This window comes from Eretmochelys imbricata, chromosome 11, assembly GCF_965152235.1.
Source record: "Eretmochelys imbricata isolate rEreImb1 chromosome 11, rEreImb1.hap1, whole genome shotgun sequence".
In the NCBI taxonomy this organism is placed as follows: domain Eukaryota; kingdom Metazoa; phylum Chordata; order Testudines; family Cheloniidae; genus Eretmochelys; species Eretmochelys imbricata.
In genome coordinates, this window is record NC_135582.1 from 51,170,312 (window position 1) to 51,314,490 (window position 144,179).

The window sequence follows — 144,179 nt, forward strand, 5'->3', positions numbered from 1 at the left end:
ACCGTGATACTTCGACCACGCATTAGGCAATGCAGATCATGACAGAATCATTGTTCATTCTGGAGGGGGATACATGTCGTCGTGAACTGAGCTAAAACGCATTTGAACAATCCTACTATCCCTTACATTTTCAGAATGTTATCCATGCAACTCACATTGGGTCAGTCCTTTCATAGAATCATTGAATATCAGGGTTGGAAGGGAACTCAGGAAGTCATCTAGTCCAACCCCCTGCTCAAAGCAGGACCAATCCCCAACTAAATCATCCAAGCCAGGGCTTTGTCAAGCCTGATCTTAAAAACCTCTAAGGAAGGAGATTCCACCACTTCCCTAGGTAACCCATTCCAGTGTTTCACCACCTTCCTAGTAAAAGAGTGTTTCCTAATATCCAACCTAAGCCTCCCCCACTCCAACTTGAGACCATTGCTCCTTGTTCTGTCATCTGGTACCACAGAGAACAGTCTAGATCCATCCTATTTGGAACCCCCTTTCAGGTAGATGATAGCAGTTATCAAATCCTCCCTCATTCTTCTCTTCTGCCAACTAAATAATCCTAGTTCCCTCAGCCTCTCCTCATAAGTCATGTGCTTCAGCCCCCTAATCATTTTTGTTGCCCTCCACTGGACTCACTCTTTCCAATTTTTCCACATCTTTCTTCTAGTGTGGGGCCCAAAACTGGATACAGTACTCCAGATGAGGCCTCACCAGTGCCGAATAGAGGGGAATGATCTCGTCCCTAAATCTGCTAGCAATACTCCTACTTATACAGCCGAAAATGCCGTTACCCTACTTGGCAACAATTGACTCATATCCAGCTTCTCGTCCACTGTAACCCCTAGGTCCTTTTCTGCAGAACTGCTGCCTAGCCGCTCGGTCCTTAGTCTGTAGCAGTGCATGGGATTCTTCCATCCTAAGTGCAGGACTCTGCACTTGTCCTTGTTGAACCTCATCAGTTTTCTTTTGGCCCAATCCTCTAATTTGTCTAGGTCCTTCTGTATCCTATCCCTACCCTCCAGTGTATCTACCACTCCTCCCAGTTTAGTGTCATCTGCAAACTTGCTGAGGGTGCAGTCCACACCATCCTCCAGATCATTAATTAAGATATTGAACAAAACCGGCCCCAGGACCGACCCATGGGGCACTCTGCTTGATACTGGCTACCAACTAGACATGGAGCCATTGATCTCTACTTGTTGAGCCCAACAATCTAGCCAGCTTTCTATCCACCTTATAGTTCATTCATCCAGCCCATACTTCTTTAACTTGTTTACAATGCTGGTGCAGTATAGGAGAAGAGGGCATAAGGAGCCAATCCTGCCCAGCCGCAGAGCATCTGTGTAATGGCAGGACATTAATTCAGTCTAGCTATCAATAAAACTCTAGGAGAAAGGCCTTGCTATTGCAAGTTTTTATGCAGCATTTTCAAGAAGACTTAATCTGTTGGCTTGGGGTATTGCCAATCCCAAGTACATACCACTCAGTTGTCCTTTCCCTCTTTGCTGCCTTATAGCAGAAGAATATATGTGGGATCCACTACACAGCCAGTATTTCCCTTTTCCCAGTCTTTGCGCGCTCCCAAAATATTCAATGTAGAATTTTACTTTTATGTTTTAATGGGCTTTGGCTGAAGTTCATCGTGGTCAGAAATATATGGGCTTCTATCTTACCTCATTATGCAAGTTCCTCTCTAATGTGTGTAACCAAATTCCTTTTTCATTTAAACAGAAGGCTGTTATGCCCAGTGTTGTGCCCGCATGTTGCTCTGAAGTCATTCATACTACCAGGGGTACTGAAAGCTATGAATTTATTAGTTCAAATTGCCTTTAGCCGTTCAGTAAACTCAAGCCTAGTACACTACAGCATTTTTTAAAAATGTCTTTCAGTATATTATATGTGTATGTTTGCTAGCTTGATTTAGGTTTCAAGTTCTTCTGTGCTGGGGCCTTACTGTTTTATATGTCTGTAAAGCATTAGCACACAGATGGTGCTATATAAGTGATACAATAATAATAATAATAATTAATATATCATCAGCTGTTTGTTTTTGTTGATTGCATTATAAAGTTCTGTTTTGTTTTATATTTGAGAATGAATAATTAAGTACTAAATTAAGAAGCCCTGTTAAAATTAATTTTAAAAGGAAGGAATGAGGGAGCAGAACAAACTGCATTTTACTCTTGAAAGAATTCATATATTAAATTAAGTATTCCTGTTTTGTTTTCTCATAATGTTCAGTGTGGCTTTTTGATGCAATGTCTCTGCCATTTTCTGGATTTTATATATCTAAAATGGTCTTGTTTTCCTGTTGCCTTCAAATGAGATGAAATCACAGCAAAATTTTAAAAAGATGCTGCAAGACAGTGCCAGAAAGCAAATCAGAACTTAGCATGCAAGGGAAAAATAAGGGTTAGGACAGGGGTGGGCAAACTATGGCCCGGGGACCACATCTGGCCCTCCAGACGTTTTAATTGGGCCTTGAGCTCCCGCCGGGGAGTGGGGTCCAGGGCTTGCCCCACTCTGCGCAGCTCCCACAAGCAGTAGCATGTTCCCCCTCGGACTCCTACACGTAGGGGCAACCAAGGGGCTCCGCACGCCGCCCCTGCAGCTCCCATTGGCTGGGAACCGTGGCCAATGGGAGCTGCAGGGGCAGCACCTGCAGACAGGGTGCCCCCAACCGCTCAGCCCCACCCCAGATCCTGCACCCCCAGCTGGAGCCCTCACCCCCTCCTGTACCCCAACCCGCAATTTCATGACCATTCATGGCCCTCCATACAATTTCCATACCCAGATGTGGCCCTCGGGCCAAAAAGTTTGCCCACCCCTGGGTTAGGAGATATTTCTTGTGACTTTTCAGTATATCTTCACCATTTATGTGAATTTTGCCTAAGCATGGCCTTGCTTTATGATGCAAACAGTGCTGTCAACCTGCAGCCACAAGCAGCCCCATGCTAATGGGATTCCAATGCTAGTGTAAGGTTTACAGCTAATGCTCCAATGTCCCTCTTGTGTGTTCACGAGCTGCTACTTGCTAACTAAGGGCATGTCTACACTGCCTCCCAGTTTGGACTATGGGGTTGTGAATAGGAGTATTACACCAAAGTGCTGTGCTGTCACTCCCCTGTGTGGACAGTGCGAGCACAAACTAAAAGGTTCCTACCTCATGTAAATATAGTCCTGTTTGAAGAGAACTACGGTAATGCGAACTAGGAACCTTTTAGTGTCCTGCAGTGTCCACATGGGTGAGTTAAAGTGCATGCATCCGATGAAGTGAGCTGTAGCTCACGAAAGCTTATGCTCAGATAAATTTGTTAGTTTCTAAGGTGCCACAAGTACTCCTGTTCTTCTTATATACGTAGACATCTGATGGTATCCCACTGAAGTCAGTGGAAATTTTACAGTCATAAGAAATGCAGAACCATTAAAACATTTTCATTAATATTTTAAATTCACATTTCAAGGTAGGTTGTCCTGTGTAATTGTGCACTGCTTTGGAACTGCACTCATTTAAAGAACAGGGAGAAGTCCAGTTCTCAGTATGTCTTGTCTGTACTGTAATCGTGGAGTGTGATTACAGCTCATTATGACATATCTGAGCTAGTTTTAATCTATTTAGCTACAAGTCCAGAGCAGTGAAGCTCTGGCATTGTGAGCTTTGGTGTGGGCTAGCTCCATGAGTAATTACTCATGGTGGGTTTGTCTAGCCTGCGTTGGAGCATGAACTGCCACAGCTTCACTGCTCCGGTACCTGAGCTAGCTAGATTAAAGCTGTATCAGACTGAGCTGTAATTACACCAAGTGATTACAATATAGACACACTCATCTGACCTCTCTCTCTTAATTTGGACCTTCCTGCTACCTGGCAAACCCACTTTTCCCTTATCTCCCTCTAAATAGTGTACTGATTTTTAAAACTATGATTCTTTAAAAAAATATATAATATATAAAACCAAATTAATCTTGGTTATGACGCTTCATCCTTTATTTTTTGTTTTCCAACTGTATTGATTATTAATTTAAAAAAATTTCATTACATCCTGGTGATCCCAGAACAACACATCACATCAGGGCCATTGACAGCTGATTTAATGTAGAGCAGTCTTCAGCTCAGAAATTATGCTGAGAGATTAGCCCAGCACACAGCAAACCCAGGATCAGGGGAGCAGAAAGGTCACTGTTGCATACGCTTCCTCTCTCCCCGCCTTACCTCCCTGATATGCTGTGTGCTCCTCAACCATAGCCAAAAGCGCATTTATAGATACTGTACAATATCAAATATTAAATTATACCACTTTAAGGAACAAGTAGCTAAATCTTGTTCTTTCATGCAAGAGCTTCACTTTCAAAGAATACTGCTTTGTATGCTACAGGACAGATTCAGTTTTTTTTTATACACACTCCTTCCATTGAGTGGTGATTTTGTTATGAAAGTGATTGTGTAAAAATAGGTTTCAGAGTAGCAGCCGTGTTAGTCTGTATTCGCAAAAAGAAAAGGAGTACTAGTGGCACCTTAGAGACTAACCAATTTATTTGAGCATAAGCTTTCGTGAGCCACGAAGCATAAGCTTTCGTGAGCTATGCATTATGCTTATGCTCAAATAAATTGGTTAGTCTCTAAGGTGCCACTAGTACTCCTTTTCTTTTTGTGTAAAGATATATATCTTACAAATCAGATCTGCTCCTTATGCACATTCAGAGGTATAGCTCTTTGTTTAGTTAAAAAAATAAGTTTTACTGCTTTTACTCCTGTTAAGACTGCAAGAGCAAGCACAACTCAGAGAGAATGAGCTGGATTTTATTCATCCTTGTGTGTTATCAACAGAAAAAGTTAATTATTTAGTTATATCTGTGAAAACTCACTGAAGGCAAAGGGAATTGCATGTGCTTATTCAAGGGCAGAATTTTGCCTTATGCTACTCTTGTGGTGGTTCATTCAATGAGGTTCCAGATTCTGCAACCATAACTCATGCTAACTGAAATGAGAATAGTCATATGTATAAGTAAGCGCTACTCACTGAGAGTAAAGTAATTCATCACAAATTTTTAAAAATCAGGAATGCCATGTAGTTATTTGAAAAAAATGGCCCCAAGCCAAACATTTAATTTCTCCTCTACATCATGTTTTAAGTGGATTTCTAAAATTCTGGTGTTCAGAATTATTCTTCTGAAACTTTAGCAGATTAGTTTTACATAAAATAGGCATTTTAAAATAGTCATTACAAAGAAAAGGAAAGGCAAATGTGTTTCACTGAGCAGTTAACACATGCTGTCAAAGCATAATAAAATTCACAGCAGGAAAAGTAAGACAATAGTGTACATTTCTTAGATGGATCATTAAAGGAAAATATGCAATTTTATTTAGGCCATCCAGTGAAAGATTAAAGTTTTAAAACTCTGTAGCTAATTGTTAACATGGTTTAAGACATCATTTTTTTACAGGAACCTTCCCTGTAGAAATATTGGAGATAACAGTTTTGTTTTTGATTTATTGTTTTTTATTGATTTTTGAAGAAATGAATACAATAGAGAAATCTAAGAAAAACAGTCTTCTAGATATACAACATAATACATCAGAATAAAGGTAATATGCAGTCAATGTTTGGAACATCTGCATGGTGAAGAAAATATCAGAAAGACAAGGGCAAACCACCTTGGATTGAAATACCACTTTTATAGGGAGGAGGAGGAAATCCAGAGATCAGGGCTCCAGATCTGATTTTAAGTTCAGTGAAAGGTAATTAAAATGGAAAATCTCATAAATGCCCAGGATGAAAAGTTAAGTTATTATATACCATTAAAAAGTCACAAAGCCTTTCTGGATAGTCAAATTTGTTTCTTATCTAGATTGATGTCGCTTATCTGGTCTTATCTTGTCTCCTGAAATAATGGAGTTACGGGACGAATTTGACGTTCATTTTCCAGCAAGAATTTTACCTAGCGGTCAGTGTTAAGCATAGTTTGTCATCACTATTCTAATACTATTCCCATAATATTTTGACATATTATAATTAGTTAGAAGTAGCTGAAGCCTTGTACAGCCAAGGTATGTGATTTTAAATTGACATGCGGGGATCTGCATTCATGCTTGTAAAAGGAAGCTCTTTCACATGACTGTGTATCTGCTGTAACTCCAATACCAAACAACTCTGCTGATTATTTTCTGTTTGGTTAGAGATAAGGTACAGCAATTCTACAAAGTGGTAGTACTTTGGAGAGGAAGGATGCTCCAGTGTAGAGTACTAGCCTGGGACTGGGGAAACCTGGATTCAAGTGCCTGATCTGCCACAGACTTTCTGTGGGATTATGGACAAGTTTGTTAGCGCCAGAGTTTTAAAGGTATTTAGGTGCCTAATGATGTAAATAGGTATCTTTTGGCATCAGAGAGTCAGGCACCTTGGTACTTTTGAAAATCCAAGTAGGTGCCCATCTGCATCTTTAGACACTAAGTACCTTTACAAATCTGGCCATTAGCCTCTCTGTGCCTCATTTCTCAATCTGTAAAATTGGGGAAATAGTACTGCGTTACCTCACAGGGATAAATTTATTAAAGTCTGTGAGGTGCTGAGATACTGTGGTAATGTGGCCCTTTATTATTACCTGCGATAGAAATATACTTATCTGAATAAAATTAGGATGACTGATGCATTTAAAGTTACAATAAGAATCAATAAGGCATTTAATCTAGTGCAATTTTTTTTGTTTTGCTTTTTTGTAGACAAAACATGGATGCACACTCCTGAGGCTTTATCCAAGCATTATATTCCCTACAATGCAAAGGTAAGAAAATGTCAATTAATTTCCTCTTTGTTTAAATTTTTAAAAATAAAATGAAAGGAAATTTTGAAATAAAAAGTCATTTTGAATAGAAAAATTGAAACATTTAATTTTGAAAATGTCAAAATGCTTCAATTTTTTTGATTTTCTTTTACTGAAACAGTTCAGCGAAATCAACCCGAATTTGTGAAATGTTTCAATGTTCCCAAATCTGCTTTTTAGTTTTATTTGTTTGCTGGAAAAACTTTCAGGCAAAAAATTTCACCCAGTTCTGTTTGGTGGATTCACTGCTGCATGGATTCTCTTCCTCTCCTCACAAGGAGTGCTGTCAATGTATCAAGCTACTTCAGCTCATCAGAGAGGTTCCTCAGCCAGCTCGTGGTCTTAACGATGAGGATTCCTTCCTCATCCCCTATACATCTGACCAGCACCTGTTGTTCTGATTGTGTGCTGGGCCTCTGATTTGTCCTGTAGAGGCAGGTGATGAGAGACTGTTACAAAGATTTCAAATTTTGAAGGTTGTCACATCAGACTGATAACAAGATTTTTTGCTATAAGCTGGAGACTTATCAGTTGGAAGCAACAGAAGAGGAAAAAGACCTGGGTGTACTGGTTGATCACAGGATGACTATGAACCATAAATGTAATATGGCCATGAAAAAGGCAAATGCAGCCCTATGATGCATCAGGCAAGGTATTTCCAGTAGAGACAGGAAGTGTTAGTACCATTACACACGGCACTGGTGCAGAGAAGGGCTACTAGGATGATCCAAGGAATGGAAAACCTATCTTTTGAGAGGAAACTCAAAGAGTCTGGCTAGTTCAGTCTAAACCAGGGGTTCTCAAACTTCATCGCACCGTGACCCCCTTCTGACAGCAAAGTTACTGCATGACCCCCAGAAGGGGAGCAGAGACCAGGCCCCACTGCCTTGGGTGGGAAGAGAAGGGGCCACAGCCCGAGCCCCACTGCCCGAGGTGGACCTCAGGCTTCAGCTTCAGCCTGGGTCCCAGCAAGTCTAATGCTGGCCCTGGCGACCCCATTAAAATGGGGTCACGACCCACATTGGGGTCCCAACTCACAGTTTGAGAACCGCTGGTCTAAACAAAAGAAAACTGAGGGGAGATATAAGTGCTCTCTATAAATACATCAGAGGGGTAAAGGAGGAGGAGTTATTTAAGTTAAGCACCAATGTGGACACAAGAACAAATGGATATAAACTGGCCATCAATAAGTTTAGGCTCGAATTAGGCGAAGGTTTCTAACCATCAGAGGAGTGAAGTTCTGGAACAGCCTTCCAAGGGGAGCAGTGGGGACATAAAAACCTAACTGACTTCAAGACTGAGCTTGATATGTTTATGGAGAGGATCGTATGATTGGACTGCCTACAATGGCATGTGGCCCATCAGCTATTGCCAGTAGCAAAAATCCCAATGGCTAGAGATGGGACACTAGATAGGAAGGGCTCTGAGTTACTACAGATAATTCTTTCCCAAGTATCTGCTTGATGGGTCTTGCCTACCTGCTCAGGGTCTAACTGATTGCCATATTTGAGTTTGGGAAGGAATTTTTCCCTGGGTCAGATTGGCAGAGACTCTGGGGTTTCTTCACCTTCCTCTGCAGCATGGGGCATGGGTCACTTGCAGGTTTAAACCAGTGTAAATGGTGAATTCTCTGTAACTTGAATCTTTAAACCATGATCTGAGGACTTCAGTAACTCAGCCACAGGTTAGGGGTCCATTACAGAAGTGGGTGGGTGAGGTTCTGTAGCCTACAATTTGCAGGAGGTCAGACTAGATGATCACAATGGTCCCCTCTGACCTTAAAGTCTAGGAGTCTGAGTCTTCCTGTCATAGATATTTGGTGGAATCATTGTTTCATCCATGTGTCAAGAGCAAAACCGTAACTGGACTTTGATCTCATAAAATAAATGTCCATGACCAAGTTACCTCCTCCATCTTCATTTTTCTTCTCTAGCTCTGATTTCTTTCTTGAATCTGTATAGAGGCAGAGGAATCTCATAGATAGGAGTTGATACAGGTATTCTGGAAAGTATTTCAAAATGCAGAAGGAAACAAAGAAACAGTGGATGACACAGTAATACCCATAAAAACAACAGTCCAGCATCAACAATTGTTAATGGAAATAATATTCAGTGGAAGACTATCTTCAGGCTTATTGTAAAGGTCAGTCATTCCAAGCAGATATCTATTTGGCTGAATGCATTCTCTAGTATATCTACCATTTAGTATGTGTTCACATCATCTAAGTTGTATTGGGTCTCTCTGTTACTTACCTTGAGCATTGGCAGATTGTGCAGCATACTCACCAGGATATCTTTGTAACTTCTCCAGTGCTGAGAGCATGCAACTGGTTTCCATCAATGCAGCACATTGGTATAAAATGTTTGGCTGATATATCATAAATGAGGCTGCGAGTCTGTCACGGAGGTCATGGAATCCGTGACCTCTGTGACTTCTGTATCCGCTGGTGCTGGCTCAGCCCCTGGGCCAGCAGCAGCAGTTTGAGTGTGTGGGCAGGGGCTAGCAGTAGGGGGTTGGATGGTGCAGGGAGGGGGGAGGGGCACTTACCTGGGGTGGGAGGCTCCCCGGCTCCCACTGGCATGCCCCCTCTGCAGCTCCTAGGTGGTGGAGGGGCTGGGGAGGGGGCTCCGTGCCCACAAGCCTTGCCCCCGCAGCTCCCACTGGCTGAAGCTCCCGGCCAATAGGAGCTGCGGCAGCAGGTGCTTGTGGTAGGAGCTGCAGTGCCCCTGCCCTGGCCCCTGCCTCTGCCACCTAGGTGCTGCAGGGATGTGGAACCGGGTCAGAAGCCACTGACAGCCCCATCACCCGCCCCTCCAGCACAGACTCCGGGCCGCGTGCTGTGTCACGGCCCAACTCCTCCCACCAGCACCAGCGGGGGTCCCGGGCTGCGCACTGCGCCATGGATCACCACCCCCCAGCACCAGTAGGGTCCCGGACCACCTCCCCCAGCACCAGTGATGCCCCTGGACCTCCCTCCCCAGCGCACCCATGGCCCCCTGCCCGAGTTTTAGTCACAGCGGGTATTTTTAGTAAAAGTCATGGACAGGTCACTGGCCCGTGAATTTTTGTTTATGGCCCATGACCTGGCTATGACTTTTTTTACTAAAAATACCCGTGACTAAAACATAGCCTTAATCATAAACAAGCCTCTTCTGCACATGCTTTGCTAGAAGCACCACAGCAATAATCACAAGCTCATTAAATAGAATCTTTCAAAATTTCGCTTTAGTCTTGCAAAGACTAGTTGTTTCTCAGCAGTCAGCATTGCTATCAATTCAGGTGCCAGTCATGCTATTATCTTGTATTTTGAAAACAATATTGTAAGATTTAGGGAGCAAAAATCTATAAAAATGGAATACCACTTGTAATGGATCAGTCAGCGAGAGTGCCTGAGTTTGAAACTACTATATTGATTCCTCTATTTATAAGCCTATATTTCAAAATAATAGCCCCAGAATTAAATTAATTACATTAAGTATAAATGTATGATGCTATAGTGTAGCAGTAGTATGATTTCTAATGGTAAAGAATTATTATTTTACTCAGGATGAGCTTTTTACAAAAACAGGCTGTTATTCATTTACAATATGAATATAAAACCCAATATCCACTCTAATATTTGAAACATTTGGCTCCCCACCAATGGCAATAATTTTCCTGGCTGCAACAGAAAGACTGAAATCCAGATCCTCAGCTGGTGTAAATTGGCATAGATCCACTGAGGCCAATGAGCTGTGCAAGTTTACACCAGTTAAGGATCTGTCTTTTCAATCCCAACTTTAAAGTGTCATTTTCATTACATTTTCTTGGCTTCCAATATTTTTCTTAGCTTTTAAGATTAAGGACATACATACATAAGTCCATCATTACTTTTTGTAGCACTCCAATTTTGTAACTCTATAATACTAAAAAGTGTATCCAACCAATTGAATATATTGTGCAAAATAATGGAACAAGCTTACGAAGTTCCCGAGACTGGGCTCAATAGTTTTTAGAAAGTGCTTACTGGCCACATAAATAGTACCCCATTGAGAATTCTACAGTATTGCATATCCTATCTCCTCCTGCACTGACAAAGAACGATACCGTGACACTATTTCTCATGGGAATGATTGGATAAGGTAATTAGTTTCGTGAAAAGAAATAAAGATGAACTGCTTAAAAAGTCAAACAGAATAAAGCTTTATTATGGAAAATAATACCATAGAATCACATCCAAGTACATAACTCAGTTTAAATCAGCTAAACTAAAATAAATTCTCCAGAATAAAAAAAAGGAGTATACTAAGAATTTTTCCTGATTTTTTTTCAAAAAGTTAATGTTTTTTTCTGAGATGATGGAGAAGAAAATAAATTGGTAGTACATAACCAGAAATACTTTTTTTTTTTTTTTTTTAAAAAGGCAGTGTACGTGCAATACATTACTATAGGTCTTTTTATATAAAAAGGCCAAGCAAAAGCAAATTCAGTGCAAGCTGAAAGGCCTAGCACCTTGCAGAATGGAGCTTTTATGTACAAATTGTAGAAGATTCATTGATAGTTTCTTTTTCTTTTCTTTTTTTGTTGCTTTAGAAAGTCCTTTTCATATATTTTAATAAAGAATTGGCAATGTATTATACTTCAGAGCACAGCATAGGCAACTTTAGTTGGGGTCCATGGCTGTAATTGCATCCACAGAAATCAGGCCAGTCAGAACAAACCCAAGTGGTGGTATGATCTGGCACACGAGGTCGCAGTGCTATTCAGGTTTTGTTCCTGCCATTGATGGTGTGGGAAGTGACTAGCCTGCCCCAGACAGGCCCAGATCCAGTTGTTGCTGCCACTAGCATAATTGCATCAGGCCCAAAGTGACCCACAGGGCTGAAGTTCAGCAAGATGTGGGACGGGGAACAGCCACCCAGCAGCACTGCCCTGCTTTTATTCCCCACAGATTGGGCAGCAACTCCACAGGGCTGGGCCCTCTCTGATCCTCCCCTCTCCTCCGCCCCTACCCCCCGCCATCCCGTCTCCATCCAAAGTGGGATGGGAGCAACACCACAAGCCTGGGCACTCACTGACCCTCCCTGGTCCTTCATTCACACATCTATTGAATCGAATGGCTACACCTACTCCTGCAGCACAGCAAGTCCTAGACTCCCCACACAAACACACACACACACACACACACACATACACACACACGCTACTGATGTGTTATTTATTAAAGAGACTACCTCCAAAGGCAGAGTTCTATGATTTCATTTGTTCCCACTAGGGATGAAATCCTGGCAATATAGAGCCAAAGGATGTTTTGCATTGTTCTCAATTTAAAATTCAGAGAAGTGCTTTTTGTTTTGGTTTTTATAAACCTAAACATTTGAGATTCCGGCCAGGAAAGATAAGAATGACTCCAGATGTTATTTCAAAAGAAGGGCTTTGTGCTAGTTTCCACCACTGTCCTATGCTGCTCCCACTGAAGTCAATGACAGAAAGCTTGCAATGACTTCAGTGGAATCAGGACTGAGGGTGTTCTCAAGATGTAACTGTGCTGGAAGTTTAAATGGGTGATAAAAAGCATTTTTGAGCTATAGGGAGGCAAGCTTTATAAAAAATTAAATATTTCTCATTGATGTAATTCTCATAGTGCCTTGTAATTAAAAAACAGATTGATGAATTGTCTTCAAACTTTTGAGAAAAATTCTCCTTTGCCTTAAAGGTAATTCTGGGCGTTTTCAGGTTCAACACATTTTCCAAGACAAAATGATTAGGGTGATTCAAATAGAGTTTTATAACAGACTCTGGTTGCACCTTTAGTTATGGAAAGATTGCTCTCTCTCCATAATCTTCCCCTACTGAACTAAGGTATGTGTTCTGCCAATAGCAAGTTATTTCTTCCCAAAGCAGCAATAACTCTACAGTGTCACTTCGGTAGTACATTATATTGTTTTTCCATATTTCATATGTAATCATTTGGCTATTCGCTGACTTCTTTCATATTTCCATAGGGGGCATGCACACACGTTTGTGCTTTTTATTGGATCTGCCACATGGGTCCAATATTAGTGCTGGTGGCTGGCATCATGGTAAGAAGATGGTTTTGGGATTACACTGCGGCTGGAGGCTATTATTGTCATACTTTACTATACATGCCACACTAAACTCACGGGAATGTACTGCCCAAAGACTGATAATGGCTTGGTGATGTATGAGGCAACCATGTTTTCAAATCAGTTTCAGGCTTATTTTCTTTCCACCACTTAAAACTTCAAGTTTGAGCTATGGATGAATTTGTTGATTCTCACCCAAGTTCATACTTGTCATTTAAAATAATAATAATAACCTTCCAGAAAAAGTTGTTGTGACCCATCTGTGCTACCCTACCTTTGACAATCAATCATTTGAAAACATTCCAGACAGTACACATATCCCTACACAACATGCCATCAGGGATATTTCATCCCCATTACTAAATGTGCAGTTTGGAATTAGAAATCTATAATACAAGCTAGATATGTAACAAGCACCAAATGCATTACAATTACATATCTAGCAACAAAATATTGCCTGAGAAAGTTATGTGGTATCAATCCTGGCCACAACACACAAACTTTATTCATTGCAGTCTAAACTGATTCATTTTTATCTGATAACACTTTCTCCATCATATGTTAGTCCTGGACTAAGCTCAAAAGTTTTGCCAAAAGAGCTATGTTGGTTAGGAGGGTGAAAAAAATCACACCCCTAACCAATATAGCAATGCTGGGAAAAGTCCTGGTATAGACACAGTTATAAATTGGCAAAAAAAGTGCTTTTTCTGGTATAGTTTATTTCACTCAGAACACTGGAAGAAACTATACCTGCAAATACTCTTGCCCAAATAAGCTGCCATCTCCATTAGGAGGATTTCCTAGTATAGCTGTGCCTAGGTAGCTTTCGAGAGTCGACAAGGCCTTATTCTCTTATAGCCTTCTGCCTTATAGGTCTGTCAGATTCTGAACGCCCTTGGTTTATTTCCTTTTTTCCGTCATGATTTTCCTTTTAAGCCGATACATTTATCTCAGTTCCTCTTTCTGTTAATGACGCTTTCCTCTGGAATTCCTATTTATGCCTATTATAAATTAGGGTGCCATTGGATGAGGGTAGCCCCATGATGACTGATATTAGCATGAGGAATAATTCTAAAATTGTAATAAATATATCACAAACAAAGGAGGCAAATGACAGAGTCTGGAATGACTATGGTCTTGGGCAGGTAAAAATAAATGAGACAATGCAAAGGGAAATTGTATACCATTTTCAAGAAAACTAAATGTAAAGAATGCCGGAAATGACAAGACACGGTAAAATAAAATAATAAAGATTAGAAGGTAAATGTTAGGTATAGTGAGACATTCTGAAGAGAGCTCCAAAATATCAGAAGTAAGAAACTAATGAAAGAGAAAGGGAGAACATAACAGGACATATAATGAGACATAGGAAAAGAAGATAATCATATTAAAATAATTATATTAACATTGTTTCAAATAATTTTCATTAAATAATACCAAAATATTCTAGATATCTTCATATTAATGTAGCAAATGTTTAAACACACAATAAACTCAGTATTGAAAGAAAAATTAAATAATAGACAGGGCAGAAAATTAAAATTAGTGCAAGAAAATGTAGATCCGTAGTTATTGTATTATATTAGGATCCCTAGCTTTGGGTTCCATTGTGCCAGATAGAACAAACACATAGTAAGAGACATTTCCTTCCCCCAGAGAATCTTGAACTTTAGATCTCCAAAGAGAACTGCATAGAAAAACCCTCTGTGACTTCAGAGGGCCGGGAGAGTCTGCCTGTGCAGTTGTGTTTTGAGGGATCAAACATTTGAATAACAAGAAAACAGAGGGTGGGAGAAAGGAGGGGAACTGAAGTACAGAGGGATTAAGGAGCGAGATTTTCAAAGGAACTCACCTGTCACGGAGGCAGCTAAATGGGCCAGATTTTCCAAAGTTCTCAGATCCCAACACTTCCCATTTCTCTCATTGTTCTCAGCGGAAGTGGGTGGATGCTGAGCACTTCTGACAATCTGGCCACTTATTAGGTTCTTACATGGGAGCTTTACGGTACCAAGCTCTTTTGAAAACCTGGTCCTCAATGACTTGCCCAACGTTACTCAGGAAAGCTGCAGCAGAGCCAAGAATTGAACCCAGATCTCCTGAGTGTCAGTCCATTCTTTTAACCACAAAACTGAGGGATAGCTCAGTGGTTTGAGCATTGGCCTGCTAAACCCAGGGTTGTGATTTCAATCCTTGAGGGGGGCCATTTAGGGATCTGGGGCAAAAATTGGGGATTGGTCCTGCTTTGAGCAGGAGTTGGACTAGATGACCTCCTGAGGTCCCTTCCAACCCTGATATTCTGGTAATATGCTGACCCTCTCTGCTGGTAAACTGTCCTGTCAATAATTAAGAGATTATGGTGCAGTAATATAAATAATATGTACAGAATATAGCACCTATGAATGGAGGCTTCCAAATTCAAAAACACATGCACACTGTGTGTGCCAGTCAAGCATACACACAAATGTACAATGCATGTGCACAAGTCAGGGTAGCTTGCATACCTTAATAGGTATGTGGCTACTGGCTAGTGTATGTGTACAAATGTTTGCCTTATATGTGCATTCGTTTCAGCTCACCCACAATCTTTGGATAATTTGGACCATATTTCATATATGCCGCTATGGAGATTAAACGTCAAAGATTTTGTATTCCTACTTCCTTTTTAAGATATCTGCAGGCTAAGTTTATAATATCAATGCCCACATCAGAGTACTACTGTTGTACTAGTTACAGGCATCCAGGGAAATATGTGCAAAAGATTTGGCAAAGATATACTTTCATAAGATAATTCATATATGATAAATAATTGAAATAAAGTGAAAACACTTAGCTACTTCTAATTTCTGAAACCCGAACTTTGAGCAAATACTCCTATACCTGGAACTTGATCTGTAACTAAGCTAATGTGCCATCAACTGAATGTAGTTTTAATAAATAGGTGGCCAATGTGCCATCAAGGCATAGCCACAACTCTGACTTTCAACAGTATTCAGTTAGTTTGTTCTAAAGTTTGTTCAGTGCTGGTTTGAATGAAATGTTATGGCATACAATTTGCTCATTTATCCAAATGTGCATTCCTGTCCCTTGCTTAAAAAAAAAAGATAAAATAAAAGCAACATTGGTCAAATATCTTTGCCTGATTCTGATCTCAGTTACATTAGTGAATTATTGCCTTATTGGAATTAAGCTTTATATATAGCTTTAATTCCAATAAGGCAATATATATATAGGTGTAAGTGACAGAATCAGAATATTGGCTACATGAACTGTAACTAATACACATTAGAAATAACAATTAAAAGGCAAATTCAGATATTCAATCCACCCAACAAATCTCTCATTTGCTACGTATATCTCTTTCATATTCTGCACTTGGTCCCTTCACAATACCAATTAATAGGATTTTTCTGTAGGGATCAGGTACAGAATATAAAACAGAGATCTGAAATGCAAATAAAAGGTATAAGCTGTATATTCCAGAGGAGGACTTGACCTTACCAATTTTTCTCTCTAGATAGATAGATAGAAACATCATATAATGTATAGTATTTATATGTATATTACTATATAATGTGTGTGTGTGGAGAGAGAGAGAGAGAGAGAGAGAGAGCAAACAGAATATAACCTAGTATACATAAGCTGCCAGAAAACAGTGAGAGCAGCTGTATATATGTAGCTAGGTCTTCCATGTTTGTGTATCTCATTGTCCTTGACTGAAGCAGTTAGCTCCATTTGTTTTGAGAAAATTATTTTATAGGACAAGCATACATTGAGATGATAATCCAACATGCTCTGACGTTTTGTGCAATAACAAAGTCAGTGTAATAAAAATTATTTACAGAGAAGACAAGTGGAAATTTTCCCATTGTGGCAATATCCCTCTTCTTGCAGCAAGTTTACATTAACATACTTTGACATTATACACTATATCAAAGGAGATATTTCCAGAGATATAACTTGAAGTTTAAAAACAGGCATTTGTTGAATCTTTATATAACAATTTTGAAGGGCCTTTATGTCAGATCCTGTCCCATTGAAGTTAGTTGACAAAACTCCCACTGACTTCTCTGGGGGCTGGAACATGCTTCTACCAGGTTAATGGTATACCAACTACTCTTTGGATTCTTCCACCCTGTGGCACTTCTCCTGCCTGTGAGTCTGCACACTGTTTATACTGTCCTTATTTCTCTATTGAATTAAACTAGTGAAACACAATTGTTTAATCTTCTCCACAGGATTATCTGAAAATACTTAATGAGAAAAATTGACTATAAAGTAAATAAATTTGAGGGAGGAAAGAAAATAGTTCTTAATATTTTAAGCTAATGTAAAATAAACCCAAGTGATAAAAGTCATTTATAGGAAAAATCAATAAGCTAAAGACTTAATGTTGATCCATATAAGAGTACATTAGTTAGATAACTAAAAGATTTGCCAGTCATAGTAACTGAGTTGGAAGTAGGATCAATAAGATGACCTTTGGCTTAAGAATCAAATAAGATGCAAGCGAGCTGGAGGTATAAGATGACACAAAAAAGTAAGGTCCACAAATAATTTTAGGTAAGGGGTTTTTAAAGCTGGAATTGAAAATAATTTATGAGAGTCAACAAAGTCCTCAAAGGTTGGGGGTGATGTGCTCAGAGTTATAGCCCTGAGCAAGGAGCTGTATGTGGTAGAGCTTTGAACAACTAAAAGTTTGGGAAGCAGAAATAAGTGGTGGCGTAATAAGGAATTGAATCTTATGTATGTACTTCATATTACAAGATGAACAAACAAACAGATTGCTGAAAATGTCTTTCCTGCTGTTCAGCGGGAAGTTTTTTTCTGAAGCTCCATGAAATTGGTTCATTTAAATATCATTCGTGACTGGGTCTTCAGCAGCTGAATAAAATATATATATAGCTGCTGGCACAGAATGGGGCTTCATGCATATTATGGCGATGTAGACCATAACATCACAAAGACTTTTTTATATCCTAATATACTTTTGACTGACATAAACATAGCAAGAGTAGAAAGATGGGAAAACACCTTTAGATTGCAGTGATAAGGAATAGAAATGGAAGATGGTAGAAAGATGAAGGAATGTTGCTGAAAACCTGGAGGGGCAGGAAAGGAACAAATTTAAGGATTGATCCTGTAGGCTACTGAGCTGCTCCTATAGAGGACGCTTGGGAGCTGAAAAGCCTTTGGGGCCACACAGGTACCATTTAGCTCCTTGCAATCTTTTTATAATCTTACCCCCCAAAAAACCTGCAAGGAGTGCCATGTAGGCCATGTTCTGCACCCAGGCAGAGCCTCACTGAAGTCAGAAAGGATCTTTGCAGGCTCAGACGTCCACCTGTGTTGGGCAGCTTGTCGGAGCAGGACCCAAATTTATATTTATTACATAAATATGTTTTTTGACATTGACACCATTATATAGTGGTAGTGCTATCTGAACATTGCTGGGGTTATTTGTCAACTAACCATTCATGCAAATACTTAAATATAGTACTACAATAATATTGTTGTCTGTAAAACTGACCACAGTTTACCGAACTAATTATTTAGTGCAGTATTTATAAGGGGGAAAAAATGAATCTAGCTGTCAAAGCTATAATTTAAAGCCATCGGAAAATACCCTTTAAAATTTCTATTCACCTGAAAGTAGTTTCATAGAATCATAGAATGTCAGGGTTGGAAGGGACCTCAGGAGGTCATCTAGTCCAACCCGCTGCTCAAAGCAGGACCAATCCCCAACTAAATCATCCCAGCCAGGGCTTTGTCAAGACGAGCCTTAAAAACTTCCAAGGAAGAAGATTCCACCACCTCCCTAGGTAACGCATTCCAGTGTTTCACCACCCTCCTAGTGAAAAAGTTTTTCCTAATATCCAACCTAAACCTTCCCCACTGCAAATTGAGACCATTACTCCTCGTTCTGTCATCTGCTACCACTGAGAACAGTCTAGATCCATCCTCTTTGGAACCCCCTTTCAGGTAGTTGAAAGCAGCTATCAAATCCCCCCTCATTCTTCTCTTCCGCAGACTAAACAATCCCAGTTCCCTCAGCCTCTCCTCATAACTCATGTGTTCCAGTCCCCTAATCATTTTTGTTGCCCTCCACTGGACGTTTTCCAATTTTTCCACATCCTTCTTGTAGTGTGGGGCCCAAAACTGGACACAGTACTCCAGATGAGGCCTCACCAATGTCAAACAGAGGGGAACGATCATGTCCCTCGATCTGCTGGCAATGCCCCTACTTATACATCCCAAAACGCCATTGGCCTTCTTGGCAACAATGGCACACTGTTGACTCATTTTCAGCTTCTCGTCCACTGTAACCCCTAGGTCCTTTTCTGCAGAACTGCTGCCGAGCCATTCGGTCCCTAGTCTGTAGCAGTGCATGGGATTCTTCCATCCTAAGTGCAGGACTCTGCACTTGTCCTTGTTGAACCCATTAGATTTCTTTTGGCCCAATCCTCTAATTTGTCTAGGGCCCTCTGTATCTTATCCCTATCCTCCAGTGTATCTAGCTCTCCTCCCAGTTTAGTGTCATCTGCAAACTTGCTGAGGGTGCAGTCCACACCATCCTCCAGATCATTAACGAAGATATTGAACAAAACCAGCCCGAGGGCCGACCCTTGGGGCACTCCGCTTGATACCAGCTGCCTACTAGACATGGAGCCATTGATCACTACCCGTTGAGCCCGACAATCTAGCCAGCTTTGTATCCACCTTATAGTCCATTCATCCAGCCCATATGTCTTTAACTTGCTGGCAAGAATACTGTGGGAGACCGTGTCAAAAGCTTTGCTAAAGTCAAGGAACACCACATCCACTGCTTTCCCCTCATCCACAGAGCCAGTTATCTTGTCATAGAAGGCAATTAGATTAGTCAGGCATGACTTGCCCTAGCTGAATCCATGCTGACTGTTCCTGATCACTTTCCTCTCCTCTAAGTGCTTCAGAATTGATTCCTTGAGGACCTGCTACATGATTTTTCCAGGGACTGAGGTGAGGCTGACTGGCCTGTAGTTCCCAGGATCCTCCTCCTTCCCCTTTTTAAATATGGGCACTACATTAGCCTTTTTCCAGTCGTCTGGGACCTCCCCTGATCGCCATAAGTTTTCAAAGATAATGGCCAATGGCTCTGCAATCACATCCACCAACTCCTTTAGCACTCTCGGATGCAGCACATCCGGCCCCATGGACTTGTGCTCGTCCAGTTTTTCTAAATAGTCCCGAACCACTTCTTTCTCCACACAGGGCTGGTCACCTCCTCCCCATGCTGTGCTGCCCAGTGCAGTAGTCTGGGAGCTGACCTTGTTTGTGAAGACAGAGGCAAAAAAAGCATTGAGTACATTAGCTTTTTCCACATCCTCTGTCACTAGGTTGCCTCCCTCATTCAGTAAGGGGCCCACACTTTCCTTGACTTTCTTCTTGTTGCTAACATACCTGAAGAAACCCTTCTTGTTACTCTTAACATCTCTAGCAAGCTGCAACTCCAGGTGTGATTTGGCCTTCCTGATTTCACTCCTGCATGCCCGAGCAATATTTTTATACTCTTCCCTGGTCATTTGTCCAATCTGCCACTTCTTGTAAGCTGCTTTTTTGTGTTTAAGATCAGCAAGGATTTCACTGTTAAGCCAAGCTGGTCGCCTGCCATATTTACAATTCTTTCTGCACATCGGGATGGTTTGTCCCTGTAACCTCAACGCATGTTTTCCAGCATGACTTTTTAAAAAAAACTTTATAAGGAACAAAATAGCTATGCTGCATATCAATATTGGAATTGTTTAAAACAATGTTTTTTCCCCAGAACACAATAAGGTATATTAAATATTTTTATATATATAACTTGCATTACGTTTACATTTCTCTCTTTTTAGTGAACTCCTATAGGAATCAGCTGTGTTTAATTAGATTGTAATGACACCATATTTGTCAACTGAAAAATATTTTACGGGTGTTTCTTTTATTATTTAGATGCACAGTAAATGATGGGTAGGCCCTAATCTGCTTTTCTTTTAGTTCAGCTTGTTATATTTATGGATGCCAAATTCTTCGTAAACTATCTGTCCTGCTTAACTGTCTTTACCCCAAAATTCAGATTTACTCTAGGGGCATGTGCAGGTTCTAATGTTTGCATTTCTTGTGTTTTTGTTTGTTTTTCACTCAAGAAGCTATTTGTGACCCAAAATAATGAGACACCTGTTCTTTTCATTGGCATTCAATTCATGAATGGTGGAAATACTATGAGAAGATTTCATGTTGCCTTATTTCAGTTCTATAAATGACTTTTGGAGGCCAGAAAGCTTTTGGGAAAATGCAGATACCAATAACCAGATACTCCAGTGTAGTAACATTCTATTCTACACAATGCGCCAGACCCTGTCCAATCGTTAGAGAAATATGTAAGGCCCAAAAGACAGCAGAACAGGATAGTTTTCCCACACAAGTAGGGCAAGCCAGAATTTATTCAAGTGGGTTAATATATCCACTGAGTGCTATATAATTGGGAGAGGGACAAATAGATTAACAAAGATGTGACTCCACTGGTGAAACTTCTTATGTGGAGATCTGGTGCTCCACAACCAGCCCTTCCACCACACAGAACCCTTGTGCAAAGCTCAGTTCAATAGGGCTTTGTGAAGGGAGTTAGGAATTGGCCCAGGCTGAATAACTGATGCAATGCAAATGCCTATGCTATATTACGACAAGTACATAAAGCAAAGGATTGATACACAAATGGCAGAAGTCACAGCATATGAACACTTTGGGTCTGATTCTCCAACTGCCTTGCACCTTGTGTAGTTGTTACTAACTGTATAAAAGTGAATGAACAGAAGGTGTCCTTAAGCATTTTATGTTCTTTCTACACAGATGCAAATGACTACACAGAGTGCAAGGCAGTTAGAGAATCAGGCCTTTAGTCTTCAAGCTACAGAACAACATATCAGAATATAATACTGCTTAAGAAAGCTTTTTCACTTTTCTGAAGAAAACGGGGGGACATGCTGTGTTTGAAGCTACTCAGAGCTTTATACGCTTGGAAGTAGTCCCTTGGGAGTGGAGCCTCAGTTTTTGGGTGGACAGAATAAGAAATTATGAAGTTGCTAGATAATAGGGTGACCAGATGACAAGAACAAAATAATGGGACACATGGGGGAGCAGCCACAGGGCCGGGTCTAGGTTTTTTGCCGCCCCAAGCAAAAAAAACAACCAAAAAAAGCCGGAGTGCCGCCGAAGCAAAATATCGGGACAAATGGCATCCCAACTGTACATCGGTCGGGACACGGAACAAACAACTAAATATCAGAGGTTTCAGAGTAACAGCCGTGTTAGTCTGTATTCACAAAAAGAAAAGGAGTACTTGTGGCACCTTAGAGACTAACCAATTTATTTGAGCATAAGCTTTCGTGAGCTATAGCTCACTTCATCGGATGCATACTGTGGAAAATACAGAAGATGTTCATATACATACAAACCGTGAAAAAATGGGTGTTTACCACTACAAAAGGTTTTCTCTCCCCCCACCCCACTCTCCTGCTGGTAATAACTTATCTAAAGTGATCAATCTCCTTACAATGTGTATGATAATCAAGGTGGGCCATTTCCAGCACAAATCCAGGGTTTAACAAGAAAGTCTGAGGAAGGGGGGGTAGGAAAAAACAAGGGGAAATAGGTTACCTTGCATAATGACTTAACCACTCCCAGTCTCTATTCAAGCCTAAGCTAATTGTATCCAATTTGCAAATGAATTCCAATTCAACAGTCTCTCGCTGGAGTCTGGTTTTGAAGTTTTTCTGTTGTAATATCGCAACTTTCACGTCTGTAATCGCATGACCAGAGAGATTGAAGTGTTCTCCTACTGGTTTATGGTTTGTCTGTAGGCAAGGACTGGCCTGTCTCCCAAGGTTTGTGAGAGACAAAGGATGACCCAACACTCTCACAAATCTTGGGAGACAGGCCAGTCCTTGCCTACAGACAGCCCCCCAACCTGAAGCGAATACTCACCAGCAACCACATACCACACAACAGAACCACTAACCCAGGAACCTATCCTTGCAACAAAGCCCGTTGCCAACTGTGCCCACATATCTATTCAGGGGACACCATCACAGGGCCTAATAACATCAGCCACCCTATCAGAGGCTCGTTCACCTGCACATCTACCAATGTGATATATGCCATCATGTGCCAGCAATGCCCCTCTGTCATGTACATTGGTCAAACTGGACAGTTTCTACGTAAAAGAATAAATGGACACAAATCAGATGTCAAGAATTATAACATTCATAAACCAGTCGGAGAACACTTCAATCTCTCTGGTCACGCAATTACAGACATGAAAGTTGCAATATTACAACAGAAAAACTTCAAAACCAGACTCCAGTGAGAGACTGTTGAATTGGAATTCATTTGCAAATTGGATACAATTAACTGAGGCTTGAATGGAGACTGGGAGTGGCTAAGTCATTATGCAAGATAACCTATTTCCCCTGTTTTTTTCCTACTCCCCCCCCCTTCCTCAGACGTTCTTGTTAAACCCTGGATTTGTGCTGGAAATGGCCCACCTTGATTATCATACACATTGTAAGGAGAGTGATCACTTTAGATAAGCTATTACCAACAGGAGAGTGGGTTTGGTGGGGAGGGTGGGGAGAAAAACTTGGATTTGTGCTGGAAATGGCCCACCTTGATTATCATACACATTGTAAGGAGAGTGATCACTTTAGATAAGCTATTACCAACAGGAGAGTGGGTTTGGTGGGGAGAAAAACTTGGATTTGTGCTGGAAATGGCCCAACTTGATTATCATACACATTGTAAGGAGAGTGATCACTTTAGATAAGCTATTACCAACAGGAGAGTGGGGTGAGGGGAGAGAAAACCTTTTGTCATGGTAAACACCCATTTTTTCATGGTTTGTATGTATAAGAACATCTTCTGTATTTTCCACAGTATGCATCCGATGAAGTGAGCTGTAGCTCATGGAAGCTTATGTTCAAATAAATTGGTTAGTCTCTAAGGTGCCACAAGTACTCCTTTTCTTTTAACTAAATATCAGGACAGTCCCGAATTCATCGGGACGTCTGGTCAGCCTACTAGATAAATTGCACTGCCATGTTTTGCATTCTGTTTATGTGGTCCTGCAATCACATGTCCCTGCATTTTATCACATGGGTATTGGATAGTCCATGTGCATGAGGTAGCAATGTTCCTACCCACCATGATTTTTATTTACTTTCTATACTGCAAATGTAATTGCTTGCAGTGGGAAATCATATTGTCAGGAAAATGACTTTTTACTGAAGCACACAAGTTTTTAAAAAAATTAAATGGAATTTTCAAACCGATAAAGTAGGGTTGCTTGCTATGGTCCTCCTAATATGTATTGTGGTTGTCAAAACTCCAGCAGGGACCTAAGTATGATAGTATTCAATTTGGTGTCTCCAGAGTTTATTACATTAAACTGACATGAGCACTAAGTTTAGTTCTTATGCATGAGAAAATGAATCTAACTGGGAAGACTCACATTAAAAAGGAAAATCAATAGCAGCACTGTTAAAGCTTTTAAAAATCACATTTTCTTCCTCATTAGAAGTAATTTAAATTTGTACACTACATCTGATATATGCAGTAGAGGGATCTTCTGAGGTGTTAAGTATCCTCAACTTCCATTGATTTCAGTGGGGGTTGAGGGTACTCTGCATCCCCTGGGAATTCCCTCAGCACTTGAGAGGACTAGATCCCAAATTACTTACTTGGAACAAGATGTGTGATGGCTACTCAGAGATGTGGCTATTTGTTCCAGATCGAAGAAAACTAAACCACAGGGATTTCGCCACACAGAATAATAAGGCCTGTTGCAGATAGAGACAAACAAAATAAAGAGAAGTCTACGTGAAAAGGGGTTCCCTGTTCCCTGAAGTCCAGTGAATAGAGATTTGTATAGTTCTCTTAGTGTCCCTTTCTGTTCCATCCCCCTTGCTGGTATATATTCCTCCATCGCTCCTGAACCAGCTCTAAGCAACCAATTAGGCCCATTGACATTCCCCTCCAGGAATTCTTGTTGCACAATTAGATTGTCTGCTGAATTGTAGGCCACTCAAACCTCAGGTTGCAGTTCCCCCTGAAATCACAAGCAGCAGCTGCAGCAATGTGAGGCTGCTTTAAACAAGGCTTTAACCTCCTGTCTGCCACAGGCCTCAGATAGTTACATGGCAGCTATTTCAACTAACATGCTGCACAATCCAGTGAGAGGTTTTAGATTATCTGAGTGTTCTATAAACATACACGGCCCGATTCTCATTTAAACTCAACTCGAAACTAATCTGTGTTTGTACACTGTACACTGCCAGGGTGATGTAAGTGGCCTTTGTTTCAATGAGAATTGGGACCACAGCTATTATATGGATACGGTATTTGTACCTTGTCAAAACCTTTCCATAATCTGTCAGGCAACAGGAACTGGGAACTACCATTCCCTTTTTCTCATTGACTGTTTTTCTTCACTCTGTAAAATTAGCAAACTATCCTCCCTTCCTCTCCTATAAAAAGCTAGAAAAAATAACTATAATGTTTCTACATAAAAAAAAAAAATAAAATCGCTTCTTGAACAGGAGCAGCAGCAACTGCTGAGCAACAACCAGAAAAACCTAATCTGTTTACCAACAAAAACAAAACTACAGGAATCCCACTAACCACCAGTCAAAACAACATGAAAAATATAGTCAGCCATTTTGGAAAAATCCATTTCACACTTACTGAACTGTCTGTCCTCATGTAGAATATCATCCTCAGAAGGAAACTGTTGGACAGATCACTAGCTCCTCTCAGTGACCAGTGAAAACCATCTTTACCAGAGAGTTACATTCACTAGCCAGTCACAGAGGCTGAATCCCCCATTTTGCTGCTGCTGTCAGGAGCCTCTTCTTGAGTGACTCAAGCACAAAGAGAGCACAAAGGTGGCTTACAGCCCTGGCCCCACACTCCAGGCTGCATTTTGCGCTTGTATCAGGGAATTGGGGTTAGGATTTAAAAGGAATCTCACTATTTGTGTTTCAGGACATAAGCAGGCCACTAAGAAACTATTCCCATAGGCATAGTATTGTATAAATGTCTGTTACAGCAGTTTTACACCTTCATTTGAAGTATCTAATATTTGCCCGACACAAAATCTTGAAGGAAACCAAGTCGAGTTCATTGCCTGCATCCTAGCAGGATTACTTTTCAGTTTGTTAATGTTGCTTTAATATCACTAAAGATAAGATAACTGGTAGTAGAATAGGATTATTTAGTCAGATGATAAATGTGTGAATGAATGTTGCACTGTTATAGACAGACAATTTGAGGCACTGCGTAGAAACATCCCTGTGGCATATATCTGATTATAACTCTAATAATCAGCATATATGCACATTCAGAGTATCTAAAATCTGAGATAGAAAAGAGATAAGTAGCTAAGCTAGTTACAATTTCAGTTAAGACACTGTAGGAGGGAATGCAAATCTTGTCAACAATCAATTACAGTATTATGGCTGGAATCTCACTGATACTACAGAACGATAGCTTTCCTTAAGACAGGACTGCATATCCAACATGCACTAGGATAGGGTCTTGAGGAATTACTGCAACTATTTGATATATAACAGTTGAACCTCTGCAAAAAATGTAGACGTATCTTAATGACAGAATTACAACTTTCAAAGGGCAAATACAAAAGCATCTCAAATACCAACTCATTACTCTGCTGTCACTAATTGTGTTCAAGGCTACAGTTAGAGCAAATAAAATTAAGGCTGATTAAGACACCAGAATGATAATCATTCTGAAAAGGATGATCAGAGATTGCAACTATTATTATTTATTTGTATAATGATGACTTCCACTACGTGTTGTCCACATTTGAGTTCTTCCCTCCCAATATGCCTACACTCCAAAATCAGACCCTCAGCAGTGAGTCTCAGAGCCCGGGTCAGCTGTCTTGGGCTTAGGATAACCACGTGTCCCAAATTGTGCGGGATAGTCTGGAAATGCAGAGTTCAAGTTCCAGTCCAGGGCTGGAGGAGTAGGGGCGGGGCCACAGAGAGGGTGGGGTTCCTGCATCTGTCCCACTTTTGCCTTTTGAAAAGGTGGTCACCCTATTCAGTCTGAACAGGCTCACACTACAGGGCTAAAAATAACAGTGTAGAAGTTTGAGCTCGGGTTGAGAGCCCAGGCTCCGAGACCCTTCCTCCTCACTGAGTTTCAGAGCCTGGGCTCTGACCGAAGCCCGAATGTCTATACTGCTATTTTTAGCCCCATAGCAAGAGCCCAAGTTAATTGACCTGCACTCTGATACTTGCTGCTATGGGGTTTTTTTATTTTGTTTTATTCTTGCAGTGTAGATGCACTCTCAGCTCACAATTAAGAATTAAAAACTTGTCAATCAAATTTTAAACGTGAGGCATAATCCCTCTTTTAAAAGCAGACAACCTGGCAATCTGATTTACGTTTAAGGTTCAAAACACCTATGCTTCACTGAGGATCACAACATTTCCATGCACTACCTCATCACTTGATGAAGCTTATTAAATAGCTTCTTTTCTCCTTCTCCAAATATCTCCACTCCCGGAGTTCTGCGGTCCAACCTTCTCTGCTACTAAACCATGCACATCTGGAAATGAGCTCTTTGCTATCATGTTTTCCCATCTGCTGTTTACTTAGCTTTGATGGTCAAACTTACTAGCAGATTGCTTAGATCATTATGTATTAATTCTACCTCAGAGCAGTAAGATGGACTAGATGATCTCTCAAGATGTCTTTCAACACTACATTTCTATGATTCTGTGAGTGGTCTTGGTTTCAGGATGTGATCAGTCTAATCTCCCAGCTCTGGACACCTTTTTCCCCCTGTATAGGCCGTTTTGGCTCTCATGCTCTTGCAATTTTTTCTTTTAAGTTACTGGGGATACCCATTATTAATGACTTTTTCCTGTTTCTTTCAGTTTTGAGCCTTTGTAGAAAGAGGGATGAGAGGCATTACACACTAGTTTGGCTCTATCAGTTATGATACTTGCACTTGCTAGCACTGCTGTTGGAACAGCACAGATGGGCCACACATGGGCCAGGAATGTGGCCCGATGTTGTTGTTTCTATTTTAGCACCAGCCATTAAATGAGATCAAAACCCCATTGTGTTGGGCACTATAAGTAATTTATTGCAATTATAAAAGCTTACTTAGATTGTAAGCTATTTGGGGTTGGGACCATCTTTCTCTTTTGTATTTGAACAGTGCCTGCCACAACTGGGCTGAAAATCTAGGTGCTAACATAATACAAATAATAGAACTAATAATAAACATAATGAGACTCAGTCATTGCCTTCAAGAATTCATTATATAAGTAACAAGACAAAGTGTGGGGACCGGGAAGTATTATTGTCCTGAATTTTACAGGTGATGAATTCAGGCAATAACTTGCCCAAGGTCATGGAGAAAGTTGGTTGCAGAGCTCACAATTTAACCCAGCTCTCTAGAGTCCCAGTCCAGTGTATTCAGCACAAGACCAATCCTCTCTATGTCTTTTCTAGAATGTTTTCATTTGAAAGACAGCATTTATTATATAAAGCATTTTACAATAGTAAGCCTCTTCCTTATTTCACATTTAATTAAAAATGTGAGTCCCCACTGTAATGACTTAGACTAAATTAATTTTACCTCTCTAATACCTGAAAATAAACCATTTATTGAGAAGCAGAATCACTTTTATAAAATATTACATCAACACTATCAACCAAATCTGATATCAAATTAGTTTAACAAGATGTATTTTCTATAAAACCATATTGATTTGCATTAATCAAATTACATTCCTTTCATTCTTTATTAATCAAATCCTATACCAGCCATTCCATTATTTTGTCCTCGATCGATGTCAGCCTGATAGGCATGTAATTACTGGAGTCATCCCATTTACCCTAGCTTTCTTCCAGTTCTTGGGAACTTCCCCATTGTTCCAAGACTTACTGAAAATCAATATTAATGGTCCTCAGAGCTCCACAGCCAGCTCTTCTAAAGCTCTTGAATGCAAGTTATCTGAATCAGGAAAGATCTCCAGGAAGATCACTTGGACATTCTTCTCCTTCAGCGCTCTTCTGAATTCTCTGAAGTCATCTATAACCTGTGAGCTATCCCACAAAGCAATGTCATTAGTGCTGATATACACCATCGCCAGTGGATCTTTGCCCAACAAATTCAGAAGTCTATGGAATCTTAGACTCACATCTCAGAGGTTGCCACCATCTTTTAGTATCCTGTCCATTGTAGAATGTTCTTTCCATTCTTCTTAGAATAGAATGTTCAAAAGGATCTTCTGTCTTCCTTTGGTGGTTGGAAATCTCTTCGTGGGTGAGCTTGATTTTCTTATGGGTTGGGCTTTTATGTGGTGTCCTCTATATACCTCTCCATTCCATTTGACCAGCTGGATCTTCAGAAATATAATCCACAGTTTCCATGCTGAGGCCATGGTAATGATTGAAAACTTCTAGCTCTGTGAAATTCCTCCTGGTCCTCTTTTTTTCTGGTGGTCAAACCCTGTCCTTCCTCATCTGCCACAGCCCTGTAGAATGCTGCCTTGTCCTCTTGTCTCTGGTGATTATGATTTGCCAGACCTCCTTTCTGATTTTTACTCTCTGTTTCTTTGGTAGCCAGCTCCTTCCTTCTTTGAATCTGCCAAATGCCTCAGCTTCTCAGTTTCCCAAATGCCTCAGCTTCTCAGCATATAAATAACCATCAGTTTACATTCCATAGTAGTAGTAATATAATTTAAAGACCATATGATATGCCACAATGATTCTACAAATTGTTTAACAGCTAATGTTCAGATAGTGTCCTAAATTTTCAGTTTATAAAAAAGGTTATGAAAAGCACTACTAAACTTCTGAACATGAGTAGATTAAATTAACTGCTATGAACATTCTTATGTTTCTTTTCATCTTATCTAACTTTTTCTCCACAATGTTCATTGAGTTTGCTGATGTATGTTTTTGTTTCCGTTTGAAAACCACATATTTCCATGACACCAAAATGAAAACCAGAATATATTTTTAAATCTGTGGTACACGGATAAAACTTGAACTCACAATAGCAGCCAAAACTTTTATAAACGCTGCTGTAGAGCAGACAAGGCATTCTTAAAATAGGGACTTCCAGGCTTGAGCAAATTTGAAAAAAAAAATGGCCATTTAAACCAAAAAGCAAAGGACAGTAGATTTCTATGTTCCTATTACTGAAGATATTTGTGTTTAAATGAGAATTTTCTTCCTAAATATGACTTGTGCTTCTACTTGATTCCACAGGGAATTCATATTTCTGTGTTTATGTAGTTGTTGTCTATTGCTATGGAAAAGACTGTTCCATCGCAAGTTCAACATTACAGCTTCAGTGAAGGATAAAGGGAGTGGAAAATTGACATTAAAGGGGAAAAGAAATCTTGCCTTATCAATGTATTAATTAGCACAATTGAAAAACTATTCTTAAATATACTTTTGAGTGTGCTTTTGTAGGATAGATTCTTAACATTTCTCAATATGAAAGGGCCTCTTCAACATGGCCACGCATTATCCAGCCGTGTTAGCATTTATATACAATGGAGCCGATTCTTTGATGGATGTGGCAACGCAGAAGTCTCTTAGGAGGGTTGGGGATAGCTCGCATGAGGCATTCAAATAATATGGCCATATAGGAATCTTAATAGACAGATATCAAGCTCGATCTATAACATCCTAAAAACTGATGGTTTCATTCTCAGCAATGCTGAGCAGCTCTGGAAATCAGTTTTTTAGTGAAAGCATGTACTCAGGGTTACTTACAGTGTGCCACAATAACCTGAGGAAATTTACCTTGAAAATATTTGATATCACAATGCTGCTGTTCAGTTAACTGCAGCATTATGGTGGCTCATTTTTCTATTTTGTATTAGCATTGCAGGAAAACTATAGGAAATGAGCCATAACCTAAACTTGTGTAGTCTAGTGGCCTCATGCAGTAAGTAACAATGAAAACATTTTTTCACACTTCAGTGGTTAAGTGGAAACATTACTGATAACTCTATTGTCAATGGATTTACAAACGTATCCAAAGAGAATCTGAAGAGATGGAGGTAGAGGAAAAGCTAATCTCTCCACCCATTTGTTCAGTTTCTGCAAAGAGAATTTCACAGGTTTATAGGTATGTCAAATGCAAATAATTCTCCTTAGCTGCTGAGTCTGTTTGCCTTTAAACTACCTTGCTCAGGTCATTTGGGTGGCATGTAAGAATTCTGAGAGTTATAATTATTGAAGTTGTGTCATATGATTAACTTACAAGAGTACAGAATTTATTGGCATTTACTTTTCAAAATGGAATGTCAAATAACATGACAACTTACTCATATTTGAAAAATTTGAATATGAGAGAGCATCCTGGTAGAAAATAGTGGTTTGGTAAGTACTGATTACATGGCTCTGGTGATCTCATTTATACCTAGCAACTGATATTGCCTGAGAAGAATCTAATTCCCGCTGTAAGAAATTAAGCATAATGGACTACTTTGTCTATTGTCTAATTATGTGTTGTGCTTGATGGTCCATGATTAAGGTTGTTGCTGAGTTTCCATTGTATGTGAAATTACTTCTCAGATCAATAGACAAAGGTCTACTGTATATTCACTGATCTATGAAGTGTATATATATGGCCAAAGAGGAGAATTGGACAAGAGATTCCTGAATCATGATACCTTAAAAATAAATATATTTATTAAAGTTCAAGAACTCTGCTATTTTTTTAAGTGAACACAAATTCTTTGAGCCAAAAGATAAAAATAACTTCAACTGGTAACAGTTAGCTTAGGAAGTTTTGTGGACAAGAAACAATCTAGGTATAGAATCAAATTTTCTGAATTTAGGCATTCAAATCATATTTTGCAGGTCTAAAATGAGTGGATGCTTAAATGTCAACTTGAGCACCCATATGTGGAATCTGTCTTCCTAAAGTAGGTGCCCAAGTTTGAAAATTAGCCCACCTTCAGTATGCATACATACAGTGGTTCAGATTTACTCACACTACAGTAGAACCTCAGAGTTACGAACACCTCAGGAATGGAGGTTGTTCATAACTCTGAAATGTTCGTAACTCTGAGCAAAGTGTTATGGTGGTTCTTTCAAAAGTTTACAACTGAACATTGACTAAATACAGCTTTGAAACTTTACTATGCAGAAGAAAAATTTTGTTTTTAACCATCTTAATTTAAATGAAACAAGCACCGAAAAAAATTGCCTTAGCTTGTTGAATCTTTTTTAACTTCCCATTTATTCTTTTTAGTAATTTACATTTAACACAGTATTTGCCTTTTTTTTTCTTTTGTCTCTGCTGCTGCCTGATTGTGTACCTCTGGTTCCAAATGAGATGTGTGGTTGACTGGTCAGTTCGTAACTCTGGTGTTCGTAACTCTGAGGTTCTACTGTACACAATATGTATCATGAATATGGAGCTATTTGCATGAGAAATGTCACTGTAGGCTTTGAGTTCCTGGATCTGCTCACCAAATCATTTAGGTAGGGATGTGCTAGAAAGGGTTACATTTCAGCAGTATGTGTAAAGTTGCCACACACAGTATTGTCAACCCCAGGTGTTCAAAAGTCATAGGTCAAGGATCAAAATATTACAAGATTGGCTTAAAAATAATGATAATTTTAAAATATGCATTTTTAGTTTTCTTCATTTGTTTTTTCAGCATTTAGGGTTCACATTTTTTAGCTTTTTCCCACAGCTATGAAGCCTAGAATTTTTTTCTTTTTTATGAAAGCTGTGTAGGACTCCAGAAAGTCAGGGCTTTAAGAAAACCACAAATATCATGGCACTTGTAATAAAATTACAAGAGTTGGTAACACTGCACGTATTTCTACAGGACACTATGCAGTGCTGTCCTTCCTGATGACTCTCTTGCACTTCCTCAGAGAGATAGGAACCAGATGTAGAGACTAAGGGCTTGTCCACACTGAGACTTAGTGCGTGGCAAGCCAGAGTGTGAATGTACAGCACACCAGCCTGCTGAATACTAAGTTTCTGTGTGGACCCTGCTATCCCATGCTAAAAGCTCCCTAGTGCACTTTGACTTTCTGCACAGCAGGGTGCACATGGCAACTCAGTGCATGGCAGGCTAATGCACTGTAGAGTTACACCCCAACTTGCCCTGCAGTTGTAGTAGGGATTAGTGCTCTATACAGCTTTTAAATACAATTAGCTCTGCTGACAATGAATGGTGACTGGCTGTGTAACACCTTCTTCCCCGCACAAGCAAATCCTCATCTGTCGTTAAGAGAGATTGAGAGCCCCCAATAACAGAGGTTTCTAAACAAGTACAAATAGTGAAGACAAAAACATTGCAAGATGACAGCATTACAACTTTGCCACCCCCTCCACAGCACAAATCCACCCCTCAGGTGATAACCGAGTGTAATGTCACAGGAATGAATGGTGAATGATCTTCAGTTGCAGGGGAACAAAACACTCACAAAGCTACATAGCCCACAAGTTTTGTGACAGTGTTCCCTCATGTATCTCTTCCAGCAGCTGTACAGGATGTGAAGGTGTCCATGAGCACAGGCAGATGTCATCCTCTGCCTTCCTGCTGTGCCTACATGTGTGTACATATGGTATCCCTGATTTCCCTTGCCCAGTGGGAACCACGACCAGCATGCACGTGGGTGGGATCCAGCTGCCTGTACAGTTTGCAAACCAGATTTGTCCTGAGCCCACTCAGGATGGAAGAACTGCTTTTTACCCTCACAAATGTTATGGAGTGCATAGTGGGGGACTATTATATGAATGGTATGTGCCACATTGGCATCCAGACAGGTGCATATACACCACCACTGAGTCTTCAGCCTACTAAATGTGCACTCCATGACCATCCTGCTGCTACTGAGCTTGTAACTGAATTCCCTTTTTCCAGGGTAGCTGATGTTGAGGTATGGTTTCATGAACCAAGTTAGGAGTGGGTAGGTAGGGTCACCCAAAATAACAGTTGGCACAAAAACACCATCCAGAACAATATCAGTTCTGGGGAATATCAGCCCCTTCTTCCTCCTTCAAGTACAATCCTGTTGGCATCATGAGAGTTTCCCACATTTGTATTCATGCCTCTGTGATCCACTAAGCTTTGCAGAATGAGTGCACGGTAACTTTTCAGTTCATATATTCACTTGCCTCTTGTGCTGGACAAAGTATTAAGATATGGCTGCCATTGATGGCCCCTGCATAGTTCAGAAACTGCATTCTCTGAAATCCACCTATTATTTCTGGAACTTCTCTTATGGCAAACACCTGTGGGTAGAGCACAGTGTTAATTGCAACAGTATGGCAAACACCTGTGTGTAGAGCACAAACCTGCACAACAACTACCTGACAGTGGACTTTCCATCTCCAAAGTAGTTTGCAATGGACCTGTAGCTGTCTTGTGTTGCCAGATTCTACAAGGCAAGAGAAACCCACTTCTGAAGCAGTATGGCTTCCCTGTATCTGCCATTGGAGGTTTGGTGCAAGCTCCTCACACAGCTCCATGAAGGTCTGTTTCCTCATTCTGAAGTGCTGGTTGTCCCAGGTTTCCAAAGTGATGTGATCCTACCACACCATGCCGGTTCTTCTGCACCAGAAGTGACAGTCCACCCATAGGTATACCATGGAAATACTGGCATTCACTGTATGTGAATGAATGAATGGTCATTGACCTTCAAAGTCATCTGTCTTCAGTGTATCAGAAAGTTCTGTCTAAATTCTATCCAGGGTTCCTGATGATCACCTTCCACTGCATAACCATCTGTCCCACAGTAAGGAGCAGAACCAGAACTGCCTCATCATCCCAGTGCTTCATGTCTTCCATCCAGTTTGCAGGAAGTAACAGTAGGGGAAACATGATCAGGAACTTCCATTAGCAAATATGTGAAGGCGGGGGACAGGAAGGACTGGCAGAGAAAAAAAGGGAGGAGGTGTTGCTTTATATATTGAAAATGTATACACGTGGACTGAGATTGAGATGGAAATAGGAGACAGACTTCTTGAAAGTCTCTGGGTAAGGATAAAAGGGGTAAAAAAAAGGGTGATGTAATGGTACAGGTCTACTACAGACCACCTAGCCAGGAAGAAGAGCTGGATGAGGCTTTTTTAAAAACAGCTAACAAAATCATCCAAAGCACAGGACTTGGTGGTGATGGGGGATTTCAACTACCCAGACATCTGTTGGGAAAATAACACAGCAGGGCACAGATTATCCAACAAGTTCTTGGAATGTATTGGAGACATTTTTTTTTATTTCAGAAGGTGGAGACAGCTACCAGGAGAGAGACTGTTCTAGATTTGATTTTGACAAATAGGGAAGAACTGGTTGAAAATTTGAAAGTGGAAGGCAGCTTGGGTGAAAGTGATCATGAAATGATAGAGTTCATGATTCTCAGGAATGGTAGGAGGGAGAACAGCAAAATAAAGACAATGGAGTTCAAGAAGGCAGACTGAAGCAAACTCACGGAGCTGGTAGGTAAGTTCCTTTGGGAAGCAAGTCTAAGGGGAAAAACAATAGACGACAGTTCACAGTTTCTCAAAGAGACATTATTAAGGGCACGGTCAAACTAACCCACTGCGTAGGAAAGATAGTAAGTATGGCAAGAGACCACCCTGGTTTAACCAACAGATCTTCAATGATCTAAAAATCAAAAAGGAGTCCTACAAAAAGTGAAAACTAGGTCAGATTACAAAGGATGAATATAAACATAACAAAAGTATGTAGGGACAAAATTTGAAAGGCCAAGGAACAAAACAAGATCAAACTAGACCAGTCCTTGCTTATAGACAGCCCCCCAACCTGAAGCAAATACTTACCAGCAACCACACACCACACAACAAAAACACTAACCCAGGAACCTATCCTTCCAACAAAGCCCGTTGCCAACTGTGTCCACATATCTATTCAGGGGACACCATCATAGGGCCTAATCACATCAGCCACAGTATCAGAGACTCGTTCACCTGCGCATCTACCAATGTGATATATGCCATCATGTGCCAGCAATGCCCCTCTGCCATGTACATTAGCCAAACTGGACAGTCTCTACGTAAAAGAATAAATGGACACAAATCAGATGTTAAGAATTATAACATTCAAAAACCAGTCGGAGAACACTTCAATCTCTTTGGTCACTCGATTACAGACCTAAAAGTGGCAATTCTTCAACAAAAAAACTTCAAAAACAGACTCCAACGAGAGACAGCTGAGTTGGAATTAATTTGCAAACTGGATACAATTAACTTAGGCTTGAATAAAAACTGGGAGTGGATGTGTCATTACACAAAGTAAAACTATTTCCCCTCCTACTGTCCTTGTCAACTGCTGGAAATGGCCCACCTTGATTATCACTACAAAAGATTCCCCTCTCCCCCCGCTCTCCTGCTGGTAATAGCTCACCTTTCCTGATCACTGTTGGTACAGGCTGTATGGTAACACCCATTGTTTCATGTTCTCTGTGTATATAAAACCTCTCCACTATATTTTCCACTGTATGCATCCAATGAACTGAGCTGTAGCTCACAAAAGCTTATGCTCTAATAAATTTGTTAGTCTCTAAGGTGCCACAAGTACTCCTTTTCTTTTTAAAGGGGAACAAGAAAAGTTCTACAAATATACTAGAAGAAAGAGGAAGACCAAGAACAGGGTAGGCCTATTACTCAATGAGAAGACAGGGGAAATAACAGAAAATGTGGAAATGGCAGAGGTGCTTAATGACTTCTTTGTTTTGGTTTTCACCAAGAAGGTTGATGGTGATTGGACATCTAACGTATTGAATGCCAGTGAAAATGCGATTGGATCAGAAGAGGCTAAAATAGAGAAAGAACAAGTTAAAAATTACTTGGACAAATTAGATGTCTTCAAGTCACCAGGGCCTGATGAAATACACCAGGGCCTGACTGAGGAGATATCTGAGCCATTTGTGATTATCTTAGAGAAGTCATGGAAGACAGGAGAGATTCTAGAAGACTGGAAAAGGGAAAATACTGTGCCAGTCTATAAAAAGGGAAATAAGAACAACCCAGGGAATTACAGACCAGTCAGCCTAACTTCTGTACCTGGAAAGATAATGGAGCAAATAATTAAGCAATCAGTTTGCAAACATCTAGAAGATAATAAGGTGATAAGTAACAGTCAGCATGGATTTGTCAAAAACAAATTGTGTCAGACCAACCTGATAGCTTTCTTTCACAGGGTAACAAGCCTTGTGGATTGGGGGGAAAGTGGTAGACGTGGTATATCTTGACTTTAGTAAAGCTTTTGATACTGTCTTGCATGATTTCTCATAAATAAACTAGGGAAATGCAATCTAGATGGAGCTACTATAAGGTGGGTAAATAACTGGTTGGAAACCATTCCCAGAGAGTAGTTGTCAGTGGTTCACAGTCATGCTGTAAGGGCATAATGAGTGGGGTCCCAAAGAGATCAGTTCTGGGTCTGGTTCTGTTCAACATCTTCCTCAGTGATTTAGATAATGGCATACAGTGTGCACTTATAAAGTTTGCAGACGATACCAATCTGGGAGGGGTTGCAAGTGCTTTGGAGGATAGGATTAAAATTAAAACAATCTGAACAAACTGGAGAAATGATCTGAAGTAAATAAGTTGAAATTCATTAAGGACAAATGCAAAGTACTCCATTTAGGAAGGAACAGTCAGTTGCACACACAGAAAATGGGAAATGACTGCCTAGGAAGGAATACTGCGGAAAGGGATCTGGGGTCATAATGGATCACAAGCTAAATCTGAGTCAACAGTGTAATGCTGTTGCAAAAAAAGCAAACATCATTCTGAGATGTATTAGCAGGAGTTTTGTAAGCGAGACAGTAATTCTCAGAAGTAATTCTTCCGCTCTATTCTGCTCTGATTAAGCCTCAACTGGAGTATTCTGTCCAGTTCTGGGCACCACATTTCAGGAAGGATATGGACAAATTGGAGAGAGTCCTGAGAAGAGCAACAAAAAAGATTAAAGGTCTAGAACATGACCTATGAAGGGAGATTGAAAAAATTGGGTTTGTTTAGTCTGGAAAAGAGAAGACTGAGAGGGGACATGATAACAGTTTTCAAGTATATAAAAGTTTGTTACAAGGAGGAGGAAGAAAAATTGTTCTTCTTAACCTCTGAGGATAGGACAAGAAGCAATGAGCTTAAATTGCAGCAAGGGAGGTTTAGATTGGACATTAGGAAAAATTTCCTAACTGTCAGGGTGGTTAAGCACTGGAATAAATTGCCTAGGGAGGTTGTGGAATCTCCATCACTGGAGACTTTTAAGAGCAGGTTAGACAAACACCTGTCAGGAATGGTCTAGATAATTAGTCCTGTCATGAGTGCAGGGGACTGGACTAGATGACCTCTTGAGATCCCTTCCAGTTCTATGATTCTATGACAGTAACAACAATACACATCAAAGTGATTCCTAGAGTGTCTTTCTGTCCTCACAGAGCCCTGGGATAATGCCCAAAATAGTAGCGCTAACATTATGAAATAGCAGCAGTGTGGACACGGGTATACACGTGTACACCACATTACACCCATATCCAGCACAGTGTAGTGTGGACATTTGGAACAGCAACAGGAAGCATATACATGGTCTCATACTCATCTATGCTGGCACACATACTCATAGCCTGAGTCTCCATGTAGACAAGCCTTTGGAATACCATCAGGCCAGATTACAGTAGCATCAATATTGTGTTTATTTTGTAAGTTATTACTTGTTGTTAGTTATCCTAAATCTTATGTCAGTCATCACTGAAATACTGCAAAGGGCTCTACAGGGAGGATAAATAATAATGTAAAAACAGGACAGGTTAGCTTGGTGGCATCTGTCCGAAGGCAATTAGATGTCTGTCAGGTTAGTAGTGAACTTGATAGATTTGGAATAGGGAGTGTAGGAACTGTAGTCACTTGGGGACAGTGCCCTGACTACACACACAGAGCCCCCAGTGAAGTGCATGGAAATGGTGTGCACTCATGCAAGGAAAAAGTTTGCTCCCTTGTGTAACAGCCAGAAATGAAAAAAAAATAATTTATGTCCAAATAAAAATCCAAAGGATTGAGCTTGGGAGCTTTGTCTTTTTTGACACTGATAATTTTTTGTTATGGTTTCTGTTTTCCCTACATCCAAAAGCAAAGTTTTCTTGACTGTGAGGGGTAATGAATCATGTGAAGAGAGAGTAGTAACTCAGAACTTTGGACTTTCAGAGTTTAAGACACTACCTATAACCAAGAATGTATAAGAAGACATTATTTTCAAGAAATAAATTGATACCATCAGGTGAGAATTCTCTCTCCCTCCTAATCATTTTTCCCTTTCATGCCTGTCACCAACTCTGAAGCTGTCATGTTTACATATCTGCTCTGGTCAGTTTACATGTCAATAATTCAGAAAAAAACAGCCAACAAATTGATGTGCATGTCACAGCAGTATCTCTTATCTTGTACTGTGAAAACATGTATCTTCCTCATACTTGCCTCCCCCTTATTATTTGTATGGGAGCTGTGGGAAGAGGCGTGGGCTAGGCCACTGCTTCCCACAGTTCCCATTGGTCAGGAAAGGCGAACCGCGGCCACTGGGAGCTGTGAACAGCCGTACCTGTGGACGCTCAGGTAAACAAAGCGTCTCGCGGCCCAGCAGGGGCTTACCCTGAACAAGCCGTGAACCAAGTTTGGGAACACCTGCTATAGAGCCTATGACCCTACTGCCTGATCCTGCAATCCTTGATTCACGTAGGCTAAGACTGTGCCCAAGAGAAACACTCTGAGCCACTTTTCCTCCCCTCCTTGCTCCTGGGAAGTAGCATTGTATTGGTTGCCTACACCAGCAGTACATTGCTACCCGTGGCTGGAAAGACAACAGGAGCGATCCACCCATTCCCCGTCCTCTTGTTCTGGGAAAAAAGTGAGTTTGCATGTAACCCTGCTTATTCTTTCATGCCTATAGCTAAGATCCAGGTAGCCCTCACAAGTTGAAAGGGATACTGTTTTTTCTGCCTTTCACAGACTCATGGTCTGAGTCAAAATCTGGCTCTATAGGTTTTCAGGATTCAGGTTTGGAGTGTAAGATCTTCAGGGCATGATCATCTGGTTACTTCTTACTAAATTAATTCCATGTCACTGCCATTGGAGGGGTCTTGGACATTGGTGCCCCTCTGTCCCTTTTGTTTGCTGCCTGTGGCACATAATAGTTTAGTCTCCTGAGAGCTGTAATACTTTGATGTAATTCTGGTTGTTGGCTTGGTGTGGGGGCAGCTGGATGGTGTTTTGTGGCCTGTGATGTATAGAAGATTAGACTACGTGATCTGGTGGTCCCTTCTGACCTTAAATGCCAACTCTTTAAAAACATGCCTGTAAAATGCTGTTCAAATCTATAACACTGTAGTATATGTTTTGTTTTGTTTTTAATTACCAATATCTTCTGTAGTGAGAGTTCTGTCAAGATAAGCTTTGTCCTTTGCAGGAAGTAATGCTTCCCTCTCTTTCTCTAATCTGCTCTTATCTTCCTTGTAGAGATGTGGGCAGTATCTTTTAATGTTATAATTTCTTGGGGATTTGTTATTCTTACTCTTATTTACAGTCTGATGGCTACCCCATTATCTGATTTTTTTTAATACATCATGTTAATTGCTTTTCTTACAGATCCCTGCAGTGTTCTTTCTCTGATAAACCTGAGAACATGAGTTTTGATTACTTACAAAGTTTTGGTTAATTTTGGAGACAAATTCTGCTTACAGATGAGCTGGGTCAGCTAATACAGATTTATACTCTAGAATCTAGATTCTTGACCTTTTTCTCTCTTTCAAGCTTGGAGGTGTGCCCAGCAACAGTGGGTCAAATTCAGTGATAAATCAAAGGGAATCTAAGATGGTATAATTCATACATTCTTCTGGTCTCCTTGGCTTTTAAACTGCACCAAATTAGATTCAGTTACACTCAGCCTCCCTTACCCCCATATCCACTTAGCAACATGCAAATTTGTAATCTACACTTCTTTTCCCAAAAAGAAAAGGAGTACTTGTGGCACCTTAGAGACTAACCAATTTATTTGAGCATGAGCTTTCGTGAGCTACAGCTCACTTCATCGGATGCATACTGTGGAAACTGCAGAAGAGATTATATACACAGAGACCATGAAACAATACCTCCTCCCACCCCACTCTCCTGCTGGTAATAACAGGAGAGTGGTCACTTTGGATGAGCTGTTACCAGCAGGAGAGTGAGTTTGTGTGTGTATGGGGGTGGGGGGGTGAGAAAACCTGGATTTGTGCTGGAAATGGCCCACCTTGATTATCATGCACATTGTAGGGAGATTTCAGAGTAACAGCCGTGTTAGTCGGTATTCACAAAAAGAAAAGGAGTACTTGTGGCACCTTAGAGACTAACCAATTTATTTGAGCATGAACTTTCGTGAGCTACAGCTCACTTCATCGGATGCATACCGTGGAAACTGCAGCAGACTTTATATATACACAGAGAATATGAAACAATACCTCCTCCCACCCCACTGTCCTGCTGGTAATAGCTTATCTAAAGTGATCATCAGGTTAGGCCATTTCCAGCACAAACCTGGATTTCAGCACAAAGCCTGAGTATAAATTGCAGTGAAGTTGCAGAAACACGAGCTTCAGCATAGGCTGTACAAGCATGGGTGCTTCCTCGGTTAGTCCACTCTGAAGTCCATGCTGCCACAACTTTGCTACTACCAGTACTCAAGCAAGCTGGCTCAGGGAATCGCTGTACTAAAATTGGAAGAGTGATTGCAGCTTGTGTAGATCTACCTAAATCATTACAACACCTCTAGACCCCTAATTAAATTAATTATTTTTATAATTAAAATTAAATTAAACCAGTTTATATTCCCTTGGATTAATTTAGAATTTGCCACATTTGCCATATCTTCAACATTCTCAATGAACAAGACAATTCTTTTTCTTGTTAAGTAACTAAAAATCTAATTTATAGCCCTATTTCTTCTAATTTGAGATTCATGGCTTCATCATCTCCTCAGAATCGTTCTGCAGTCTGGGTTCTCCTGACTAGAATAGGATGTTTACCATCCTTTCCGTTTACTAAAAAAGAACACCTTTGCAGCCTATTACTAAGTCTGGACTGTATTTGATTTATTATGCAAATCTCGTAGAACAGCAAAGAAGGTCCCTATTCCCACAGCCTTAGAAGATAAGCTCAGAGGGTTTTCAATCAGTTGCCAGAGACTGCAAGCCACTGCTCTCAGTGCCTTTCAGGGAATCCAGTAGTGTCCATGCAGTATTGAGCAGTTTCTTAAATGTGCTTCCAATCAGAGACCCCTGGCCCCAAATCAGGTTCCTTTCTGGGGAATTAATATTTATTCAGACTATTTTTTTCCAATATTTATTCACATCCTGGGAAGGACACTGCTATACAGGCCCTGTGTCCACATTAACAGCGCCCGTACTAACGGGAGAAAAGTCTTAGAGAAAAGTCTTAGAGAACTTAGAGAAAAGTCTTGCCTGTTAATTATTTTCCAAGGTGTGGCCCTCCTAGGACTCCCCTATGCACACGCACACTCTGACAAAGGTTTTAGCTAAGAGGGAGATCAGAAGCCTATCTCAGCTGGAACTGATTGTCAGAGAATCATGAGGGGGAATGGCACAAGAGCCAAAAGTATTTTTAAATAATGCATCCATATCTCAGACTGGAAGACAAGACACCCCACCCCCAAGTCTACACTAACATAGCTCATACCTTGAGTAATGATTAGTAAGTTAGAAATATATTCATCTAACTATTTTCAGCATGAATTCAGAACAACTGAATTTGGTTTCATTTGCAACTCTTACCTTCTGAAGCACTCCATTTTTGTCCCCCCGTTATTGTTTTGTTTCATTACATACCTTCATTACCGTAGTGTTGTGAGATTTGGGTATATTTAGTCTTACTTTCAACAGTAAATCCACATCTTTCCAACTTCTACTTTTTAAAGAGTTAATTTATCAGATTTTGGCAGCAGGTTTCTAGTGAAATTTACATTGCTTTCTGCCTTTCTTTGTTAATGGTATGAATTTGGTGGGTACTTTATTTTTTCTATTGCTGCCTTTAAATTCAGATAAATGAGAACTTTTAACATTCAGTGATTTCAAAGCCACAAGGAAATTCTAATTCAGAAAGATTAAAAGCTTGGGGGGTTTTAAACTAGGACTGCGGTAACAAAAGAAAACAGATCTTATTATTACATCAGTAAAATATCCTGCACTGCTCTCTACTGGGAGAGTGGAATTTAAAGCTTTAATATCCTAAAATGCATCTAAAACTAGTCTACCAGTCAGATTTATCATTAATGTACCATCATCTTTTTAAAGTGATCAGTAGTTAATTATTGAAACTTGTTTTTCTGGATCTTATATTTTGAAATCTTCTTTTTCTTCATTCTGAAAGATAGTTTTTCAGTGTAAAAATGTTTTAAAGAAGTAGAGTATATAATTAAATCTAAAATATAGTGTCAGGGGAGGGGAAGTATTACCTCAGTAGAGGAGGAGATTAGTGACATTAGCCGTTGTGGACAATGGACAAAATATAGTAGGAGCTCTAGGCATCATTATTTTTTTATGAATAGGTAACTACTTAGCATGCTCAAGCATGATAAGCTGGTCAGGTAAAAAGGAGTCCGAGTTTAGACAGCGTTTAAACAGGCTTGGGTGTGTTTCATTTACACAACAAAAAAGCAAATGTTAAGAGAGGCCTCTTTTTATGGAAACAAATAAAAATGCAGCTGGGCTTCAGCCAAGGTACAATTACAAAGGGCTCCCAGTAGCTTCAGTGGGACTTGGGTTGGCCCTAACCTTGCTTATGCTGAATTGAAAGCAACAGTCTCAGCTGTAGCTGTCTTCAAAGTGCTGGAGGACACATGATTCCCACCCTGAGGGGAGGGGGCTGTTTTCTTGCTCCTTGCCTGACACAGCCCTCTGGGCCGTGTTTCTCTTGTTGGGTGGTGGGCCAGGTTTGTTACCTTGCTGAGGGCAGGGCAGGTAAATTTGCTCCTTCTAACCTTTGACTGTAAACTCTTTGGGGCAGGGACTGTCTTTCTGCTGTGTGTTTATGTCTGGCCCAAATGGGGCCCTGGTCCCTAACTGAGGCACCGAGCTGCTACCACAACACACATAATATCCAGAAGGGTAATCTCTGGTGAGTTCAATACAACGTTGTATATCAATAAAATGCAGTATCTGTGATATAATAATGGGTCAATAGTGCCTGTAAAATAAATTAGTAACTAACAGTAGCAAAATAATAAACAATATTATAAAATGTCAAAGAGAGTAAGACCGTGTCCAATATGTTTTAAATATAAAAGTCTGTATTATGGAGTCTGACTTGACCTGTCTCAGAGGATTCATTGACAGGATTCCTGATAGATACAGGTGCAAGTGAGATCAGAATGAGTCCCATGGTTAAAAGCACAGCTTTTGATTAATCTGTGGAGAAAATAAATGTTTGGAAGAAAGGCAAACAACAATTAAAATATATACTATTTTGTATAAAAATAAATCAACTTTACAACAGTTTAATATATATTTGTACAAAGTGTTAAAATTCATCAGTTTTGAAAATCCAGCTTCGTAAAATATACAAATGAAAACTTTACACAGCATTACTAAATGTTTGCTTTAGTTCTAGACTTGCACTTGAAATATCTGACAAAGATAAATATAGTCACATAAGTATTATACTGTGTGCCTTTTTGTTTGGAATGTTTAAAAAAACCAGAAGGATAAATCTGTTACATGAATAACTATTTTATCAGTTGCAAATATCAAGTATAATTAGGAAATGTAATCAAATACATATATGTATTTTCTCCAAAGTCAATCCATGCTGTAAAGTGAGTAAGTGAACAATCTCAAGGCATTAATATATTGACTGTACACTGCATAAAGGATAAAGTCTTAAAAGAGAAAAACTTTACATATATCATGAAGAGATGTTGATTTTTTTTCATTTCCCCTTCATGCTTTGTGTGTATATAAAAAGATCTTCTACACTTTCCACAGTATGCATCCAATGAAGTGAGCTGTAGCTCACGAAAGCTTATGCTCAAATAAATTGATGGGAGAAGGTATTTTTTCATGCTTTGTGTGTATATAAAAAGATCTTCTACACTTTCCACAGTATGCATCAGATGAAGTGAGCTGTAGCTCACGAAAGCTTATGCTCAAATAAATTGGATTACCAGAAGGAGAGTGGGTTTGTGGGGGCGGGGGGTGAGAAAACCTGGATTTGTGCTGGAAATGGCCCACCTTGATTATCATACACATTGTAAGGAGAGTGGTCACTTTAGATAAGCTATTACCAGCAGGAGAGCGGGGTGGGAAAAGGTATTTTTTCATGCTTTGTGTGAATATAAAAAGATCTTCTACACTTTCCACAGTATGCATCCGATGAAGTGAGCTGGAGCTCACAAAAGCTTGTGCTCAAATAAATTGGTTAGTCTCTAAGGTGCCACAAGTACTTCTTTTCTTTTTGCGAATACAGACTAACACGGCTGTTACTCTGGAACATTGTACTAACTGTATCAGAAGTATTAACTCAATGACTAGAATTGTTCATATTATTAACTATTTATTTTATTATATTTTATTATTTTATTTCATTTGTTTATTTCAGTGGTGCCCAGAGATGCTAATGGTGACTGGGGACCCATTGTTCTAGGGCTTGCACAAACACTAATCTCTGTCCTGAAGAGTTACGATCGAAAGCCCTGAACCTGCAAACACTTACATATCATGAGTGGTCCCACTGAAACGAATAGGACTCCTGATGGTCTTGAAATTAAACATGCATGTACATGTTTGCAGGATTGGCACCTATTATTTGACAAGGCTCAACAATTGGGCAAAATAAACAGAAGGAAGCAATTGAAAAGAGAGGATGTGGGCAACAGTGATAGGAAATATATAGTTACGTAGACGAGCTATATGCACATTTAAATGGCTATAGAGTCAGGTGGTTTTTAAATTAGAATTAACTAATCAACATTTTCTGAATTTTGAATTTTTGACAAGGTTTTCAGTTGAAAATTCAGTTTTAATGAGGAAAAAAATCAAAAATATATAATTTTTTGCAGGTTGATCAGCTTTAATTATAATATAGATACTCCAACGCATAAAATATGGTTTTGTTCATTGTTAACCTGTACAAAGTTTGTAGCTTTACACTTATGACTTACCCGAAGACCAAAGGAGACAGTTAATTTACAAAGGTCATGGATGAGACATGATAAACATATAATAGTCAATTACTAACGTTATTACAAAAATAAGAACATACCTGAATAAAACAGCTGCAGTCAGTGGATGCCATAAACAAATTTCAGATACGGACAACTTAAATAATGACATTAGCCCATGGACTCAGATATTGTATGAGTAATATTGACATTTATGCTACAAACCTTCATTATGTTTTTAGAATAAAATGTTTCCCACTATCTTTTCCTATTCTGCATACTTTATTATGTATAATCTTTGATTCCACATGTAGTGTAAAATTGTTGAGTTTAATAAAACCTGTTATAGTGATGCTAGATGTCAAAACTAATATTAATCCATGAGGCACTGCATTGCAAATGATTGGAAGAATTCTGATTAGTTAATTTCTCTTCCATAAATGTTGATGTAAATGACAAAATATTTCCATATAATTTATGGGAAATGCATGGCCTTCATTGTTGATTTGTTTTTGGAAGATTTTGCGTAATCTACATTTACATAGTTTTTGAATGAGTTTGTCACGTAATCATGTAATCCTATGCTTGCAATACTTTATCTTTCTATTTTAGATGTCTGGCCCCATCCCTTTGCTCCCCACCCCCAAGTGCTTAGTCAGGAATATACCTGAGAAGTATTAAAATTTAAAAAGGTTTATTTCTACTTTGGGTAATATTCATTGTGGATCTCCATGTACAAGCTGTTGTTTGAAATCCATGTAAATCAACAGGACCGATAACATGGATTTTTACTGCCGTAGCGAGTGTCAAATGTAGGCTCAACAAGAGACTAATTTGATAGTAATTTTGTTTGCCTTCAAACCTGTATTGAGAGATGGTGGGCTCCTTACCCTGATAACTCTTGTGGACATGTTAGGTGCAACCACATAAAAGTATTAAGAGGCACCCGTGGGAGAAGTTCTCTTGTGCCCAGGCCTGCACACCCATTTATTCATGCCACCTCCACACACACAACCCTCACTTCTGAGGCTCACTCAAGAATCCTGCCCCAACACCCCATCACATATATTACACTCAGTACCGCCCACATGCTCAAATACCCACATGAACACACCCCACCCCAATCACTCCTTGCAATCTATTCTCATGTATATACATATCCATATTCCCCTTTCATTCTTACCTATCCACACTCATGCTTCTGCCCTTTTACCCATCCACTCCTCACTCCTGCCCTCATCTTTGGGCATATTCCGGTGCTCTAGCTCCCACCTCCTCACACATACCTATCCACCCTGTCCCCTTCTTTCTATCTCTCTCACATACAGCATCAGAGAATTGTTCTTGTCCACCCATAGACAGACATGTCCACTCCATCACTTTTGTGCCCAATATATTACCTCCTCATCTAAAAGAAAAGGGGGAAAGGATATGGACTGAGAGAGCCTCTTTACAGTCCAGGGCTCAAAGCTCAGAGGAGGAGGAGTTGAGGGGGTTATAGAAAGATCTTCATTCCCCGCCTTCACATGGGCCTATGGAACTAGAGTTACTGGACAGTCTTCAGTCTCCTTCTCTGATGGTACAGCTGCTGGAAGCCTGAGCCAGTTTTAGTTCCCTAAACAAGAGAGCTGCTGGGGAGTTGACTGAGCCAGAGGCAGGATAGGGCACTGGGGTGCACACTTTGCTGAACACGTGCATTTACTTTGGGGCAGGGAAAGAGAATTGCCACTGGGGCACCTGGCTATATTTGGGATGGAGGGATATCAACAGAGAGAGGAGAGAAAAGACATATACCTCTCCCTCATGTGAACTCTTTAAAATTATTCCCTGAGTGTCATTTATCCAGGGAAGAACCTTCCCTCTATTTTAAGACCTCAGGAGATGCACTGAGTATGTCAACAATTCATAAAAATAAAAAAAAAACCACTGTGTAAACCTTTTGATGTGGCAAAACCTCTCTCTCCCAAGTCGGGTATTACAGTAATGTTGAGTGTTGATGAAAAACGTGCATGCTATTTTTATGTACACGCTGTTGTACTCAAGATGGCATATTCTACTCAGGTAATAGGAACAGATTTTTAGTGAGACTGTGTTGTTTATTATAAGATCTATCGATGGAGTAGGTAAACTTTTATATAGGTGCACTGTAGTTTCTTCAAAATGATCACAAAGTACATTGCTCTGAGTACAGTAGCTGTACTGTAGCAAGAAATTTAATGAAATTCTTATCAAGCACCTTAGGGAATTAGAAGAATATTGGAAAACTGCTGTAACATGAGCAGCTTGTGAATTGCTTTGAAGTCACTTTAAATTCACAATTCATGCACCTCTTTGTGCATTATGTATGTTGGTACAGATGAATGAAAATCAAATATTGCATGAAGAACCCTGCTTTTTATTCATATTTAGAGTATGTGTGTATATATATTTCTCTGATTACTATTCTTAAATTTTCCAGAGTCCTCAAAACTTACATGTCTAAATCATTGTCTTAAGTTTTTGTGTTCTTCTTTTCTGACAGAATTGTGCATATGCAAACCCTCAGACATGGGTGAAAAAAAACCGTGTAATTTTATGTAGAAATCAGATAGATAGGTACATAATTACTTGATTTAAGCCCACAAACACAATCTGAGCACCTCCACTGCACCTTACACATGCAAAGTTTTGGAATCCAAGCAATTGAGCATGCAAATATCTTAAGAAAGGTGCTTTTGACCTTCAAATCTCAAAGCTAGGAGAGGTGTCTTGAAATAATTGGCCCTCACTGCACATTTTTATGTGCATACTTGTTTTTGTTAAAACAAGATTTTATCAAAATATAGAGCTAAATTTCTGATATTCTATTATTGTGTAAATTGTTTCAGTGTTACTTTTGCCAGTGTAAGTCAGAAGCTATTCCACTGAAGTCAATGTATTCCACAATGAGAGCGGAATCAGTCTTCTAATTATCCTTTACCATGCTTGTGAAGCAACCTAGTTCAAACTGGTAGCTGAATTTACATCTTGGAAACATCTTATTTCACTGGTGCTTCTAAAATACTTGCACTGTTCCATTCTTTCCCAACAGTCATGACATTTCCATTATGACAATGCCAGGAGGAAAAGAATAAAATTATATTCTACAGAGGGAAAGTAACTTGACCAGAAATCCAAGGACTTCTGTGAGATCAAACTAAGTAAAATGGGTTTTAAAGACTGCTTCAAAGAACTTTGATGTTTTCACTCTAATTAGGAGTTTAATTTCTATTGCCTTCATTTCCTTTGATTAAAAATAAATATATAAAGATCCACCATTAGACAACAAAATCAAGTGCTGAAAGAATTGTATTTCCAAAATATTATTTACAAAGTTAATCAGTAAATTGTGCCTTTCAGCATGTCACATTTTTCTCACAAATTACAATGTTTTCAGTTTCTTGGCAGTACAGAAGTGGAGCAGCCCAAAGGTACAGAAGTTGTGAGAGATGCTGTTAGAAAACTAAAGGTAGGGAAGCATTTTTATAAATATAGATAAAACCGATGCATATTATATTGTATTATATATAGCTAAATAAATGACAGTGGACATTTACAGCATGTCAAAAGCTGTGACTTTTACTAACCTCACTACTATGTAAATACTTTTGTATTGTGTATATACCACCAGATCTTCTACTCTTCTGCCCAAATGTTTCAGAGACTGTCTTGCTAGGAAAGATAACTCCCAATAGTAGCATAATACCTGCATTCAGCAAATTGTTTGGACCTTATTAATTCTAAATTATTTATCAACAGTTTTATTTAGTTTCAGCTAACCACATAACCATTCTAATCGGGATATAAAAAATCCTGTTGCCTGTCAGTGCAAGACAACCAAAAACTTGTTTAGACTTAAGGCTCATTTCTGAGAATCACATCTAATCTGAGGTTGAAAGTGAAAATGCCCTGCTGCATCAGTTTTCCTGGAAGTGGCACCGAACAATCAAAGAAACGGGTGACTGGTGCTCTCAGCTTAGCACTTGGTTGAATTCCAGTCATTTTCAGCCTGTGCAGCACTTCAGGAGGAATGAACGGAACTAACAAATCCTAGAATCCTTACTAAGACCTGGTCTACACTACAGACTTATATTGATATAACTATGTAACTCAGGTGTGAAAAATCGCCCCTCTTCCCCAAGCAACATAGTTATACTGCCCTAACCCCTGGTGTAGACAGTGCTATGGCAACAGGAGAGGTGGATTAACTACACCAATGGGAGAAACTCCCCTTCGCATAGTGGCATCTTCTCTAAGGGCAGGCACACTTGAAATGCTGCATTGGCCCAGCTGCAGCGCTTAAGTGAAGACGGTCCTGCACCAACGGGAGAGGTGAATTTTTCACACCCTTGAGCGACGTAATTATACTGATATAGGTTTGTAGCATAGACCTGGCCTAAAGCTCTATAGCAGCACAGCTGCTCTGCTGCATGTGAAGAGAAGCCCTAAGCAGGGGTAGCCAATTGGCAGACCACGGGCCACTTTTGAATGGACCCTGAAATCTTTTTATTTACTTATTATTTTCATTATTTTTATTATTTATGTTATTATTTTCTCTGGAATCTGGGTCTTTACTATACCTTGATCAAGAAATTTGGACCTTGACAAAAAATTATTGACTACCCCTGCCCCAAGGTCAATGGGAATTTTCCAGAGTAAAGGCTGAAGAGATGGTGGCCTTAAAAAAAAAAAGAAAAAGAGAAAGAGAGAGAAAGAGAATAATTGAATATCAACATTTGACACCTAGGTTTTTCTTGGAAAAGCATTTCTAAGAGCAATTAGTAGCCTCACTGAGATGTGTTGGAATGAAATTCTTAACAATCGTTTTCACTCTGCCCAAATAATGCAGGTGCTATTAGGTTTTCACTTAGACATCAACTCACAGGGAGACTCACTCTAAAAAGATGATCTCCACTGTATCGATTCATGTTCCCAAACAGAAACGTTACAGCATGGCTGCTTTTGAATTTATTACGTTAACACAAGTTTGACCTTTTTTAATCAGGAGTAATGTATGAAATGTACAGTTTTGTACCCAATTCACACAATTTTCAGATAATACTGTGATAAACTGTGTGTTGTTAGACATACTATGTTAAAATGCACAGAAAGATGCAGCCAGGCAGCAATCGATCCAGTGGGGGTTGATGCGATAAATCGACTCCCGAGCGCTCTCCCGTCGATTCCTGTACTCCGCCGCCGTGAGAGACGCAGGCAGAGTCGACAGGGGAGCGGCAGCAGTCGACTCACCACAGTGAAGACACCGCGGTGAGTAGGTCTAAGTAAATCAACTTCAGCTATGTTATTCACGTAGCTGAAGTTGCATAACTTAGATCGATCCCCCCCCTCAAGTGCAGACCAGGCTCTAGTACAGAAGTCTCTCAAGACAATGCCCAGGCACAGAAAAGTTGATTTTTTTAAAAAGACATTTTAGAGTTTCTAATTCTCTCCATCCTTAAAACACCATCAAGTGATCCCCTCTATAATCAAGCTGGCTCACTGTTAGGCCTCAACTATATTATTATGTAACCCTCAGTGCATTCAGTGGGAATTTTGTATATTGGACTACAAGATCAAGCCCTTTTGTTGGTTCCAGGGAGAAATCAGATGGAAAAAAAGGAGGTTTCTTACAGTGTAGGGGAATGTACTAGCAAAGGGCTAAAATCTCCAAATGGATCTGCTTGCATGCATCCCTGTCCTAGGCAAATACTTGTGCAAGATCAAACACTAAAGATTACAGATATATATTTATAGTAAGATTTCTGTGCATGATTTGAGTAAAATGCTTTCCATAATTAGCTGGTGCATTGGTAAGCAACTACATGATATCATAGAATCATAGGACTAGAAGGGACCTCGAGAGGTCATCTAGTCCAGTCCTCTACACTCATGGCAGGACTAAGTATTACCTAGACCATTCCTGACAGGTGTTTGTCTAACCTGCTCTTAAAAGTCTCCAGTGATGGAGATTCCACAACCTCCCTAGGCAATTTATTCCAGTGCTTAACCACCCTGACAGTTAGGAATTTTTCCTAATGTCCAATCTAAACCTCCCTTGCTGCAATTTAAGCCCATTACTTTTTGTCCTATCCTCAGAGGTTAAGAAGAACAATTTTTCTTCCTCCTCCTTATAACAACCTTTTATATACTTGAAAATTGTTATATCTTCTCTCAGTCTTCTCTTTTCCAGACTAAACAAACCCAATTTTTTCAATCTTCCCTCAAAGATCATGTTTTCTAGACCTTTAATCACTTTTGTTGCTCTTCTCTGGACTTCGTCCAATTTGTCCATATCTTTCCTGAAATGTGGCGCCCAGAACTGGACACAATACTTCAGTTGAGGCCTAATCAGTGCAGAGTAGACGGGAAGAATTATTTCTCAAGTCTTGCTTACAACACTCCTGCTAATACATCCCAGAATGATATTTTCTTTTTTTTTTATTATTCATATTTAGCTTGTGGTCCATTATGACCCCCAGATCCCTTTACGCAGTATTCCTTCCTAGGCAATCATTTCCCATTTTGTATGTGTGCAACTGATTGTTCCTTCCTAAGTATATTACTTTGTATTTGTCCTTACTGAATTTCATCCTGTTTGCTTCAGATCATTTCTCCAGTTTGTCCAGATCATTTTGAATTATAATCCTATACTTCAAAACACTTGAAACCCCTCCCTGCTTGTTATCATCCGCAAACATTATAAGTGTACTCTCTATGCCATTATCTAAATCATTGATGAAAATATCGAACAGAACCAGACACAGAACTGATCCCTGTGGGACGCCACTCATTATGCCCTTCCAGCATGACTGTGAACTGCTGATAACTACTCTCTGGGAACAGTTTTCCAACCAGTTTTGCACCCATTTTATAGTAGCTCCATCTAGGTTGCATTTCCCTGGTTTGTTTATGAGAAGGTCATGTGAGACAGTATCAAAGGCTTTACTAAAGTCAAGATATACCACGTCTACTGCTTCCCCCTATCCACAAGGCTTGTTACCCTATGAAAGAAAGCTATCAGGTTGGTTTGGCACAATTCGTTCTTGGCAAATCCATGCTGACTGTTATTTATCACCTTATTATCTTCTAGATGTTTGAAAATTGATTGCTTTATTATTTGCTCCATTATCTTTCCAGGTACAGAAGTTAAGCTGACTGGTCTGTAACATCCCCGGGTTGTCCTTATTTCCCTTTTTATAGATTGGCACTATATTTCCCCTTTTCCAGTCTTCTGGAATGTGTCCTGTCTTCCATCAATTTTCAAAGATAATTGCTAATGGCTCCGATATCTCCTCAGTCAGCTCCTTGAGTATTCTAGGATGAATTTCATCAGGCCCTGGTGACTTGAAGACATCTAACTTATCTAAGTAATTTTTAACTTTTTCTTTCCCTATTTTAGCCTCTGATCCTACATCATTTTCCCTGGCATTCACTATGTTAGACCTCCAATTGCCACCAGCCTTCTTGGTGAAAACTGAAACAAAGAAGTCATTAAGCACTTCTGCCATTTCCACATTTTCTGTTATTGTTTTTTTTCTCCCTGAGTTTGCTTAAGTCTGCCTTCTTGAAATCCATTGTCTTTATTTTGCTGTTCTCCCTCCTACCGTTCCTTAAAATCATGAACTCTACCATTTCACAATCACTTTCACCCAAGCTGCCTTCTACTTTCAAAATCATAACCAATTCTTCCATGTACATAAGCTTCTGAATCACAGCTATTGTCAGAGTTACACAAAGATCTTCAAACTGTTTTGGAGGCTATCTAGTATGTATGATTTTATATAGTTTTTAATGGCCCAATCCTATAGTAGCTCTACATGAACTACCTCCATTTAAATTTGTTTGAGGACATACTATCCAGATGAGAAAACTTATGGATACAATTGAAAATTTTTAGAACTCCTCCCCTCCCCTGCAAAAGAAAGAAAGAAAGAAAGAAAACCATAGATTAATGAAAAGGCTCTGTGTAGAAACAATCCTCAGTAGATTAAAACCTCCCTTTCAACATCACTTCCAATACATAGCATTGACTATGTTCTGAATCTGAATTCCATGAAATACATAGATACTGAGTTTATTCTTATTCAGAAAAATAGCCTCTAGTTTGCTTTTAAAAAATAGGAATGTCCGTTAAAATTTAATAAAACTACAGTAAAATCATAGTTTCAAAAAGGATTCCATTATATAGAGAAGACAAAAATATGCTTAAAGAATTTTTAGACCCATATGAAAGAGGAGTTGTTATTAATGAAATGATTTATGATTAGCTTGTGGTATTGTATTTTTTGGTCATGTAGTTCTGGTTTTAATCAAAATGAAACTAATGTCTTGCACAAAAGATTGGATCCAGCGAGATACTAAGCTACTCCTGAGACATGTTGAGGACTTCCCATGACAGGCCACATTAGTTCATTTTGAAACATTAGCGTATTTAGACTGGTATAAACCATGTTGGTGTGTCATGTTTTCATTATTGAGCCATCGTCACAACAGTCTGTGTCAGAATGAAATGTTTAATGATAATTTATTATTTCTTATTCCCTTGATTCTAGGAATTAGGAGTTCCCAACTCACATAGCTTGAAGAGTTTAATACTTTCCTGCCAAAAAAACCCCAACATGGTACAAAATCATAATATACAACTATTTAGAATTTGATTTTTACCAGCAGGTGGAGCTGATGTTCTACAGCAAAACAATAATTGATGTATTTTTTTCTTAATACTTCCCCACACACTTTTATTTCATATACTAATTTCATGTTTTTTAAATGCTCAGTTATTTTACTGGGTCATTTGCAGTTTTAACCATGACATGATTGTTAGAAGACACCAAGCCACTTTCTCACTTTGTCTCATTTACTGAGCAGATCTACTCAATTTTCTTTATCCAGAATGTTATTAAACTTTGCCTTGTTTTCAGATTATTTTAGGGCACAAGTGAAGGATGTTGAGAATCATAATTATGCAGGGAATAGAGAAAATTTGGCACTGTAGTGTTTTATAGCATGTGTTTATAAACACTTCTAAGATGGATAATGGGAACACTTGCCTCTAACATTTCTGAGCTGGATTTTCTAGAATTCTAGTCAAATGAACATCTAGGAGAGAAAACTGGCATAGTAGAGATAGGTCGAAGAAATTTGCAATTAGATCTGAACTTGCCCAAAGTTTGAAGGAGTTCAGCTGCAATTTTCTAGTTCAAGCCCATCTATAGTATTTGTATGTGTAACTAGATGTATGTGGAAACTAAGGGATATACATCTCTGATTAAGCGTCCCTTCCCTCTGCCTTTCTTCAGTGGCATTATGTAGGGAGCACCTTTCAATACAACAGTCAGTGCAGGGGTGACAGAAATAAGGAAGGAAGGGGAGGTCAGCCATTGAAAGGGCTTTGGCATCTGGACAGCAAAAAGACCAGGCAATGAAGGAGGGAGCCTTTGAGTCAGGCTGACCCATGGCATCTCCTTCCAAGGGCAGCAGAAGGAAGCTACCCTCATCTACTATATTTATTCTAGTCAGAGACTGACTGGGGAAGAACCGTGCTAATATGGGGTTTCAAAATAGGGTGACCAGATGCTAAATACAAAATATCGGGACCGCCGCAGGGGGAGCGCCTTTTCAATTGTTACACTCACTCGGCACGTTAGGTGGCGGGGGAAATAAATCTTTCTGGAGAAGAAAGAAGTACCCGCCACCAAAGTGCCAGGTGAGTGTAACAATTGAAAAAGGGCTCTCCCTGCCTGTCACCGCCACTAAGGGGGAAAAAAAAAAAAAAAAAGATGTGCCCGAAACAAAATATTGGGACAAATGGCGTCCCGACCATACTTCAGGCAGGACGCGGGACAAACTGCTCAATATCGGGACAGTCCCAGTTTTATCAGGACGTCTGGTCACCCTATTTCAAAATGACTCAGGTTGCTTACACTCCTCTGCCTTGCCGAGGAGAAGTGGCATTTCAGGGTGGCCAGGCTGCTGCTGCAGCAGGGAAACCACCTGAAGGGGACAGAGAGGAACTGCAAGTGAGTATTTAATTCCTAGGCTCAGATCCTCTTTCCTTTGCAGCCTCCAAAGGAAGAAGGCCTGCATAAAGGGATCTTGATGGCCAGGAATCACGGCTGCTCTCTGTTCTCTTTCTCCCAGCTTGGTTGTTGTCCAGCAGCAGTGTCTGACAACTCTCAGTCATCAAGCTGCTTTGAAGTCCACTCTCCCTTAGATGGAGATTAGGAGGGAGAGCATAAGAGGCACCAGTCACTTTGGAGCCGCAAGTTCATTCCTCAGTTTATCCTCTTTTCCTTGATAGGATGTAGAAAATGAGGTATTTCCTGTACATACTACCCAGTGTGTGTTGTCTGCACATACTACCCAAGAGAAGTAGCCACCTCTTGCAGTTATTAATAGACTAGAGGGATGATCAAAGGCACCATTTCTATTCTGTGCTTTAAAAGCTGTTGTGTTGCCCTGTCAGTAGCCGAGCTCCCACCCTTTCCTCCTTTTCACTACGTTGGTGGATTTCCAGAGGACACTTTGAGTCCTTTTACCCACCATGTTGTAATCACAGGAGAAAAATGGGGCACATGAGATCTGAAGATGAGGGCTGGTAGAAGTGGGGGGCAGTGAAAAGACTATGTGGAGTGCAAAAAAGCCCCTCAGTGCACCCCCAAAAGTCAGCCTGAAAGAAGCATCCTTGACCCATCCAACAACTCTACATGGGTAGGAACACCAACTTACGACCCACTATAGTGTCTGCCAGACTGTGGGGCATGGAAAAAGAACCCTCCCATCAACCTGGAAGAGATTCATCTGCTGAGAGCCTAAGGAGATTACTTTCACACATATACCTGGCAGCCCTTAAGAGACCCTCAAATGGGAAGGCGAAGGAAGCAGCAATGCAGAAAACTGCCTCATCTGTTTCCTTGCCTTCCACTACCATCCTGCCCCTTAGCTCCTCATGCCTGCTGGGCTGCCATCCTGTGGGTTTTGTACACTTGGAGGGGAGAGGAGAGAAAATGGGACTGAGTCCCTTACAGCACTTTCCCATGCAGACTCAGTGGTGAAACCCCTTACCAAAGCTGGCAGATTGTTTAGGCTTCCTCCCAGCCTGGTAGGCCTAGTGTAACTCTCTTTTCTACCCACCCTAGCTGGTACAATTCTGAGAAACTTACCCCTTCCAGCTGTATCTTAAGGAATCCAAATGTTCTTCTCTTTGAGTGCTGTTCTTTGTTCTTGCTGTTTGAAGGCTAAATTTCAAGGACCCTCTTTCCTTAGATGCATTTATTGCACCTAGCATGGTGGGGCCCTGCTCGGGGGTGATACGTAAAATGAAGCAGCAGCTGCAGTCTGGCTAAACTCTTCTTCTATCTTCTGCTGATGTTATCATGGCAGGATTGGGAGAAGCATCTTCCCACATTTAGGTAAAGAAGGTGAGAATTGGATGGCGGTCCCCAGATAAGCTAAAATCAAAGTGAGAACAGGATTTGTTTTTAATTCATGGCCTTCATGAAAGAGTCTAAGTCAGTTGCCCAAGTTCACACAGGAAGTTGGTGTGATAGCGGAGAATTGAACTCTGGTCTCCTTGGTCCCAGGCTAACAACTGAACCATCTTCCCTTTAAAAAATGAGGCTATAGGGAATACAATTAAATCCATAAAATGAAATATAAATGTTAAGTAAACTTATATAACTTTGATTTGGCATTTGATGTTCATTAATCATTGTATAATCCAATACTTCTCTAAGTAGATCATCTGTGCAGATTTTAAAATCTCTGTTTTTGTCCTCATACAGTTCTGTTCCTGATTAACCCTCCGATTGTGGTTTGCTAATACTTAATGCATAAGCATTTCAAATGTAATTTAATAATCCCAAACAAGAAGGCAATTTTCCCAAACACTGTTGTGAGATTAATGAAATAAATGCATATATACAGTGTTGGGGGTGGGGGGAAGGCTTTGAATTAAACAAAACCAGAGAAAATCAGTTTAAATATATGTGTTGTGGTTTCCCCTTAAAAAGTCACTTACAGCTGATGACATTGTAAATGTCCATTCCAAAAGCTATGTAAAAAGGAAAGTTAATAATTTTCATCTATTTAATTCAAATTTCAATCAGCCCTTTACAGTGACTAGTTAGTTAAGATCTGATTCTACCCAATGGGCTTCTGTTCATGATATTGAGCTAAAATCTGTTGTTTTGCCCAAGTGAGGATTAGGTAAAAACTAAAGAGCCTGTGAAGTTTGCCCACTGTGTTAATTCCCAAGCCATGTTGTGATTCAATTTAACTTTATGTTCTAAACCTATGATCCTTGCCAATCTTAGCTCCATGGCTCAATCTGTCGACATGTTCTTCTCCAAGTTCCCAATATTTCTTCCCACTTTCTGTTTTGATGCTAATATAAGGCTGCACATGTTTACCCTCTTAAAGAATTTTATTAGTGTATAGGCTGCAAACAGGGGTGGGGGAGTGTTGTCTTAAATACATGCTGAAAGTAGAAAAACACAGTTTGTAAGGACATTTGAGCTACATGGCCTTTTCCAAGCACAGTCTGTTGAAGAATAGGGAACTAATGGAGAGAGATAGAGGGAAGAAAAAAAAAAGGGTAGATATTTGGAAAAGAATATTTGCACAGGATCAATTGTTTGGAACCCTGTGATGCTTTTGGGATGGGTAAGGGTGGGACACAAAGATGGGAGAAATGCTCTAAGTTGCACCACTTGCAATGGCCTCCAAAGTGCCATTCCAGGAGCCAGGAATGACTGAAGTGCATTCAATCCACAACCCCAATTCTGGGAGGCTGCAGTGGGTGGTGAACCAACGCTGGCTATGTGAGCCCTATGACGCATGGGGGTCTGTGGCAATTGCCCAACAGGTCAGTTAAGCTAGTTTATTATAATTTTGTTTTATTTGTATTGCCATAGGATGAGCCAGTTGGGACCAGGGACCCATTGTGCTAGGTGTTGTACAAATATATAATAAGAGATAACTCCTGCACCTGAAGGTTTACAATATAAAAGATGTTAAACTTCATATAAGAAAAAAGTGGTGAAAGCAAGGAAAGAGGATAAATAAGAAAATATGGGAATGAAATAGAAAATATCAAGCTTTAATAAAGGCCTAGAAAAATGTATATTAATGAAATGCCTGTTTTAACAAGGACAGTGATAGGCCTGCAGGCTTTGTAAAGAACTGGGAGTATGGCTGCATGAAAAATTTAATGACAATTTTTTTAATGGAAAACTGACACCGTTTTTGGAGGAAACCATTTTCTGTGGAAATTTTTGAGTTTTCATTGAAAATCCAAAAACTTTTGGGCCAAAACATGAAAATCTTTTGCTTTTCAGGTTTTTATTTTTCAATGAAAACAAAAAATGTTTGTCAAAAATTTCCTTGGGCGGGGGAGGGGGGGACATTTTCTGAGCAGCTCTAGTTGAGAGGGAATGGTAGCGATCTTCATCAAACTGTGCTTAACAAGAGATTTGTGAAATATGTTACCTGGACAATGAATCAGGACATAGGAAGTTTAATGACCTGGTTCAAACCTTCTTTAAACCTGTAAGTTGCTACCACATTGCAATCACAGCATTTTATACCCACTTTGTGCAGGTGGAGACTGCACAAGGCGAACGGCCTTAGAGAGTCACATGCTAGATGTATAAATACAGCAGTGGCAACTCGGAGAATAGGAATAAGCTTGCCTATACTTCAAGAACTGTGTGCAGGACATACGTAGGAGGCAAAAGGAAGTTATTTAAACTATCTGTTGGGGGCGGGGTTTAGACAATTGACAGGAAGCTAAGTAGATAGGCTTTTTTTCAGTGGGTTAGCTGTCGTCATCCTGTTACAAGCCACCTTAGAAAAGTCTTGCCAAAGATTATCACAGTCCTGGCTGCTGCAATTGAAAGAGGACGTCTACATCTATGAATATTCTTTAAACTAAAATTTTATTAGTATGGTACTAATATGGATGATAGATTGTTCAGTAATTAATGACCCAGTGCCATTTTAAACTTGGACAACTGGTAACATGGTATAGTGATTGCATCTCTGCTCCCCTTCTTACAGTTTGCAAGACATATCAAGAAATCTGAAGGCCAGAAAACCCCGAAAGTTGAATTACAAATCTCAATTTATGGTGTAAAAATTCTAGATCCAAAAACAAAGGTAAGAAACTTGGTAACTTAACTTTATATTTGTTTTTTACACCAGTAGTTAATTCAACATTGATTTAGAAATTCTATTTTATAAACCACTCTTCTAATAATTTCTTGTAGTGAAAAACTCCCTACTGATGGAACAACTGTAAAAATACCTATGCTAGTTACTATAATCATTTTTGTCAACATTTACCACACGGAAGTATGTGAGATAACACAGGTTTTCTAAATACAGAATACATAGGGATGCTCACAGTTCTGTAACAGAACTAAACTGGGACTGACTTTCCATATAGTCATACAAGAAGGGCAGAGTGGCCACGACCCTCTGACACCTTTTTCCAACCCTCCTGTGTCCTCCAGTTTGAGAGCATGGGAATAAGAAATAGCTGTGGCAACTATGAGTTATGTGCTGGCAGATGTTGACTAATTAAGGGGGATAACTAAATATGTACTAATGTTGCATATCAACTTTTGTAGCTGACTTTATAAGCCATTTATATTTGCTGTCAGTCTTCTCTTCCACTATTTTGAAAGGGCTACTTGTTTTTCTGGATTTTCCCCCCCTCAGAAGGCTTTGAAATTCCAGTTGTGCTATAAGTATGGCTTTGTAACAATGGTAGCTACTGATTTGGTGAAATATGGCCTCAACTGTGGTCATTTCTACAGTATTGTAGTTCATTGTCTCCCTATGCTGGTTGAAAATGTAATTTGACTTACATTTAACAAAAAATCTGCCCTCGAATTCAAAGAGGAATAATGACTTAAATGCCAATAAACAGATTTTAAAAGTATTGTAGGTCTAGTCGTTCAACAATTTTCAACATTCTACAGTTACTAAACTCTTATACATGTATTAGATTTTGAATTGCAATAAGCACTGTACATTGCTGTGTTTTGTATTATTATTTTTTAGATGAATATTGCAATTCAGTATAATATTGTAGTTGGAGATAAGCCAATTTTAATTCTAGGACATTTCTACTTGCAAACCTTTCTGCTTGAGACCCTTTAAGTGACAGCGGGTGCAAAGTTGGTAGGTAGAAAAACCCCAGCAACACTAAGTTGACTTCATTGTAGTTCTGTATCCTCCTTGTGACATTGTGGGATGAAAAGTGGTTTCAAATCTTTGTCCTAGCTACAGCCATTTTAAAAATAATACGTGCCAAAAAATGTTAATCCCTTGCAGGAAGAATTATAAGGAGCTTTACAAAAATGGTGGGACACAAGTTACTAAGGGAACAAGACATTTTAAACTCTTGAAAATATTGTTGTAACAAGCTTTAGTAGAAATCAACTAGGAGCAGTTTTTGAATGAAGCCCTCCTTTGCAATTCAGCAAAAGCAAATTTAAAATACATGCAGTGTTATGACAATATCAAAAGGAACACATTTATTGTGCTAAATAGAGGATAAATAGCTTATTCCAACACAAACACATTATCCCTTTGTACTATGTGTACAAATAGTTGAACTCACGTTTAATCAGTGTGGAGGGATTTTTTATAGATGTTTATGGATATCTTTTTCAGATGTTATAACAATCGCTTTTTCTCTTCTTGTTTTTGTTGGGAATAATTCATTTTAATTAGCTTACTGACCACAGTGAGTCATGGTAGCTGAAGGAATCTTTTTTCCCCCAAACTGGGTTGCATGTTGTTAATATTATTATTACTTTTAATTGTGGTAGTTCCTGGGAGCCCCTGTCATAGATCAGATCTCCATTTTGGGAGGTTTCTGTGCAAACACAAAAGATGTCCCCTGGCCCAAATAATGTAGGAGTTATACAGTGTTGAACAACCCTTGACTTTAAAAGTGGGGAAACAGAGAGATTGGGGCCCAGTTCAGTGAGGTGATTTAACTAAGGTCAATGAAAGGTGAAGATGCCAAGCCCATGTGGAAGGAGGCACTCAGCATCTCACAGAATCAAGCCCCAAATCACTTGCTCAGACCACACAGCAACAACAGAACCAAGATTATAACACAGGGACATCCTGGCTCCCTGTTGCTGTCAGGCTGAGAGTAACTTGCCCAGGGAAATCAGTAAAAGAAACATGTTTAGAACATGGTCGTGCCTGGCACAGTCCCCTCAACATTTTCTTTCCCCCTCCAGTTTACTGACCCAAAGGTTGAAGAGGAAACATAAAAGAGCTTTTCTCCCTCCCATCTCCCTAAACACAAGGAAGACTTGCTTCCTCCTTTCCTAAATGGGGTGCTGAGAGCAGCTGGCAGTGGCTGCACAGAATTACCTCTTCCCCTAGAAGGCTTCTGGGTTGCACACTGAGGCGGCACTGGGAACACGAGGAAACACAGTCTGTTGTTAAAGGGGTGGATGGAGAGAGTATAAGGTAAAGTTTGGAGCGCTGAACAAGCTTTGTGGAGAGAGTGAAGAATGGGAGAAAGCCAAGAGGGAAGGAGTTTGGGAGAGTGTCTTGGGATGTAGGGGAGAGGAAGAGAGCCTAGAGCATGGGAAAGGGAGGAGAGAGCATTGGGAAGATGCGGAAAATAGGAAGGGGAGAGAGCCTTTTGATGGGGGAGAGAAAACAGATGGGAATAAGACCAGTTTGGAAGGAGAGGGAGAACCTAAGGGATGTGGTGAAGAGAGCGCAAGCAGCATGGATGGAAAAGAATGTGACTAAGATTTTTGGCCAGGAGGTAAATGAGGAAAATAGTTTTAATATGTGTGATTTTTTTGGCAAGCTGCAGGAGAAAGAGAGGTTCAGTGTGTGTGAGACATTTTATTGGGGGACAAGGTGCGCAGGAGAATGGATGTGGAGAGAGTGTAGAGACTGGGAACGGGGAACATGAGAGAGAGAGAGAGTGAAAACATGGAGAAATTTTTGAAAGACTTAAATCCTGTGTTATAGGCTTGTTTCTGCTGTTGGTCTGTGGCCCTAAGCACATTATGTGAGGCTTGATTCTTGAAGATGCTGAGTGCCCCCCTGCTGAGATAACGGCCATCTGCGATCCTTGCACAGGAATCCACAATTTTAAATTAGATAATAGCTCACATAGGAACTGCAATATTTTCCTTCATAACTAGTACTGCTTTCCCATGCTACCGGCCAAATGAAATAAAACATCGAGGGTTACTGAGAAAAATAAAATACTAGCATCTTAAATATTCTTTCTATTTCTGTAATTTTGCCAGGCTCTTATAAATTAAGAACACTCTCATTGCCACCTTTTAAACAGTTAGGCCATAAGAAAATACTGGGCAGTAGTCTGGGGTATTTTTAGTCCCATTCATCAAAAACAATGGTTCACATGGTCACACGTCTCATTCCAAGATTGTATTTTAAGTGTGTGTGACAGAGTACAGGAAGGGGAGGCGGGGAGAGTGCAGGAGAGCATGTACTCTGCTCACTTAGATGCTAATTAGTTCCCCGGGGGACGCTGATTGGAGTAATTATCTAATCAGGCTTGTGGGCTGGGTGGGATAAAGATCTAATTAGCGCCCCAGCCCAGGTCTGTGAAAGAGGCACAGGAAGGAAGTGCCAAGAGGGGGTGAGAGAGAAGAACAGGGCTAGCTGAGCTCACTCACACAGAGGTCTTAGAGATGGGAGACCAAAGGCACTGTGAATATTGTAAATCGACTGTTCCATCAGGACTGTAATAATGTTGGTGGAGGGAACATAAAATGAAAGGTCACTGAGTGTACACGGGTGGAGTTTGCTCAGTTTCTGCAGGCAAGAAGACAGAAGTGAAGCCATGCCCTTGTCACAGTATAACGTGTGTGTGCTTTAAAATATATGTCTTGAATTGCCAGAATGTGCATATACTTGTATAAAGAGGAAGGGTTTGGATGTGTTCCTTTTTTCATAGAAACCACATGAAGGAATTTGCAAAACACCCCATTTGTTGCCAACGGAAACATTTAGAATTACAAAAGGCATTCTATAAGAAAAGCCATAGTTTCTGTAGAAATTGTTTTCTTTGATATTAACAACAGAATAGTGAATTGAGATGGTTCTGCCATGACACACACAGACTACAAACATGTAGGGAGTTTCCTCTGGGTACTATTCCAAATTAAATCTCTCCTGGCTTTTATGTGTCAAGAAGGTCTGGACTCCATAATCAGGTTACTTCTTTGCTGGGTGAGATATTAATTGCTGGTTACAGGATGTCATATCAAAGTATAATTACCGTAGAAACACTCCTGAGCAGAAATGTTAACCTGAAAAAGCAAAACACAATTTATAACTCTCAGGCATAGCACATCAGAATTCCAAGAAAAAGCTCTGTGTTCAAGTTCTCAACTAACTCGTTCTCGCAAAAAGTGTCCCAGATGCCCTGTGTTTTGTGTGTGTTAACTCTTCTCCCAAACATATTAAATCCTGAGGTTATTATATTCTGGTCTGACACTCAAAATCACTACTCTCCTAGGCACATGATTTATCACGTTTGCTACAAACCTAAAAGTTCTACACTGATGTTTCTTAGGCACATTTGTACACTCTTGTTCTTTTGTCTTGTCTCTTCTGATAGTTACTAGTATGTTTTATTTTCCCCTCTTCAGTTATAGGTTTAAGATTCTGGTTTTGATTCACCACTTTTACACTAGAAATAAAAATTAATAACCATCTAGACCATTAACGAATTTTATTGCTGTTTTCCAATACCCAATTTTACAACCACCTTTATCTAATCTAAATGCTTAGTTACTTCTCTCAGGGCTAAATAATTCCAGATGTCTTTATCCATTCTCCTTTGTAAGCCTTTTTTGTCTTGCAGATTCTGCTTTTTAAGGTTTGCTTCTTAAGAGATTGAGGGCTTGTCTTCACTAGGGGGTAAGTCGACCTAAGTTATTCCAGCGTGAATAACATAGCTGGAGTCACCATATCTTATGTTGACTTACCCCGGTGTCTTCACTTCACTGTGTCGACAGGAGACATTCTCTGGTCGACTTTCCTTACTCTTCTCGGAGAGCTGGAATACCAAGGTCAACCAGAGAGCACTCTGCCATCGAGTTTGCAAGTCTTCACTAGACCCACTAAATCAATCCCTGCTGCAGTAGTGAAGACCAGCCCTCAGATGCACTCAGTATTAGCTAGAATGATCACTAACAGTTTAAACAAATTTTGAATTCTTCAAACTACAATAGAGGTTTAATTGATAAAATTAGGTAATGATTTCCTGCAATGAGTTCCACACAGGTGCACAGGTCCATATGAGCAAAGTTCATTGCAGGGCAGGGGCCTTCCCTTGTAACTACATGCACATTGAATGATGCAATATCGTTTCCTAAAAAGAGGGAAAGGTCACAATAAATTTGTCACAATAAAGTAAACATCATGTTACTATAACATCTAGGTGCGTAGAGTATTAATTTTTTGAATAAAATACTAAAAAATTAACTCATTAAATGTGATTGTTCTATTGTCATTTGCAGGAAGTCCAGCACAATTGCCAGCTTCATAGGATATCATTTTGTGCTGATGATAAAACTGACAAGAGGATATTTACCTTCATATGCAAAGATTCTGAGTCAAATAAACACTTGTGCTATGTCTTTGACAGTGAAAAGTGTGTAAGTATGTCAGATGTTTTACAGTGATTTGGGGGTCTCAAATGGCATGTTTTGAAATTAGTACTAGGAAGAGGATAAAACGAGCAGCTGGGCAGCCCCTTATATAGGGTCAGCTTGATGTATTGTTTCATGTCAAGATGCCTTTAAAATTGTACTTGTGTTTATTACAGATTTAAATTAAACGTTTTGTTAATACTTTTTCACCTCAGGTCACAATGTTCTTTCTTGAGGCAAATCTTCTTCCCAGTACCCAGCCTCACTACCTGGGCCAGCCACCAGGCTTATACACAAGATGGGGAGAGGATCCCTTTCCCTCCAGGCTCTGGAATGTTTGCAAAGCTGCCATGTGGAGGTTACTGCCGCACACTATGTGAAGTAGCCACATGGACTGTTGTGCAGTACACATACATATCCATATGGGATTTGCACAGTAGGCATCCTCCACTCTGCTGGGTCACCCACGTGCTGATACACCACTAGAAGAATCATTTCACACACCACTGAAATGCAGTCACTTCTGGGGTGCAACATGGCAAGTGTTCGACAATGTACAGTTACATTCAAGAATAGTTTAGGACAGGAAGTGAAGAATACTCTGTCCAGCTGAAACAGTAGGAGTTTACATAGGCAGAAAATAATTGCCTAACGGTATTTAACTAGGACATTGGCACTAATGCACCCATTCATATGAAAAATGACAAGGGATGTTTAATATTCACAGTTGCTCGGGATCTCTGTTACGTCATGCCTCATTTAGAAGAATATAAAAAAACTCTTGACTTTGACAAAAATTACATCTTTTTTCCTCTATAGCATTAGATACATTTATATGAACTTTTGCCGTACTGCTTATAGAGTGGGTTTGGTGATCTTGTCATTCATCTGCAATAGATCAGTGTCAATACAGTAACAATGTGTATACTCACTGTACATTTCTGTTCGCTTCTATCTTCTTGTCTGTCTTCCTTTCTCTCTTCTTTTAGGAAGGGCAGCAATAAACACAGATCACTTCTCGATCGCAGGTGCATTTCTTCTCCCCTTCCGATAATCTCTTTATGCTGGTACCTTTCAGCGACGGGAATATGAGCAGCTGTGCCTTGTGGTTGGTACAGGAGCCAATAGCCAGGAAAAGGCACCCAAGCTCAGAGCAGAGGTCAGAGCCAGAGTCAGATGTCAACAATTGGATTCAAGAGTCAGAACCGGAGTGGGAAAAGGCAGAGGAAAGGCTGAGTCCACCATCAAAGGCAGGAGCAGGACTGAAACAAGATGGGAGCAAGGTTGGGAACAAATAGGCACAGGAGTTATCACAGCTGTGGGCAAATACTTTGAGCAGCTGCTGAACTGCTGCTGCAGCTGCGCTTAAGAGCTGGTCTTCTGACTTCCCAATCAGGTGGTTTAGCCAATAAGACAGCCTAGTACAGGCCAGCTGCACTTGTTAGGTTGCCTGGAGACTGGCTCTTCTGCAGGGCCTGATACCTGACTATACCCACACTTGAGGTTGCCGCCTAACCAGGCCCAATTTCTCCAGGTACTTCTGATGGAACACTTGCAATAGGTCCAGAGTGTGCATGTTCTCTGCCCATTCCCAAGACCACTACTCCAGACTGTAGTTTTCCCAGTCTGCCAGGTACTGGAGCCTTCCCCTAACTTGCTGAGTTGAGGATTCAGTGGGCCAAATAATCCTCCTGTCCGAGAACTGTTATAGGTTGGAGCGGTTTGGGTATAGGTTCTAGGTATAGGGCTTTAATAGTGTGAGGTGAAAAGGTGGCTCTTTGAGGACTCAAGCAACTGTAACCTGAAGGTCACTGGGTTTATCCACTGTATAATCTTGAAGGGGCCCAGGCATTGGTAATCTAGTTTGGCAGATGGGTAGTTTGATTTAAGGTTCTGGGCAGAGAACCACACCATGTCCCTGTGGCCAGATTGGGGACAGCCTGATGGTCTTGATCCATGTGGTGTTTTATAGGCTTCTTTGGCAGGCTTCAAGTGTTTGTTGAGCTCTTGGTGCACCCAATATGTGTTGGGGGCTAAATCCACAGTGCCTAGCACTGGGGAATTTATGGGTAACTCTGTGAAAGTGGGAGAGAAAGCTATAGTTTGTAAAGAAGGGGCTATATTGGGTCTGTTATGTGTTTGTAGTCAATAAAACATGTCAAATAACTAACTCAGTTGACGTTTTGTTTAAGTAAGACAATCAAGTAATATTTAATACAGCACTGTGCAGAAAAAGGAGATATATATATATATACTACAGAGATTGGTATATATCAATCTCTGTAATGGAGACATGATGGCAGTGTACTTCAGTTCACTTTTGATTAACTTCCTTAAAATCACCCTTTATATATTCATTCAGAACCCAGAAAAATCCTCATGTTTTCCCCAGAGTTGGTTTTGCAGACATTTTGCTTATTTGAATATTCTTAGCTTGACCTAATCAATAAGTTAATAATGTCTGTAATCATATTTAGCTCTTAATGACTTGGACGTTAGTCAACACATAACTTAATGGTTTGCTGTTACATTGATTCCAGAACACATCTGCTATACCAAATGCTCCTTGTCCATTTTGTCAGTTACTAATTTTTTCAGTTACCATGCATTTATGTGTATCCCTTAACAATTATGTCATTTTGTCCATTACAATCCACATGTATAATAATAGGCACCCCTTTATATACAACGGGTACTTATAGACCAAGAAAAAATGACCTATTAACTATGACGTTCTTTTCATGTAATTATAAACACAAGGTATAGTGGGACTTTGGCTCATCTAGAAAGAATCAACAGGTTATGGTTAAGGTTAAGATTTTGTCTCAGTTATTTTTAGTAAAAGTTATGGACAGGTGGCAGGCAAAAAACAGAAATGCATAGGAGCCCGTGATCTGTCTGCGACTTTTACTAAAAATAACCGGGGGCGGGGGGGAGGAATGACAGCTGGAGCCTCATGGGAGGGGACTGACAGTCTGAGCTCCACCGCCAAGGGAGGGGGCACAGCCCCGACCCGAGCTGTGGGACGGGGCTGCACAGATCTGGCTTCAACCCCAGCTACAGCCACTGACAGCTGAAGTCGAAGAAGTCACAGAAGTCTGTTAAAGAATCCATGACCTCCATAACTAAATTGTATCCTTAGTTATGGTAGGGTGGTTTAATTATTAACAGGTCAAGGTGTAGATTGCATTGTTATATTCAAATTTGGAGTAGCACATCAGGGAAGGCTAATCATCCTGGTGGTAACTGAGAAAACAATAAAGATACTGCTCCAAGATTTGATTGACTCTCTCTGTTTGCCCATTGGTCTTTGGGTGATAAGTGAGTCTCTCATCTCATCCAGTCTGAGAAATTCCCACCAGAATCAGGAAATGAACAGGGATCCTGGTGCAATACAGTGCCAGTCAGTAACCCATTGTAATGGAAAACATTTTCTAGGAAGTGTGAAGCTGAGTCCGAATGTGGTAGGAAAGGTACACTTTGGGATGAAGTGTGCCATCTTTGTTAGCAGATCAGTGCAACCAGGATTAATGTGTATCCCTGTGAGCATGACAGTTCTGCAACGAAATCCATTGATATAGTATACCAAGGCTGCAGATGTGTGGGCAGGGGCTGGAGGAGACCTAGCGGTTTTGATTGTAGGTTCATGGTATGGGGGTATTTGTAAATGGTTTAATGTGGTCTGGGTGAATCAGGAAGGGTGCTGAGATGAATGTTCTCTTCAGTTGATCAAAGGCTGTCTGAGCGTGGGTGGACCAGGGAAACTGAGCCCCCTTGTGCAAGAACACTGTTATGGGTACAACCAGGCTAGAGAATCCTTTAATAAATTGCTTTTAGAAATTAGTGAACCCCAGGAATTGCTGCACCCTTCATACCTCCTTGGCTGCAGCCCAGTTGGATATTTCCACCACTTTATGTGGGTTCCCAGTGTATCCCTCAGGTGAAAAGATATATCACTGTGATCTTATCAAGCTTTTCTCAAGCTTCATGCATAGATGGTTTGGCGGAGTCTCTCCAAGACAATGCGCACATGATGATTGTGGAGCCCTGACTTTCAGAGAGAATGAGGATCTCATCCAGGTAAATGATGACAAACTGGTCCAGCATATCCCTAATATGTCATTTATTAAATTCTGGAAGATCACTGGGGCACCCAAACAGCATGATCTTCTATTCATCTCCTTGCTAGATCCTTACCAGGTTATAAGGTCCATGAAGGTTCACCTTTCAAACAGCTCACTTATAAGTGGTAAGAGGTACCAGTTTCAGAGTGTAATCTTGTTCAGAGCCCAGTAGTCTACACAAGGCTGGAAGGAACCATCTTTCTTCACCACAAAGAAGGCTGGGATTCCTGCTGGGGGTATGGTAGGGCAAATGAACCTCTTTTGTAGGTTTTACTCAAGATAGCTCCGAAATACCTATAGTTCAAGTTCAGAGAGGAAGAAAATGTACCTGATGGGAACCTCTGCTCTCGGCTAGAAGCTGATTGGAGGCCGAGGGGACAGGAGGCCGTTGGCTTTCTTTTTGCTGAACACATCGACATAGTGTTGCTATTTAACAGGAATCCATGAAGCTTTTGAGTGTGGTCATGGTGATTGTTGGGGTCGCCTTTGCATCCTATTTTCATGTCTCTGAATTCTTTGGAGGACCAAGTAAGCCACAAAAGGTTTCTGATCTCCAGTTAGCTCTCAGGAAACAGGACTATTGGAAAAATGGTAGCTCAAAGCACACCATGCCTGAGTGCCAGCAGATGTACAAGTCATGGGAGATGAGCCAGAGGATGCCATTGTCAACTGATGAATGCAGTGAATGAATTAGTTCAAACTGGAGGACTTCTCGGGTAGCCTCAAGGGGTAGTTAACTCTAAGGGAGCTATCTGGTCATGACAAAAGAAATGAGAGCTCTGTGGGCTTCACTAACTTGGGGGAATCCTTGTGCTGGATGGAGATATTGTGTGCTTGGGCAAATTCCAGATCCATGAAACTGCCTGAGGCACTGAATCCACCAGCTACTCTAGGTTGGTGTCAGGCATCACAGGGTGCCAGAACTGGAAAGGGAGTTGAAGATGTGTTGGTTGCTGATTGGCCATCATCACGGTACTGGTGGATGAGAATAGGCGTGGACTGCTGGGGTGAGGGGAAAGACGCCAACCCAGCCCTGAACCCCATAGGTCTGATGCCCAGTGTCGATTCTTCTTTGTGTCAGAGAGGCAGGGCTGAACCTGATTGACTTGCATGGGTTCAGGCAATGGAGAAGGGACTGGTGATGGGGGAATGGGGCTGGAGCCAGCAGGGCTGGCAGGAGCCAGGAGGACCATCTTTTTTTCTCGGTGGCATTCATCGATTTTGATGACTAGGTTGAGTAAGGCAGGATGGCGATTCCACCTGTGCCAGTTCATCTTTAATATTGCCATTTAGGCAGAGCCAGAAATGATAACACTACATAGTCTCATTCCACTAGGTGTCTCCTACCAAGCATCGGAACTCTGCTGCACATTTAGCAGCTGGCCAGCCTCCCTGCTGCAAAGCTGCATGTGCGGCTTCAGCTGTATGCTCCTGACTTGGGTAATTGAAAATCACCACCATCGCACAAATAAAGTCCTTAAAGTGGCCCAGAAGTGGGCTTGATTTTTCCAGGAGCAGAGATGCCTAAGCCAGGGCCTCCCAGGTAAACAGGCTGATAATCAGTCCCACTTGGGCTTGGTCAGTGGGGTACGGCTGTGGGTGTCGCTGAAATAGGAGCCAACACTGATTTAGGAGCCCATGAAATGTGTTGATTGTCATTGAACTTGTCAGGCAGAGGGAGTTTGGGCTCATGAGGAGTGGGGGTTGGAGCTGAAAGCATGGCCTGAGCTTACAGGATTGTGTTCTATGCCTTCAGAGTGGTAACCTGGGCCTGCAAGATCGGTAGGGCTCCCATTATTTCCATTAGAGAGGTATTGGCCTTTGTAGGATCCATGCTTACCATATGAGTTCTAGTTCCCTGATTTTTTTGGCTGCTCAAACTGTCATAAATTGGGACATGGCAGTCGTGCCTAGCAACTGGAATAGGGGTCAGGCCTGGTGGTTAGGAACAAGATGAGAGCAAGGCTGGGAACAAGCAAACGCAGGAGCTATGACAGCCATGGGTGAATGTTTTGAGCAGCTACCAAACTGTTGCTGCTGCTGCGCTCAAGAGCTAATCTGCTGACTCTCTTCCCACCAGTCAGGCAGTGTAGCCAATCAGACAGCCTACTACAAGCTACTACAAGCTAGCTGCACTTGTTAAATTGCCTGGAGACTGGCTCTGCTGCAAGCCCTGATTCCTGACCGTATCTTTCCCATCTCATTCACTATTGTTCTTTCTCTGACACTTCTGTCTACCCCTGTGGTCCCCGAAGTGAGTTTTGCCCCCTCCCTCTTTCCAGTCCGTTAGTTCCTTCAGCATCCAAAGAAGCTCATTCAAGCTGGTGCCTTCCCTTCCAATCTACACACATTTCCTGGAAAGTGCCCATAGTGCCAGCATTGCATGTTCCCACATGCCAATTTACCATTATTTAATTAGTGGTAAATATAGGTCTGTTCTCTAAAATAGTCAAAATGCAGCTGATTGGTAAGGGTAATTCTGAGCAACTGTCACTTTGTTGTGTTAATTTGCAGCAGATAAAATGATTAAACCTGTATCAGGCACTTGGTATTACAGAAAGTTATCAAAGGGTAAGTCTCTACTTGATTTCAAAATTAAAATCTCAGTCTTGCCTTGATATTTTCCCATGTTTTTCTTTGCTTTTCAATGACAAAGAAAACCAGTAGTCTAATCCGGTTGACATAAATCCAGTTGTTACAGCGGTTGTCAGAAAAAAATCTGTTTTCCAACAAACAGACCACATATATGCCACAGTTTTTCCTGTTCTAAGTAAAAGGAGAAAACTGAACAAATGATGACCATGTAATGGTGATACTGGGATTAACCGAGTTTCCAAAAATATGAACAGTTAATGAATGTATTGTATTGTTGGGTTTTTGCCCCTGCAAAAGTTATCCAAAGTAAAATCTTTCCTATGTAAAAGGAATTGAAACATTATGTATGGAGTTCTCAAATATGAAGAGAGAAACTATTTTATTTGCATGGACGTCCACAGATTTGGTTTGGTTTGGCACTTGTGGTCTTCAATACTTAAGCACAGACATACGATATATAGATATATCGACCTTATGGAAATCAATATCCTATTTTTATAATATAGACTTTTGAAACCTAACTAAAAACAATGAAAGAAAAAATTGAATTCAATAAAAATATTTCATTAACAAAAGAAAGTTACAGCCATCAGCCACTTTCAAGAGATGAAAATGCAACAAAAACAGACCCAAGCACATTGTTTATAGATATTAAAGTAGCATAATGTACAAGTAGCATAATGTACACTTCAACATAGATAATCGCATTCTGTCTACAGCAGTTTCCCCTGTAGTTTATTTGCATCAATTATTCTTCAGTTATCTTCCTGGCTGCCATGTTTCTTTTCAAAGCTGAATTCATTTCAGTGGTGGGTGAAGCAATACCTAGGTATACTGTATATTATGTATTATTATGTATTATGTATTACATATTATGTATAGGACCCTACCAAATTCAGGATCCATGTTGATCAATTTAATGGACAGAGAGATTTAAAATTGGTCAATTTCATGTTTTCAGCCCTTTACTTCTGAAATGTCACAGTGTTGTAACCGTGGGGGTCCCAACCCAAAAGGTACCCGGAAGTAGGTCTAATCTCCGCCCCCCTACTCTCTCCTCAGAGCTGCCATGCAAGGGAAGGACAAGTCCTGTCTCTCCCCAGCCCAGCAGGGAGTCACAGCTAAGAGCTAGGGTGCTTCCAGGAGCAGGGGAATACACCTTCACAAGTCTCCTCCTGCTGCAGGAACCTCCGGTGCTGGAGCTTCCTGCAGCAGGGGGAGGCACTCCAGGGTGGCTCTGATCTCCCCCTGAAAGCGAGAACAGCCATGCAGGGGAAGGATAAGTCCTCTCCCAGCCCAGCCAGGACTTGCAGCAAGGGGGAGATCAGATTTCACAGGGAAGAGCTTATTTCACGGTCTGTGACAAATTTTTCACGGCCGTGAAATTGGTAGGACCCTAATTATGTAATATGTTTTGTGCTCCTGTGAAATGAAAAATACTGTATAAGATACTCTTAATGTGCTAATTCCAATATTTTACTTGTATAAAGGCTGAAGAGATAACTTTAACAATTGGTCAAGCGTTTGACCTGGCTTACAGGAAATTTCTGGAATCTGGAGGAAAAGATGTTGAAACAAGAAAACAGATTGCAGGGTTACAGAAAAGAGTAAGTCATACATATTTGTTGCTTCTCTTCATGAAAATTATATACTACGGTAATTTTTTACAAATTTTTGTGAAGTATGCTGGAGCATAAGTTTCAATACTATACTAAGGACAGAAGATTATTAAGAGACTCCAGAAACACTAAAAAAGAGGACAATAATCTATGAAATTATAGTGCATTTATGAAAAAAACAGTGTGCATCTCTCCATCATCCTGAAAATTCACAGGTGCTAAGAAATTTATTTCATTCTCAAATAAAATGAGGCTTTTGGATCAATTATTAAACCCAATTACTAGTTTTTTGGTAATTAGTTTGTATTATACTGTTAAGAATAGCAGATCTCAAATAAATGAAGAAATAAAAATGTTATTCATGATTTATAGCTAAAATTAGATACGTCAGAGGATGAGTCTCCCAGTATCTGTTACAATGACTGTTTGTTTTGTAGATTCAAGAACTAGAAACTGAAAATATAGAACTGAAAAATAAGGTACAAGATTTGGAAAACCAGTTAAGAATAAATCAAATACATACATCTCCAGTAAGTACATGGATACAACTATGTTTTCCAGCCATGATTGGTATAACTTAAAATTATTTAACACCATCTTTGTGTTCTGATAACAAATACAGTATTCACACTATTTCTGATTATTATTATTAACACACTATAATCCTATATTTAAGTAACAGTAAGATTGTGACAAACCAACTATTGTAGGAAAATTTAAAGTTATATTCAATAAATGATGTTTCCTTAACTCAGCCTGTTGTGCCCAAACGTTGCTGTATATATGCAAACTCATTTTTCTCAGACACACCAGCAGACTACCTAAGGATGAAGAGCAAAGTCCTGTGTCCCAAGGATCTGGTTCAGTGTGTCAACCCTGCGCTTTGTAACTCAGGATTTCTTAATAACTTTCTGTCACAAACATATCGTTACTTACATCTATTGTTTTGTCTATAACTTACTTCTTGTTTTAACAAGTTTTATGTTCTTCTGAAATTCCCTAGTAGAATCACATAGCCCAAGAGCCATTATGATCTTTCACGCAAATAAGTACTTAAAGGATTGGCTCACTAGTTATGACTGTAAGCAAATGAAGATCCTTTATTCATGGAAATATTTTGCCTTCTTCAGAATCAGTGGATGTCGATTTTTATGGAATTTTTAAATGGCAGATTTAGTTAGTGTTAGTGAACTATTATTAAAAGTATAGGTTGTTTAGCAGACTGACCCTAATGGCTCTAAAGCAGTTATAGTTTATTGTATCCAAATATATTTACATAGCTGTAAAAAAAACAGTTGATGTGCATATACAAGTCTTTACGAAAAGTATCTAGTTTTTAATCTAAATATCAGTGGTGAAATGCTGGTCCTATTGAAGTCAATTGGGACAGAATTACATCCCTTGAGTCTATATTTTTGTCCAAGCAGAAAAATAATTTGCCAATTTTTATTTTTTTATTTTCTTAAGTCAGTATATTTTTTTGAATTACAGAAGTATCCAAACATTTTACAATGCATTTTCTTTAATCTTTACAGTTGGGTAAATTAAAATTTGGGCCTACCACATATTTTGAAAATGTGAGTTTTTTCATCTTGTTCCCAGCCTGGCATCAGCCTTAACTGGATATCTACATTTTGATCCACGAAGGCCCCCAGAGTCTGTTTATTATAGCAATGATAATTTATCAGTATTATCACTATACTGAAATTAAGTTCTGTGGAGGTCTGTCTCCATAATGTCATCAAGTGTGATAGTAACGTGACTGGAATGGATATGATTGTATATATGAAGGTCTTTCTTTCATAGGGACTCAGTGAAAACTGTAAATTGTATATGATTTCCCACTTACTATGCATTCAATCAAAAGTACTAATCCCTCAGGCCAAATCCTCAGCCTTTATTCAGGATATTTTCCTTAGTAAAAACTGTAAGAGTTGATCCTTTATTGGTAAACCTAATCATTCAATTTGTCTAAGAGCAAAACCAGCTTTTATAGTAACTCTGTGATAGATACATTCTTCTTATAAAAGAAACAATAATAGCAAAAAACAATATTTTCCTATTTAGCTTTTTGGTCCAGGAACCATGTGTTCATTATGTGTGCATCCAGGGTTTATCACAATGGGACCCAGGTACCTGATGAGGCCTCTTGACACTTAAACAGTACAAATAACATATGAGATTGTAGATTGCAATTGTATAATGGCCAAATTATGCGCTTCACTGATTGGGTATTATTATTATTGGCATTGTGGTAGCAATGTGTATATGCTTTCTGTGTATTATTTCAATGTGACTTCTGGCACAAGGTTCTGAGAACAGAATTTGACCCTTAGGATAGCTGTTATTTTGTGTGGTGGAATGCCTGTGAGGAAATCTGCAATACAGTCTTAAAAGTACTGATTTAAAGCATTTTTGCGCATTATTTTCTTTATTTTATTTGCTAGTAAATATAAGACACACAGCTGTTAATATCACATTTACATTTCATACCCATTAATTACAAGAATAACATATTTAATTCTTATATTTTCAAAAAATCATCTCCAAAATGTTGTTTCAAATATATGCATATTCTAATTTATTTGTTATTTCTTTAAATTGAATATTTAAAAAGAAAGAATTACCGTACAGAAGTTCTGTTCATTCTAATAATTAGAATTACAGTAAGAACTACTCAGCAGCATAAATATTAATATATAAATTAATTCTGCCAGCCAGCAGCCTTAAGTAATCAAAGAGAGATAACAGTGTATCGCAGCTAATCAGCAATAAAAAGAAATACTCCAGGAAAACTTCTCATTCTCATATCTTATCTCATAACATAACTTTATCCTTCCTGCAAAACCCTATCAAACAAATAGCTTTTGCAGCATGCCCAGAAGGTCATTCGAATAGGCCAAAGCTGTTTGTATTACCATTATAATAAAATGAGCAGGTACATGTAAGAGACGGGTATGGAATGAGAAAAAAATTGTTAAATATAATAGACAATCAGTGCTTTACATGAACTATTATTTTCCATGACTGAAACTTATTTAATTATCTGCAAAGAGAGTGTGATCCCGGAGTCTGCAAAACCTCAATTCCCATTGTCCCAGACACACACAGGAACAAAGACAAGATTCAATGGATGTGTTGAAATAAGGCTGCACCTTTATTGATTTATCTGGGATCACCCAGCAGTAAATTGTACAGCGCTGGTCACCATTTTTTTCTTAATCATTTCCATCTATTTGGGAGGGCTACCATCAGCCCTTTCCCTTCCCAACCTGGTCCTATCCCATTGCTGGTCATGAGGGTCAGAGGGTCTGGAAAAAGAGGGCTGTCTCCCCACTGTGTTAGACATTAAGAATCCCAACTCCCTTTTCCAGCTTCCCTAGGAAACCAGACCTCCTCCCTTCCTTGCCACCCCATAAAATGAGTACCTGCACTGGACACTTGCCTAATTTGTGACATCTTGACCTAAATTCCTTACCTAACTCAATGGGTCCCTGAACTGCTGTGGGGAAGGCGAAACAATCCTCAGCACCTGGGCCAGTATGGTAGTGAGGGGAAAATTCCTTCCCAGCTCCTAAAGGAAAAAGGCAACTAGCACAGTGTTCACTGTAGATCATAAAATACTTGGTCCTACTTTGATCCCATGGGTGGGAGAGAGGGCGCTGAAGGTTCATGAAGAAAGAGGGTACAATTTGTGTGGCACTGGATATAAATCCCCTTTCCCCCCAGCTGGTGTGCCTGGTGGTTCAGTGTCCCCATCTAAACCAGACACTTCTGGTTCCCCCATGGCTCAAGACCTACAATCCCTTTTCTTCCTCCTTCCCAGACAAAGTCCCGCAACATTCAGTTGCGATGAGCATATTATAGTTAGAAGAGGCACTAAAAACTTTGCAGGATGTGGACGGGTATGTGTTTAGGGCTAAATTATGCTTATTCAAACAAGGATATCTAAATTACTACATTTTACAAAAGTAAAAGTAGAATGAATGTACCTTTTCTTATATTCTCTATACATTTCTGGGAAGAAAATGTGTGATGTTACTAAAAATAGTAATAAAAAGTAATTGCGGGATTTTGCTAAAATTACTTGAATGCACTTTTTTAAGAGGAATTTTTAAATTCACAGATCTAACCACTGGAAAATCTGCTTCCTCTTTTTTGCTTTTGTTTTTTTAAATGTATGACCGTTCTTGTGTTACTTGTTAATGAGCAGAGACATTTTTCCAATTTGATGAAAATTTAACTTTCTGGGCAAAATATATTTCAAAGCCTGGACCTTTCTCAGAAAACTATCACATCTCAATAGCCAGCTAACCACTTCTAATAATCAGTGTGAAAAATGCTTCTTTTTGTTAATTCTCCTCATTCCCGGTTGAGATATGTGCAGGGAACATAAGGATGTGATGTGATGATGTAACACAGAAGAATTACTGTATTCAGTCAGAAAAATATAAATCTAGTTTTGTTCATTCACATTTAAAATAGCAGATGGATTACTGTGTTTTATATGCTATAAGTGAAGTATGATAGATGATATGCTCTCAATACACATTATTAGGCATTTCCTAGTATGACTCAATAACACAAAGAGTTTGTAGTTGTTCAGAGGTACTAATCTTCATACAAATTCACAGCATGTATCATAATTATTTCCTCTTGTGTTACACTGTGAAATTATATTTAATTTTTTAAGTATAAAATAATTTGAATCCACACTAAGAAATGCATAGGAAATATCCTTATGAAAAGTCCTACATCTAAATTAGCAAAACTTCAAACATCAGACTGTCAATTTTTTCCTTTAAAAAAAAAAAACAGAAAGAAACTAGCTGGCATTGTATATTAGTGATCTACTAATATTTTTAATACATATGTCTATTTTTAGAGGAGATTAAAACATCTGAATCCAATAAACAAACATTACTAGGTGAATTTTAAGTGGGCAGGACTTGAGCCTGTATAAATATACATATTTATGGTTTGTTTTTCTTTCCTTTTTTTGAAGTAATAATTTTAAAAACTTTTTTTTTAAAGGTGCCCGTGTCTGGTGGGTTTCTGACCCTCTTTTGGACATAATATCAAATAATTAGATCTATTCATATTTTCCATCATTTGGATATTACTATTTATATACATTCATAATATGGTATATATCGGTTTTATCTTACAATCATTTCGTACATGGAGTTCCCATTTAAGTTAATTAGTGTTTACATGTTAAGGGACTGCAGGACTGAGACCTAATACTTTAACTGTTGCTGTGCAATGCTATAATACCACATGTGCTACTATTGGAGCCAGCCTACCCTCAATGAGGCAGTAGCAGAGCTCTGCTCTCCTTCCTGGTGAGCCCCCAACTGGGTAGGTCTCCTCCTTTTAAGTCCCCTTCTCCACACCTGACACTGTTGGAGGTGTAGCAGGGGAGGCTCTATTGGCTGTCCTTTTCCCTCCTGTTGCCTTGGCACTGGTATTGTCCCATGCAAACTTATTTATTATCCAAAATTATAAACTACTGAATTAACAAAGCTCTAACAAAAATTATAATTTAACAATTCTTCATCTTTATATTTCAATATCAAAATTTAGTATGTATCCTCATAACTAAGTTTTATTTGAATGGAGAATTATGGAAAAGCTGATGATCCTTTATGTCAACATTTCTTATCTTCTTTAAACATGGGTTTTCAGAGATCTTTTACTCAAAGTCCAACATTATGTTTGTGAATTATTATCCAAAAAAACCCTCAACTTGTTAGTAATTTCCCTGCATTGCATTTTGAGGGGTATCTCAGTTTTGGGTCCTTGTAATCATCGTCCCCCAACAGTTCTCCCACGCACAGGTGAATGGGAAGAAATAAGGAGTGGTTCCTAGTTGTTCTAGTTCCACATCTGCTCCTGGGGCAGTGCAACCGTGCACTGTCTCTTGTGCGGGGCTTCTGGCAAAGCTACAATTGAGCTCGATGTGAATATCCTTTTGAGCAAGAGGTGTGGAGCATTCATAGACTCACAGGCCAGTTCTCTATCCACGGGACCAGACTGCCTCTTTAATTACTAAATATTAACCTGATTCTATCTTGTTGACCTCTCCCAAGGAGAGGCCTGGGTATGGATTTGGCAAAGTATTGACTGGACTGGTGACCTGACTCAGCTCTACCTCTTGAGGAATTTTTTTGGCAACTATGTGGTACATATGCTGTGTGGAATCCAGATTCCTATGTCCTCAGTAAGGAATACTGAATTCTCTTAGAAAATTCTCCCAGGAACAGTTTTTTTAATCTTTGTTTAAGGATTTCTTCAGCATGAAAAATAATTGAGCAAAACCAGTCATCTTTGTTGAAGGCCCAGCACATGAACTTGAGTTGTTAGGGGACAAGTTTCCATATAGGGGATACATAACTGGCCTGAATATGATCATCATTCCAGTCCAGTAAGAGCAGGTAGTCAAGGTAGCATGAGGCCAGCTCTTCCTCCTGCCCATCCCAGCAAGTCCTACCCATGGATGGACTGGAGGGCCGCATATCAAGTAAAATGGGGGATTTCGTTGTGATAGATGTATAAGATACAATGTAAAAGAGTAGATAAAATGGAATGTTGTTACATTGTTTTATTTTTGAGAGGAGTGCTGACAATCAGAATTTAACACAGCTGTGTTAACTTCAAAAGTGATTGGATACACTAAACAGTATCTAATCAAATAATGTCTGAGTTTAGGGGTTGTAATTTTATATGGAATATGTAGGATTAAATTTCCATCAAGTTGCATCTAAAAAGGTCTAGTCACAAAACACTACAATTATAAAAAGATATGTTATATTTGTCTTAGATCAACTCAATATGTTAACTGCACTTTAAGGATACACATGTATAATTTCATCTGTCATCCATGTCACATTTACTTTGTTTTTGGTTTGTTTTTTTCTGATTTGTCTTCATCATCTTAAATCAGTATGATTGTTAAAGAAAAGTAAAAACATATGCTCCATTAAAACCATTTGTTTTACTTAATATTAATAATATGAGTGTTAATTTTTATTATCATGATTCGAAGTACTAGTCCTCTTCCACTTTTTAAAATATTTCCTTTTTGCCTGTAGTATATCTGAGGGATGCAAAAGGTTGTAAGTATATGTATATTTAGTTCTCAAGAATGGCCTGAGATATATTAAACATTCTGGGCTAGATTCTGATGTACTTTCTCATATGAAGTCCTATTAAATAATCCTTTTAATTTCATTGGCACTATTTGTAGATTGAGGTGCTACTCAGCAGGAGTAAAAATAGCAGACTCTGGCCTTCATGGTAAATTTCAGTGGTCAGGAATTGAATGTGTGATCTTTGTATCGCGTATTAAAAGGTTCTTTTCAGCCCCTCAAATTTAATTCCTTCAGTCTCTTTGCTTTCTTTGTAGAGTGTGATATTGGGAAGTGACTGAGATTATTTCACTCTCAGATTCTCAAGGTAGATTGTGACTCCAATAATCTGCTCTTCTTCCATGTGGAGAGCTCACTTTAATTTCAGTGGGTGTTCTATGGATGTAGGGAGAACTGAATCTTGGTGCTAAGAGTTATAGAACAGATCTGAGGGAAACATTTTATCTTACATCTGTACAACTATGATTGTGTATAATTGCTATTTCTAATTAATGCTGGTGATGTTCAGAGATATGAAGAATACTTGTGAGAATGCAATGCTCACTGTGATAAAGGTTTTCTAGATTTTAAAAAACGGATAGAGTCTCTCAGTGTTGCAATAGAAGTGAAAGGTTTTCCCTTTAGATGGCCATATAATGTAAAGCTGCAGTTTTTTTACAGAAGCAAAGGTTCCTATTCAAACAGAAGACAGTTACTGATATTCATATTCTAAAACCATGATTATTATTGGTTTAATATCATTAAAAGGTATTTTAAATTACAAGAACTAAGTCTTGACATTGATATTTATGTAAAAATCGTGCAGAATTCCCATGCAAAGAGAGATGGCAAGTTGTGGTCCCAGTGCACTACAGGGGGATATAGTACATTTAGGCATAAAATGAGAAAAGACTGTACTCTACTAAATTTCACATATATTACTTTTTCTCTTTTCAAATAAAGGATGCTACTATGTATGCTTGAATTTATTGCAAGAGTTCTACTCTGTGAGGGAAGACAGATGTATGTCTATGCATGGGTGATATTGTGTGGCATTCTGCATGTAAACTTTTAAAAACTAAAATTTGTTATTTGTTAACTGCCTGGCAGTTGAAATTTACAAACAAACAAACAAAATTGCTATTGAGGACCCTGGAAAAGATCACATGGTATGACAGTACAAAATCTTACTTGTGCCGCCTCCTCTTATCTAGAGTCCCTGAAACAAGTGGGAATGGTAGGTTAGTTGTCCATTATAATCAAGTCCTGTTTTAACACATGGCATGGACATGTGAAATGTAATGCAAAATCGTTAATTTGATGATAAAAAACAAAATAGAAACAAGACTTCCCAAAATATTTTAAGTAAGGATAGAGGCAAGTCAAGTGGAGACAACTGGAAACTAAATAACTGGAAACTAAAATATACATTTTAAATGGATTTATTTAAAAGAGCGGAAATGTAGAAAAACAGTGGAAAATGGGTTTGATATGGGCACATTATTTCTTAAACAATCCAGTCAACTCAAACTATGATCTAGTGGAGTGGTTCTCAACCTACAACCCGTGGGCCACTTGTGACCCAGTCACCACAGAGTGGTGGGCCATGTGACATCCTTAGGGCCATACAGGTAGTATTGGATGCATCCCACATAACACATTGCAAGCCACATATGTGGCCCAGAATGGTCAATAGGTTGAGAACCAGTGATCTAATGAGTTTCAGTAAGTGATTGGATGGATTTATAATGCTACTGACTTCCTTTATAAAGTGCTTTGAGATCTACTGATGGAAAGCGCTATATAAGAACCAGGTATTGTAATTACACAGCATATGCTCTGCTGATATAGGTAACCCAATGAAATGACATAGAACCTGGCATCCACATAACTTGCAGTATTGGCAAATGCTAATAGAATGCATACCATTATAATGTCATGCATTTATTGCATTTCACTGGAAGTTCCTGGCACACAAGACATTGTGTCCTTTTGATAATGCAGATTATTAAGAAATCTGAGATCATGTGTTATTCTGAGATGGAACACCAATTTGTAAGAAATTTGTTTAAATATATAGATAAAAGTGTAACTAGGAATGGGAGAACCTCATATTTACAGGTTCTAAATTACTATGTAACCTTTTCAAAGGAATTCTTAAAACATTACTTTGCAGATTCATTATCATATTTGGAGCATTATTTCAGCATGGAGCTTCCCTGGGGCTTTAAAGAGGCTTGTCTGAGGGATTTAAATAGAGCAGCTCTGAAGTTATGCAGCTAGGATACTGCTTTTCATGAGAATAAACTACAGGCCAGTGGAGTATGACTGAGAAAGAACTGTGTAAAAAAACTGAATATAGTCCTATGTTGCATGACAAAGATTTTTTCCAAATTATATTTTTGAAAGCTACTTCTTTTGGCCTAGGATTTTACAGAGCTGTAAATTCTAATTGTTTAAATTTTTCAAATTTACATGTAACCCAGTTTCATCCTGAGTGTAAATGGGTGGGAAACACTGATAGTCATGGAGTTTCACCTGTTTACACCTGGCATTAATTTGGCCCTAAGCTTTTAGCAGTGAATATATGACCTCTGATTCCCTTGTGTGAAATTTTGTTGTCACTTATTTCATCAATATCTATACCAATACATGATTATGGCGATTGCAATACCATCCAAGTTAACACCCTAATAAAGCTACGATGTCCTGAAGTGAATTTGAATTGGAAAGGGGAAAACAACTTTCAGAATAAAATATCTCTAGTTGCATTCATACACCAAGGCATTAAAAGTAATGAGAACCAAGGCAGAAAGCCAAAAGTCCAATTGTTCAGCAAAAGAATGAAAGAGAAAGTTAACCATCAAGTAGCAAGTCTTTTGCATGCATGTTTCGTCCATTACAATTCTGTAACTTTATTATTTTTACTATTTGAATTTATATTCATTCAGTGCATTTCTAAAAAATTAAATCAGTTTCTGCATAATATTATTTTAAATTTTATTTTAGAATGATCTCTATCAAAGCTGGTAGTGATGTTAAAAGCTTAAATAGTTGCTCAATATGATATATAACTGTCAGTCGAGAAGTCTTATGCAAAACAGATTAACACATTTGTTACCACTTCCCGAATAAGTCTGTGAGAAGTATTAGTAATACTGTATCGTGGTTAGAAAGATGTGGTTTCCTTAGTTGGGAATAGAGCTTTGGAGTTTTTGTAAAGCTATACTCGTGTGTGGCATTTGAACTGTTGGCATGGGGTGTTGCTGCTGGCTTTTGGTGTTTTGTTCTCTGCTTCATGCAATCAGTCACTTGGATATACAGCTAAAGTTTCCATTACTCTTGTGTGTGTGCTGTTTACTTTTCCTCTGTGTTTTAGTGGTTTGGCAGTACATTAATCACTGGTCGTTCTTCCATTTGGTCTTGATTATGTGGGGGGCAATCTGATTTTCCCCTTATTGGTTTCATATGGTGGTGCTGCTTACATTTGTATCACAATAAGAGTTTAGATACTGCTTTTGAGAGAACTTGCACACACAACTTTAATGGATCCCTGAGTGCATCTATTTATTTTAAATAAACCTATTTTCATTATTTAAAATATCTGGGTATGCCTTTTTTCACTTGCTGCCTGAAGCAATCTAGAAGGGGATCAGCTCTACCCACCAGCCTTCCTGGGGATATACAATTGATTGAAAGTGTAATCATTCACAACCACGTTGACTCTATCTGTTTCCATAGGAAGTTGTATACCAAGCCCTGGCTGACTGCTAAGGAACATCTCACCAGACCAGCCAAACAGGCTTTGATCTAGAGACAAGAAGGATTTTTTTTCAAATGTTGGATATTTTTTCAAGACATTCCTCGAGCATCTGCAAGCATTACAGTATCTGACTAACCAGAATTCCAGAATCAGAAAAAAAGAAAACTGAAGGAAATGCCATGACAACCACAGAACCCCCTTGATGAAAATAAATAACAGGGAACAGTCAGGAAGGAGGGCAGTGTGTGAGAGAAGAGCAATGTAAGGGAAATAGTAAAAGACAAACCATCAGAAGAGTAGAGGAAGAAACCAATCAAAGTGGAAAATAGTGTCAGAGAGAGAAAAACAGACTGAAAAGATATGCGCGCCTTTGGATCTCACTGCATCACAGGTGTCTGCTGATTCCTGGCCTGACCTTACCTTTGTTTAGTGTAAAATATGTCTTTGTTTCTTCCTTGACTAATTTCTTATCTAAGGGTCAGGGTCCTGGCACCTGTCAACCTGGAGCCTCCTTGACGTGTTCATCATGCATGGCATGGCCATTTCCAATATCCTACTCAGGTCCCGAGGGAGCAGTTCCTCTCCCCAAGATCCGTCATGTAGCACTCATGTGCCTGCATAACTCCTTCCTCTTGGCCGGGGGCAGAGTCCTTGAATTCTCTGCCTCCCACTGAGTGCTGGGGGTGAAACCACTGAGTATAAACAGTGTCTCTCTGAGATCTTAGCTGGTAAGGTTTCTTTCAGCTGTTTGCCACTCAAATGGGACCATACAACAAAAGTGCCATGCACAGCGGCAGATGTAACAATCAGCAAGGTCAGCAAGTGCTGACTGGGCTTCACTTGGTTCCCCCCGCCCCTTCCCCCTTTCCTTCTCCTATGTGCCATGGCAGAGGAACAGAGATATGGGCCTCAGCACAAGTCTTTATTGTGGGCTCCCACATGCCATCACATGTCCCACATTCAAATAAACTCTCACTTGCCTCACCCCCTTACACTCGTCCCTTCCTCTGCATCCCTACTCTGCTCCCACCCACCACCTCCCGGCTCCATGCTGTGTCATCTGCTCCCTCTGGCCCAGGCCCCGATGTTGCCACTAGAGCTATCACCATTGCTTCTGCCAAAGCCAAAACTGCTGTTGCGGGAGCCAGAGCCACGAACTACTGCTGCTGATGCTGCCACCAGAGCTACACTCAGAGCCTCTAGGAGGAGCAGCACGTTGGTTCCTGCTGCCAGCATTTGAATTTTCCCAGGCAATGGGAGGGAAGAGCCTTTGACCAAAATGGAGGCTCTGCCATTGGGGGTCCTACCAATCAGAATTCGTGGAGGCCCCCTCCTTGGGCAAATTCAAATGTGGGCAGTGGGGACCAGCACATTGCTCTTTTTAGAGGTTCCAGTAGGCCACAAACAATGGCAGAAGATGAGCTGGTTATATGTTGTGCAGCTGAGCAGCCCTGGAACTGCAGGAGCCCTACAAGTGCACAGACACCTAAGCAACTGAACCTGCTATTCCTCTGCCTGTGTCGTCTGCCCCCAACCCAATTCTGGGGCCCCTCCCTCACAAGTAACTGAGTCAGGCACCATTGCCAGGGGCCCCCTCACTGCAGTTGCATCAGTCGCATGTGTCTAACACTGCCCCTGGCCACCAGCCCTCATTTTTATAGGAACCTACAACCACATGTCCTGCAATGCCTTTACAAAATTACACAGCATTTGAGCATGCCCAAGAGTGGCTGGTGATAGCAGAAGTTTCCTACCCCCATCCTACAGGGGTCACAGCCCCTGGGCAAGTTCCAGTAATGAACAGGTTGCTGTTGAAAATGAAGTTTATTTCCATAGACTCCCTATCCTACTCTTGCTCTGGGACACTGAGAAGTACTTAAAAAGAAAAGTACTCTGGGTGCCACGAGTACTCCTTTTCTTTTTGCGGATACAGACTAACACGGCTGCTACTCTGAAACCTGAGAAGTATGTGTCTGCCTGCTCAGGACTCTCCCCAGCCAGCTCCACTTTAGTTCTGTCTGTCTGTCTCTCTCTCTTTCTCTGCGCATAGAAAGTCAACATTTTTGAAGGGATACCTTCACAACTGAAGGACAAATTAAGCAGCACAAAAATACACTTTATTTAGGCCTATATTTCCAACGTAGTTATTCTCATAGTGGAAGATACCAGATAATGACAACCGTAAATACAAATAAAAGTCTGGTTTCAGCAAATGAAAAGAAAAGGAGGTTTTGTTATAAACTGTTTCCAAAGATGCTAAGCAGCAGGCACTATCATTTTGTAAACTTTATGATCAACTCCTGCAATCTGAAGCAGAAAGTCAAGAACTGCATCTCAGTTCAACAAGCATGAATCTGTCATTGTGTCAAGGTTTAAGTCAGGAACACAATTTGTGAAGCACCATTGAAGTTGCACCTGTAGTAATAGCTGATGATATTTTCAGAGAAACTTTGCTTGAAACAAGCACAGCTGATGACCTGTAGTTGAGCTACAAAGCCAAAGATCCCATAAATGATAGAAAACCAAAAAGCCCACATCCCTGTAGATGAGCCGGTCAACAGTGAAGCAGGTCAAAGCAGTCTTCCTGCTGAAATGGGTTTGACGTTCCCATCTGATAAATCACTTTCAAGATTGTTTTATCATCTGAGCCGTTGCACATGCTTGCATAGATTGTCCTTACCAGTCCACAAAGAATGATATGCCATATGGACAGTTTCCTTTTTGTCATATAGGCCACCATTTTTCGTCTTCATTTTACAGAATGAAAAATGCACCACGTTGAAGAGTTGCATGTCAAGTGGCTAGTATACTCATCTCTTTCAGATTATGCATGCTGTCAAATTTGTTGGTTGTTCAAGGATACAAATGCTTGAAAATCGGCATGGTTAACAGTGATTGAAAGAATACTCTAAAGTCAGTGTCTGTTCCTGGCAGGAGCAAATAACATATGGAGTCACACGTGGCAGCTCTACAGTTCACGAAGGGTCATAGTATCAATGCACATTTTGAAAAAAAGCATCTGAACATAATACGAAATGGCAAGAAGTACTAAAAATATTGCTTGACGCTGTCAAAACTTTAACTAGTTTAGGTCTCCCTTTCATGGCCACTGTGAAGTGCTGTAGAGCAACAATGGTGGTATTTAGTTGAACATCATTACGCTACTTGCAAGGCTCACTATCACTTTTGCCCAACATATCAGTGACACTAAGGGAAATCAAATACTTAAGCAAGACAATTACTGATGAACTTAAGTCTTTTAGCATCAGAAGCCAGGAGATGCATATTTAATAGCTGCAAAAAAGCTAAGCTGTTAGCTGTGAATATTAGCCATGTTGATCTGATGACTATTTTGCTTCTGTTTAATACTGATCATTTTGAAGGAAAAGTAGGTATTAAAGAGCATTTTGTAAGCTTTGTGGCTGCAAGTGAGGCAGATGCTGTTTCCTTGTGTGACCAGTTAACTAATGTTGTATTCTGCAAGTATGGATTAGACCCCAAAGACATGTCTGGACAGGGATATAATGGGGCCAGGGTTATGGCCAGAGCGTGTGGAGGACTGTGAGCAAAAAATGAGAGAATATCTGTCAGCAGAGGAGACAAAGTGTATGCATCAGACATTGATTGCTCAGCACATCAAATTTACCTACTTTTGGTGCATGCTGCTGAAGATAAGGCCAGTCCAGATCTGAAGGTTTTCTTCTGAACTTTGCAGGAAATATATAAATAGTTTGTAGACTTTAACCATCAATAGGGAAAACAAGTGATTAAGTCCAAAATGATTGTTACCGTCACGCTCTTGCTTGAAACAGTAAAGTTTTGCAAAGGGAAGAGGAACTTGATGATGTGCTTCAGACCCCAGAAGAAGTTGGCAGGATAGATGCAGCACATGAAATTGAACAGGCTTCTGAAGAATGAAGGAGATTTTTACATTTAAAGACAATCTGCAAGACTAAATGGGCAGCTCAGATGAAATCCACTGAAGAAACGACAGTAAATTTTCAGAATACAATTGAATGCCTATAAGCTGAAACTGTTGCCGAATGCAGGAGCAGTGAGGACACACATCGAGAGCAAAAAACAACTTGTCTTTGATGGCATGGATGTGCTACCTCAATCTGTGATGGTGGCATAGGATCTTTGTTATCATGGCTGCAGCCGCTGGAATCCTTCAGTCAAAGAAAATTTATCTGTGCCAGGACATTTGAGAGCACAGTGAATGAGGTTAGCAAATTCTGATCTGAAGAAAAGTACAAGGAAATTGTAAAAGAATCTCAGAACAGGTGGGAATCAAGCCACAGGAAGAGACCATGAATGCTGCACATGATGAATTTGCACACAATTCTGTCTTTGAAGCAAAGGATAACCACTGAAGGAAATATTTTGAAGTTTTAGACAGAACAGGGAACTAAAATCTCAACATGAAGGGTTTCAAGAAGTAGCTACCCTGTTTGGTTTCCTCCATCCCAAGTGACTTCAAAATATAACTTTAGAAAAGGCAACAGAGGAAGTTCTTAATTTCATGGGAAAATACTCATAATTTTCTTCAGACTTGATTCAGGAGATTGTGTCCTTCTGGCTGTATTATTTTTTTTTTTTACAGAGGGCACAGAGGTGTTCAGTTTGTCACTTGGAATCCAGAGCTACTTGAGTTTCATAGTATCAAGTTTTCATGATGATGTTTGACCAAAAGGGAAAAATGGACATGGCTTAGTGACCTTGCTTTCCTTGCAATTGAGGAAGACAAGACCGCAAGGATGGAGCTGGACACCATTATAGAACAATTTGCCAAGGAAAGGTGCTGCTGTGGTGCTAGATTCCAGTAGTTGGCAGCATACGAGCCAACAGAGTTTGGGGGAGATTCCACTTTGTTTAGGCTTGTGATTTTTGTTTTAAGGGTTTTCTTTTTAACTTTTTATCTTTAAAAAGCCTAAGGTGATGTGACCTTTGGGTCTCATGCTGCATGTTGGCTGACCTTGCTCTAACCCTTACATCTGCCCCTGGAAATGCATGCCTGTTACAGCACCGGCCCTGGCTAAGAGCTTCAAAATTAGCTGAAGAGAGAAGACAGCGCCCATGGATGTTCTGGGTACATCTCTTTTTTAAAAGTGATCTGTAGCACCTTGTGATGGGGTGTACAAACCCCACACTGGGTATCATGGGGTTAAGGGATTATTTTGGGCTCAGCCAGCCCCGCCACACCTGCAGCAAATGCTCCATCTGCTGGAGGAATTAAAAGATAGGGAACTAGTTCATTTGGGTGGCAGAGCTGGAGATGAGCAGACCTGCAGCCAACAGCCCCAGCAGCGCAGAGTAGAGGGAAGTTTAAGGCACTGACACAGCTGCCCAAAGGGGCCCTCCCTGAGGGAAGGGAGGACCCACCCCAGAGACAACCAGAGAGGGAAGTATCCTGCAGACCTTGGACATTGGTTACCCCCTCTGATTCATTGTCTTAAAAAAGCAAATATTGGATGAATGGACTATAAGTTGGGAAGAAAGCTGGCTAGGTTGTCGGGCTCAGTGTGTAGTGATCAATGGCTCAATGTCTAGTTGGCAGCCGGTATCAAGCGGAGTGCCCTAGGGTCTTTCCTGGGGCCAGTTTTGTTCAACGCCTTCATTAATGATCTGGATGATGGGATGGATTGCACCCTCAGCAAGTTTGAGGATGACACTCAGCTGGGGAGAAAGGTAGATACACTGGAGGGTAGGGATAGGGTCCAGAGTGACCTAGACAAATTGGCAGATTCGGCTAAAAGAAATCTGATGAGGTTCAGCAAGGACAAGTGCAGAGTCCTGCACTAAGGGCAGAAGAATCCCATGCACTGCTACAGGCTGGGGACCGACTGGCTAAGGGGCAGTTGTGCAGAAAAGGATCTGGGGATTACATTGGATGAGAAGCTGGGTATAAGTCAACAGTGTGCCCTTGTTGCCAAGAAGGCTAACGGCATATTGGGCTGCATTAGTAGGAGTATTGCTAACAGATTGAGAGAAATAATTATTCCCCTCTATTTGGCACCAGTGAGGCCGCATCTGGAGTATTGCGGTGAGTTTTGGGGCCCCCACTACAGAAAGGATGTGGACAAATTGGAGGCCGGGGAGTGTGTGGGGGGGAGAATGATGACATCACAAACACTTAAAGCAGGGGATGGAGTGCAACTCCCTGGTCATATTTAGTTGTTTGTAAAGCCATCATTTTTTTCATGAGAAACACAGAACCTTGACCTCAACTCAGGACGTGGCAGGGAAAATCAAACAAAACCTTTCCACTTACTTTTCAAATAATGCTTGTATGTTTTGTTTTTGAAATGAGGTCTATAGAATTATAAATGAAAACATATTATTAGGATAATTTTAAAACAACTTATTTTAAACCTTAACATTCAAATAGATAAAGGAAACAAAAGGAAGTAACAAGTTAAAAATGAAAGGAAATAAAATTGGGGAAGTAAGGTTTTACTGTCTGACTTTTGGGTGATGAGAATAAGTACACTTCTTAGCGCCCACCACATCTAAAACATGATTCCCTGCTGACTGTGCGTTTGGGGGTAGGGAGGGGAGGAATCCTCTCCTCAGGTCACAGAGCAGACAAGGACCAGCCCCCGTGATGCTACTCAAAGGCTGCAGTAGCTATTCTGGCTATTGTGTGGGAAGGACTTGGGAATTGGTAGAACCTTCATGCTTCACCCCTCTTCAACTGGTAAGAATTGCTCTGCTAGAAGTCCCCAGAATGCTGGACTGTTCATGTGCAAGGGGCTCCCCACTCAGCACAACCACAGAAGTGGGTTCTAGCCCACAAAAGCTGATGCCCAAATAAATTAGTTAGTCTCTAAGGTGCCACAAGGACCCCTCATTGTTTTAGCAGGTCTGCTGTGTCATGAACCCTGTTTACCTGTGCTAGGGGAAAGAGGATTTCAGCCTTTGTGATAGAAGATCTCAGACACTGTTTGAATGATCTAGTTAAACACATCTCATTTCAACTCAAAAGTGCATTAGTTGTTGTTGTACCAAAAATGTTATAAGGATATATATTTCTGTGTAGGAACTGTATAGTTTTCATATTCTATAGCTGAGTAACCAAAGAAGCCAATACAATCTTCCTATTCAAAATAAAACAAATCCCATAAACTGCCTACATAGCAGGCTTTTATTGTATGAGGATTTTATTATATGAATTTTTTTTTATTTTGGGGGGAAAAAAATGGTCAGTGGAACTGTGTATTAACATGACAGAGAACCAGATTCTGGCCTGTACTTTAACCACAACAACTTTCCTCCCTAATTATGTGCCTAACTACTGTTTTGCATGTGCAAATATGGGGTTTTGTAGGTATGTTGTTGCATGCAGATTTTTGTGGGTTCAACCCATTGTGCCCACATAGAAAATGTATTCATTGTATTTTTATTGAATTTTTAATATATGAATCTTCTTTGTTCCCACCAATACTGGAATACTTTTAATGACTATGAGTTTTTAAGGTTCTCTTTTCATTTACAAAAAAATTCTTTAGCGTTCTGTTGAACAGCAATTTGCAAACAACTTTTTAAAATATAAAATGTGAATTTTTTCTTTCCCTTACATTACTACTTTCTATTCCTTAGAATATTTTCTCTTTCTGTGATTCCTTTACAGTTGCTGCACATAAAGTCTGATAATGATCAACATATGTTTCAAAGACCCTCCACCTTTTTCTGGTGTAATAATGAGGATTCAACTCCTTGTTTAGATATCTCTTCCATTACACTTACTCCTATGAGCTCTCCTGACTCCAGACTATCATCTGGACTATTAACACCACCACCTTCAAAAAGTGGTCTTCCCAAGCCAGTCAATGAATACAGCATCCCAAGACCTCGTGTAATCCTGCTGTGCAAAAACTTTTTTTTTCTATTTTCCTATGTTCTCTGTTGTGTGTTGATTGTATTAAACTATACATTTTGTACAGTGGTTAAAGGACAGATCAGATGTATTGTAGGTTTTTTATGGGTACTGTTAAAATATGGAGACTTTTGAGATGTTTTATGGTGCCTGCATCATATCCTTAAGATAATACCTTATTTTTCCAACTTCTTAACATTTCTTCTTCTTTACGTTCTAATGGTTTACCTGTATGTGCTATATTTATTGGACTAGTTTGCTATTTTGGTAGAGTAATTACACTAATAATAGGTATTTACGTTATTCAAGACAGTGTCCCAAAAGTCTGATTTGGAGGGCTTTAATTTTTTCAGTAGAAAGAGAACTTGGGTAAGTGAGAAAGTATTGATTAGCCAGAAGAACTATCAGCCATTATATTTGTTTTACTATAGTTTATATGAACTCTGTGCAAAATGAAGGCTGCAAATTATTTTATTCTAAAATGATCTGTAACATGCATATTGACTGCCTTCTCATAACAATTTGTCAATACTCACAACCTTTTCTCCATTTGCAAATGACATTTGGCTGTATTTGGCAAACATTATCACGGCTTTCTGCATGTGTTTACTGAATAAAAATGCTTCTCATGTTCATCCAGATTTTAATAGTACACATTTATTTTTTGAATTAATCACTAATTATCAAATTTAATAAAAATTAGTTGTATTAATGCTATCAAAATGCCCAATGAATAAGACAAGAAATTGGAATATTGAACAGCAAAATATGAATGAAAAGCTTTTACCAAAAAGACTCATTTAAGACTGACCTTAAATATTGTTTACATATCTATCTAGCTTCTGCAGACCTATTTATAACCTTAAATTCTCAGTTATTATCTACTAGCCACAATTCACGCAAAAATCTTCCATGAACATCAGTGGGAAATCTGCATGTGAATCTAGGGTAATCTATGGCTCATAAATACGTGCAGGGCCTGATATCATACTCCTGATGCAGACAAACCCCATCTCACATCATTGGGAGTTCTGTTTGCACGAGGAGTGTGAGATCTGCCCACTTTTTGATTACTGTTGTTTGTGTTACACAGCCTGAAAATTACACACAGAACTCCCATGATATTAATGGGAGTTCCATGTGCAGTTAACAAGAGTCTATTACACATAAACAATATGCTCTCGAGAACCATTGGCCCATAGGCTTTCTCTGAAGTGCATGTGCTAATGCCTCTTGATGTCAACAAGAGTGTGTGTGTGTGTGTGAAGTTCCATATAAATTAATCATTTTTAAAAAAGAAGTTGAATTCTAATCTTACCACAAACATGCATGAGAATTATTTATATTAAATAGAATGAAGTAAAAAGACAAGCCAAAATTTTTATATGTGGAGCCCTTACATTAGGCATGTCAATACATGTAACTAAAAATGACTGAGTATTTCCAGATCCCACTATATATATATCACTATATATATATATATATATATTCATAAAAAATATGAATTCCAAATTAATGAGCTGGAAATAATGTGGTTTTGAGAAAACAATACCACAAAAGACTATTGAATGACGACTATATAGATGAATATACAGGAAATAAATACTTTAGGACTCTCTCCAGCCCAAGTTTAATATATTATACAGATTATATATACATAAAATCTTTCCAAGCTGCACAGTCTGTAGAACTGAGAGAGTCAACATATTCAAGAAACAGGTTAGCTTTTTGCAGAAAACACCACTTTGCAGAAAACTGCACACTCGGGAGTAGAGGAACATCTCAGTGAGAGAGGAAGAAGTACTGAAAACGAGATTCTGCCTCCACTGATTTCAGAGCCTTTCTCTGCTTTATCTCCCCTTCTTCCCCACCACCTCCTGGAGTGATGCTGAATGAGAGAATGCTGTGGATGAGGGAAATATTTGTGTAGTCTCAAGAAGCAGAGAAGGCTGGTTTTGGCCTGTATATGGATTTTATGTTAAAAATAATAATAATAATAATAACCTAGTTCTATAGGTAGAAGGTTTTACTTTATCCTGCACAGAGTGAATGTGCTGCTAAGGAATCACATTCCGATCTCCAGCTCTGCCCTTCTTTTCTGGAATGGAACTGTCTTTGACTGCATCTCTGTGATGGGACAATTTGAGCTACATAGAAACTACTAAAGAAAGGAAAATACTTTTCCAACATTCCCATTGCAGCTGCATGGCCCAAGAGGGCTGTGGAACTCCCATGAGCGAACATCTGTTAAGGCTGCTTATCACACAGGTTGTAGCATTGAGATAATCTGCCTAAATCAGTTTGTCTTAATCCTTTGGTTACAACCTCTTTCATGTCAGCATTTTGAGCAAATTGGGAATTATTTTGCCAAGTAATTAGGAAATAGTATATTTTTCATCTGGCATTATAGTATTTCCGGAAGCTTATTTTCTATAATGTGAGTAAAACTGAACTTGCATACTTCTCTCCCATATCAGTGGTATATATTTTGCCTTAGTTTGGTTTGTCATTCTGAATTTTTAAGCTATTTTTAGCGTCTGTTCTGTATTGACTAGATTGAGCTGAATTCTGTGTCCTGGGAGTGATGGTAGAACTGCTGTATGAGCTGTATGTTTTTTTATTTCAATGTGAATTTGGAACCATAGTAACTTATTTGCTTATCCAGTATTTGTTGAAGTCTGCTAAAAAATCCAGGGCTTTCATAATGAAATATTTTCTGCTCCCCATTCAAGGATAATTTTTTTTTATTTTGGATATTAATATTACATTTTGTCAGTGTCTTAGATGTCCGGGTTATTGCTTATCACAACATACATTCCATGCATTGAGGACAGCAGCTCTCATAGGTTGTCAAATAAATACTCATGTTATATAAGGAGAAATTAGTAAAGAAAAAAATATTGGAATTATATCTTTTAATTTCAGTCACTATTTCTGTACATTCAAATATATAGCCTATTGCTGTTGCCCTGTTATCTTAAATGGGTCTTGGGAATAGTACCTCTATTCAAATTCTTATTAATTTAGAGTTGTTTCTTTCCAGCTCTTTCAGGTCTAAATGTCATTTATTTCTGGCTATCTCAGATTTACTGAAAATGTGAAATTTACAATGCTATTCGGGTTTTAGCATGTCCCATAAACTCTTGGTTGTGAATGCCATTTGCTTGGTGTCAGGAGCTGGTTTTTGCATGCTGTTATTTTTGATACTGTAGCTCTTCTGCATGCTGAAAAGTACAGTATTGTGATTTTTTCATGTGAAATATTACCCTAATATTTATTGTCCTTATTGTAGGCAGGCAGTGTGACACCTAAATCACCCTCCACTGACATCTTTGATATGGTTCCCTTTTCTCCCATATCCCCTCAGTCATCAACACCTACTCGCAATGGCACACAGCCTCCTCCAGTACCCAGTAGATCTGCAGAGATCAGTAAGTTTTGTAATGACTGACCTAATTTTTTCTTATATTGTTTTTTAATAAAGCATCTAAAATGGTTTACTGACATTTTCGTGACAAGCCATTTACTGTTTTTGTTAGTCACATGTCTGATAATGCCATTTCATTTTTATGCCATCTGAACCAAATTCTTTGCAGTTCCTGCCAAGTTAAAAAATGAATAAATTCATTTAGTTGATTAAACTATCATATTCACAATTTGATGGTTGGGAATTAAAACTTCCTTACTTTTTATAGTATGTTTTTTTTTAAAAGTTAACCCAGGAAGTATTTTGACTTCCAGTTACATTTTCTTCATTGTTGCTCTCAACATTAATATTTTTTGAAAACCTCCATTTGGTGGGGGGTAAGGGGGGAAAGAGTGGTGATGGTATAGAACGGAAAGTTGGATTCACAACTGAATATTCAGAGTTTATTGGGGTAATAGTGTTCATGTTACTTTTCATGTCATCCATGAGAAACAAAGATAAAAGCTCAGAATCTCAGTATGAAAGTAGTGTATTTTGTTTCCAGCATTTTGCCATGATGGAGGAATATTGCATTTTATTGCCTGACACGGTCTAGAAGCCCTATCCTGAGAATTGCTGAGCTCTCAGATTTTGACCCCAGAATGTTCTAAATAAAGTAGAGTACCCAATTCAGCCCAACTACAAGTCCACTGAAGTCATTGGTGTTTTGCCTGCTCACATCAAGGTTCAATTTGATCTGCAGACCTTGCAGAATGTTTCACTGCACATTTCCCACCTAGTGTACACATGAAGAGCCACTTCCTGGTTTCATCTAGGTCAGTGGCAAAAGTCCATTGATTTCAGTGGAAGTAGAATCAGGCCCAAAGGTACCAGGTACCAGAAATGGTACCTAATACTTATCACAGTTACACTGGTGTAAATTAGGAGTGACTCCAATTAAGTTAACCATTAACTCAGTGTAGAAAAGTGGTGTAAATGAGACTAAGATCATTCCTGCTTTTAATTTCTTTAACCTAACAGAAAAACACTGCAAGAGAATTTGCCATTTAACAGTGAACTGAAAGGCTGTTTATAGTTGATGAAAGTATTTGTATTTCTTTTGAACAGCAGTGGTGCAATTGTATACAGAGATTTATCATATTTGGTGTTTTTCTTAAACCCCATCTTTTGAGTCCTCTGCATACAACATAATCTCAGTTTTCATTTTTTTAAAAAGTATATTTCTAGCCCTCATGGTTGAAAAGAAAATCTTGAAAATGTAAACCTCAAAGGCTCAAAAACCAGAAAATAGATAATGAGAACAAACATTAGTTTTGTTTTAAAATTTCATGATTTTAAAGTCAGTCTCATAATTTTGGGGGACTGACTCCTGAGTTTTGAACACGAGATGATACTACTGCAGTAGTTGATGTCATTAACATCTAACATTGAGGTCAGGTGTTGCATGTGTTAATGATTTCATTAACTGCTTAAGGAATAAATATCCATAAAGGAAATACCAAATCCATATTTTGACAAGGTCCCTCAAAAAGGCTCTTATACAAAGTAAGGGGTCATGGGATAAGAGGGAAGCTCTTCTCATGGCTTAGTAACTGGTTAGAAGATAGGAAACAAAGGGTAGGAATAAATGGTCAGTTTTCACAGTGGAGACAGTTAAATAGAAGGGTCCCCCAAGGGTCTGAACTGGGATCAGTACTTTTCAACATATTCATAAATGACCTGGCTAAAGGGCTAACCAGTAAGGTGGCGAAGTTTGCAGCTGATACTAAATTCTCAAGATAGTTAAGTCCAAAGCAGACTGTGAAGAGTTACAAAGGGATCTCACAAAACTGGGTGACTGGGCAACAAAATTGCAGGTGAAATTCAGTGTTGATAAATGGAAAGTAATGCACATTGGAAAACATCATCCCAACTATACAAACAAAATGATGGGGTTGAAATTAGCTGTTATCATTCAAGAAAGAGATCTTGGAGTCATTGTGGATAGTTCTCTGAAAACATCTGTTCAATGAGTAGCACCAGTCTGCCTGTAAATTCCATTACTCTAGTGGATAAGCTGTTTTTCTGCTAGAATATAGAGAAAATATATTTTAGTCTTGATCTGACTATTGACAAACCATTTTGAATTAATTTTGGAAAATAAAGTAATTTTAAATTGAACTGATAACCTGGATACCTAGTTTCAATCCAGAGGGTGACAAATGTTCTGAAAAGTGGGTAAGAAGAGTGCATATAGCAAAAATGTCAAGAGGCACTGAATGATTGAGATATTCCTGAGTGTCTTTACAATTGCTAATAGCCCTAATGTTTCCACTCTTGTTGGCACTGAATAGTGCTATACTTCACTGATTTCAGTGGGACAGCTGGTGTAGTTTGATAGCACCAAAGACTGGCAGAATCAGATCCTAAGCATCTGGCAGTAGAAAAAGTGTAGTCTGGCAGTAGAAATCTTTTCAAACATAGCCTAGAACTCTCTTTCTGCTGCCTGGTATGCTTCAGTTATAGGGGATATTCTTGCAATATTCTTTATGTTCTCAAAATCTCATTGATCTCAGTGCAATTTGGGATGCACAGAAAGGACAGATTTGGGTCTTTTATCTGTATAAATTTGTGTTATGGACTAATCTATATTCAAGTTGGGATTTTACAGCTCAAGAAAGGATACAAAGGAAGCTCTAAGCCACCTTTCCTCCTCCTCTATTCATGGGGCTGGCTCCTGGTGAAAGTTATAGCATCTCCCATCCACACTTCCATTCCACCCAAAAATGGCTCCCTTTAGAGCTGGTCAGTAGAATCCCAAGGAGGCATTTTGTTCTCAAAATTTACTGATCTGTTTAAATTTAATGTTTCACAGAGACAGTTCGGTTTTGATGATGCTTCCCCAGAACTTAGGCAGGATTTCAGCAGAACCCTGCTTAGCAGATAGCCTTCAAAACCTGACTCGCTTTCTGCCAGCATGCCAGCTGAGCTCCTCAACATCCCCAGCTTCCAGGCTCGTGGGGCCTCTGTCGCTGGCTCTACCCATCCCTATTATGTATGGGATAGAGCTACTGGAGAATGACAATTCTGTTTCACGAAGGATTTCAACGCTTTGAAATTTATTTTTGTTTCAATTAGGAAAACAAACCAAAAATTTAGAAATTTTCTATGAAAGGGAATGCTCAGAATGCAAGATGGGGTTCTTCAAGGTGAATTGCAAAGATAGTTAAACCCAGATTGTTTGCTGAGAGCTTCCACCAGCCAATGTTTTTTTTTCCCCCTTTGTGAAATAATCCAGAATCTTTATGTCTGTGGTATGGCCGATACCACAAGTCTCATTCTAGCAGTATTATGTTATCAACTTTGTCACAAACTGAGAAATTATGAAAGATCTTCAGCAAACCAGGAAGAGCGAGGCTAAAAAAGAATATTTAAAAAGTTAATTAAAACTTGTTTGAATGCAGAGTGGTCTCACCAGCCTGGTTAGTGGGATTAATGAGCACAGAAATCTCAGTTTAACTCAATTTTAAATTAAGTTTTCAAGTTCACCTCCACAATATATAGACATTGCAAATACAAGGGTTGAAAAATCAGTTATTCAGTTCTTATTTTAGTTACCAATGAAGAACTGAGTTCAGCTACTTCCTTTGTGAAAATTCCAATAAACAATATAGAATCCTTTAAATAATCATCAAAGTGTCTCTCTGATATGTCTATAAGAACAGCCACACTGGGTCAGAGTATCCTGTCTCTGACAGACACCTGTACCAGATGCCTCTGAGGGAGTGAACAGAACAGAGAAATTTATCGAGTGATCCACACAATCATCCAGTCCCCACTTCCGGCTGGGGGACAGAGGTTAAGGACATCCAGAGCATAGGGGTTGCAGCCCTGACCATCTTGGCTACTAGTCATTGATGGACCTCTCCTCCTTGAATGTATCTAAATTTTTTAGAACCCAGTTATACTTTTGGCCTTCAGAACACTGCTGGCAATGAGTTACACAGATTGTGCATTGTGTGAAGAAGTACTTCCTTTTGATTGTTTTAAACCTGAAGCCTGTTAATTTTGTTGGGTGGCCCCTTGTTTCTGTGTTACGTTAAGGGGTAAATAACACTTTTTCTTCACACCATTCATGATTTTACAGACCTTGATCATATCTACACTCAGTTGTCTCTTCTCCAGGCTGAGCAGTCCCAGTCTTTTTAATTCTCTCCTCATATGGAAGCTGTTCTATACCCCTAATCATTTTTGTTCCTCTTCTCTATACTTTTTTTCCAATTCTAATGTATCCATTAGACATGGGGTGACCAGAACTGCACACAGTATTCAAGGTGTAGGTGTATAATGGATTTATATAGTGGCAAAAAGGAATTTCCAGGTGAGAAATTCTCATGTTTTAAGTTATCTTACAACAAATTTGAATATCACCTGCTTTGTTATGTCATAGATAGTCAAAAAGGATCTGTGTTACCTCTATCCTAATCTGCATAATCAGGATGGGAAATACTGTATTATTACAATGGTAATTCTCATTGAGGGACTGTTCTCAGTCATGGAGATAAACACAACTGACAGGTGCAGTATTTCTAAATCCTGTTTTGAAAATTGCTTTTATACTTTTCTCTCTCTAAGTATAATGCATATGTGTAATATAGTTGTTTTTGTAACAAAAAACTAGTTTCCTTGTTAAGTATTTGCTGATTTTTAACCTGCTGTTAGGCTGCATTTCATACAGGGCAAGTGCCGCACATTCAAACTGAAATGTTGTCTTCCACTTCTTTAGACCAGAGGGGCTTCTCACAGAGTGGGATGGTCACACAGGGAAGCTGCATCCCTTAAAGGGGTGTAGTGGTTCACTCCTTATGCAGGGTGAAGAACTCTGAGAGACAAGCCTGCGGTGATCCCCTAGTGAGGGTGCAGCTGTGCCTAAATGTTGTTACCTAGCCCAAAGTTACCACACAGCTGTCAGCCTCTGTTCAGGAGAACAGCGACAATAATGTGGCTGCTCAGGACAAGGCTGTATGAAGAAAAATTTGTGGGGAAGCTTGCAAAACACCTGCCTGACACTGTGTTAGCTCTAGGCAGCGTTGTCTGTTTCTCTCATAACTCGGAGTATTACATCCACTCACAAACATGTCATGAAAAATAAATGTTATTTTTAAGTACAGCAAAGAGATTGTGAAAGTACAAGAGCAATTTTCAGCCCTCTCCAAAGAATAGTATGTGATCAAACCCAACCCTAAAACAGGTATTTAGAAACTGAATGTGTTCAGACATAATTTGCATTGGAAAGTTTACTCGATATGACACTGGATATGTATCTATAAAATTAATTTTGAACATGAATTAAACTGATGTATGGCATGGTTTACCTCATCTAGAATAAGTTTTTCTATGCTTAGTTTTGAAGGATAAAGTTACATAAAATCAATAACAGTAGAAACAAACCATTTCCTCACCTGAAAGGAGAAATTACTGATCAAACCCTGTAACCTGCAACCCTTACTCATGTGAGTAGTTCCATTAACTTGAGCAGAACTGCTTCTTGCAGGTTTGGGCCCAAATGAGAAATATTCCAGAATAACTGAAAATATTCCATATCAGTCAAATGTTCAGAAACTTCCTTTTAATAATAATGTGAAGTTATATTTCAGCCCTAAGAAATGCAAAAGCCATGTTTTTTTTTTATTTCACTGATGTATGCCTTAGGTGTTTGGTAAGGCATGGTATCAAAAACTGACTGCCTTCAGCTATCTGCGAAGGGTAATAGTCGCACTGAAAAGTATCATCTTCTTGGTATTATGAAATGGAAGTAATAAATAAAAATGAGAATAACTCATATCTATAGTAATGAATATACATAATCTCCTGAACATTACAGAAGAATGATGGTTCTGCGCTCATTATCAGTTAGAGCATCCCTCAGCTGCTCAACGTATGCTGGCTACCAGCTGGGGATCGTCAGAACTGAAGAGTACTCCAGCCATATCTCTTCAGTGCACCCCAAATAAATCCTCTTTGTTGTACAGAAAGCCAGAGGTGCAGAGGCCAGTTACATCAGCTCTATGCTAGCCAAGGATTCTGCTATACCATGGTTGTCTGTATCTGCGTACAATGGACAGCTTTCTGGTGGCATAAAGGAGCTGCACCATGGGCCAGGATATGGTCCTAAGGTTCGAGGTCACATCATATAACCAAATGGACTATAATGTAACCACAGTTTGTGAGGTTCTGCTTAACCAATCAAATTCCAGTTTGCTTCAGTACTTTAATGTTAAGTATGACAGAAACATTAAAATAGCTTCTTAAAATCCATTTGAAACAACAAATATTGACATACTTAATGTTAGTTGTTAATCATGGCAAAAAAAAAAAAGAAAAAGTCATAGCCCTGTCATGGAAAAAATGCAAAAGTAGTCATTTTAGTTAAATATGTTGTGGCACATGATAATTTAAGTTGTTTGTAATTATGTAATTATGAGAACTCTAATATCCTTTATTTTAAAATCAGAATATCTTAAAACCAACTAATAATACTAAATTGTTAGTTTAAAACCCATGCTCCATTGCAATGGACATATAGGATAAAACTTCAAGGAACAGTCTTGTTCAGTAGTGGGCTGGCAAGCCTGTTGGTGAAATCCTGAAGTCAAGAGAGTTTTGCCATTGACTTAAGTGGGGCCAAGACTTCAACCCGTGATTTTCTGTGAATCATACACACATGCACACACAAACACAGAATTGCCATGGAGTCACGGCTCTCTAGACATACTGTTCTATAAACAGATTTCAGAATTAATATATTAATATTCTATATTCTGTATCTATCCTGTGCAATTTCTTTCAACATTGATTGCATGAACAGTAATACTGTAACATGCAGTTTCTTGATTTAGAAAATACTTTGTAGTTTGTTTTTCAGTGTAACGTAATTGACTGCTGACTCCAACCTCTTGACTCTAATGTTGCAGGTCATATTTTGGGCTAATAGTATCACAGGTATCAATAGCCCTCTTTACTCATAAATTAATACACTTTATAATTGGATAGCATGGTTAGCAGATTTGGTGAATAAAAGATAAAATATAGTTTGAACTTTCCTTTTGGCAGCCATGCAGATGTAGTTACCTAATTTTGCAAGTGATGCAACCAATATGTTTAAACTGTGTTAGCAAAATGGTTATCAGAACCAGTTTAGCTGGCTTCCAGTCTGGATAAGAATAGCATATTTACATGGCACTCGTTTTATGGAGAAAAAAACATCCGTACCTGACGGGAGAGAAAAAATAAATGAACTGGGCTGCAAATCGGATGAAATAAGATTAATAGAATACTGAACTAATACAGTAGAGTGATACTGATGATATTGGATCTTGACTGGACCTTAAAAATAGACAGTGACACAATTAAGAAAAACAAAGACTAGTTAGGAAGAAAAAATGAATAGTGAGAAGTTGCTGTAAGGCACTGACAGAAAGAGGTGTACAGATGTATTGCTCCATTTCAGATCCAGGTTCTTTGGACATCTATGATAACTGATCTTTCATGGTCCACTACTTTTTGTTTTTTGATGTTAATCTTATGTAAGAGTAAACTAAAATGCCTGTGGGCTAATAGTTGTTTCCATTAATACCAGCTGTGTCTAAAAGAACTGTGTCACAAGTCAAGGCCTTACCTGGTGTGTACAGAGAGGGCCATTTGTCTTTATCCAAACCCTCTGACCTGATTTCAAGAAGCAACAAACAGGTGACCTGGATAGTTTTCAAGAGTCTATTTCTGCCATATATTAAATAAATAAAAAAAGATGAATGCTTGGTGACCATTTCTGCACCTTTTTTCATTTGTGAAACTCCCACACACAATAATTGCAGGACTATGCCATTAGAATTTACCTCACAGAGACCAGAGGTAAGGCCTGAACTTCCTTCACCGAGGCTATGATATGATAATTACTGAACATTCCTAAAAAAATGCAAGAGAGATAACTGAGAACAAGTGAAGAAGTAAAAACATCAGCTTGGTAGCATTCTTAGAAAGGGAGGAAAATAAGCTAAATCAGACTAGCTTCCAAGTTTATATTTAAACATTGCTGTTCACAAAATGGATGCCTGGAAATGTTGTACAGGATATTTTGTAGGGAGACATGTTTACCATGCACCATGCTACTCCTTCCTTATGTCACTAGCTCTTGACTTAATGTTTTTTTTTCATTCTAGAGAGAGACCTTTTTGGAGCAGAACCATTTGACCCTTTTAGCTGTGGAGCAGGAGATTTCCCTCCAGACATTCAGTCCAAACTAGATGAGATGCAGGTAATTACTTATTTATCATTTCAATAAATGGTTTCCATTAGCATATGAACACTTACCTAATAAGGGTAAAGTATACATCATACAGCTGTCTTTCTGTTATATAGCCTGTTAAGGATTTGTTCTTTACTATACAAAGAAGAATGAACTTTGATCTTTGTGGAGGGATCCCACTGACCTTCAATCAGAGTTGAACATTTGACTCCCTGAGGCAATCTTGAATGTTCTCAGTGTCTTTAGAAGGAATGCATTTGGCACTTAAGTGTACTAATTATTGCTGGCTGAAAATTTTCTGACATCATTTGATATTTTCTGTCAGAAAATGATGTTTAGTTGAAATAAAAATGTTCTGCAAGACCATCCTGATTTTGACAAAATTCTAAGCGAAACTGGCAAGTTTCCAGTAGAAGCCTGCCTAGTTTTCTGCCAGCTTACCTGCCTGGCTCCTTGGCAGCCCAGGTTCATCGGCAGCTGGAGGCTCCCAAGTAATGGGCAGCTCGGGGAGACTTGGAAATGTTTAGAAAAGGTTACAGCGAAACTTTGGAATTCCCCTTGATGGGAAATGTTGAAATTTCATTTATCATTCCGTTTTGTAACAACTATTTCATTTTGAAATTTATTGCGGACTGGGAATTCAAGTTTCTGACTAGCACTAGTACTAATATTTGCATAGAATAAGGTCAAAGCTAAAGTTAATAAGACATGAGAAATATCACTCAGAGGTTCGGCATCAGGAAAACCTAGCTAGAACAGTTCTACTGTGGAATTTCCACAGCATTGTTTAAATAATTTCTCCAACAAAGGGGGTTGAATTTGATTGCATAATACATGTGATATCGTCCTATAAAGAATGCTAGCATAAATCAATGGTTTAGGCCAAAAAAGACTCCTAAAAATGTTTATATTTCTTTATACTATTTCTAATATCTCTTTTATCTTCTTGTGCTTTCCTGGGTGTTTAGCGTCAGCGATGGTTGGTATATCGTATTTTAATATTAATATTAAATCAACTTGTTATAATTAAAATCCTAAAGAATGGGCATGCTGTATAATTGACATCTTTTATATTTTATGTCTGTAATTCAGGACCATTTTTATGCAAATGTTTTTGGGGGGCTTTGTTATTTTTAAGAGGGGATTGGTTGGTTGGTGGTTTGGGGCAGGGAAGTTGTCTTTCAAGTCATAATTTATAGACTTTTCTCCCAATTGTTCATTTCCTTATTTAAATATGGTTGCTTTTTCCTTACGGACTTACACTGGTATTGTATAAGTTCACTTTCACATTTTCATCATCAGACCAATGCTAGTGAAAGTGTCTCTTCAGGCAAATATTATTTATCAATCTATTCTACCCAAATGTATCTGGAGGGGGAGGATGTTTCTGTCTTGGCTGTTCGTGTTAATTTCTCTTGCATGATCTTTTGACACAATATGAGGCATCTTCCATGCTGGCATATGAAAATATAGGGCTGTTGAAAAACCTGTGGAATTTTTTTGCTTCCATTTCACACTTGAACTTCGGAGGCAAAATTGTTGACATTAAGCTTTTGTATTCTAAGATCTATATAATAAATTAGTTCTTGATTAAGATCAGTCAGTTGCTCGCCTATTTTTAAATGGAAAGAAATATGAAACAGTGCATGATAGGCAAGTTTGGCATCTTAGAGAAGTCATGGGTGGTTTCTTGGGCCCACAAGCCTATCTAAGGAGTCAGTGAAGATGTGAAAAGAATTAGGAAGAAGAAAAACATAAGCAGTTCCAGTTCCAAGAAACCTAGTGAGGCCAAATACCACATGTTCTGAGGAATATGGCAGTAATGGGGAATATGAGACAAAACTGAAGGCCTCATTTATTCTCTATAGTAGACATGTATGTAGAGCCAGCATGTTTGTACTCATTCACTTTGTAAAAATATAGATTTTCTGAGTTTCAATAAGTGTGTATTTGATCTAATAATACATAATACTGTTATTTATTGGTTGTCTGTCCAGGGAGACAATTTACATAGAATTCAGCAGTGAAGGCAAGATGACAACTTAGAACAGCTGATCATTCAAGAGAACATAAACCTACTGATATAAGTGGGGAATTTCTAAGTAATTTCCAGTAAACAGAGTTAGTATATCTTTATAGCAGGTACTGTTTGAGACAGACAAAGAGTGAAGGCATAACAAGAACATCAGTAAAACACAGGTGATAAAAAAGCACTAAGTAGCTGCTGCTTGTTATTACTGTCAGCAGTGCCAAAAAAAGATGGGCTCAAATTAAATTCTCTGCACTTTTGGGTATCTTTCCAAATCCAACTTTAATTTTGGTTCATATTTCACAATTATGATCTTTCCACTGTCACCGTGAACCCGACCTTTTAGGAATGGTCAAAATCCAGACATGTGCTCAGACACATCTCTGGTAAACATTCTGTGACAGGATCCTCTGGGGGTATAGCCTGGGACTGTGGGACCAACAGCAAACCCCCCTGGCACTGTGATCACTCAGCACAACAGCATGTGGAGCCTGATACCCAGCTAGATTACATGAGTGCTTCCAGATCCACTCATGAATCACCCAGAGAAAGGCACCAGAGCCAAATCCCCCCAGCTCCCAGCACCATACCAGAGGAATATACCATCTTGCACGGCTCAAGATGGGCAGTGAAGATTTATTAATTGGTTCACTACTTCAACAATGGAAAGTGGTTATAAAACCAGCCTTTGTCAAACCTGAGCAGATTTACCACACACTTCAGACAAACTCACTGGTAAAGATAAACAGTTAAACAAATTTATTGACTATAAAAGATAGATTTTAAGTGATATTAAGTGATAGGCAAAAAGTCAGAGTTAGTTACCAAAAGAAATAAAATATAAGCATGCAGTCTAAACTCTCAATCCTATCAGACGGGGCAGCAGCTAGATTAAGCAGTTTTTCTCACCCCACTGGATATTGCAGTCCTTAATATACAGGTTTGTTCCTTAAACCTTGGCCAATCTCTTCTGTTGGAGTCTTGTCTTCTTCTCAGTGTCTTAGGTGCTTGCAGCATAGGTGAGGGCAGGAGAAGGGCCCAGCACATGGCCACTCTCTCTGTTTTATACCCTCAGTCCATGTGCTGGAAAACACAAGTCCAGGCATGTCTGGGTGCATTGCTGAGTCTCCAGGCAAAGTTGAGAAATTCCCTTGGTGTGGCCTCATGCAGGTGAGTCATTGCATTGCAGCTCCCTTGCTGGACAATGGTTGTTGATGGGTTGATTGATACCCCGATCTGGTGTTGGTTACCTTCCTTGCTGTTGCCTCTGGGGAGCTAATATTTGGCTGATTCCCCAATTTACAGCATGTTTTAGTGACCACCATACAACACAATTCTCATAACTTCATATGCATTAATGATACACATATATGGATAGAGAAATGACTTTCAGCAGATCATAACCTTTCCCCTGATACCTTACAAGGAATGCTTTTATATGTAAGATCATGATTATATGAAAATGAGGAATATGGGGTTTTCAGGACACTCCCCCAAGGTACAGAATGACACACATTCCCTCTGTTTTGCTGAAACATTTTCATCCCTCTGTGTTTTTACCATACTTCACACATAAATCAAATTAGTCTTTCCATATTCTCTAAGCTCCTGAATTTGAAGTTTCTTAAAGGATGTTAACTTAAAGGATGGATGGAAACTTTCCCATTTCACAAATTATAGCAGCAGCAGCTGTTATATATTCTAAAGTCTCACTTCAGTTGATCTTATACAGCTTTCAGAAGCTGTGGCCATACTTCTTTCTCTTCCTAATGCAATAAGAGGCTTGACTTTATTTTTTCTGAAATCAATCACAGTTAGATAGAGATCATTATCTGCTCAAATACATGTAAATTTGCCATTGGATCATTGGGTCTGTGCTGCTTTAAGCCCAGTGGGTGCAGTCAGACTGACAATGAAAAACAAGTCAACTAGATTAAAAAACAGAAAGTTCTACCATTTACCTGAGCTCAGGACTGTGCTGCATCTCTGCAGTGCTGGCCATTGAATGACTGAAGAACGATTGGAATCACTAGTGTGTGTCCTTGCTAGAGCTGGTCAAGCATCTAGATTCCTCAGGTTTCCAAAGTGGATACAGGCCTGAGTATTTCCCCAAGACTGCCCTAGTTGGTTTAGTAACCTATCCTCTGCTCTCAACGTTGTAGATCAGGTGTCTGTACTCATATCGGTAAATCTGGCCACTGTGTGCAATACCAGTTATCATGAGACGATGCTGATCTGCTCTGAAAGGGGGCGGCCTTTCAGTGGCTTTGAGCTACGTCTACACTGAAAACGCTACAGGAGCACAGCTGCTGCTCTGTAGCTGCACGATCGTAGCATTTCAGCGTAGACACTTATTACAGCGACAGGAGAACCCCTCCCATCATTGTAGTAAATCTACCTCCTGAGAGAATTCTTCCATCAATCTAGCGTTCGCTTCTTTGGCATTTACTGCATCACTCAGGGGTGTCAATTTTTCATATCCTTGAGCAACAATGGATCTAACTTTCTAGTGTAGACCAGCCCTGGGTTTTTACCTCTTAGAGACATCCCAGAAGATAGTTTGGGGCCATTGCTTTTCTGCATCAAGGATCTATCACATGGAGTTCTCCCTCTCTCCCTGCCTTTTGTATGTATAATTGGCCCTTAAGAGGCATAATCAAGAGGCCATGAGCTACAGTGTTTCCATTACGCCTTTTGCTCTCATCTCTGTTTCTGTTTCATCTGACTGTGGCAGGGCTCCTGAATGACTTACCCAACGTGTACTAGCTATTGGGGAATGGATGATGGTTAGCTGACTGAAATTGAGTCTGGACAAGATTGAAATGACAGTGGTTGGTTGAAGGAAGTGACTGAAAAATATGCTGTCCTTTAACTGAGTGTGTTTATCCACCATTTGGTACTAAAGTTCACAAGCTGGTGGTCCAGTTTGATCCTCTTCTGCTGTTAAACAGTCATGTGGCCACCCTGGCCAGGACAGTCCTTTTTCTACTCTATGTCTCCTAGAAATTGAAACCATATGTTTGAATTCGGACATTGCTATTGTCATTCATGCTTTCATCACTTCAAATTACGCCACTAAAATATGCTGAATTTGGGGCTCTCATTAACTCAACTTGGAAATCGAAGGTAGTGCAGAATATGCAGTTTGCTTAATAAGGGGAGTTTCTTAGCATGATCCCAGCCACAGATCACAGCCTTCAATGTACCCATCCTTCCCCAAAAACTGGAGATGGGCATGTTTGTGTGCCCTTGAGATCAACAGATTTGAGCTATTTCAGACCCAATGGGGAGTGATTTCCAGGGTTATTGACACAATTACTGCTTGCACTTTAAAAATTCAGGAAGAAATTACAAAGTCATGGTGAACATGCTGTTTTATTGGGACAGCAGCGTCTTCAGTAAAAAAAAATCCTGCCTGTTTGCAGAAGCTAAAGTACATATATATAATGATACAAATAATATATTTCAATGTGTTGTGCTTGTACGTGATTCCCTTTCAATGAAAAAATGTTGTGTATTACAGATATCAAATACTATTTTATGTACAACAAATATTTTGAAAAATATATTATTGACTGCCCATAACATATTTAATATCATTATTTTAAAAAGAATATTCTGACTTCTAAAATAATGCTGCTTTTCAAAAATAATGAAACAAAGCATAAATGCTCATCCATTTTTCTCCAGCCCTGGCATTTCAACTGACATCATTATTATTACAGCTGAAAGTGTTGGTCTTTGGGAGTGAAAGGTGAAGGGAGATATACACACTGCAATCTGGGTTTCATAATAAATATACAGCACCTTACCCGTATAATTTCTTAAAACCTGTGAATATGAATTGTGTGCCTGAAAGCCTGCACAAAGCTTTGATTGTTCTGAGTTAACTGTGAGAGCTACAGATAAGAGAAATTATTAAAGTAAAAGTAGCCCATGGCTTTATAAATCATCTCACCTCCATAGATGCACACAAAGGGCACTTTCATCACCCAGATCATCCCCTTTCCTTGCAAAAGGGAGTTCATCTGACTTCACAGCACAGTTAACACCCCTTCTCCTGTTACCTAGACTCTACAGAGGATAACGGAAGTCAGCAAGCGAGGGGGGTACCTATTGTTTTCCCCTCTTCCCCCATGAAGCTTAGACAGAAGAAATATCATAGCCAAGCTGGTGTGAACTATAGAACCTTAAAAAGCTGCTGGCCAAACTTATAAGCAGGTTTAAAAAAGAAAAACAAATTTATGAATCTAAGATCACATTCAAGAGCATGATATGCCCATGGAAACTTCTAAAGGCTAGTGCTGTGCTTGACAGATTGGATCTGCAGATTACAAAAAAAAAAAACCAAAAAAAACCAAAAAATATGTTTAAACACCAAACAAAGAGTTGTCAGATTAAATTCAGCCCACTTTTGAGAGAAGAGAACTCTTGAAAGAAGCTGAAAAATGTCAGTCTATATTTTTATACACTTCTGAGGGCTCCTCTTCTTCAAAAGTAAAATGGGAGAGATTTCAAGCAATCCATGGGCTGTTTGACATTTATGTGACACTCGTCACGTTAATCAATTAGTTTAATTGACGCCAGTGGAATTACTTATGTGAATAAGGCAGACAGGATGTGATTTAAGGAGGAAGGAATGTACTTTCTTTACAAATCTGCTGTAAATTTTTAAAAAATGTAAAATATAAAAATATGTGAATAATACGTAAAGCTAATCATCAATATTTGTGTGGGGAAGATGCTTTAAACTAGAAAGACATAAGCACCTTTTTAGTTAATGCAAATAATAGTTTTTGCATTTTAAATAAAGAGAAAAAATGTGAAATTTTCCTTTTTTCATTGGTATCAACATCTTGTTACTTTTAGGAAAATACTGATTCATATTTTTGCCAAAATGTATAAAAATGAACAATCTGAAAAAGGTAATAATTTGTGAAATATAATCATCATTCCAAACTGTAGTTCATTTAAGTCAGGAACTAAGTGGATTGAAGTTTTATGCCATTCTACTACTTTTATTTGTGCCATTGTCAGCCAGATTTTAGGCCAAGTCCTGATGTCCTTACTGAGTTTTACTCCATGCTTTCAATGGGAATTTGGTAAGTAAGGAGAGCAGGATTTGACGTTGGTGTTGATAGAATGCTTTTGATAAGGGTAACAGTCCTATCTAAACATATCTTCCAAATGGTGCATTCTTGATAAGGACAACTGTTTACAGAAACCTATTTAAGAATCATAGAAATGTAGGGCTAGAAGGGATCTTGAGAGGTCATTTAGTTCAGCCCCTGGGCAGAGTCAGGACCAAGTAAACCTTACCATCCCTGACAAGTGTTGGTTCAACTTGTTCTTAAAAACTTCCACTGGTGGAGATTCAACAACCTCCTTCGGAAGCCTATTTCAGAGTTTAACTGACACTTGTAATTAGAAAGATTTTCCAAATATATAAACTAAATCTCCCTTGCTGAGATTAAACCCATTATTTCTTATCCTATCTTCAGTGGACATGGAGACCAATTGATCACCATCTTCTTTATAACAGCCCTTAACATATTTGAAGACTGTTATCAGATGCCCCCTCAGTTTTCTTTTTTCAAGACTAAACATGCCCAGTCTTTTTACCCTTTGCTTATAGGTCATATTTTCTAATCCTGTTACATTTTTTGCTGCTCTCCTCTGGACTCTTTCCAATTTGTCCAGATCTTTCCTGAAGTGTGGTGACCAGAATTGGACACAGTACTCTGAGGCCTCCCCAATGCTGAATGCGAGCAGGACAGTTACTTCCTGTGTTTGTCATAGATTCAAGGCCAGAAAGGGGCCACTATGATAATCTATTGAGTCCGATGATTTTTAAGTCTATTCATGTTAACACTGTAGTTCCTGGCATTATAATAATATTTATCTTGCCTTTTTTGGAAATCCTTATTATTCAAGAAAGCTGGTTTTTATGTATGGTATTAGTTAAGTATCTGGCAGATAAACCAGCACTTTCCTTTAGTCCTGAAAGGTTTGCTAATTACAATCATAAAGGACAAAAGACATATTAATAAAACTCTGATACAATATGGTACATGAATTCTTTGAATGGATCAAACTTTGACTGTGTAATTTATCCCATTCTCTTTGCCATTCATATTATAGACATAATGAACATTGAGTTATTCTTTGTTTGCTTTGTAAATTTAGAATATTGGAGAAAGTTTAGAAAGGACTGGAGGCCACTAAACTTTGTGATGGAAAGGGTAGAGCCAGGTCACAGAGGGACAGACAAAGGAGACGGTTGGAAACAAAAACAAAATAGATTTGTCAGGCAAGAAATAGGCTAGAAAATATGTAAAAGGCAAAACATGCTGCACACAACAGGTGATAAGTAACGAAACATCAGTTTGGACTAAAAAGTGTCTCTGCTGGTGTACCTGCACCAATGAGCACTGGAGAGCATGCAGATTTTCCCCTCTGCAACATCAGGAATGAGTCAGTTCTTTGTATGTTTAAGAGCTCAGGAAAGTTTTCATACATATTTAACTGAGGGTTTTAAATGTTAGCAGAGCAAATTTAGGTCTTAATTCTGTAAGCTTTACTTTTGTAAGTAGTCCTTACTCATCAGAGTGCTCCCCTTGAAGTCATGAAGAGTATGTGTTGTACCAACACTGGTAATAATGTGTGCAAGGTCAGGGCATTAGCCTTTGTGTAAGTGGGCACAATTCCATTCATTGCATTTAACTGAGACGTGCCCGCTTACACCAGGTTTGTGTTTGGCCTCTGTCACCATGCCTCTGTGGGTCACAACTGAGAATAACAAATTCAGGACAAACTGCTGAGAAATAGGGCAGACACACCTCAAAACTGCTGGTTATTCTCCCACCAGACCAGCAACAAAATAAACTTCTGTTTCACCACACTGGCTAACAAGAAGTCACAAAAACAGTCTCCTTAGGGATTCCAACACTAGACTTAATGATGAGCGGTTATTTAAAACCAGTTTCATCAACCAAAGGGTTCTTCTGATCCCAAACAACCAGCCACATACCCAGGCCAATATATAACTCAGATTTTACTCAAAAATCATGCTGCTGCCAATCCTTTAGTATCTAATATTTAAAGACAGGTTTCAGAGTAACAGCCATGTTAGTCTGTATTCGCAAAAAGAAAAGGAGTACTTGTGGCACCTTAGAGACTAACCAATTTATTTGAGCATAAGCTTTCATGAGCTACAGCTCACTTCATCAGATGCATACTGTGAAAAGTACAGAAGATCTTTTTATATACACAAACCATGAAAAAATGGGTGTTTACCACTACAAACACATTGTAAGGAGAGTGATCACTTTAGATAAGCTATTACCAGCAGGAAAGTGGGGTGGGGGGAGAGAAAACCTTTTGTAGTGGTAAACACCCATTTTTTCATGGTTTGTGTGTATAAAAAGATCTTCTGTACTTTCCACAGTATGCATCCGATGAAGTGAGCTGTAGCTCACGAAAGCTTGTGCTTAAATAAATTGGTTAGTCTCTAAGGTGCCACAAGTACTCCTTAATATCTAAAGGTTTGTTTATAAAAAGGAAGAAAGAAAGTTGAGAGTTAAAAGTGGTTAAAAGAATCAAATATATACAATAATTGCAAGGTTCTTGGATCAGGCTTGTAGCAGTGATGGAATAAACTGTTAACTAGTTAAGTCTCTGGTTGCTCCCAAATCATTGCAAGGTCCTCAGCCCCTTGGTTAGAATGCTCCCGTTAGTATAAGTTCATCGTTCAGACGTTTGAGCAGGAAAGAGTCCAACTGGGAATGTTTTCAGGGCCTTTTATGTGGATGGAAACCCATTGTTCTAGTCTGGAAAATCACGGGTAACAAGATGCAGTTTGGAGTCACATGGGCAAGTCACATGTCCATGCATGCTTTGCTTAGTCATAGCAGAGGCCATTATCTACACTATCCTTAGAAGGTTTACATGAACCCTCATTGAGGATAGGCGTCTTCCATGGTCCATTGTGAGTTAAGTGTTCTTTGATGGGTCATTCAACTTGAATAGTCCCTTCACAATGTGCTGACTAAATACCTTGTGGATGTTACCACAGAAGCAAACACTTGAAATACAGGTACATAGTTAATATTCATAACTTCAGATACAAACATGATACATCTGTACAAATAAGATAATAATATTCAGTAAACCATAACTTTTTCATAGACACCTTACATGTCACATTTTGTACAAGAGTTGATGCAATTATATAACAGTGGTAACAACAATGATCTACATGGTCATATTTTAATCATATAACATCACAGCCTCTAACTGGATTATTGTGTTTGCTTAGAACAATTCTTCTGTGTTTCAGGCTTTTGTGCTTTCATTCTGCATTGCCAGCTCTTGTGAAATCCATAAAAAAATGGGGCAAATTCACCAACATGCTCTGGCTACTTTATGCTAACCAGGCAATGCAACACAGTCACGTACCCAGGCTGGTTCAACCAGGTCTACAACTGCTTAGTCTTGCTGAGCCATAATAGTGATTCTGGCCTGATCTTGGTAGAAATTGCTGTTAGAAAAATCTTTTGCTTGGAAAATCTCAGACCACATTATAATTAAACCCCTTGAGCTTTATTTTATTTCTCTTAATATTATTTTCCAGCCATTAATAATCCCAAGTGGGATTATTAAATATTTTGACATTTTAAATTCTAGCATGTGACTTGAATTTTTTCATGAGTTGAGGCTAGCTGAATCTGTGATTTTCCTTTTATCTTTAAAAGGTATCTTTTTGATGTACAACACATGCATGCTATTTATTCATGACAACCTAATGAGAGTTACAAGTGTACATAAATAGGAGACTATATCTTCAGAGTTTGAGTTTATATCTAACCACAGTAAGGGTGACTTCAAAATGATTATTTTGTCTTAGATGCTTTATAAAGACACATACTGTTTACTTCATACCGCATCAGCAACATTTCCCAAGTACATCCTACTATCAGGAAAAACCTGAAATGAGCATTACAGCAGGAGCTACTGTGGTTAAAATTATCTTGGCCTTTCCATTCAGCCCCCTACTTTTCTTCCAATTGCTCGTAAATGCAATATTTTCACTTATCAGAATGAAATTTTCCAGGCTTCGTCTCTGCTCAAAAGTGATGTTTCTTTTAAAGTTCAAGCCAAAGTAGTTCAGCATTTTTTAAGATGAGGAGAGTGGGGAAAGACAACAAAAACACTTTCTCCATCATAAAAACAAAATGCTTTGGGTCAGATTCCTGCCCTTACTTACATTGAGTAGTATCTTACTTCACAAGTAGTCCTGCTAGAGTAAATGGGATTACTGATGGTGTAAAGTACTTCTCAATGAAAGGGTGGCAGAATCTGGCCTTTAATTTGTTTTTAAACACTTCTACCATGAACACAGAAGGAGAAAGCTGAAATTTGACATGAAAATAAAGAATAGTCTTGAGAACCATCTTTGAATTTTCTAATAGCAATCAGTTTTGATTTGACCAAATTATGTGCCTTTAAAATGTATTCCTTGAACATGCACATTGAATCCGGTATGATTTTTTTCACTTTTTAGCAATGCGCTTTGAGTGAAGTTAGGTTGTGCAGCACTTGCACGGTTGATTTAGCTGCACAGTGTTTGTTAAAGGTAACAGACCCAGGTGAAAGAGAATGTTAGAGTTCCATGGTTCCACACTGAGAAGTGAGGAAACAATAAAGTTAAGGTTGCTTATGTAACTTTAATGCTGACTGCTTGTGTGTATGGATTTTGCCACAACCTAGTGGTATGATCATATGCTGTTTCTCAAAAACAATATGATAACGGTATAGTTGTTGCTACAAATTTAGATACACAGGTGTTGTAACATCTTTGAATATTTTATTCGTTCTCGTACACTGACACTGTTTTAATTGTTATAACAGTCCAGTATATATTAACTTAGACTTTTTATACGTTGAGGTCTCCTCTGTATAAGCTATGTCATATAAGAATTGTGCCTGGATTTTATGTGTGAAGAGCGAAGGAGGTGGCATAAGAAGCGTTCTTTACTGTTGTGTGATCCATATGGGATCTAGGATGTTTTGCAGCCTCTCTGTTAAATGGAGAAAAGGGGCTGTTATATCCCTATTTCTTTTGAGTTGGGGAGGTCTCCACCTCCCCATACATCTCCAGCCTGTAGTGTTGGTGAACCATGTGGAGATAGGTAGTTCCCCGAGTAAGTTTGTTGAAACAGAATGTTTTCTATTGCTTCACCAGTGTCCTGAAGCATTCAGGGTAGTTTTGTTTTGTTTTTCAACCAGGAGGTCAACATTTCTTAGATCCAATTCAGGGGATGAGGCAGCTAACCTAGCTACGCACTCCTGGAAGTTGCAGTAACTGAAAGTGATAATCTCCCACCAATATCCCTATTAAAATTGTAATAAGGAGTTTAATATATTGTGGGATTTACCATCCCTGGAGAAATATAGCAGTATTAGTAAGGATTCACATGGTGAATTTTTTGAAAAATTGTATCAGTTTAGTAAACACATGTAAAATACCAAAAATGCCATTATATGCCATTAAATCTTCAGAAGTTTTTCACATTAGTATAGCTACAAACCATTCTTTCATTCTTTTACCACTTGATATTATTCATTTTGTGTTTTAGGTGCATATTGTGTATTTGCACTCTGTTTCATGTAGTATTTTCAGACATTTATGTATTTGTGCTACATTTTTTTCTTCTGCACCTACCCTGATTAAAAGGAACTTATTAAAACTCAGCCTTGAAATATGACCATTTTTTAAAAACGTGCATGATTCACTATGTGATGTTCTTTTTAAATTCAATTTGCATTTTTGCACAAAGCCAAAAGATTCTGACTTTCTGGCACTGAAATCTTGCATCCTTGGGACCTGTTCCTGCAAAATTGCTTAACTTGACTCACATGAATGGTGCCACTGGAGCCTATGAGGACTACTTATATGCCTACAGATAAGCGTGCATTCAGGAGTTTGCAGGATTGGGGTTTATATATATGGAAAAAGACTATCTTTGTATTAACTATATCTGATTTTTTTTTACAGGAGGGGTTCAAAATGGGACTAACTCTTGAAGGCACAGTATTTTGTCTGGACCCGCTAGACAGCAGGTGCTGATGCCAAGACCAGAAGTTGGAAATTCTTATATGATCCTTTATTTTTAATTCAGAACAAGTATTATAGACGTTATTCATGTGCCAAAAATTATATTTTTAAACATGTTAACTCTTGTGAAGTTTGCTTCTGTAAAACTCCAAATTAGGTTCAATATTTCCCTGTACAAATGTAAAAAATCACACTTGTATATGAAATATGAATTAAATTACATTGTTGTATTTCTCGCTCTCATACTTGGACAGACATTTGCAATACCTAATGAGTATTCACTTTAAGCTGGGAAAGTCCTTTAATGAACTCATAGATACCTTTCTGTTAGAAGACAATATAATTTTTGCATAATATTTGCCTGGTGACATTTTAAAACTAATCACCTCAAGCCACTATTTAATTTCAGGTCAATAGGATGAGTATTGTACAGTAAAAATTTTAAATACCAATTAAGGAAGTAAAACATACTGAAAATTAGTATGTACATAACAATTAAATCTGGATGCCATGTAATTAATTCGAGTTAACTGTACACAATCACTATACTATATGAATAATGTTATTGTTAGTCTATTACAGCTGTAATATTTTAGGCCTTTAATTCACATTTTAAAAAGTAAATATAACAGATTAATTGTCAATATGCTAGCTAATGTTTGATAAGTGCATTAGGGAGGTCTAGTATACATGTTACAGTTATTTTGTAAAATGGACAAACTTAATGCTATGCATTTCTGGTTTGATGTTTTACAGCTAAGCTAGTTGCAAATATTGTATCATGTCTGTAATTTGGAATTCATTACATGACAGCTATATTTAATGTTCTGAAAACTAACACCTTCATCCTAAAGAACATGTGGTAACCCCACTGCATTCACTGGGGCTACTCGTGTGTAAAAGTACTCGCATGCCAACGTGTTTGCAGGGATGGGGCCTTCATATGTTGAGAAACAGTGTAGTGTTACTGTTAAATGTCATGCTGCAGCTCTACAGCTTACAGCAACAACTCAGTGCAAGCTACTAATGAAACCTTAAATACCCATAAATAGGTCACACAAAGAGCTAGATATTAAAAATATTTAAAGAAAGTAAGATTCTTGCATTGTGATGAATAATCACACACAGAAAATATTGCTGCTAGGTGTTAGTATGTTGTTGACTTGTCTATGCATACTTTTCATTACCCTTTAACATAAACAATAAGTGAACATTTGATTTGTGAATGTTTGCATTCAGCCACGAATTTGTTCCTTAATGTTTATACTTTGCCATGATTTTGTTCAGTATGTACAAATCATGCCCAAATTTTATGCTAAGGATATTCCCTTCCATCCATAAAACCCTCATTAACCCCACCCTTTAACAACACACATAAGTAGAAAAAGAACTTTCAGGGGATTTTTAGTAGGGTTGGTTGGGGTCTTTTTTCCCTCAGAAAGACTCACTTTTTTGGTACATTATGGTTCATGAAACGTTCCTTTGAGCTTATTGTCGTAAGGTTTACACACACAAAAAAAATGCATTTATGCAATATTACATTTAAGCATATATGCTTAGGTCCCAGTTCAGCCAAGTACTTAAGCACATATGTCATGTTAAGTATAAGCATTGTCCCATTAGCATCAGTGGAGGCTACTCATTTGCTTGAAGTTAGGCATGTGCTTAAGTAACTTGCTGAACTGGGATCTTAATGTTCTACTTTAGGTAAGTCTTCCTCTCTGATTCTTTGCTCAACATTCATATACATATACACACACACACGCACTCACACATATGTATAATCACTAACAAATACAGTAGTATATGTTTCATAAGCAAAAGTCTTTAGAATTTTGTTTGTCTTATAGTATTTTGGAATTTGTATAATGAGGATGTTTAGTAGCCATATCAATGGCTTTTTTTAACAAATAGAATTTGTATTTTTATTGTACTTTAAAAAGCTTTACGTAATAAGCATATATTTAGTGGCCATTTACTATCAATGGTAACACAATACTAAGATATTTGCACATTTTAAGAAACCTTTTTCTTTACTGATTTTTATGGCAATTGACTCTGCAAATGGCATGATTAAATATTATATAAATTGATCAGTACAAAAATACTTAAATCAATGCAACAGTGCATTTTTAATGAAAATGGTTAGTGATCTGGTTCAAAATTGTATTTCTATGTAATCTCAATTGTCTGTTTAATTTTGCCTAAAATAAATGTTTTTAAATAAATTGCATTGTAGAACATACTATTAATTCAGTAAAATACACAGAACTCAGTGGTGGGAAAGGCACATGAACACCATCTCAATAAGCCAAGAATTGCGTGGCAAGGGACCCATTACTTGAAAGTCTCACACATGTGCTTAGCTTTACACATTGTGGGAGATCCTCGGCAGGTGTAAATTGTTGTAAGGTTACTCTTACTTACTGGAATTTGACCTCTTCTTCATGGGTGAGAGAAAGTTTCCAATAATAAGAGATGTCTCATGTCCCATACATCCTGATATTTCATACAGGTAAGTAGAAATATGCTCTGCTCCCCCAAATCACAAATCTTGTTTTCATTCTTTGCCTGTCACCCAAAAATACTAATAAAGGTAGGGGGACTGATCCTTATCTTGTTTAAATTGTCATGGTGCCTGTAATGGGGTGGTTACCCCGCTCCTGAAATAAGAGGAGAGAGAACAGCTGGGGAAAACTGACTGAGTAGCTGACCACAGGTTGGCTAGCTTAATCAGGCTCCAGCTAGCCCTGTTAAGAGGGCTGTGAGGGAGGAACCGGGAAAAGAGTCTCACTCTAGCCCTGGAGTGAGAAGGGCTAGCTGCCTGGGAGCAAGGTACCTGAAGTGGAGCAGTGCTGGGGAAGGGCAAAGGGAGCTGGGGAGCTCCAGCCTGATAAACCCCCAGGCTGCAGGCCTTGGTGAAGACCTACGAAAGGTACTGGGGCTGCAGAGGGGCAGCATGGGGATAGGCAAAGGCAGCAGGTCCTATACCCCCTTGCCAATGATGAGTGGCCTTTACAGACTGAAGTCTGCCCCAGTGAAAGGGGGCTAGATGATTACTGGCAGTAGTCACGGAGGTAAGGTGAGTGTAGACGGTTGGGGGTTCCCCAGGGAGGGAAGACCCAGAGTACTTCTGGGGCAGAACCCCAAGGTAAAGAGCACTGGGGTCTGGGAGGAACAGGGGGGCCAGCAGCAGGCGAGACACTGGCCAGTAAGAGGTGTTCCATACACTGGAGAGCTAATTTCCAAGATGAGCAGCAGGGAGATGCTGCACCGGTGAGGCTTTGCTTTGCTACAGTGCCATTGACTTCACTGTAGCTATGACCCATCAGGTCAATGAAGTACTTGGCTTGCTTGCTGCTGCTGCAGGTGGTAAAGCTGGTCATGAAGAGAGGACACTAGTCACTCAAGCTGTCATTCTGATGAGCACTGTCATTTTGTGAGTACTAACTGATCAAAAATAATCTAACCTTTTTTTAATTTTCATAAAACATTACTGGGCACTTTGATTCTTTACTGGAATTATAACTTATTTATGCTTTTTTAAATCTGGAAACATTGGAACTAATTGCAAACCTTTCACTGGCGGAAGTTGACTTCAGATGGAACTCTGCACATAGAGGGTTTACAGCTGTGGCCCTGTCATAAATATAAAGGGAAGGGTAACCACCTTTCTGTACACACTGCTATAAAATCCCTCCTGGCCAGAGGCAAAACCCTTTCACCTGTAAAGGGTTAAGAAGCTGCGGTAACCTAGCTGTCACCTGACCCAAAATGACCAATGAGAGGACAAGATACTTTCAAATCTGGAGGGGGCGGGGAACAAAGGGTTAGTCTGTCTGTGTGATGCTTTTGCTGGGACTAGATCAGGAATGCAGCCTTACAACTTCTGTAAAGTTAGTAAGTAATCTAGCTAGAAATGCGTTAGATTTCCTTTTGTTTAATGGCTGGTAAAATAAGCTGTGCTGGATGGAATGTATATTCCTGTTTTTGTGTCTTTTTGTAACTTAAGGTTTTGCCTAGAGGGATTCTCTCTGTTTTTGAATCTGATTACCCTGTGAGGTATTGACCATCCTGATTTTACAGAGGTGATTCGTTTACCTTTCTTTTAATTAAAATTATTCTTTGAAGAACCTGATTGATTTTTCATTTTTCTGAAGATCCAAGGGTTTGGGTCTGTGTTCACATGTACAGTTTGGTAAGGATTATTATCAAGCCTTCCCCAGGAAAGGGGGTGTAGGGCTTGAGGGGATGTTTTGGGGAAGATGTCTCCAAGTGGGCTCTTTCCCTGTTCTTTGTTTAAAACGCTTGGTGGTGGCAGCATACGGTTCAAGGACAAAGCAAAGTTTGTACCTTGGGGAAGTTTTTAACCTAAGCTGGTAGAAATAAGCTTAGGGGGTCTTTCATGCGGGTCCCCACATCTGTACCCTAGAGTTCAGAGTGGGGAAGGAACCTTGACCGGCCCCTTCAAGTGCTAACAAGGAATGGGTATGTTTTAATAATCTCCGTAAAATTTGGAAATGCGAACACACCTGTTGCTGTTTCCCACAAGCCAGGTGCATTTACTCCTTTCTATCAATATTCTAAAAGTGTCTATTCTTAATTTCAATCTGTTAAAGCAACATGTAAGTGCACATTTCAGATATTGTAGATTCACATTGTGCAGCACGGTCATTCAGTGGTTGACCCTGTCCTATTGAAGTCAATGGGAAATTTACTACTCACTTCAATGGGAGCAGGATCATGCCTTCAGAACTTGTTTATCAATTGCCAAAAGTACTTCCAGTTTGTCAGTTTTTTTTCTTTTAAAAGCATGCTCTATTTTCCAATGCTTCAGGATCTCTGCTGGTCTTTTTAGAAGACATGGCATGTTGTCTAGGACTCAGAGCAGGTGACTGTGAATTGGAGGTTTTATGTCCTAATTTCAGGCTCTGCTACTATCTCTCTGAATGACCTTAGGGAATTCACCTAGCCTTAGCCTGCTGAGCTCTAAAATGGGATTAACAACATTTACCCACCTCATACTTGGATAGTGAGGCTCGTTTAATAGTTTTGTGTTTTGGATCCGGAAGTCTGTGCTGTATCAAGCATAAAAGAACATACTGTAACAGCTGGGAGTTGCCAGATTGTCTGCTCTTTTCCTTCTTTCTCTTGAATGTTTTTTTTTCCCTTGCTGGATCTCTGAAGTGCTATTATTGACTTATAATACTACACAGCTGTGACTAACCCTTTTCCTCCACGTGCATTATTATATTCTAAGTTCATCTGTCAGCTGATTGAATGCCAGGCTAATGCACCTTTCTGAGTTATGCCAACACCTGGAAATAAGATTCTAAACTTGTATTTCCACAGCCATGGAAATTTTCTCTCTGATGACCAGGTTGATCTAACTGAACTTGCCTAACTCGTGTTCTCAGGTTCATATATATCTTAGCAGAGATAAACTTTACTAGCTAACTGATCTGCTCTTTTCCTCTTGTTCAAGATCTTTCTATTTTCTGATGGATTATCAGAGTGATGTTATGGGCTATTCTCAGTTGTAACCCACTCCCTTCTGCTGCAGTTCTTGCTAGTCTGTTTGGTTTGCAAGTTGTCTTGTTTTGTCCTTCCAGGGCCCAGAGGAAATTTGCCACAGCCAAAATAGCTGTCTCGATCACCTGAACTACTTCCAAAGACTGGTTCTTTCCTGCAGTGAAGCCTTTTTGGCTTCATTTCTGGGGAAAAATGTGGCTGGAGTCTTCTCACACTTGCAGAAGTAAGCGTGATTCTGTAATTGCCAAGAAACGGAGTTTGCTCTCAAAAGTTTATTATAATTATTTTTCACTGTGTTGTCTCAACTCTGCAGTGTCTAGTTCCCAGAGAGTGGATTCTATTTCACAAAAGAAGTCTCTGCTGCACATGAAAAGAGTACGCTGCCTAAGACCTCTCTAACCAAACAAGAAAGAAGCTAGAATGAAGATGGGACCATCAACCATTTAAAAAATCTTTACCCATGTACAGTGGGGGGTTTTTTGTTTGTTTTTTTTTTATTGTTTTTTTTAAAGCACAGGAAGACATTTTAGTTCTCTTCTGGCCTTTATATTTGCCAGAATTGGCACCAGCCAATCGATCAACTTCATTTCTTTGATATTTCATGCTCGTTGTAGCCAGTAAGACAGTGAGAGCTTTTCTTAAAAACAAACAAAAAACCCAGGAAGGATGTTTCAGAGGATGTATACTTTGAAAATCCATCTAAATAGCTGTCCAGGCATTTTAAAAGTCAACCAAAGATGTCTGTTTCCAATAGGTCATGTCCTATAAATGTAACCCTTCTGCCAGGTGAAGCCAGAAGCAACAAGGGCCGGGTTCAGTATCTAGAGGTTCCTTTTCAACAATACACCACAAAACTGGCTTGAGCCCCCACCCACTGACCTGAGACAATTACACACCACCCCCTGAGCACCTCTGAGGGGAAGTATTGCCTCTTAGTGCCCTTTTCCCCTCAGGGTCTTAAGTCCAGCAACCCTAAAGTCCCTTTAACATGCCCATCCCTTCTCTGTACCCCACTCACAGTCGCTGTCCTTGGCCAGTGCAGCCCCAGAGTTCAGAGGTTCATCTGCGAGTTCACACCCACCCTGTGTGGAAGGTGGTGGGGCGGGGGGTAAGGAGGCACCTTACAAGCTGCATTGCTTGGGCACTTGCTCATCGCCCCAACAGCCGATTGCCATGCCACTGCAGCCCTGGCCCTCTCACCAGCTTCTCTGCTGGCCACTTGCCATGCCTCTCCACCAGCCATCCTGCTGCCTGCTCACCAGAATGTCTTCAGGGCCCACCCACACACTTAACACAGCTCTCAGTGATTTCAGCTGTTAGTGGGGGAGCCTCACTGCTGGTGCACACTAGGCAATCTCTTGCAATAGAGACACTATCCTAAAGTAGGTCTAAGTATTAGACCTAGGTATCAGTGACTTGAGCTCTGCAGCATGTAACAAGACTCTCAGTTGAGTCTAAATTAGCTCTTTTATTACACTATGGAGAAAGAAAGGGTCAAATAGTGTCTAGGACCCTTAAACAAGGCCCACACCACCAGGTACAAGTACTTGTCCCCACCTTCTTTCAACTCATTGGGCTTTGGAACCCATGTCCCCTGCCTACCAAATGCTGTTCAGTTGAGGGTGAGTCCCTCCATTGGGATATGCCAGGTACAGTTCTGCTGGCCTCAGTTCATACAACAAGGCTAGCAACCCTTTATTACTCCTGCCCCAATAACAAGGAGACTGGGGATCCAACACCAGTCACAAGTGATCATTTGGGCAAGCAGTCCCATCATGATGAGCACTTAGGCAAGGTGGGTGTGTCCATGCAAATGAGATCAGCTTCTAAAGTCTTTTTCCACAGCTCACTGCTAGATGTCAGGGGAGAGTTCATCCAGACTCTGCTTACATAAAGTTCAGCCAAAGAAAGCACTCAGACTGTTATGGATAATTGTCCTTTATAATTCCCCATTAAGAGAAATAAACTCATTCCTTTTGATGAGAGGTAAAGACTTTTATGATATATTATGTTAATACACAAATGTTACATAGTATTTCTCATCAATTAAATATGAACCAGATTAGCCATTATTTAATTTTGTCCTATTCTTCTGGAGGTATTTGACAACTTTTGTCAAATGTTAGTGCTATTGCAACTGTGATCTGTAATTCACAAGAAAAATTCTTTAGTCTGTACACCAGCAGACTTATTTTATGTCACATCTTACTAAATATCCAAATGTTTACTGTAAAAAAAAAAAAAAATCCAAATATCTTACTGCATATCCAAATGTTTTCATTGGACTCAAAATGCTTTCTGGACCTACGAACACTTCTTTACCACTCATAACAGAAAACTTAATGGAGATCACAAAATTTGCGTGTGGTGGGTTGAAGGTTTGTGAACATGTGGAGTTGTAATTTTACCGTTTGTTTATAACACAACCACAACTTCATGAAGTTTCTTGACCAAAAATATTATTGGTTTTGTCTTGACACTGCAGGTTTTCATGTAGCTGTTGTGGACATCATAATGAGAGGACAATTTATGACATTTATCTGATATGAACAGACAGGACTGGTCTGTGGATTAGTAAGATTTCTAAGTTGTTTTGAGGATTTTGTCAGTTTTCTCAATCATTTTCTGCCTCACTCAGCAGACAGAATGACTGTTTGGCTCTCACGCTAATTTTCTTTAGTCTAAACAACAAGGAGTCCTTGTGGCACCTTAGAAACTAACAAATTCATTTGGTAATAAACTTTCGTGGGCTAGAAACCACTTCATCGGATGCATGCCGTGACAATACAGGAGCAGGTATAAATACAGGAAAGGATGGGGGGGAGGGAGTATTTTACCAAGTGTGAGGTCAGTCTAATGAGATAAATCAATTAACAGCAGGAAACTATGGGGGGAAAAATCTCTTTTGAAGTGGTAAGAGTGGTCCGTTACAGACAGTTGACAAGAAGGCATGAGTAACAGTAAGGAGAAATTAACTTCCCCAATACTAATCCAGGAGCAGGTATAAATACATGAAAGGATGGGGGGGTTGCTTTACCAAGTGTGAGGTCAGTCTAACGAGATAAATCTCTTTATTTTTTGTCTTTTCTCTTTTTAAAGAAAGCTGTCTATACAGCCCTAAGTTGGACTATAAAAAGTTGCATTCCATACCCATTATTAACCCTTTCAGCACTGTAGTTCCATTGTAACAGAAATCACACTCACACCTCTCTCTCTCGCATGCACACCCACCCCCCCCCCTTTTTTTTTTTTTTTTGGCCATGCTCTCTACAGAATTAACAAGAGTGCATGGCAGCTGTACAAGCTGCTGTGGCAGCTCTAAACCAACTATGGAGTCGCATATGTAGTATGTCTTCTAGGGATCAGGTCAGCCAGGTTTATGATAACCTTATATAAGTGGAGTAGCACAAAGAGCCTGGAGTCAGCCCAGGATCTGAGCCTATGTATGTTTGTGTGCCTGGTTTGTGCATTTGGGGGCTGAAAGGCAGATTTTTTTTTTTATTCCACTTTCAGAAGTTTACAAGGGATGTCAATCTTTATGCTCCCAGGGCATAAGCCAATATCTAACTGGGGAAGTTAGTGTGATGGGGCAGCTGCCCCCCCACTGGAAGAAAAGGGGCTAAAAGCAGCCCTAGGGAGGCTGCGCTGGAGGCAGCCAATTAGAAAGGGGCTGAAAGGAGTAGCCAGTCATGGCCTGACAAGCTCATAAAAGAAGGGCTGCAGGGCAGAGCAGAGTTCAGTAGCTGCCTGGAGCTTGAAGAGGGAAGATCAGGCTCCTAGCAGGAGGAAAGAGTGCCATCACCCTGGACAGAGCAGTGATTCCAGCAGGAACCAGGAAAGCTAGAGAGACCTCCTGGCTAGCTGCTAAGACAGGCAGGCTGAAGACCTGAGGTAAGGACAAAAAGTGCTGGGGGGCATGGGGAGGTGAAAGGTATGGAGAGGTTGGAGAAGACACCACATATGGCAGCCTCCTACAGGGTCCCTGGGCTGGGACCCAGAGTAGTGGGTGGGACCAGGTACCCCCTCCTTTCCTCACCACAGAGGAAGTAGCTAGACAATTGGCTGTGGCTGCCACTGAAGGAAGTAGCTGGACAGTTGACTGCAGTTCCCCCGGAATGGGGGAGAATGAAGTTGACACAGCCAAAGGGCTGTGTCACTGAAGAGGACACCATGGTCCTGGGAGTGACACGAGTACCAGAGCAGACCTCATACTGGCGAGGCACCACCAGAAGAGGGCGCAGAGCCAATTCCCAAGACACCCAGGAGGAGGCACCGCGGTGATGAGTCACACTCCATCACAGTTAGGATGAAACTTTCCATTAGGATGGGTTGTGCCATAAAATGGCTGCTGCGGGGTTTCTCACAGTTTCCTCTAAGGCATCTTCTACTGGTTGCTGTCTGGAACAGAGTAATGGACCTGATGGTCAGATCTGCTGTGGCAACTCCTGTGTTTCTAGAAGTAGAACACAGTATTCAATTAACATCAATTGTTGGTCCAATACATTACTTCTTAGACCAACTGGGAATACCGAACATAGCCAGAGCAGCCTTACGCTGTTTCCCAACTATCACCACCAAAAGGATGATCATGGCCTGGGAGCCCGGAGATTTTCCCACTTATAAAAATTGTGGCTTGAAACAAATCACTTTATCTCTCCATTTCTCTGTTCTAAAATGGGGATAATACTTGGGTGTCTACCTGATGGGGTGTTATAAGAATTAATTTAATATTATTGTAGGATTTACAGGCTCAAGTCAGGGGTGGGGTCTCTCCCTTGGGCTTGAAATCTGATTCAGTGTTGTATTATCCTACTTTGACACTGTGGAACACTTTGATGTATTGAACCAGTGTAAAACTAGAGTAATGTAGCGGTGAATCAGGTTCAATGATTTATAAGCCCTTTGAACATGTAAAGTACCATTTAACTGCTAAAAATATTATTATTGAAAAGTCAGGAATATGCGGGCAGGAACCTGAATAAATTGCTCCTGGGCAGTACAAAAAACAAGTCAACGGGACCACTAAAACCACACGAGTCATCTAAAATATGAATGTGCTTAAACTTAAGAAAACAAAAAGGATTTCACCAGAACCACAGATCCAGTCTCCTCCAGACTTCTGCAATGTAGAATGCCAAAGAAAATGGAAAAATCCCATTGGGCAAATCTCAGACCCAGGGAAACTTCACTGGTGTGAATGGGTTGATATCAGGGATAAATTGGACCCACCGTGCATTGCAAAATGTATGAGAGAAGACAAATCCCATAGTTCAACATTGGTGGCATAATAAGCACAGCTTTTTCAGGAGGAACTCTCCCATGAATAGCTTTAAAAGGATATTAACTGCATCACAACCCTAGGAATCCTATTCTGAAATACAAATAGTGAGATCATTCTATATATACTCTCAGTGCAGAGGTTTGGGCTCTTGTCCTGCTCCTAGAACAAGGAGCTATACAATATATTTTTTTATTTTGTGAGAGACCAGGATGACAGCAGGATATCCAGAGCAATCATATGGGGGAGACAGAAAACAGGACAGCACAAGCTAACGTGAATGAGGTTTCAACAAGGATCACGTTCATGCAAGTGGCAGAAGTTTCAAGGAGCCACGGAACAGCTTAGATAGTAGCACTGGACAACACATCACCTATAGATTTTTTTTCTATTATTAACACAGAGGGAAGATGGGCCTGTGAGCTTCTATGAACCTTTAGGAAAAATACCAAACAACATATCACAGAGCTGCTGATAGGCTCTTGTTTCAGAAAGTCTTCACTGGACAAAGTGATTATATGCATACATCCAAGATGATATTCACCCAACAACCAATCTGTTACGACTAGAATCTTGAAGAGGAAGGCCATGGTTTGTAGCTATCCACTTTGTAGTACCAGGCTAATCCACTAAACTGCTACAACATAAAGAGTCAGCTCTTTATGCTGGAGGTGCATAAACCTAAGGTGCCGAGAACCTCCTGCATAGTCAGGAGGAATAGAGGGTGTTCAGAATGGGAGATGCTTCACAAGATTGCTCCAAAAAGAAACAAATAACCGCCCAGTAAGCTTGTAAGAATGCCAAGTCCACCATGATGAGATCTTGCAGGCTGATGCAAACAACTTCAAACCATATGTGATCCATGCGGAAAGTGACACCCCCCCCCCGCCCCCCAGCTGCAAGTTATTACAAAGTGTTAAGTCATCATTCCTCAATTTACATCTAGATCAAGCTCAGTCTGAGCCTGATTTATAGCCAAGGAATCTTAGCTAATAAAAAACCAAAACCTATTTCCCCTCTTACTTTCCTATTGAATGAGAGATTTTCAGTCAATGACTTCAGATGTCAGGCATCTGATGCCATTTTTTTATGGATAAACACTGGCAGGTAGGTGGCTGGTTTTCTTATGTGCATTCATCTCTAATTACCAAATATCCAGAACAATTATGTGACATTAGCCTTTGATCATAACAATAGACACAGAGAAAACAACATGATGCTTGGCTATCAAAACTAAGCCCAAACTTTCAAAACCAAAGAGATATCTTTCAATCAATGCAGTCAGTCTGCAAAACAACTTAACCACATATTGTAGGTCATTAATTAAAAGTAAGGAAGAGTTTTAAATAAGGTTGCACAAAATGCATCCCATAGTCTATGGACTTGAACAGCTCTGTGCTTTTTCATAATATTTATTTAAATTTTAAATAGGGATTGCAAATGTACTCTCTTATTACATCAAAAAAGTATTTGAAACATTTTATGTGGATTTCTGAATGCCTAAAGAGGAAAGCATGGTAACTTAACAAAAAAAAAAAAAACAAACAACAACCCTGAAATCCAGTCCTTTACTGGGATCACAAGTCCCACATTTGTGTCTAAGGTTAAACAAATCTGCCAAAGAAATTATATCAAAAACATTGTGGTTTCCCTTACAAAAAAAGGTGTGTGCAGGCTGCCAGCTGTGATATGAGCCGTTAGCAATCCATCCTAACACTTACAATTTATACCTTGTCTAGCACATATAATTATCTGAGTCCTGATGAGAACATTATCCGTCTTGTAAAGTGAATGGGTACAGTGGAAATTAAAAGTTGTGTTCTGAAGTACGTAGATTTCATCTAATATTCAGAATGTTAGCATGTTGCTTTTGCTTTGTACTGGCGTAAGGGCCAACAAGGAAATGCAGGGCAACGGAAGATCAGGCTCCAAATGTTCTGAAGGCTAACTAAGGATGAATCATGGCATTTGAGGGTTTTCAAATTTCAGAAACTATATTCCACATTAGCAATAAGTGACAAGATACTAGAGGTAAGTAAATTCAACACCCAGCTTTGTCCTCTGTCTTCAATGCCTGCAGCTTGCCCCTTCAGCATATTTCAGGGATTTGGCTGTGTGATGCTGTTGCTACCTGTGTTAGTTGATTATTACCTGTTTCCAGATGATGCGAGGCAGGGAGACTGATTAGGCACCAGGTGAAAGATGGAGAGGACTAGACTGTCCCATTGAAGTCAGTGGAGTTACCTTCCAGTAAAATGACATCAATCAAGACCAGAATCAAGCTCACAACCCATTCCGGTCAATATGTAACCAAAAACATTCAAAGTAACTTAATTTCTTCAAAGTGCCATAGTTTGTTTTATTTTTTAGAAACAAACAAAAATCATTTTATAAAAGAATATGTCCATTTTTTTTCAGAATGGATTCATGAGCCAAAATATCTTCATATATATCAATAGAAATAATGCCTAATTGTTGTGTTCAGAAATACCCAAACACCTATTTAATCAGAAGACTTTTAGCTATTAGCATAATTTTTCATAAAATGATGGTGACTATAGAAAATTATTAACCAAATATGATATGAAAATGATATTCAGCATATTATGTTTTGTCGGATAATGAGGCTGTCTGTAGTTCTCATTACCAATATTCTGCTGTAATAAATTATCATATATAATACATGTGAATGGAAAATCTATTCCTCTATCTACTATTTCATTTCTGATTGAGTTTTGACCATTCACTATTTTCAATTGTTCAGTATTTGGTCAAATATTTCAATTGGCTATTTGCATCAATTGTTTGGGTTCCTTTTTCACTCCTGATTCAAGATAGTCCTACTGTTTGCCCAGTTGCCTTTGCAATACCAGCTATCGGCAACTGAGAGTATGAGAAATAAGCTAGAACACTTTGTCTCATGCTATCAGGCCTCTATCTTGATAAAATAACAGAAATTGGGGGCTAAAAGAGAGTCATTAACATAATTTTGAGGATGACAGTTTTTGAAACAATGTAAACAATTGTCATCTCTGAACTTAAATTGCATTTTTCATATCCATGATTGTTTCACTGCAAGTGTTCGTCTATATAAACCTGATCAATATGCATATTCAAGTCAATAGACAGACTCCCATTAACTTCAGTGGGTGTTGAATAAGGCCCTAAGGCCAGATTTTTTTCTTTAACATTACATTGTATTCCACTTTCAGGAAGAGGAAACTTTTGCTGGACTCTAATGCCTGATCCAGCAAAGCACTTGAGCAAGTACTCAACATTAAGCATATGAGTAGTTCCACTGAAGCTAATGAGACTATTCATGCAATTAACGTTAAACATATGATTATGTGCATGCTGGATCAGGGCCTAAGAATATACAGCAGCTTCATGATTACTATCCTGATTGTAGATAATGCGTGATATTGTAATTCTAGGTCATTGCATTATGCTGGATTTGATAATTAATTATGGCCAAGTTAGCGTGGTCATTTTGCTTCTGTACACACACACGCGTAGCAGCATATCCATATTATTTTAACCTGATTCAAGAACTTTAAAAAATGCTAATCTGTGACTATTTTTAGCAGGAACAGCACTTTATTATGAAATGCTATATTCCGCAAGCTTGAAACCTTTTCGGTAATGGAACATGGAATTTCTTGCTATATGTATTCTGGCAACACATTAATTGATAAGATGTGTTAATTAAGCACAAAAAATAGCACACCTTATAGTTCAATTGGCTTTGCTTAGAGAGTGCCAAGATTGATTTTAAACGTGACACTGATTTTTTCCCCTAGGACCATCCTGTATATAGGTATGAATGTATAAAAACATGGTATACTTCTCTTATAGTGGCTAGCAGAACTGATTTCTAATTCCCTTCCCCATATATAGATATCTCTGTCGTCATACCATGACAGCAGGTTCTTAGTTAAATTTAGCTCCTATGTTCCCCTGTTCAATGAGGATCTGAAAGGGATTTGAGTAATATTCACAATAATAAAGTAACAACATGTGCACTGATATATATTAAAGATATGTACAGTTTAGAGAACTGACTATTCAAATGGTTGATATGAAGATTTTCCTAGGGTGAGCATCGTAGGAAAGGATATGTCAGTAAACAGTTCATTAAAACACCTTATTAAATTCCAGCTCTTGGTCCTGATCCAGGAAACGCTTACATACTTATCTTTAAGCATGAGTAGTGCCATAGATGTCAATCTAATCAGGTACATTAATTGTTTTCAGGAGCAGGGGTTAACATCCCTATGACTCTTATGGCTTGAAATGCTACAGTTTATCCATAGTTTGACTGCAGTCTATACATTTACCATGGAAATGTCTTTCTTAGCTAATAGAGCAGTCCAGACTATAAACTTTGCTTTGGGGATATTAAGAAGGCTGTAACAATGTCTCATAACACTTGGATTATATATCTTTTGAATTCTCATTAAAATGACTTGCTGTATAATTCAGGGGAGACATTTAAGGAAATGATTACAATTTGAGATTCTCCATAAATTAAATGTCACTTTTGGTGCAGTTTCCAGTTTTCTCCGCATATTGTATCAGTGCAATTACTTTAGCATGAACAGAAAGTGGTGTCTAAAACAGTACATAAAGAAAGAAAGATGCACAGTCTATTGTCCTACATTCACAAGGAGAAAAGGATGATGAAAGATCTAACATGACACACTAGTCATCCTTGTGACATAGTAGATATGGCAAAATAAGAACCATATCCCAAAGACTGTTGTCATGGGAAATAACCAACCCATTTACATGGGATGGAAATGATTATAGATGCGTACAGATTGCTCGCTTGCTCTTGATCCCTCCTGTTTGTGTATGTTTGCAAAATATATTAATCCCAGTAGTGGGGTTATTTAATAAAGTCCTCTCCTGTAATAGTTCTGTGACCAAGCCCTTTAGATTGGATGTTCTGATTATACCACATTGTGACAGAGTGATGGGATGCAACATAAAGAAGCAACCACTAACCCAAGAAGCCAATTCCTTTGGGACTACCTGATTCCTGCTCTCTCTCCCTGATACAAGGTTGTCCTCTGGGAAGGACTTTTTTTCCCAGCACATCGTTCAGTGGCTGGCCTTTAAATTTCGTAGACCCAATCAGTTTTACTTCTAAAGTGAAGCCATTTGCCAGTGGCAGCTGCCTGCATCATCTCCCTCTCTTCCAGTTGGTGAGTTGTTCTTAACTCCCGCTATGTTTTCCCTTTCTTATTCCTAACGGGATAGCACATTCTCAAAGACATGAAATGGCTGGGTTAAAAAGCAAACTTGTTTGGGGGTGGAGATGGGGGGTCTTTCCACTTCAAATAGGGTTTTTAATCTTTGAGTACTTCATGAGTTTATCAATCATCTAAACACCATAAACAAAACCACCGTACACAACTTAAAACAAAATCGCAAAAGTCAGCCAGGCCAAATGCATGGACAGACATCTTCAAAGTAACTTCGTCCAAAGGGGAATCCAAAAGCTGTCAGTCACCCACCAACAAAATGGGTTCAGTCTCCACTGGCATTGTACAAAGTATGGTAAAAAGATGGTGACAGATGAAAATGGCATGGAAGAAGGGAGGTAAATAAAAAAAACTGTCAAGAATAAGTTATCCAAAAGGATTATGTTCTGGGAGGGAGAGTGATGACTGTGAATGCTTGACCAAGTAACGGCTACTGTCAATAAACTTCTGGGTCAACTTTGGGAGAGAGAGCACATCTTCTCCAACAGACCAAAACATTTGGGGACCTGCCATTTATTTTATTTTTTACTGGTTGTTTGTATTGTGCTAGCTGTTAGGAACACTTGTTATGATGGCCCCTTCCCCTGTGAGTTTACAATCTAAGTATAAAACAAGAGATGACAGGCCGATACAGGATGACACTGTCAGTTTGTTCAGACAATGGGGAAGCACTTGGAAATGTGATAGGCAGTGGTCTCAGTGTACAAGCACTCTAACAGCTGTCGAGTTTTTGTAAGTATCATGGCAAAGGAGAAATAGGCAAAGGAGCAACAGGCTCTGTCTAAACTAGAAAAAGTAGGTGGTATTTTAAAACATGTTGGCACATTTCTAAGCCCAGCTGAACATCTAGTGCAGGCAGGATTTAATATTCTCTTAAAACTGCGTTAGCTGATAGTGCTCAGCCCTAGGGATTCAATTAAAGAGGAACTACAAGCAGTTCATCTTCAATTATTACTGCTTGTCTGTGTTACAGTAGTGCCAAGGGACTCCAAGGCAGAGATCGGGACCCTGTTCTGTTAGGCACTGTGCAAACACCTAAGAAGCAGACCTGGTCCCAAAGAGCTTACATTCTAAACAGACAAGCCAGACAAAGCGTAGGAAGGGAAACAAGTGAAATGACTTTCCTATGCTCACACACCAGGTCGGGGGTAAACCTGGTCTCCTGAGTCCTTATCTGTCGCACCATGCTGCCGCCAAATTTTATATGTTGCCCCCTCTTTGAGGTACTCTCTTGTCCTATGTTATGACTGGGAAAGTAACCGCAAGTAAATCACCTTGGATTGGACAGAAATAAGGAGGTACCTGGCATTCAACAGAACCAATAGTCTCAAACATTTGCTTTATTTGCCTAAATCCATAATTAAGCACCTGAATATGTGAGCTGATTATTTCAGCGGTACTGAGCGCCTGAATATAGAGTTAGGTGCAGTATTTTAGGCATCCACATTTGAAAATGTTTTCCTAAATGCATAAGTACACAAGCGGAGGTAAAGGTGAAACACTGCTTGAATTTGCCATTAAGGTGGATCTGGAAGTCCCAATCACAGCAGAAAAGAGCTGTTGCATGAGCTATTCTTTTCAGAGGTCAGAATTCTGATGCTATACATTTAGAATTATTGATGGCTCAAGAAGCCTTACCTATTAATTTTTCTTGGCTGGTGGATTTACTTCACAGGAGGCCATTAGCGTCATTTTGATTTCATTGTTTTTGTATGGAGCCAGGGCCAGATTTAGGGGCAGGCGACCCAGTCGACCATCTGGGGTGCCAGGCTTGGGGGGCAGGCACCAGAATCAAGGTGTTGTAGAAAAAATAAGGTATTCAAAAGTTTAACAAATAGAGTGGGGGGAGGAGGAGCACTGAAATGCTCCACTCCTGGGGCACCATTTGGTCTTGGGCTGGCCCTGTATGTAGCAATACGTCCAACATACCTTTGCAGACTCCAGCCTAGTTTTTCTCCTAACAAACACCTGAAGCACAGAATAAAAAAGTACCTTGATGGCACAAAGTGCTCAATGTTTATAGAGAAGGTTTGCACAAGGCTAGGGTTGTCCTGTCTATACTAGATAAACCTGTCACTAGTTAATAAACTATCATCCTAAAATGACAGTGTGGTTAAGATTTCCTCACAGAACCCCTATTCAATTTTTCAAGGATCTGACTAGAGGATTTTGAACTAATGCTGTGTACCTTGGGCTTCTGAGGATAGATATGGTATAATCCTCATGTATGCTTCCAGCCAGCTTCTCTCCCTTCAGTTTATTATCAAAATGAAGAGATATGAATAACTGTGTGTTTAACAACTGCTGTGGCAGCATATATTGAAATGAAAAATCTGTTTATTTCATATGCAAGGCAAATAAGCCAAAATATACACTTAATGTTTCATACACTTGAAGTGTGGATCGTTATAATTATAGCCTTGAACAAACGTGGTCAAGCAACACAAAATCATGGAGACGGAAGAAATATTTGGCTGTTCCAGCACCCTTCATTCCTGCATGTTTAAATTATCCATTTATGCAGACCATTCCCTCAGTTCTTTCCCCCTCGTTATAAGTCATTCCTCTTTCCTTAGTGACCTTTCACTTTTAAGAAAGTGTCCTATTTTTAGATGCCTTGAGCATGTCTTCCTTTAACCAAGCTTGTTTTCAGAATATACTGATCAGAAAGCACCAGTTAATATACATGTTTGGTAAATATTTAACCACTACAGTTATTTGTATGTAGGTCTATGCAACTATATAGAGACTTCAATATTGCATTTGAAAAATTATAACTGGGTGGGGAGAGTTTGTCTGGCTCCTTTGCTCCTATATAGGTTGGTGGGAGGATCCTTTACCTTTTTAAACCCACTGCCGCATGTGTGGCTGTTATAGGCGGTTTGGGTACAGTTACTACTTTCCGGTTTGGGATAGTCTTTTCTTCCTTACTCTCATGAAGGGGAAGACCCTGGCCATGACTAATCTCTTGCTGCAGGCTGATTCTGGGTTATGTTCCATATCTGTACTACCTGACTGCTCTGCCGCTTTCGACACCATTGACCAGCAGCCTCTTGGAATGTTTAGAGCAGACGGTGGGGCTGTCTGGAAGTACTTTTAATCACATCTTACAGATCAGTGCCAATTCATTATTTACATAACTCTAAAAATAGCTACAGCATGCTCTAACATGGGGGAAACTCACCAGAGCATTTAAAGGAAGTCCTATTTCATTTCATTACTATGTAAAGTTGTGTCAGGACCTCAGATGTTTCAAAATACCATTAGTCTTATTAATGAATATTCACTTAGGTTACATTCTAAAACTAACTTCTTTTTGGCCCAACTTTTAAACTCCATTTTTCCTCATGATATATTTTAAATGGTTCTGTATTTGTTGACTGAAGAGTATCTTTGGGGACTTTTGTTGTGTGACTCAGAGTTGCTCTGTTTTTTTGACGAAGGGAGGCTGTGCACTTAACAGCTATCACTAGTGCCTGGATGCATTATGGCACTGGGCGATGTGATGGCTAAACACTTAAATGTGGCTGAGCTCCATGCAGTGCACCTGAGGAGGGAAGAGATCTAGGTAGCTTTCAGCCACCTACGTACACACACACACGTGGGCAGGAGCTGGAAGCTGGTTCAACCCCCGGTGCAAGTTAGGGAAGCACACCAGCTGGAATAGCCTCTCCTTTTCCAAGCACATCCCAGCACAACCAGCTGCGGGAAGGGAGGGGCAGGAGCCCTAGAGCCACCTTGCTGGCACATAAATGCTACCTTGCAGCCTTTGCCCTGCCAGTAGCACTCGAGAGCCCTGACTGGTCTCCTCAGCACCTGAAGCGCTGTTGTTATTACCCCACGGGAAGCAGAGGTGTAAAGGTCTCTAATAGGCCCTCTACTATCCTGAACAATCATCCAGAAGCAGCCATGATGTATCACTAAATCTACTTTCTTATATCTTGTAATCCTTTCTTTAACAGTGATTATAGAATGAATACGATCTGTGGTTCAAATGGCATAATGAAGGTAATGGAATGTTGAGGGACATCTTTGGACAGGATAGACTTTCCCAACCTGATGCAGTACCGTGATTTCACCTAGCAATGTCACAGTTTTTCAAATGCCAGTTAAAAATTACATAAGATATAAACACTTCAAATGCAATTGCTTCAATTAGTGGATAGCCCATCACCTAACCATAACTAGGAAAATGCTGTTTTGTATCAATAGCTTAACATAGGAAAACTTAACCTGGGATAATACTTGTACTGGTACAGTGACTGGGAAAATGGCTTGAACAACCAGCTGGGCCGCTTGGATAGAGAGCCCTATACAAGTTTACTGTGATTTTATCATCAACTTCCTAGACCTTGACAGCCCATCATTATCTTAATCTATAGTAGTAATTCTAAAACCAAGGGTAAGTTCTGCCTTTGGCTACACAGGCAATGTCCTACTAAAATGAACCCTGTGCATTGGGTGCAGCCACAGATGTTAAAAATTAATAGCAAACATTTTCATATTAGTGGTCCAAAGAAATATGATCACAGATTGGAAGGTTTCTTCTATTTTACACTAGGGGTTTTGTAAAACCAGTTTAATATAAAACTATTAAAAACCAGCAACTGAAACAACAGGGCTACATTTAAGCTTTTCTTTTGCTTGAACTTGGAAAACCCCTATCAAACTTAATAGAAATATCCAAAGAATACAAACCCTTTAACAATTGTTCCTTCAATATTGCCTATGTTTGTCAAATATATCCTCCCTTTCCCTTAATAACTTATTTTCTGTCTCATGAAAATGTGTGTGTGTGTTCTTTGGTGCGTGCATGGGTCAGCTGTTCTTGCAACTGCTAATGCGGGACCAGTAAAACACTATAATTAAAAGGTGTGCTTTCTGAACTTAGCGATTTGCCATGGGGGAATGATATTAAGATGTTTTCTGTTTAAAGACATTAGATAGTCTACATGCTGCCAAACGTTCTAAAACATGAACCCTAATTAAAACAATGGAGAATTTTGCTTAAAAATGGATGTCATGATACGCCCTAGGGTATTTACTCTGATTTGAATCATTTGTTTTGTTTTATTGTTTCTTTGACTAGATTGATTATTTATCTATCAGTAATGATACATTCCCCAACAAAGCAAACCTTACATACAGTTCATGTTATTAATACCATCATGCCGTGAACTTTTCAGATATTAATGAGAATTAGAAAAACAGAAAGAATTCTGCTTAGGTCAGTAACTATTTATTTATGTATAAGGAGGAAAAGCTTTGTGTCACTGGTAACCTGAAATTTGTATTTATTTTATTTTATTTATTTTGCATGATCTGACCACAGGCTGAACTCTCCACTGCAAAGTGCTGTTTCCCCTTTTATTTGTTCCCTGATGTGAAGTGATATCATATTTCCGTTGTTTCTGGAGAAGCTCAAGTCCAAGTTAAATTCCAACATGTCCTGTGGCTTTGATCTAAGTCCAAAAGTATGGTTTTCAAGTCTCACACTGCTTTACTGTAAAATCAGCTGTCTGTTTCATAGTAGTTACCAAAATACTAGATTTTACCATGCTGAATTTTGGAGTCATTGGGACAAATTCATCCCAATTGCAACTCCACTATCTTAAATGGGTCACACCAGGGATGAATTTCTCTTTCATGTCATTGTCAACGTTCACTCTTTCACCTGTTTGGCAGAGAGACTGGCTTTCATCCATTTAGTTTAAAGTCAAATCATTGGTCATGACAGATGCTCTGTCACTATTACTTATTAGTATTATTCTCTTGTTTGTTATTTCTATACCACTTATACTACTTCTGTACTACTATGTGCATAGTGCTTTATAGGGAACTATAAATACAAAAAGGTCTCAAGTTACATCAGTTTTACACCAACGTAATGGATGGTTACAGGTAGGATAGTGGGCACAGCCCTCTTGGAATCTGCAGTGAGGGAAAGAGAGAGGCAGTGTGTAACTTGAATTCCACGTTGAATAGAATGTCTGTTGGGATGAGCTACGTAACAAAGGAGCATTAGAGATGATAGGCTGACTGAAAAGTGAGTTTTGAGGAGACTGTGGTCATTTGGCTCATGACGACAGGGATATGAAGATGAGGGCTGGAGAAGAAAAATATATGACATAATTAAGGAAACCCCGCAGTGCCACATGGCTCTATCTCTCAGCAGTACTTTAAGTGAGATGTACCTTGAAATCACCCTGACATGTAATTAATCAATAGCTCTAAATGCCATTGTGGTGGAGCTGCAAAACAGAGGACTACAACTCCACTCAGTGCCCTCCCCACTGCACTTCCCTTTGCCGTGGTCAGGTAAGAGAAAAGATCTTGAACCAGGAAGTGGCCAGGCTCTGTTTGGGGTTGAGAGCCACATGGCAGCAGGGAAATGGAGAGAAGCTTAAGAACCGTGGACAGAGCTGCATGTGTAATGGGCTGTGACTGCTGGACATCACAACTGAATTCAGGTCTATATTGGACTTACAGGTGAGCAGCAGCAGTTGGGCAGGGAACCAGTGCAAAGAAGACCCAATGAACAATGCTAACTGAGACTGTCCTGGAAACCTGCAAGCTCCTATTTGCTTGAATGGAGAGAGACTGGAGAGGGCACCCAGGCACTAGGCTTGAAGAGCCCTGACTCTCAAGGGGACTGCCCCTCAGGACCCAAACAGGAACTGCTATTGCTCCCTTTGAACTATAACTGTTTATTCTCAGTACTTATGGCATTGGCAACCTTTTCCTTTCCTGCCAGCCCTAATACAAACGTTTCCCTTGGCCTTGGCCATGTGTCCGAATGGCTATTGGACCCACAAGGGCTAGTGCCTACAAGGCTTAGCTGCTAAAGCACCTACACTGCTTGCCTCTGAGACACAGTATGCTGGGCACAGTGCTGGCACCCTAGGAGTTTACAGTAGAGAGTTCCCCCATTATCACACCATATTGAAGCCAAACGCTCAGTAGGATTATATATATGAATAATAAGTATGCTCTCAATTTTATTTATACACTGTTTTCAAAAAGGGTTATAAGCTCTTATGCTTTTTGACATCTGCCAACTGCCAAGGAGTAAGAAAAAATTCTTCTATGAAAAAATTATTCCATGATTACCCATTAAGTGTTTTCTTGCACCTCCTGGCTGCTGTCACAGACAAGATGTTGGAATAGATGGGCCCACTAGTCTGATCCAGTTTTGCAATTCCTGTTCCTATATTCCTCGAGCAAAATATCAATTTTATTCTACTGCCATGTTTGCTTGTTTTGCTATTTTGACTCATTATATATTATATATTTGACTCACCGTGTATTTCATCTAATCCTATTGATGCATTTCTCTTTAATATGTCATATTACAAGTCTATAATTTTAAACAACTACTGCAAGCCACATGGTTATACAAACACAGCAGAAGCCCCAAATGTTGTTTCATAAGATCCTTTCAAAATGACTCTGCATGGTGAATCGCTGACCACACTGTAAGCCAGGCAAATTGCTAGAACGTACAGCTGTTTCTCTTAGGGAGCATTTATTTGCATATATCTGTGAACTCTTGCCATAACATCATCCCATCTCAAAGGTGAAAGTGAACCTACATCACAAAAGGAAAAAGTTTAAACAATTTGCTAATTTGATGTTTTATATATTTGTTTTATTGTATTTTTGTTTGTTTGTTTTACAATCTTGTTTTTTATACAAAATCATCTCCTTTCCCCATATTAGTGAAATCAGATTGGTATTTTAGCTCTTGAAGAAAAATCCACAATTTAAATTTATACTCAACATGGGAATTTGTATGTTTGCCTATACTAATAAAAATAACAAACATTCACATGTAAAAGCCATATCCTTTTCTTGTTAATTACTCTAACATATAAACATTTTGAACATTCTCTGTTTATTGGATCTCATATTTACCAGTCTGTCTCATTTGAAATTCAAAAACTGCAATACAAAATATAACTCCAACCCTGCTTACCATTTACCCTGATATATCTTCAACATCCTTTGCAAACCTTAAGGCTGGGATTTGCAGAGCCATTTTAGGGAGTTAGATGCCCAAATCCAATTTACTTTCAATGTAAATTAGGCACCTAACACCCTTTGAAAATCTGAGGCTAGCTAATTAATTAATTAATTCTTTGCTTCCCAAGGAGGTATGCAAGTATAAATGTGACCATTTTACAGATGGAGAAACTGAAGCAGAAAAATGAGGTGACTTGCCTAAGGCCACAGAGGCACCCACTGTCAAAACCAGAATTAGAATTCAGGAGCTCCTGGCTTCCAGTATTGTGCTCAGATGGCACCTCTCTCTGTGCAAAAGAAAACATCGAAAGGGAGACTAAGAAGCTTGACACAGAATTTCCAGTCCAGAGGGAGGGGGCAGATGGTGGCTTTAAGCCACTTTTATGGGTTTCTGTTCCTAGGCTGATGTAATTTAAACAGCCCTGAGGGCCTGTCTAAGTTATGGCAGCTACTCTGGGCTTCCCTCGGGGCACTGCGGAGCCCAGAATCTCCACAACACTGTGTTCTGTGTAGACCTAACCCCAATACACTGTCCCAGTTGGAACCAGGGTTTTGAGGGCCTCTTTGTGTGACTCCTGATCTTTTACACAGCACAAAGCGGCCAGAGTGTGAGAATCTCACCTCATGTTCCCAGTCAATGTTTAACTAGTAAGAGTAAACTAATTGTTTCTACACAAAATTTGTAACTGTGGCTAGGTTAACCTAAAGGCTTGAGTTCCCTTACTGAATATGAAGTTTGAACTTGAGCCACAACTTATTTCCATAATTTTGTGATACATAATGAATATCTATAGAAAAAATGCACCTGGCAAAATTCTATAGGTTTTCAAAATAAATTTTGTAGCACCCTATAACAATTCTATAGGTTTCTATTGGTTTATTTCCTAATAAATCCTATAGGCTTTTTCTGTAATGGTAATGAGCTTCTACAGAAGTTATATAGCATTCTATAGAATTTACTTTCCAAGCCTAGTGAATTTTACAGAGAATACAGAACCTACAGAAAGGTTATCAACCATCATCTAGAATTATACTGCAGGGATATTTATCAATTAAATTCCATAAGATACTTCAAGATATCTACAGGAAAGATATTTTCTGTTAAATCCTATGGATTTTTTCATTGGAGGGACTCTGCTGGCCAGTTAAAGAACAGAGCCCTGTATCCCCCCACCAATCTTCCTCTGGCAGATGGGTGCTATTTGCAACAACAGGCTTTAACAGGGACATGGGGAGAGAAGGAGCAAGTGTGTGAAGCAGAGAAAAAGAAAGGCTTTTGGGGTGCTGACATGACTTTGGGGAACTTCCTTAAGACAAAAAATGTATTACAGAATATGTATGTGTATGGTACTTCTGGATGTCTCCATGTCTATGCCAGACATGTTTCTCTGTTTCTAGACCTACCTTCTTCATAAGAATAGAATGTCCTACCTTGCTTTATTCTCCTCCCTCCAGGACTCATTTCTGTCACTCCTTCAGGCCCTTTTATCCTTACCTCCAGGTTTCCACATCCCTTCACTTCACCAGGCCATCCTCTTTTCCTCAAAATCTATACCCTACTGAAATATTATGGTAGAGGCATAGCAAGTCCATTCCAAATGTAAACAACAGTCCTTTTCTCTTATCTTGACAAGGCTATCTTCTGATGCAGAGGAGAATAAGGTGGCCTTCAGGGAAATATAGTCCTTGGTGGGTATGAGAAAAGTAGGACACTTATTCACAGTGTTGAATAAACTTGATGGCCAAGAGTGAAAAATTCTGCAACAGCTTAAAACATTCACTGGCCAGATAAACACCTCTGATATATTGCATACCCCTATCTGTGCCAAGTGAAAAATAATGCAACCGTAGGTCATATTCTTTGCTGATGTAAACTGGCATTGCTTCATATAAGAAACAACATTTATATCCACAGTGTACAAATTTTGCTTTGTGCAAAATGTTTCATAAATTATTCCAGTTTTCAGTATTTTATTTTGGAAAAAGTTTTGCCCGTCAGAAAAAAAAAAAAAACCTTTTCATAGAATCATAGAATCATAGAATATCAGGGTTGGAAGGGACCCCTGAAGGTCATCTAGTCCAACCCCCTGCTCGAAGCAGGACCAATTCCCAGTTAAATCATCCCAGCCATAATAATAACTTTATCATATTGAAATAAAGCCTACTAATGGACAGTTTGTGCCAAAACCCAGTTCTGCTTTGTTACACAGAGACGTAGAAGAGGGGCATGTCCTTAACATATTTGTCAGCTGAATCATCTA

At 39.4% G+C, this 144,179-nt stretch overlaps 1 protein-coding gene across 1 annotated transcript; it reads left to right on the forward strand.

The window, feature by feature from the left end:
• The first annotated feature begins 5,882 nt into the window (after positions 1 to 5,882).
• GULP1 (GULP PTB domain containing engulfment adaptor 1) lies at positions 5,883 to 117,831 on the forward strand. The gene is made up of 11 exons (XM_077830399.1): positions 5,883 to 5,937; positions 6,713 to 6,774; positions 49,578 to 49,649; positions 60,239 to 60,337; positions 65,725 to 65,862; positions 74,066 to 74,182; positions 74,632 to 74,724; positions 92,718 to 92,942; positions 96,256 to 96,394; positions 104,589 to 104,683; positions 117,760 to 117,831. The coding sequence occupies exons 1-11, from the start codon at positions 5,883 to 5,885 to the stop codon at positions 117,829 to 117,831; spliced, it is 1,167 nt and encodes a 388-aa protein (XP_077686525.1).
• The last annotated feature ends 26,348 nt before the right edge of the window (positions 117,832 to 144,179 follow it).

What these genes read in the sequence shown, in the direction of transcription:
- GULP1 (XM_077830399.1), top strand. Translation starts at nt 5,883, where the DNA reads ATGGAGTTACGGGACGAATTTGACGTTCATTTTCCAGCAAGAATTTTA. An exon ending in ATATTCCCTACAATGCAAAG is followed by an intron (nt 6,775 to 49,577) that starts GTAAGAAAATGT and finishes CAATGTTTTCAG; the next exon opens with TTTCTTGGCAGTACAGAAGT. An exon ending in CAGTAGATCTGCAGAGATCA is followed by an intron (nt 96,395 to 104,588) that starts GTAAGTTTTGTA and finishes TTTTCATTCTAG; the next exon opens with AGAGAGACCTTTTTGGAGCA.